This window comes from Python bivittatus, unplaced genomic scaffold (assembly GCF_059951505.1).
Source record: "Python bivittatus isolate LINGU-HERP-01145 unplaced genomic scaffold, Pbiv_v1 ctg000200_np1212, whole genome shotgun sequence".
Taxonomy (NCBI): domain Eukaryota; kingdom Metazoa; phylum Chordata; class Lepidosauria; order Squamata; family Pythonidae; genus Python; species Python bivittatus.
The window spans coordinates 4,858,022-4,985,403 of NW_028277040.1; the positions used below are offsets into that span (position 1 = coordinate 4,858,022).

At 37.9% G+C, this 127,382-nt stretch overlaps 3 protein-coding genes across 6 annotated transcripts; 1 reads left to right on the top strand and 2 right to left on the bottom strand.

Moving 5' to 3' along the window:
- The first annotated feature begins 9,971 nt into the window (after positions 1–9,971).
- On the top strand, positions 9,972–18,702 carry DYTN (dystrotelin). The gene is made up of 3 exons (XM_088135822.1): positions 9,972–10,178; positions 13,842–14,286; positions 18,560–18,702. Exons 1-3 carry the CDS (start codon positions 9,972–9,974, stop codon positions 18,700–18,702), a joined length of 795 nt encoding a protein of 264 aa, XP_087991948.1.
- Positions 18,703–22,167: 3,465 nt separating this feature from the next.
- Positions 22,168–22,578, bottom strand: FAM237A (family with sequence similarity 237 member A). Its single transcript, XM_025170451.1, has one exon. It carries the CDS (start codon positions 22,576–22,578, stop codon positions 22,168–22,170), a length of 411 nt encoding a protein of 136 aa, XP_025026219.1.
- A 13,293-nt stretch (positions 22,579–35,871) lies between these two features.
- ADAM23 (ADAM metallopeptidase domain 23) lies at positions 35,872–118,981 on the bottom strand. 4 transcript variants are annotated; one of them, XM_088135613.1, is made up of 26 exons: positions 117,978–118,981; positions 116,490–116,716; positions 102,362–102,438; positions 93,018–93,081; positions 86,710–86,792; positions 85,975–86,038; positions 81,742–81,814; positions 80,544–80,611; positions 78,305–78,370; positions 76,860–76,931; positions 75,063–75,229; positions 74,383–74,467; positions 72,086–72,176; positions 68,470–68,518; positions 66,846–66,945; positions 65,505–65,576; positions 64,029–64,115; positions 63,641–63,721; positions 61,785–61,835; positions 60,593–60,656; positions 58,957–59,062; positions 58,625–58,744; positions 58,003–58,171; positions 56,625–56,736; positions 48,408–48,498; positions 35,872–39,765 (listed from the first exon to the last, which is right to left on the bottom strand). In XM_088135613.1, exons 1-26 carry the CDS (start codon positions 118,174–118,176, stop codon positions 39,720–39,722), a joined length of 2,484 nt encoding a protein of 827 aa, XP_087991739.1. In that variant the 5' UTR covers positions 118,177–118,981; the 3' UTR covers positions 35,872–39,719. The 4 variants fall into 4 exon arrangements, with proteins under 4 accessions (XP_087991739.1, XP_087991738.1, XP_087991741.1 ...); XM_088135612.1 differs by having other exon boundaries at positions 68,470–68,521; XM_088135615.1 differs by lacking the exon at positions 48,408–48,498 and having other exon boundaries at positions 68,470–68,521.
- Between the last annotated feature and the right edge of the window lie 8,401 nt (positions 118,982–127,382).

The following is a 127,382-nucleotide window of genomic DNA, read 5'->3' on the forward strand; positions in this document are numbered from 1 at the left end:
CATTTTTATAATAATATTGAAAAAGGCCTTACCGAGTTCTTGTGACATGTAAACTTGAGAGCTTTAGAAATACGGTTCAGATCCAGGCTTTTTTTTTTTTTAAAGAAAAAGATTGTAATGAAGCAAACCATGTAATTTTCTTTTTAAGGTATTCATGATACATTCTTCCCTCTGGCTTTCTATCACCATAGTAGCAGTGTGTTTCTCAGCAACCAGTAAATGCTTGGGTCTCACTTTCTAGAAAAGCAGAAGGTGAATTTGCAGGAAATAACCTTTAGAGATCAAGATCAAAGGAACTCTTTTCAATTATTCAGAATAGTTATTATAAATTGATGCACTTGAGGTTTTTATGGTAGTGAGGAGGGCATAATGGCTGGAATTAAACAGGGCATTTTATGATGTACTATTTTGAAACAGATATTTTTTCTTGGGATGTTCTAATATAACAAGGGCAGATTGATTTGATTGCCTTGACAGTTCTGGAGATCTTTGATAGTTTCTTAGCACAGAGGTAAGACTTTCATTTAAGGAAAATGTACATATTAAAGGCTTGTGCCAGTAAAAGAAAAATATATGCTTGAAATGGCATAATGCAGTTTTTCATTTTTGATATATGAGCTTTCCTGGGCACAGCAGCAATGCTGCCTTCCCTGCTCCCTGACCTAAATACCCTAAAGGAACTGAAATATGCTGAATGAAAGATGTCTGGAAAAAAGGAGTCTGCAGTGCATTAGAAAGATGAAAGTTTAAAGTCAAGGACCTCATATATTGATCACTGTAAGTCTCCCTGGTAATATTTTATCAAGGTTGGGACTAAATTATCCATAACATTTTCTAAAATATTCTATTTTTTATTTTGAAATATATAACATAAGTTATTCTAATTTGCATTTTGTTACTATTGCTTAAGAGTTATTAGTTTATAGTTCTTTGATTACAGCAAGTCCAAGGTTGGCCCTGTTTCTAAGTTTAATAAGATAGAGCAATAAGGTAAAATATTAAATGATATCTGCTTATCTTAATTTTCTTTTAAAAGTTATTTAATTACAATTAAATTGTTAACTGATCTTATTAAAGATTATTATTTAATAAGATCTTATTAGATCTTATTAAAATTGGATCTTGAAATATCTTATTTTGTTTGAAAGGAGAGCTGCAATCAATTTAGAGAGGGCAATAAATACATTAAAAAGTGCATGCTTATGCATACTGCCTGTTCCCTGCCCCAGCATAATCATATAAGTGCAGCATGCATCTTTTGTGAATTGTTACGCATTCACACAACCATGCAAGCACAAGCAAATTCATAACAAAGGCTTGCATCTTATGCAATCATGAATTTAACTTGATATATAAAGGTTCCATATGCATTGATGTCCATGCATTCCCTTGACACAGGTGCAGAAGCCCACCATAACAGAAATGCTCTCTATCTAACCCAGTCACACATATTTTTATTTTATTCATCAATCTACCTGGTTATCTTAAAAATAGTTGTACAGTACATCATCCAATTTCAGGGCAGTTAACAGCATAAAACAGAAGCCTCAAAAGCAAGCAAAAATAGCAGCTCAAACTTTCAGATCAATAACATCTGTTTAACTATAGATTGCTGCAATTGTGGAAGCCATTGCAGTGCAAAGGAACAAACTGGTGAAGATCTGAGGTCTGCTGGAATGAAGAGAACCAGAGAGGTGGTGGATTCCCCTTCCCTAGATGTATTCAAGCAGAAGCTAGTTGGTAACCTATCAGGAATATTTCAACTGGGACTAGACTCGAGCCTGAATGGCGTCTTTGGACACTAGGATTCCATGAATTTTCTTTGAGTGCAACTTCTATAGGAAAAGTGAGTGTGGTGTAATTCTGTTTATTGGAGCACAGTGGTGTAACAGTGTTGGACAAGTGATGGAACCTGGAGAGACCCAGGTTCAAGTCCACTCTTAGCCATAGAAACTAACTGGGTGACTTTATCCCACCCCTTCCATGTAAGCCACCTAGAGTTCTTGGAGAAAAGATGTAACAAATACATGAATAAATGTTGAGTAGAAAGCTTCAAAGAATAACTGGGTTACAAAAGTAAGTCCTGAAGAGATTTACTACCGGGGACAAGTTATCAGGCTTAGGATGATCTTGCAATGAAGAGTGAAAAATCCAGGAGTAACCAAAAGAGTTGTAGACAAAGTAGAAGAGTTACAAAAGAAGAGGAAAGGTCCACTGGGAATTAGTAGATGGCTGAAGAACAGGAATCAGAGTAGGAATAAATGAAGAGTTCACACCATGTGCCCAGCTAAATGGCAGCATCCAGTTGACCTTAGCTGATCTTGAAAGGCTGAGCAGGATGACACCTAGTTAGTGTTTGGGTGGGAGACCATTAGAAAGTCCCAGGGTTAGAAGCGATATTTATTTATTTTACTCTAAAAGATGTATATAGCCACCCATATTGTAAAACAACCCTGGGCAGTGCACAAAACAGTAAAAACAATAGAAACCCCCAAACCAAAAATAAAATCAGTAAAAACTCTACAATATAAGACTCTATAAAAACTCACAACACCTGAGGGCAACAGTCTTCCATCCATCTACAAACCATTTTGCTGGGCTTCAGCCTCATCCTACTCCAATGCTTGTGGAAGGCAAGAAGGATGGGGGCATGCCAGATCTTTGGGGGAAAGGTGTTCCACAGGTCAAGGGCAGTTACCAAAAAGATGCGCATTCTAGGTTTTGCTAGATGACAACATTTAAGGGAAGGGACCTGGAAACCACCCACCCTGCTTGACTTGGTTGGCTTTTCCATAGTTTAAGAACTGAGTTCACACTCAGTGAAGCTGTGTAGGGGAAATTTCAGAATGGATAAATGACAGCACTTCTCCACAAGCATGTTATTAAACTACTGATTCTGCTATCATAACGTTTAGTGATGTCCATCAATTTATTATTGAAAGCTAATATTTTTCCCATTACAAGTACAGATAAAGGACTAAATAATTTTATTATGGCATTTAAGCATTTTTTTCCCACAGAGTCTTTGAACACCATTCAAAATTCAATCTATCCAACAGCCCGGAAATTCTGTGCAGTGCAAAGTCTATGCCAACATCAGTCTGCAACAATCAAGCTCAGACCACCTCCTCTCTTAACCACTGAGTCTCCTTGACTTCATTAGCTGCCTCCCACTCTCAAAAAATGGAGAATTTGATTCACAGGAGTGCCACGTTATACACAGGTGACGATAGCATGGCTCCAGGAGAGGGACTGGGCACTTATATTTCTTTGATAAAAAAAGCCCATGAAATCACACTGTGATGCTAAAATAATTGTATATTGAACCTTTTCATCTTAGATATGTCTTTTTCTTGACTTGTAGGAAAAAAAACTGGGTTTCCTCCAAGTCCAATCAGCTGCAGCCAGTTTAATTGCTGTCTTGGGAAACAAGCTGCTTTCCAAAGACAGATGTGAGGAACATTGCTGATGGATCTTTAGCATCTTTAGAGGGTCAGACAAACAAATGAGGGGTTTGCTTAGTAAGACAGACAAGTTTTGCCTAGCACAGGTGCTAAACTGCAAAATGAATTATGTGTCCCCAAGGGACACAAGAAAAACAAACTTTCCCATTTTCTGCATTGATCAGTGATGTTGGGGCCACAAGCCAACTTTTGAAAAAATATTATTTATTTGCTGTCTCTATCCCAGAAGAATCTAGGCAGTATACAGATACTAAAATTACACAATTACAAATCATCATCATCATACAAAATCCAGAAACGAACACCAACGCCCATGGCCCCACCCGTTAGTCATTTGCTCAAGGCCTTCCAGATCAGTCAAGTTGTACAAACTTCTAGAAGGCAACAAGAGTGGGGGAATCATCTCAGGAATCAAGCTGTTCCAAAGGAAGGGAACTCCTGCAGAGAAAGTCCACCACCATGCCTCTCCCACTGCACCAACTGAGAGAAGGGAATCTTCAGCAGATATCCCTGACTATATAGGAAGAATAATCTATATAGGAAAGAAAGATACTCAGGCCCTGAGTCATATAGAGCTTTAAAGATGGCAACCAGCAATTGTGGTTGCACTCAGAAACAAAATAGAAACCACAACTGCACAGTAAGCACATAGACTGCTGTATTTTGTACCAGCTGAAGTTTCTAGATCATCTTCTTCAGGGAGACACAAGTACAGCAAATTATAGTAGCCCAAGCTGAGAATTGACAAAGGCATGACTGATTGTCCTCAGCTTGACTTGTACCAGAAAAGACTGCAACTGTGTATCAACTGAAGCTGGGCAAATTTCCTCCTAGACAGGGCCTCCATCTGCTATACACTTCAGCCAGCTGAACTGGACAGGCTTCAATTCAGTGTTGGCAGTAATTGTTTAATTCTGTGGTCAGCCAAACCAACCAAGGGTGAACTAGATCTGGGAAGACCTTAACTCAAATCCTCACTCTGCCAAGTAGCTCATGGATGAATTTGGGCCAGACATAATTTCATATCTGCCTCCCAGTCTTTTCCACTCATATGATTGTTCTTAGAATAACATGAGATACAGGGTAAGTTGAATGTATCATCTTGTCCTTCTTGCAGGAGAATAATGTAATATATATCATGTCACAAGGGCTTCATGGGACCTGATCCAACTCATAGCTCATAAAGTACCTTCCTGTGATTTTACACTTTTATTAGCAACAGCAAGCAAACTTAAACACATAGTTTCATTTTCAAGCATGGAAAATAATTCCTCTCCCCTCCTTTTCTAATAAAGAACCAGGAAAAGCATTAAACAGGCTTGATTTATGCATATCTATCTAAGCATTTAAAATAAATTCTCTCTTTTCTAGTATATAAATAGGATGTCATGCTGACATTGTTTTTGTTTTTTGTTTTTTTGTATCTTCAAGTCAATGTTGACTCTGGTGACTGCCTGAAGAAGTCCCTGCAGTTTTCTTGGCAAGATTTTGGAAGTGGTTTGCCATTGTATAAAATAGGACTTGCATTCCAAAAGTGTCATTATTACCTAGAGAAATCCCATTCATAAAAATATCTGCTATATTCTCTTATGACTGTCTTTGTTTTTCTAATCTATTTAAGGTCAATATCAATGTTTTACATGCATTTGAGAGATTCACACAATACATACAGCTGAGCCATCTTCATATAAGCTAGGAAGATGACATTTGGCATATACTGAATTTATCAAAGTATCGCTAATAAAAATATACAATTCTTTTTAATGTTAAAGTGAGCTGGTGCCATTTCTTTGTCTCCCGGTTTCTGAATATTGTTCTTTTTACCACAGTCAGCTGAAGTTCTGGGGATAAAGCAAGATGGTTTCAACTTTAATCTAGGAGACAGTTTGGAGCATCCAAAAATAGTCATGGATATTTGAGGCAATTGAGGGGGCTCTCTATAACAGTCTTCATAGTTAATTTCAAATAAGTTAACTGGCAATCTGGAAGCTATAGTACTTATTCTGCATTTCCCCAAATGCTGCTTAGACATCAAGAAATGAAGTGAGATGCAAAAATGGAAAGCAAAGAGGGAAGGGAGTACAGGAGTATGGAGATGGCCTTGAAGAAAGTATGTGGCAAACATTAATAAAACATCATCTTAGTCTGGGAAAACAGGAAAGTATGAGGAAGAAACTCAAGACTGCTCTGCCTTGACTCTCTTAGCTATAAGAGAGAAGCAAAGGGAAATGCTATCAGGTTTTCAATAGCCCATTTCTGTAAAGTAGAGTTCTAGTATTTCTTGTGGTGTCTGATTCCTGTCTGATCTACCTTGAAGGGCTGACAAGGGTAAGACAGGAGAAAAAGATGGGCCAGGCTAAGACCCTTTCATTTGCCATTGGCCAGCACCTGCATATGCAGGCCAGAGGGAAGCAGGTGAAGCCTACATTGAAAACACTTCTATCCTGATGGGGACAATTAATGCTGTGAGGTTCCAAAATGTGCATTTTTAACTTTAAGTTTCAAGACACAGTTTCGTGTATTCTTTCTATTGCTTTTGATAAAGCATTGCAGCTACAGTTGTCTTTTTCTGAGGGATTATAATAATCCTGACTTTCTTCCTGTGTTGCAGATCCTGACAGTTATTGGAGGAAGCCATAACCTGATTAATGTGGAAATTGTAGAGCACATTTATTTCAGTGGGGTAGGTCAAAAGAATGCAATGAAGAGTTTAACCTGAATTATACTTAAGAGATCATCTACGCTATAGAAAATCCTCTTTGGAAACACATCACGTACAAGCAACGTTGATTTCTATTTACTTGATTCCCACAAAGCCAGTATATTCTCCTTTTACAGCAGAGTCAGCTCCTGCAATATATAGAACTATTCTGAGGATACAGTTATGCTTTCAGTCAAGGACAGGAGCGGGCAACTTATGGCCCTCAAGCACCCAGGTGGTAGCCTCCAAGACCCTGTTGCCAAAATTTAGTAGCAAAATGTATTTACTCTAAAGTATGCTGTTTCTTTCTCCTCTTTCATCTGATTTGCAGGAATCCATTTGGAGGGGGACCACCAAGAAACCCAAGTGTACATACTCTCCAGGGCTGTGAGAATCAGTCAGTATCTATTTCTAATTTGAGTTTCTCCACTATCAAGTGCCATGCATCAGTCGCCACCAGGAATAAATTATAAGCCTTGGCACAGGAGCAAAAATGCCAACTTCTGACATTTTTTGGAATGCTAGACTCTGCTATATCAGCCGATGTTCTAAAAATGCAAGTCCAAACATCTCAGCAGATTGGGCTTTACAGAACAATGCTTTGATCCAGACTTTTATAGTTTTGTCTTATTGGAATGTCCTAGCAGTCAAGTAGAAGATGAAGATGGTTCAGCGTATCACTGATTTGTTTTTTCATTCTGATGATACTGAACCCTGAATTGACAGATGACCTCACCCAGTGGTTTCATGTACATGTTAAACAGGAAGGGGGAGAGCGTTGAGCCCTTAGGCACCCTCAAGTGAGGGGCCATGGGCACGATCTCTTCCTTCCCATCAACACCAACTGGAACTGACCACTGAAGAAAGAGGCAAACCACTGCAACACAGTGCCTCCTACTCCTAATCCCCCAGCCAGTCCAGAAGTATCCTTCAATGGTAGTAAAAGCTGTTGAGAGGTCAAGGAATGCAAGGATGGATGCACCATCTCATCCTGGTTCCACCCAAGGTCATCAACAAGATGACCAACGCTGTCTCCGTACTATAACTTGGTCTGAAAGCTGACTGAAATGGGTCAAGATAATCCATTTCCTCCAAGAGTTTCTGTAGTTGCTGTTCAACCACCTTTTCTATAACCTTCCCCACAAAGGGAAGATTGGAAACTGAATGATAGTTGCCCAGAAGGGAAGAGTCCAGTGATTGCCTCTACAGGAGGGGCATTCCACTACCTCTTTCAAGGCGGTGCAATAAGACACATTTTTTAAATCCCCAGATACAGATTTCAGTAGTGCCACGATGTTTGCCAGAACTTTCTGTCTACTTAATCATTTTGGGAAGCATTGGTCTACCTAGTCCCATTTAAGTCAACATCAAATTTTTAGTAGAATAGATAGATGTCCTCACATAACTGTCCAAGAAAACTCAATAATTTTCCATTTAATATTTCTACTATCAGTGCAATTGCCAGCATTTTTCTTCTTCCTTCTTTTTTTCTTTTTTCCTCCCAACAGGTAAAACTTTATTTAACAATAACACAGCATATACAGATAGAGATAGAGATATACATCCATTTCCCTCTTTCAAAAGGTACATCAACAGTACTCTGTGCTTATTTTTAATTTTATTATAATCCTTTTATTTTATTTAAAACAAAGCTGTATTTTAAAAAAAGATATTATCTATAAATGGACCGATAATTACTGAAGTTATACAATTAATGCTCAGAATAACATTAGTAAATGATACCAAGCAGAGTATATTAAGCTGTTTTCACAATATAAAAAGAAGTATAACATTTTGTCCTTAAAGCCAAAATCTCCACTATATTGTTGTTTATAAATGTTATAAAAAGAAAACAGAAATACCCCTAAAAATAATATAGGTAAATGTTTAATTTCTGATGTCCCCCTTCTTTCTACTCCAACTGATTTGCAGCTCTGTTCTTTCTCTTTCCATAGGGGCTTGGTGTTCTTCAAGTAGAATTGGATAAAATGGAGGAATCCACCGAGGCTCTTTACAGGGAAAGGAGGTAAGTATGAGGGTCTTGCCCCTGGTCCAGAGCCAGTAATGGGGGGAACATATCCTGAGGAAGAGAGCTTAGGTCTGAAGAGCAACAAGTGCAGGAAGATCATGTTTATATCTGCTGCTCTTTCTCAGCAGCATGTCAGGATGAGTGGCATTGCTTGTGGGAGGCAGCACTTCACAGTCAGATCTGGCTGCTAGATTAGCAAATAGCGGTGTTTCAAATGATTTGTACATAGATCATCTAGTACAAACTAGGCTGATTGCAGTTATAAGACTAATGGCAAGAATCGGGAGAAGAGAAGCAACTACACAAAAGTTATGGGAAAGTGATCACCCTGCTTCGGTGTTGACTACAGCACAATAGAGGAGCCTTGATTTCTCGGGTTCTAAGTTGGACTGAAATTCTCATTATCCTTAAGGATCATTAGCGCTAAGAAGTGTTCATATTATTCTATGAATGAGGTGTTTAGAGGTCCCATAGATCCCTACTTCTGAGGTTCGAGAAAGAAAAGTCAGCATACTTAGAAGCTGCCTCAAAGTCAAGATAGATCAAATCCCTCCAGTTGGTTCCTCTCCAGTCTATCCCATGGTAGCAGGGCATAACTGTACTCCACATTTCCTTCCTATCACGCACAAGTATCCTTCAGACAATCTGGCCTCAGTGGGGCATCCCATAATGATTGTCAGCCAACACTGGGCAACAAAGGTACCTTAAAGGCAAATAAATTCCCAGTTGGCATTTGATTCGGTTGCCTATTTGAATTAGAAAATATTTTCCATGTAAATAACAACCACAGGGAAGCCAAAATTGGGCCTTACAGGCACTATTAGTGAAGGAAAATCCAAAACAGTATCATGTGTAATTTGACCCTTAGAAAAAAAGTACTGTCTCTACTTAGAGTGTATAGGGAATGTTAAGGATGCAGACTGGTGGATCCCCTCAACTTTGCTTTCCTCTCCCTTACCAAATGTCACCAGCCAATGGGAAAATAGCCACCAATCACCCTCCTTGAGATGGGGTGGGGCTGGAATTAGAGAGGAGGCAAATGTTAATAGATGGCTTATTGGCAGATTTAGCCAACTGTCAAAACGTGCTCTATTTTTGTGCAAGTGTTTTTGCATGGGTCCATTCAAAGAGAGTCCAATTATCAGCTGAAAACTGACTCCTGTTGGACTTGGGTTTGCTGCTTATTCTACTACTAAACCTTTGTCTAAAAGGAATTGAAGCAACAGCTAACAAGCTCAAGGAGAACTATGAAACAGCAGATTTAGAGCCATTATCTCTCCCGCTTCACCATTCAGTCAAATGCTTCACCACCTCAGCCAAAATAACCTATAGGTACTAATCCGTTTCCTCCCCTGGGAGGCAGGGAGGGTCAACTGACTAAGCCACCAACAGAATAGCTGGTGAAGCACATCAGATTGTATCCATAGCCAAACCTGTGTCAGGCTAAAGAGGTGAGCACTACACTACCCCCAGCAATTGCCTTAGGTATGGGCTGGGCATCATGAGGACATACACAATGAAAAAGCAGAGGCTGTCAGGGAGTCCTTGTACCATAGTTAAATGCAGATGATGAGCGGCTTGAGGCTTCTGAAGAATTTTTATACAAAGCCCATTCTCAAGATTCTGCTTACTGAAACGACAATGAGTAAATCTGGTTCTTTAGTGGAATGTTTGAACCTCATAGACTCCCTGCACTTCCTGAATTTAGTAATGCCGTGATATCATTTTTATATCCTGCAGGTACCTCAGGAAACAGCTCAACAAATGGAAGGACAAAATGCAATTGTTTCACTCTGCTCAAGAAGCCAAAAACTCTGTACTAGAAACCAAGTGGCATGAGCTAGAAACAAGCCAGAAGAATCTCATGTCTGAGTTTCAGCAAATGAGGGACAGAAACCGTATCCTAGAAATGAATTGTCATGAGTTAATAACAAGACAGGAGAATCTCAAGATGGAAGTTCAGAAAATGAGATTGGACATTCAGGTATGAATAAGTTAACATATCCTTTGACTGTCAGTAACATTCAATGTGTGGAATCAAAACGCAGGACTGAAAGCAGATCATCAAGGCCAACTGCAGTTTTTATTGGACTGTGTGCACTGGAGGGGACCCCACCAAGGGTTAGTGGGAGACACTCCTGCGAACAAAAGAAATACTCTGATATTTATACATTTCAGAAAGGGGAAGGAAAAAACAATGCATATGAACACATGCATATGATGATGCAGGCATACACAAGTAAGTAAGTAGTAGATCTCGAGTTACTTTCTGCTCCTCTGCTTATCTACTATCTACAAGGAAAACAATAGCCATACTGAGAAGAAGAAACAATCAGCTCAAGGTGCCAAATGCCAGGAAGGACACATCCTCCTTCAAGACAGATGCCTTGGTTGCTATGGGGAAGTTTGTGATAAGGTTTTTACAACCAGCCTGGTTCATACCAGCTTCAAGGCTGCTCCACATTCTTTTATGTTTCAATTTTATTAAGACGATCCCATTCATCTGAAACCTCTAAAAACGTACTTTCTTCACCCAAAGATGTATTTTCCTCACAAATGCAATAACATATTTGGAACTCAATGAATATGCTGTTTTAATACACGGTGGCAAGTTGTAAAAGACACATGCTTTGAGTTCTTGAGCGACATGTCATTCTCAGGAATGCATATGTGAGGAAGAATGTGGCTGTTCTCCCAAGATTAGATCTTTCTCAGATGGCAACCCTCCTGTTGAAATTCTACCTCACCTGGGCTTGCAAGTCAGAATGCTCTCACACCTTCCAATGAATAAAGAAATCCACCTCTGCGTACAGCAAGATAGCTTTAGGGGGATTTTAGTCTATCTTCTCCCTGATATGTTAGTTTTCTGTGTCTGTCTTCCTTTGTAGAAGGAGCATTTCTCCCACCCAGTGCTCTCTGAAATGCTACAGTTCAAAGATTTGGGTGCTGCCTAGAAGGCTAAGAGACCAGCTGTGGATCAGTGGAAAGGGCCCTTGCCAGCCATTCTTGTATCATCTGCTAAGTGCTAGTCTTTCTGCCCCTATGACAAAGTCATTTTTAAATAATAAGCATTTATAAATCTCACTTTTCAACCAATTTGTGATACAAAATGCGTATGAATTAACTCTTATGTTAATTTGCCAGATTTGCATGATGTATTAATTTTATTAAAAAATTGGGTCTACTGCTTATGGGTTCCAACTTTTAAAATAACGTTTTTGAATTTTTAATATATCTTTTCATTCACATTTTATTTTTTATTTTTATTTATTTATTTAAATTTATTGGCTGCCCAACTCCAACATTAATTATAGACAACTAGGTATATGGTATATTGACTGCATAAGCCATCCATCATTTTATGTCTAAATTAGAATATACATTTCTTACTTAAATACCTAAAGAATCATCTACGAATACATTGGCTTCTAATCACCTCCATTTTTTTAACAACATAGTAAGATTGTTTACTAAGGCTGGAATAACTGTATATAACAATTATTATTTTCATTTCTTTATTATACATTTTAAAAGAATATAAGAAACTAAATTCTATGTCATTTAAACAATTAAATGACATAGAAAATTAGGAATGATGTATAATGGAACTGGACTTTCCTTTCTGAAAGCAAGACAGAGTCAGAGGATTAAGACAGAAAGTTATATGCAATCATTTCTTCAGGGTAAGAAAAAGAAAAAAAGAAAAAAGAAAGTCCTATCAGTTTCTATGGTCCAGAATCAAAAGCCCATCCAAAATAATAACAGGTGATTTATTTCACAAATTATCCCATAAATTATAGCTTTCAGGGGTATCCACAAGATATGGCCAAAAAAGTCAAGATGGCAGCTGTAATGGTGCAATTGAAGCTTCACCCATTTTTATGTGCATTGCTCATGCAAGGCACATGGAGAAAACAGGCAGGGTTTTGACTGACCTTTCTGCCATGCCCTGTGGACACCCCTGGTAAAAAGGCATGCAAAAATTGCCAGCCTAGTGAGCAAAAGTAGACAATGAAATAAAGTGAGGTTCAGAACAGGATGCAAAGAAATGTTAAGTAATTTGCTGAGTTCAAGGAAGACTTGAGACCTTCTCGTCACGTTCAGTAACATAGGCAAACACTTCCCTGCCAGGTTGCACAGCTCATCAAAGGAAATTTCAAAAATAGGTTGTTGATGAGACCTTGGAACCCTCTGCCAAAAGGGATAAAGTAGGTAAGTAAGGAAGTTTGGGACTAATGATCCTTTTGAGTGAGTTTACATTTTGGGGATCATATCTCTTTTTGTTTGTAGAGGAGAGGATGGACCACCCTTATCTGGGTGCCAGTTATGATTGCTTTTTGTGTGAAAGCAAAACCAACTTAAATGATATGCTTATTTAGAGGTAAAACATTACAGGGAAACGTGAAATGATTTTAACATCAAAGGGTCAGTAGGCAAACTGACAATAATGTCAATCATAGTGACACTTTTAAAAAGTGTCAACTATTAATCCTCGGGCAATAAATTTATACTCCCTTCCTTTTTCTTCAATGTTCTGCAAAGTATTCTCATAAAATTCTAAATGAAAGGATGCAAAAGGTTTATACTTTCCCCATCCTAGAATCTGGTTCCTTTCTGAGGAAAGTTTTCCTCTCAGCATTAATATGCACAAATTGGTTTGTGGAATCCAGTCACAAATAATTTAGCTACAGCTAAAAAACAGCTCACAGAAGGACATGGTTTTTTTAAAGAAATGCTATCAGCGCAGCTGAGAACACTGCGTACATATATAGTCATTTGATAAGCTCCCTCTTGTTGGCTGCTGGAATGGGGGTGGGCAGGAAGAGAGGCAAATTTGAATCTTTTGAGCGGGAGCTGTTTTGCTCAAAAGGCCATCATTCAATCATAGTTTGAATGTTACAGTATGGCAATTATCCATAATGTCAAATAGTTGACTGGACACCCTTTTTGTTGCTTAGCATTCTGTGTCTCAGTAAGCTTAATCCTTTCATTTGGTTTTAATTCTTGTAGCATCTGATGAAGTGAGCTGCATTTCATGAAAGCATATGCTTTTTAATGAAATGTGTTAGTTGGAAATGGTGCTACCTGATTAATTCAAACCCTGAAAATTCCTACTGAAGGACCTGTTCAACCTCTTATGGAAAAAGATGATTGTGAAGGAGCAAAAATGTACATATGGCTCTGAATCCCAAAATAAGCATTGACAACTAATGATCAATCATTTTCTTCAATTTAAAAAATGTTTTAATGTTCATTAATATGTGTCAATGCCTGGTCAAATTATTATCTGATTAATAATTGGATCAATAATCAATAATCACTCCTAGTTCCTTAGGTTTTTTTTGGGGGGGGGGTTGCATATTTTGGCTTTTACTAGCATGTAGGTACCATGCTTGACAATGTTCTGTACAGAGCATTGGGCCAGAAATGACTTAAACCCTTAATAATTTGAGTACTGGCCAAATCTTCATACAAAGAACTGAGGACTAAGAGTCGGTGGGAACCAGCAACCATTGTGAAACTTCTCATATTGTTTCTTTAACTGAATCCTTGTTTGAAGATGTGTGTTTACATATGCATATGCATGAAGCTTTAAAAAAACATTTCAATTTTAATTTCACATTTCATTCATTTATCATGTGTTTAGAATATCACTACATGTCACCAAAAAAGCTTGAAGAAAAGGAATGTTCAGAATCGAGCTGGCTGCCCATCATTAGAGCTCAACCCTGTGGGATTTTCAAATTTGCCCTCATCTTGTGTTGAAAGAAAATGGCTGATAGAGCCACAGGCTGATCTCCTCCCCAAGAATACAGGATCATCAGAGATCACAATGAAGTCAGATTTCTCCCCAAACATCTACCCTGAAGTTATACATAATGAAACCCTGATGGAGGGAATTGTACCTTTAACAAGCAACTCTGGAAATCTAAAGCATGAAATTAACAGGAACCACTTCAGCAAAGGGATTAAGAAAAGACGCTCCCATTGTATTGATGTACGCCTTAGGGAGAAGGGGATAGAGAAGACGGAGGAGCTGCAACAGTTAATGAGAACGTTGAAAGAAACACTAGATCTCCAAGTGCAACCAGGTAAAAAAAATCTCAGCGTTGCTGGGATTTGACATGGGGTTACTAGTTTTCAGTGCCAGTGCTAAAGAGTTCTGTGAATCAGGAAGTCATAATGAGGAAAGATAAGCTGCTTTTCCCTGTATGGTCACAACAAAGTCCCCACATTGTTGGATTAAAGAGGCAAGGAAGATCTGCATTCAAGTCGCAGCATCTTCATAGTAACCGTCAGACACATGTGCATATTTGTACAGTGGTACCTCGGGTTACGAATTTAATCCGTTCCGTGACTCTGGTCGCAACCCGATTTGTTCGCAACCCGAAGCAAATCTTCCCATAAGGTTCAATGTAATTACCGTTAATCCGTTCCGGCATCTGCAGACCACACGTCAAGGGCGGAAAAACGGCCGCGGACCACGTGGCACAGGTGGAAAATGGCCGCGGACCACGCGGCACGGGCAGAAAAACAGCCGCGGACCGTGCGGCAGGGCGGAAAAACGGCCGCGGACCACGTGGCACGGGCGGAAAATGGCCGCAGACCACGTGGCATGGGCGGAAAAATGGCCACGGACCACGTGGCACAGGCGGAAAATGGCCGCGGATCCGGTTCATACCCTGAGGCAGAGTTCGCAAACCGAGGTAAATTTTTGCGGCCGGAGCTGGTTGCAACCTGAAAAGTTCGTAAGCAGAGGCGTTTGTAACCCGAGGTACCACTGTAGTCCACAATGGTGAAATTTATTGTAGTGGGTATTTTCAGTCGGTATAAATATGGGTTTGGCACCCTTTTGTAAGAGCATAATGCAACCTCACCATACAAGGAGACATGGCTTAAAACAATATATTTTCGCAAATTTTGAAAACTCAGATACAGTCAGAACAATGCTTAAAGAAAAAAACCCCTCAATATATTCTGTCTCAGGATGGATGAGTCAGAGCTCTTGGAAAAGTTGCAGGCTGTAGCTTACATGGGTATGTAACCAATTATATTCACAAGCCTTTGAGGCATCATGAGTTCTTTCTCCTATCCCAAAGGTTCCCAACTTATGCCTGCATTTCATTCTTTTTCCTGGTGCCCACATTCATTTTTAAAAGCAATCCTGAAAGTTCACAGTCCTTCTGATGATCTTCACCACTTGCCTCCGTTGTCTGAAGTATGATTAAAGCACCAGCTCATTAGCATAGGCACAAGTGTCTGTGGCTGATCAAATGGTTCACAAGCTGGAAATGGATCCGTTCACTGATTTGAACAAACACTCTCATTTAAACATTATACAGATATGAGAACCCACAATGGGCTTCATTTGATATCCTCATCTCATTGTTGCATTTAAATATTAAAATAAATTCACTTAGTCTGGGTGTAGCTCCTGATTTAGCATGGTATTCTGAATCTGGCATTCTATTGTGGGCCTAATTTTTTTTAAAAAATGTTGTTCTAGAGTTCAATTGTTTATTGTGATTTCTATTATTCTACTGCTTCAAGAAATATTGATATGATACTATTATCTGTCCATCTATTTTATGAGATATTTCCTAAGACATTATGCAAATCAACAATATTTTAGAGTAGATATGTGACCCTCGTTTCTAAAAAATAGACCAAAATGATGAAAGAAATGGGAAGATTAAACAGCAGAATTATGTAAACTTCATACTACATCTGAATTATTATTACGTTATATTATATCTGTAAATCATTTCATTGCTTTGAGATCCTGGGGCCCAAGCAGGGTGTCCATGGGAGAGGTCAAATTCTTCACGGTAACGGCTGCAACCATTCTGTCGAAGCCCTTCCCGTTTTCATACACGTCACATGTGCAATACCCAAAAAAGTAGCAGGACTTCAATCAGCTGGTTACATCTCATAGGAAGTATGTGAATGTTGTTCCACTATTACTGGAAGTGCTCTGAGCAGACCTCTGGGTCATTTCGAGTGCAGAAGGCTTTCAATGTTATGCCCCAGAATTAAATAATTTTGCTGAATCCCTATAGAACAGTTCTCAGGAGTGGAGAAAGCCCATCCACAATTTCCTCATCAGCTCCCAATAATTCCCTGCTCTCTAGTTTCTATTACTCACCCCAGTTCCTAAGGAGAAAAGCCAGCATTGTGCAAGGATAATGCAAGTTGAGCTAGTTGGCCTAACTGACTCTCTCAGGTGCACGATGCATCCTGCTGGCAGAATTTAGTTGTGTTGGTGGAATACTGGGAACGTTGGGCACAGAACCACTTTGCAAAATAATTGTATGTCCTAAGTCATATTGGTTATAGTACGATCCTATGTATCAAAGGTGGACTGTCCTTTTGTCAAAGTACTTTATGTCAGGTTCAGGAACTTGCCCAGCCGCGCTTTAGTCAATTTCACCGCTCGAGCGCCAGCGCAGAAAGAGGAAAGGCGAAACCGCAAGCTAATGAATGGGCCCCCTGGCGCCACTTCACTAATCTGGAGCGGATGCGTTGTGTTAAGCCAGAGGGCCGCAGGCGCTATAGACAAAGGAGAGAGCCGCGGAATTGAGGAAGAGATCAGCGCGCGAGGGGATGCTCCCGGCTGGGCGCGCGACAGAAGCCCCAACGAAGGCAACAGAAGGCCACGACCATGCAACAATCAAAGAAACAAGAGAACTGGGCTGAACCTGCCATTCCAGTGGAAGGGGGGGATTACAGGGGGCAATCTGCAATCTAATTTGTAATATGTAACCTAGCAACGGGGCCCGCGGGGGGATTGAGACAACTATAAAGGAGTAATGTAAATGTACCAAGCCAGTCCTGGCTTTGCTTGTGACTGCTACGTTACGCATGAGTAAACCTCTTTTGTGAACCACACGTGTCAGGGGAGTTTCTCTGTCGAACGGGGCAAACCTTACACTTTAAGCCTCCAAGGACTGCAGTGGGTATGGCGGTAATGCAGTGATGTCTCTGAAATGTTCAAAGCTGGAATTACCAGAGGCATCGTATATCTATTTTAGTGTTTTCCCACTGAAAGCCGGTGGCATGAACTGAGGGCAGGAGGGGCTGCACATAAAAAAGAATGGAAAGTTTGCACGTCTCTTGCTATAGACCAATGGCAAACTCATTCTCTGGGTTTAGATTTTTAAGGGCTCAAACTAGTGCAAGTGCCACACATAAGAGATGATATTAGAAGGCTTATGGACACCCCAAATTTGCCGAAGTTCAACTTAGGAAAATTAAATAGGATCCTTCCCTGCCCCTCCCATGACCAATATGACATAAACATACTCAGCAGATACGTACTGCTGTTGATTGCTGAAGAGTTAAAGAAGACTGGAAAAGCAGGAGTTGGTTGGATTGGAACCTGCTGAAAGTTTAAAATCACTGAAACTATAAGGACTAACTGCAACATGATAGATAAGGAGCAAACATGGATTCCTCTCTATCATCAATTCCCTATGATGGGTTCTCCCTTCGAAGTCCAGCCAATTATAATTGGGCCAAAGTGCAGAGAATTTTAGGCCTGCTTTATCACATCATAGCTGTAAAGATGCCCTTAGTGGCCCTAGCAAATTAAATGTTATGTTAGAAAGGCCCTAGTGAATGACATTTTGAAGAAGTATGGAAATGATCTTACCTGTTTTCTCAATGCACACACATAACACACAAAATGTCAGGTCCACAATGTCCAAAACCCAATTCAGAAGCATCCTCACGCAACCAGGCTTGGTTCAGAAAAATACTTCTTTATTAAGTGGTACATATAGCTTGCAAACAGAACATTGCTAAAACTAAAGCCTTGGGTAAACTTCCCTCTATTTATCCCCCCTCCCCTTATTGCCTGGGTCTCGATTCCTCTTCACCTGGTGTTGACCTCTCTCCTTCCTTCCCCTCCTACCTGAGCTCCTTCCTGGCTCTTTGGGCCCCAGCTGCCTTGCGGGCAATCAGGCCAGTCTAAATTGCCCATATATGGTTAAGCACCGTCCCACCACTCGTTACTACTCCTATTACAACCTTTAACTGCAACCCCCCCCCCTTAGTTACAATTGGCAGAAACAAATCGATCCAACTCCCATCGAATGCAATACAATGTAAAACAACAATAGTAGGGTGATGCAGGTTCTGACACAAAGGCAATGGTGTCCAGAAGCTTGTTTTCTTGCATTTAGTAATCTTTTATGTTTGAGGAGCTTTCCAATTTGTATCAAATGACTTTGACCACAATCTTGCATTTAACTGCCTTTTTACTGGACTGAAAATATTTTGCTTTCCATGAGCCAAGTTTGTAGAACATTTGTAAGTTCAAACCTATATTGATTCCACAGACTATTTCTGTTTTTCTTCTTTCAGGTGATCCCTCTGAAGGGTTGCTGCTCAGTGCTGAGCATCTTTGCAAGTCTTTTTCTGATCTCATTACTCAAGTAGCCTCACCCACCAGGAAAACTGAAATTTCTGGCAATGGCCTTTCCATACTGTCTGATCTTCCAAGTTAAAAGAAGATAACCACGTATGTTGTTGTTGTTGTTTGTTGTTTAGTTGTTAAGTCGTGCCCGACTCTTCGTGACCCCATGAACCATATTGCGCCAGGCCTTCCTATCCTTCACTGCCTCCCTGAGTTTGCTCAGTTTCATGCTCATTGCTTCAGTGATGCTATCTAACCATCTCATCCTCTGCCGTCCTCTTCTCCTTTTGCCTTCAATCTTTCCCAGCATCAGGGTCTTCTCCAAAGAGATCTCTCTTCGCATTAGGTGACCAAAGTATCTGAGCTTGAGCTTCATTATCGATCCTTCCAATGAACCACGTATGTTATGGCCATCTTTTTAGATGCCTGTACATTGAAATTGGTATGAAGTTTTACATTCTACTGTTCTTTCTTCTACTTTTTCTCTGAGTATTCATACTCCGGTTTCACTTCAGATCAAATAAATATTCTATTGCCCATAACATTTTTAAAAAGCATGTATATTAAGAACATGAAACTTAGTACTTATAATATTCTAGCTGATCTATAGAAATGAAAGATGGGAACTCATCATAACATTAGAATGCATTTGGATCTTGTTTGAATCCAAGTATTCAGTGTAAAACAAAATGTGAAACAAGGAACAAAGCAGATTTATTCATGCTTTAAATGAGGCACTAACACAGTTCCAGCAAAACTCACCATTTACATCACAGAAGCTAATCCAGTTTTATGATGGGTTTGTTGAGTGCTTGTCTCAAACAATTCACTTTAAAGGGAAGAGCCCCAGCATTGGGCATGCTATCATACAAATAAATATTTTGGGAGATCAACATGCATGTTAATATTGATTGAAGAAAATGGTCCAATGGCTTGATTATTTTAGTTTTACCAAAGATAAGATGATAATGTTATAGAATCAGGGTATATTACCTTCTCCATCATCATCTGTCTCATAGGCCTTACACAGGCAGAATCAAAACAATGATCAGTTGCGTATATATTATGCCTTTAGAATTCCTGAGCTCTAGAACTAGAAATTTTTAAAACAAGCAAAATTCAGCCATCTTTGTCTACTGACTTCCAATTGAAAATAAACCAAAAAGATAATTCAGCAAAAGTGAGTGGCAACTCAGCTTTTCTGAAAGTAATGAAATGAGAGATAGTTGGAAACCATTCCACCCCCTAATTAACAGTGAATGCTTACTGGTGGACAAGCAGTTAATACTGGTGGACAAACATTCTTTACATAAGAAATTACTTAAATGCAATTAAAAGGGGGAAAAACCTAAAAGAAAACATGAAAAAATTGGATGTCAACTCTAGATTTGTCTCTTCTTCATTCTCAAGTGTCTGGTAATTCTTCCGAACAACGCAGATTGAAACTTGTGAGCGTGGGTGCTTTCTGAGTCTTGATTAAGTTCTTTCTTCTTCTGTACAGCAGTCATTTGTGAAAATATGCCTATATGTTGGGGGGAAAGGCAATTATGAACATATTTTCTGGTAGGCCTGGAAAATATTATTTTCAATTTAATATCATCTTAAAATCTCAAAATATTCTTCATTTGATATGACAGTTATTTAGAAGAGCCGATTAATCAAGACAATGGCAAGCCTAAATCACCATGATTATGTGATCAGTTTGTGTGTGCAGCTGGAATTTCATATGCATAAAACCTCTTGTTCCTTGCATGCAAACTCACACCATGCACAACAACTTTCAGTTTGGTATCAGAGAAATATAAAAGAGGAATTAAATGTTATCATCGTGTAATTGATCACTTAACAGGAATCCAAAACAATACTTAAACTGCTTTTTGTACCTGACTCTGCTTAGTATGCTCATTCCCACCCAACTGTCCACATAACAAAATAAACCCTTTACACAATGGAAATGCAACTTAGATAGACTGAAGAGCTATAAGCTGCAATTCATTCTATAGCTTATTTCCTTTCCATAAGGTACTTTGTGAAATTTTTCAGAGGAGGCTTATATTCACACCTTTTGCCATATCAGACCAGCACCCTGAGATCATTAGGAGAGTATTTATCTATAATGGCTGTACTGCATGTATTCTGATTACAACATGTCTAACCAATATTATTGTTTATTGATAGATGGTATCATTGACTTGGACAGTTTTTAATCTTACTTTTACATATTGATTTCGCTGCACAGCCTGCTGTTTGACTGAAATAAATTAAACTATTACTGCCATAAGTCTCAACTAATTTGCCCCAAAAGCTATGAAGACTGATATTATTTGGATCATACTAGTTTCAGTGTAACCTGCAACTCAACCATATGCATCTGTAGTCTTAACACCAATTAAGTTTGCTTCAAAGTCAGAATCACTGGAAATGCAGAGCTGGAACATGGATCCTCTTGATGTGATCTTTAGTGGTGCAGAATGACTACAACATATGCACTTTCCTGCAATGGCCCCCAGCCCTTGGATTTTGTAGCAGTGACAGAAGTCTCAGAGGAATACTCCTCTGGGAAAAGTATTAGCTAGGGGACACACTCTTACCATCAAATTCAGAGAAAGAACCTTTGCTTTGCAAAAATCTAGGACTGCAAGCTCAGATGCAATCCAGGCAAGTAACCTGGAGAAAGTGGGAGCTGCTGTGGTGTCGATCCCAGCTACCTAAATAAGCTCCATTTGATTTCAGAATGTTACTTGTTTATATTAAGTGGGGAAACCCTTGATCTTTCTTGTTACGTCCAAATTACCCTGCAAGCCTCACAGCCAGCCACAGAAGAAGACCCTTCCATGCCATTTTAGTAGCGCTTCATCTAGGCTGAGGTGGGCAGCTTTACTGCAATGAGGAGATTCATTGTATGACATTGCTTTGCATTGCACTACAATGTACTGCCCAGTATTGCTTTATGGTGCACTGTATTGTATTTTGGCCTCCCAAAGACTGGAGAAGTTTTGGCCAGTGACATCGTCATCTCACAGGACTAGGGAGAGCCAAAGTTTTCCACCGGTTTCCCCCCACCCCTTCTTGTCAGGTGTGTTGAGGTTTTATACATTCTAAACATTAGAAAAGTTCCTTTTTTAAAAAAAAAAGGGTGAAATCGGTGTCTTAAAGCTCTATTAAACCTCCCAAAGCTATCGCACACCTAAAAGGGCCAAAGGGTTTGGCCCCTACCACTCCAAGGGTGCTCTGGGGATACAAAAAGATAAGGCTCAAGGGCCACATGGAAGCAGTTTGCAACATAATTCTTCTTATTCTGGCAATGACCCTCTATATGAGCAAACGGAAGCAACATGAATATGAGAAAGGGCTTGGACACGGAAGACTCTGAAATTAACCTGAAATGTGACAATAAGAAAAAGGCAGGATGCAGCAGGCCCCATGCTGAAAAAAAGGGAATGTACAAAAAGCCCTCAGTCACAACTATTTTTGCTGCACTATGTTCTGACAGTGTTTGATAAACTGCTGCTAAAATCTTCCTAGGCTATCTGTGCATGATGTATACATAATAATATCATTGCTTACGCCTTGTGATCCAAGATGGGAAAGCTGTAATCTGATGCTGGGCTCCAGCCAGTTGCCTTTTCCCCAAGCCATGGGTTCTGGAAAGTACACAATCTACATAGATATCCCAGAAAAGCTGTGCCAGGTTCCAGAAGAGAGCCCCATGCTTTAAGTCCTCCGATGTTTTCAGAAACACCAATACATCCCAAAAGCCACTGACAGAGTCAGAAACATATGGCTTCCTCATTTCCAGTAAGAGGGCTGATGAGGATTCCCAACACTGAGGATCAGCTCGCCCAAGAGCCAGGGGATTGAGCTGGTTATGGCAGAAGAAAGGGGTCACATAAAAGAAGCTCATGATGAAAAGTGAATGGATTAATCTCGTGTTGTAGTGCATCTTTATCTGGATGCTGGATTCCATTGGCTTTCTAGAACCTAGAGAGAGAGAGAGAGAGAGAGAGAGAGAGAGGAAGGAAGGAAGGAAGGAAGGAAGGAAGGAAGGAAGGAAGGAAGGAAGGAAGGAAGGAAGGAAGGAAGGAAGGAAGGAAGGATACTACTTATATCTATCACAGATAGGGGCTATTAATCATTGGTAGAACACATGTTTTTCATGAAGAATGTCTCAAATTCAGTCTCAGGCATCTCCAAATAAAGCTGTGTTGAACTACTGTCAGTGTAAGATAAATGGACTGACTTCAGATTAAGCATTTCCTATGTTAATAGATTCTAGTACTCAGATCTACTGATCTTTGTTTCTGAGTTCTTAACTTTTCTGCAGTATTTTTAATACTAGGAAAACTCTATAGTCATCTGTTAACATAAACAAACTCCCAGAGCAAGGGGTATGTATGAGGGGTATACTGAGTCAAACTGCAACTCTTTAGAGCAATTCTGTTGCTCTCCAGGATGAAGAATGCTTCCCACTGCAGTAACTAGAAAAGTGTCTGGACCGTTTTGAAATCTTATAAACAATTTTGCGCTTCAAAAGGCTATCAAAAAATAAAAGTAAGTAAGCCTTGCAAAGTGGGTGGCATATGAATAATATAAAATAAATAAAAGTGTGCCTGGAAAAAAAAGGCTATTTTGCTTTTGGTGTCCATGGATCAAAAACCCAGGATTGGAAAAATACAGTTAGGGAGAGGATGAATGATTAGAAGGCATGTATGTCAATCACATAGGAGAGTTTTCCATGAGCTTTGAGTGATGTTAATTTTATATCGGGCTTCACTGCATTCCTTTCTTTGCTGCTCATGAGTTTCACCTCATTTGAGGTGGAATCATTAAGAGGAATCATCTTTCTGCTTAGGTGCTTTCTTGGTTTCTTTTCACTGATTATCATCCTTCCGCCAAATCCTTATTCCACTTCTGCAGGCAATTTCCTAAAAGCCTTCTTTTTTATGCTATACCGCTCATTCTTGTCATGCTCCTTCCTCAAGAGGCTATCTTTCACTCACCCGCCTGGATTTTCTTAGAGACCCTAGTTGTATCAGCAATATTGTCTCTCTCTACTCCACTCCACTCCCCCCCCATCCCTGATATCCTCTCTCCATTTTGGCCCTAATTATTAAGTTTGATATGATTTTGAACCAGGCTCTCTGTTTATTTTGAAGGGCTGTGAAGGGCTTCATTAGGGCTGTGCGCATGTGTGTGTGCGCGTGTGCATGTATGTATGCATACAGGACTCAGCAACGTATTACAAAATTATACTTATATATTTCACTGTGTTTTCTGCGATGTATGGGACCCTTTTCTTATTTGTTGTGTTGCTTGTGTTGTTTTGACAGGTGGAACAGGTAGAGCATCTATTATCAATTAACTACGACTCAGAGGTTAGTTGCCCCCAGAAGTATCTTGCAGACAACTCGGTAAACTTAAAACAAACTGAAGGTGGTAGTTTCTTAGCTGTACTGCTCAAAGGAAGAACCAACAGGTCTGAGTAGGCACAGTTGTTAACAAATTGGGATTCTAGGTTGCAACGTTCTGCCTGCACTCCATGGTGCCTAATCTGTCTTGCACAAGTACTCTGATTATAGAAGCAGAAGAGAAACAATGTATCTTATATTAGCTCCTTTGAGCAACTATTAAGTAATAATATCAATAACAAGATAACATTAAAAAGTACAGCACCTTTATTTAACATCTAAAACTCAGCAAAGTGGGGGGGGATCTATTCATATAAAGCGCTGAAGCATCCATGCTCTCCCCTTTGCCTTCTCTTTCACAGCTTATTCTCTTTATTCTCTCCTCATCTCGACCAGGTGGTTGAGACAGCAAAACAGTGAAAAACAGCGAAGTGAAAGCACTGATTAATGTAACAGGTAACCTTTCCCAGAGGGCTAGGCTACTATTGAACAAAAAAATATCTGACATGTTAGAGATTAATTTTAAAAAGGCTGAACTTTAATGGAATGTTTTAAAAGTTTTGTTTAGAGCTGGAACGTGAGCCATATTTCAGCAGGCCTCTAGTTCATCCGTTGCCTTGGACATTTGGAAACAACCAGTAAACTTTCCAATTACTAAAAGAACACCCAACTCTGAGCAACTCCAAGCATGGAGACCCAATCCAGGTTCGCAGCACTGGGGGTGGTTGGTAGCCTAAGGGTGCTCTCTCCACTTTTTAGTTTAACTCTTTGGCTTAATTTTAACATTTTGTAGTTTTAAGTTATACAGAGGTATATATGAATGCTTTTATAGTTTTTAATCTGTAATGCCACCTAGAATCATTTGTATAGTGAGATGGGTGGCATATATAAATTTGAAAAGTTAATTAATTAATTCATTCATTAATACAGTATAAATACCACCCAACTCAGCAGGTTTTTTCTCTCTCAGCAAGTGCAGAACTCTCCATGGTGCTGCAGCGGGCAAGAGTACCTAGGTTACTCACTGCATCACTCTCCAAACTCTGTAGAAATCAGTAAAACTTACCTCTCTCAATCCAGTGAGGTTCTTTTGGAAAGCTGAAATGAATTGCTCCTGAATGGTACTTCTGTCCTAACTTTCTTTCTTCTGAAAATCCAAAGACTGTACTGGATCCCTCCGTTTCTTTCCCCTTTATAAAGATGTGGCTTTTCTTTGTCTTGCGTCAAAGCTCTAGGAGGAAACCCCCACCATCTTTAGCTTTAGCCCCTGGAGCAGGCTATTTCCTGGCCCTCCTACGGTTTATGGTTTGTTTTGCAAACATTTAAAAAGAATCTTATCTCAAAGCCCACTCAGGAAGACTTGCCTGAAGTCATAGAGCTACCTGATATTTCTCCCATTTCAGCTGCTGCTGCAAATAATCAAGCTAGAAGACCTATTGGCGGATGGAATGTGATGAAGGTGCATTAACAACCACTAAACCTTAACTGCATGAATGCAGAACTATTCAATTCCATTCTTTTAAAAACAGCACATTTTTAATGTACGCTCTCATCAATGGGTGAGCTTAACAGTAAAATCCTATGCATGCATTTTCTGATGTAAGCCCCACTGAGTTCAGTGGATCTACTCACCAGGTAGTAAGTGTAAGACTGCAGCAAAATCAGACACTGGGACTTGGATCATGCCCTTATTTACTTATGCTCTCATATGTTATCAAGAACACAGTGGGTACAGCAAGACAGTGTGTATAAAGCAGCATGGTCCTGCTAATTTGGTTGTGTGAAGTGATCCTGAAGGAAAATGTAGATGAGAACAAGTGATTGCTTCTCTGATGGAGTGGCTAATGAGAGTTCCTATCAGCAGAAACAACAAAAAATATAATGTTCCCTCCTTCATTAGCATTAGCATCATCCTAAACAATATCTAGGGAAGGTTCTGCAGTACTGTAAGATAATAATCTGGATTTATTTTGAAGGTAACAAAACAGAAGAAATGTTCACAGTAGTTCCAATAGAGAGCTGCTTTGGGGGATTTCAGAAGAAGGCAGTCATTTCTGCTTCATTCTGATCCTTGAGCTCAGTACATACTGTAGAAGTTCAGGGGCTTCTTTAAATAACATTTCATCTTGTCCTGCTGTTATAGCAGCCCTTCCCCTTCTCTGTCTTGCCACTTTAACCGAGTCATGTAGCTAGTTAATTTTACTCCTGAATTTATTGGAGAATTGCATTAGAGCTGTGTGAATTTTCCAGGCTTAGCCCACCCTTGGCCTTTAAACGGGGTGCTAGGCGCAATATTCAAGAAACAGCAGTGGCGGCCAGGATAAAAACCTAAATTTGATTCCTTCAACATTTAAGTGTAATTAAAATCAAGTATATGATTATGCTCCATTTATGTACTTAATAATATTCTCCCTCTATCATACTGAACATTAAAATTTGCTAACAGCTTCTGGACCAAAGGCTTTCCAAGGGGTGCATGAACCTCCTGTGGCCCCTGCACACTGTGCCTCTCTGCTTTCAGTGTGTAATAAAGCCCCCCACTGGATCAAAAATCCCCTCCCCTCTAGCTTGTTCTGAGAGAGTCTCGCCCCTGAAATCCCAATATTGCACCTTTTGAGATTTATACAGGAGGAAAAGCCTTTAACCTATGGCATCTATTGAAGAAAACTACAGAGACGCCTTCGTGTATTTGCTTCTGGCTGAAGGGATGATTCAGCAGCCATTCTGGGAAAAACAACACCTTGGGCAGATTTAAAAAAAAAAAATTGCCAGCAAGTCAGGAGGGACCAAAATAACAACAACAACAACAACAATTAAGAAAAAAAAGAGATCTTCTTCCCTGCTCTAGCTGAAATTATTCAAAGAGAAGAGTGGAGCAGACAGTTTGAGCTTTCCTCCTATTGACAAGGCTTTGCTTTCTCCAGAGGACTTCTCTGAGTCATCTGAGGCCAGATTGGACTTGAGCCCAGCCCTTGTGATCACAAAGGCAGCAGAGGGCTGTCAGGATCCTCCACTGAGCTCAATGTGATGCTACAACCCCAAGGAACTGAATGTAGTCCTTCCAGTGTGTAACCACCTTAGATACCAAAACACAACTTTCCCAAATCCCTAAGGTACCCCCTGCTGAGCTGGCTTTCACAATCTGAGAGATCTGGCAGAATCACCTTTCTAGAACAGGGGTCTAGAACAGACAAGGGAGTGGGTATACCTATGCCCACTCTCTGAACTAGTCTGAGCAGCCAGCTCCAGGAGGACTCCGGGTTCAGGAGGCCAAGGAGCATGCTGTAGAAAGACCTTCTGTCGAGGTGACCTTGACAGAAATACGCAAGAACCATTACCTAGGTAAAAAGGGCTGGAACATTCTTTATGTTCTAGGAAACAAGATATTATTTGGATGGGGTATAGGAAGAAGGAGAAATAAAATGCAATCGCCTGTGTATGATTCTGTCATTATAGCCTATCTCAGTAAGGTATAGTTCTAGTCTTCCTATGGAGTTGGTTTTTTGGTCTGGTCTCCCTGGTGGGGCTGACACACGCTGAGCTGAATCAGCCAGAAATCTCTAGTGAATTGGCATTGATAGGGACCCCTCCCTTCTTTTCCTTTCTTCTGGGAAGCTCTGTGCACCAGTCATCTTCAAAAATCAGGACTATGAGACAGAAGGCTAAATCAGTCCTCTTCTTTTTCGATCCTTTCCTCTAGATTTGCCTAATATCTGCCTCCTTTTCTTTTTTTCTTTTTTTCTTCCCTCTCCCTCCTCCTTTCCCCCTGTTTATTACACATAGGCTGGCTTCTTGTTCCTCCTTTTTCTTGTTGTCTTAGAAGTGCCAACCCTCCATGCTAAGGCACACACATTTCTCTCTTCTCCTGCTTCCCTAAAACCCTCTCTCTTTTCTCCTCTTTGACAAAAAGGGCTTATGTATAGCCTGCACTGGACCTGTTCACTCTTCTAAAAACCACACTCTGCATGTTGCTCCATTATGAGGCCCAGGACCGTTCACTGTGGTCCCCTCAAAACTACTTTGATGCAATTTCCCCAAAGTCTGCTATTTTCCCTTTTACTGCCATTCCCCCCAACCACTACTTCCTCCTTAGAAGGCTTTATGCACATTTTTCCTATATTTACTGCTATTCTTTTAACATTGTTTAGACACTATTTCCCCACTGATTGATTTGTCCCCAATGATGTGACTTTTGCCTTCATTGCCACTTCCACTGAAATGCCTTCACTGTGTTGTCCTTCAGTGAAATCCAATCCCTTTTTCTAAGGCAACATTTCTCAACCTTGGCAACTTTAAGATGTGTGGACTTCAGCTCCCAGAATTCCCCAACCTGCAAGGGTGGGGAAAGGCTGACTGGGGAATTCTGGGAGTTGAAGTCCACATATCTTAAAGTTGCCAAGGTTGAGAAACACTGCTTTAAGGCATATTTCTGATGTCAACATTCACTCTGGGATGCGTATGTTTGAAATATTCTTTGATTATTAGATCTCACTTGCATACCAGTCCTTGCCTAACAAAAGGCCACAAGCATTACTGCAGCTGTGAAGCACACAGCTAAAAGTTCTCTTCTCCTTCACCTATGCTGACAAAAGGTGGTTTGTCAATCTGATCATTTTGCCCTTTAAACTACTGTAAGTTATGGCACACTATCATGGTTACAATAAAAAAATAGTGATCACCAAAATTAGTACAATTCTTCAATCACAAGTACAATGAACAGAATAAATAGAAGCACAAAATCAAGCAACCTGGGAAAATACAACAAAATCCTGGTCAGGCAGAAGAAGCTACATATAAGCTTCATATTCTCTGCCAGGGTGTTTCTTCAGCATTGGATAAATGAATGTCCTCTCAGATTCCCTGTAAAGAGAGCAACAGAGGAGCAAGTGGCTCAGAGACTTCACAGAGTCATTGCCACGTGGGCATAAGCGCTGATATAGAAGAATATTATTATTGCACCCCCACAGGACTGTGGAGGGTAGTGCATCCAACCTGGCAAAATCTCAGAATTAGAACGAAGGGTAGGGCGATGGTGCATGCCCACCTGAAGAAAATCCTCATCCAATCATGTGGGGTTGGATATTAGGCTTAGACTGGTTTGGAAATCAATATTCCAGTTGTTGTTGTTTAGTCGTTAAGTCGTGTCCGACTCTTCGTGACCCCATGAACCATATTGCGCCAGGCCTTCCTGTCCTTCACTGCCTCCCTGAGTTTGGTCAGTTTCATGCTCATTGCTTCAGTGATGCTATCTAACCATCTCATCCTCTGCCGTCCTCTTCTCCTTTTGCCTTCAATCTTTCCCAGCATCAGGGTCTTCTCCAAAGAGATCTCTCTTCGCATTAGGTGGCCAAAATATCTGAGCTTGAGCTTCATTATCAATCCTTCCAATGAGCAATCAGGGTTGATTTCCTTTAAGATTGACTGGTTTGACCTCCTAGCAGTCCAGGGAACTCTTAAGAGTCTTCTCCAGCACCACAGTTCAAAGGCATCAATTCTTCGGCGCTCGGCCTTTTTTATGGTCCAGCTCTCACAGCCATACATTACTACTAGAAAAACCATAGCTTTGACTATGCGGATCTTTGTCGGCAAGGTGACGTCTCTGCTTTTTAATATGCTATCTAGGCTTGCCATAGCTTTCCTCCCAAGGAGCAAGCGTCTTTTAATTTCATGGCTGCAGTCTCCATCTGCGGTGATCTTGGAGCCCAAATAAATGAAGTCTGTTACTGCTTCCATTTCTACCCCTTCTATTTGCCAGGAATTGATGGGTCCAGATGCCATGATCTTAGTTTTTTTAATGTTGAGTTTCAAGCTAGCTTTTGCACTCTCCTCTTTCACCCTCATCAAGAGGCTCTTTAGTTCTTCTTCACTTTCTGCCATTAGGGTGGTATCGTCCGCATATCTGAGGTTGTTGATGATTCTCCCTGCAATCTTAATTCCGGCTTGTGATTCTTCCAGCCTGGCATTTCTCATGATGTACTCTGCATATAGGTTAAATAAGCAGGGTGACAGTATACAGCCTTGTCGTACACCTTTCCCTATTTTGAACCAATCGGTTGTTCCATGACCGGTTCTAACTGTTGCTTCTTGGCCCGCATACAGATTTCTCAGGAGACAGGTAAGGTGGTCTGGTATTCCCATCTCTTTAAGAATTTGCCACAGTTTGTTGTGATCCACACAATCAAAGGCTTTTGCATAGTCAATGAAGCAGAAGTAGATATTTTTCTGGAACTCTCGTGCTTTCTCCATGATCCAGCGAATGTTGGCGATTTGATCTCTAGTTCCTCTGCCTCTTCGAAACCCAGCTTGTACATCCAGTAGTTCTCGGTTCATATATTGCTGAAGCCTAGCTTGTAGGATTTTGAGCATAACCTTGCTAGCATGTGAAATGAGTGCAATTGTGCGATAGTTTGAGCATTCTTTGGCGTTGCCCTTCTTTGGAATTGGAACGTAAACTGACCTTTTCCAATCCCGTGGCCACTGTTGCGTTTTCCAAACTTGCTGGCATATTGAGTGCAGCACTTTAACACCATCATCTTTTAGTATTTTAAATAACTCAGCTGGAATCCTGTCATCTCCACTAGCTTTGTTGTTAGCAATGCTTCCTAAGGCCCACTTGACTTCACTCTCTAGGATGTCTGGCTCAAGGTCAGTGATCACACCAGCGTGGACATCAGGGACATTAAGATCTTTCTTGTATAGTTCTTCTGTGTATTCTTGCCACCTCTTCTTAATCTCTTCTGCTTCTGTTAGGTCCCTGCCTTTTTAGTCCTTTATCATGCCAATCTTTGCACTAAACGTTCCTTACATATCTCCAATTTTCTTGAAGAGATCTCTAGTCTTCCCCATTCTATTGTTTTCCTCAATTTCTTTGCATTGTTCATTTAAGAAGGCCTTCTTATCTCTCCTGGCTATTCTCTGGAAATCTGCATTCAGTTGCTTATATCTTTCCCTTTCACCCTTGCTTTTCGCATTCCTTCTTTCCACAGCTATTTGTAAAGCCTCATCAGACAGCCATTTTGCTTTCTTGCATTTCTTTTTCTTTGGGATGGTTTTAGTTGCTGCCTCCTGTACAATGTTACGGACCTCCGTCCATAGTTCTTCAGGCACTCTGTCTACCAAATCTAATCCTCTAAATCTATTCATCACCTTCACTGTGTACTCACAAGGAATATGATCTAAGTCATACCTGAGTGGTCTAGTGGTTTTCCCTACATTCTTCAATTTAAGCCTAAATTTTGCAGTAAGAAGCTCATGATCTGAGCCACAGTCAGCTCCTGGTCTTGTTTTTGCTGTCTGTATAGAGCTTCTCCATCTTTGGCTGCAAAGTATATAATCAATCTGGTTTCGGTATTGACCATCTGGTGATGTCCATGTGTAGAGTCGTCTCTTGTGTTGTTGGAAAAGAGTGTTTGCTATGACTAGCTTGTTCTCTTGACAGAACTCTATTAGCCTTTGCCCTGCTTCATTTTGTACTCCAAGGCCAAATTTGCCTGTTATTCCGATTACTCCTTGACTTCCTACTTTAGCATTCCAATCCCCTATGATGAAAAGGACATCTTTTTTTGGTGCTAGTTCTAGAAGGTGTTGTAGGTCTTCATAGAAGCGGTCAACTTCAGCTTCTTCAGCATCAGTGGTTGGGGCATAGACTTGGATGACTGTGATATTGAATGGTTTGCCTTGGATACGCACTGAGATCATTCTGTCGTTTTTGAGGTTGTACCCCATTACTGCCTTTCCCATTCTCTTATTCACTATGAGTGCAACTCCATTTCTTCTAAGGGTTTCTTGCCCACAGTAGTAGATATAATGGTCACCCGAATTAAATTCACCCATTCCCGTCCATTTCAGTTCGCTGATTCCCAAGATGTCGATGTTCAATCTTGTCATCTCATGTTTGACCACATCCAGCTTGCCTTGGTTCATAGATCTTACATTCCAGGTACCTATACAATATTGTTCTTTACAGCATCGGACCTTCTTTTCGCTTCCAGATACATCCACAGCTGAACGTCCTTTCGGCTTTGGCCCAGCCGCTTCACTCTTTCTGGAGCTACTTGGAAATGCCCTCCGCTCTTCCCCAGTAGCATATTGGACACCTTCCGACCTGAGGGGCTCATCTTCCGGCATCATATCTTTTAGCCTTTTAACATTGTCCATGGGGTTTTCTTGGCAAGGATACTGGAGTGGGTTGCCATTTCCTTCTCCAGTGGACATTTTGTCAGAACTCTCTGTCATGACCTGTCCGTCTTGGGTGGCCCTGCACGGTATAGCTCATGGCTTCACTGAGTTACGCAAGCCCCTTCGCCACGACAAGGCAGTGATCCATGAAGGGGCAATATTCCAGACACACTGCTTAAGTTGACTTCTGAAACCCTAATGGACAGAGACTCTCCAAAGAGAGATCTGAAGACCAGAGTTAGCTCTTTTTAGCCAAGTTGATTTAAAATGGTCTCTGAGAACCAGTGGGGCCAGATTCATAGGAAAAAAAAATAACCAGAAATTAATGACGTAGTACCACAGAAACCAAACTTGTCTCTAGCCACAAGGCAACATACTTGATACATCTCAGAACTACAAGAATAGCTCTTAAAAACCTGGACTGGAGAGCTTCTAATTTAGTTTCTTCCACATTTTCAACTGGACTTTCTTGTCTTTCTTAAGCAGCACTTTGGGTGTCTCTTCTGTCCTTTTCACTCCACAGCACTTATGAAAACTGGGGGGGGGGGGCGGGGGAGGCACCTGCAAAGCCACAGTCCAATTCAAGGCCTTTATCATCCTCCAATTACAAAGAGTGACTAAAGCCTCAGTTGAATTGTGGAGCAGAGCCTCAGGGAATTCCCTAAACTCCCTCTGAAACCTAACTGGGTCCATAAGGCACAATGGCATGACAATTCTAAGACCCCAAAAATGTGCAAGAGTGGAAGTTAAAATGGAAGCATGTGTTCTTCTTAGCTTAGTGTATCCTGAAAGCATTGTGTTTTCATGCAACATGAGAAAGGTATTCAGGTTTTTCTATTTGACTTTCAAGTAGAGTGGGGATACAGTAGAACAGTGTTTCTCAACCTTGGCAACTTTAAGATGTGTGGACTTCAGTTCCCAGAATTCTGGGAGTTGAAGTCCACACACCTCAAAGTCCACACATCTCAAAGTTCTGGGAGTTGAAATCCACACATCTCAAAGTTCCTAAGGTTGAGAAACACTGCAGTAGAACATTTTGAGGCACCTGGAATGTTACCAAATTGAAGTAAAGTTGCTTTCCTTAGGAATGTAATATATAAATGATACACTCTTGCCTCACTTCAGAATCTCTGATTAGTCATGGTGCATATGCAATCATGACCTGTCTTGATCAAAAACATAATAGTCATGATTATAGAACTTTTGTGTATAAATGAGACTGGCCTCATCTTCAGAAGTTCCCTGGAAATAGCATAATGACGAAGGTACTAGTAATCATGTTCATGGCCTTCGGACACATTTCCTCATTTTAGCCATTTGGAGTGATCTTAAAAGAGACTTTACAGTTAATTTTAATGAAATCCAGGACCTTTCAAGTATATCATTTGCATGGTGAACGTGTGCTTCCTTATTGCTGGCAGACTAGTTAAGAATTTCTGGAAAGGTAATGATGACATTAGGTCATTGGGTTCTGCATTTTCCTATTCTTCTCCATTTCAAGTAATAAACAACATAATTTCCTAGTGCATCTCCATGAAAGTTATGATTCACCTTCTTTCAGTGGATTCTTGTTGGAGGGAGGAAAAAGAAAGTAAATGACCCCACAGTGAAATCCATTAGAGGGCGAACAAACAGAATTATTTTACTCTTTTACTGGTAGCCAAATGTATTGGACTGTAAGAATGTGGCTAACTGGGTTTAGCATAAATGACAAGTTCCAGTTCCTTCATTTCCATGGCATTCTGCTATGTTCTAAAACATTCTGGAAGGCTGTTGAACACCCAATTAAGACAGCTCCATTCCTTAAAATTCTAGCTTTTGTGGTATCTTTAGCATCTCATTAGTATGCATAGATACATTCTAACATTCAACATTATCACAGAGCCTCACGACAAAGTGCATTATGGAAACGGTAAGTTCTTTGCTCATCTCCTGGGTACTGACTTTTCAAGATGCTGTTTATTTTTTGGCTTCTGAGAAGCAGTTCCATTTTAAAGAACCACAGCTAAAATTCAGGACATTCCCATTTCTCAAGGACCTGAGATATCTGTCCTGTATCTATGCTGAATGCTCTCCTTCACAACTTATTAAATTATGTGGGCAGTTTTCTCATTCCCTTGGCCCATATCTCTCTGGTAGGAAAAATGTTGAGCCACCTATTCCCTCAATTGCCCCAGTTCATTCACTGATGTTCATATTTAGCAGAGCATAACCAAGCCCATTACAAGCAACTACAGGCAGATGCCTAAAGCCCCAAAGGAGAAGTAAAATATATTAGGAAAGTTACATGCTCCAAAAGCATCTTTAAACTTTCTATCCTCATGATGAGGGAAAGGAGAAATTAGTACTTTATTCTTCTGGCAGGAAGGAGGCTGTGCTTTTTAAAAAGCTGATTTATTTTTTTTTAAAAAATATTGCACAATAAAGCATTAAATCAGGCAGCCAAGTATATAGCTGTGCAGTTTTGTAAAAGTGCTGAGTGAATAATGTAAGAACCGCAGTACTCAGTTCCCAATGAAGCAACTCTCATTGAAACCAATGCAGGTTCAAAGGAAAGTTCATTTATTGGAAAGTAGTGAACAGCTCTAGAAGCATAGCTGGAACTGAGTCCTGCACGCACCAAAACTTAGTTTTACCTCACTCCCATTTCACCCCCCCCTTCTGTCTTTGAATCTCTCTTGAGCATGTCGAAGATTCTCTCCGGTTCTCACGTTGATGTGACCTTGGGCATTCCTGAGACCCAGATAATAGTCCATCGGTGCCTAACGGTTAACCCTCCATCCTTCCCTCCCTTCCTCCCCTTCACTGTAATGGCAGAAACGAAGCAAGTGAACTTGCAGCGCAAGTGACTGATTGCGAGGATTCTGACAATAACTTGTGAGAGTATGCTTGTAGCTACTGGAGACAAGTATCTAATAGAGTCTTGCAATGTAACCATGTAACTGATTCCACCATGATTAGAAGGCTTTTCACTTCATTCATCAGATCAGCTTCTTTCCTACTTTGGCCATCATCATCAACTCTCTCCATTTGTTTCACCGAAAGCCTTCACCCTGCATCTCCTATCAGTGACCGTGATCAGAATGGTGATGTGGCTTTTTTGTGTCAGTGTAACAATGCTGAGGATGCTGCCACAATGCATTAGCTCTGAGAATTAGCTACCGCAGCAATCTATGCACCCAACTTTGTACATAATGCCGTCAAGCAGAGAGTCAAATAAATGACTCCATCTTTACCAGAACAGATGGGCCTTTTCTGTTTTTCAAAAACATACTTCAATTTATTTAAGGGCTTACTTCAGATTAATTGAGCATAGGATTACAATCTAGCCCTTTTCTGTAAGGGCTGAATCATCATGATTCCTCAGACTCTCCCAAAAGATGTTATTAATCCATAGGAGATCAGTGATGTTCATTTGATGTGAAATGGTTCTTTAGGTCAATGTATGTTGAACCGCACATTCACAATGGTTTTTTAAATCACAAACACATCCAACATTACACTTTTGCTAACAGGAGAGACAAATGACTGTAACTCAAGTGAACTTGAAAACTGTTTTTCCAATTTTCTATGAAAAATACCAAACAACCTTCCTTTTCTTGAAAATTAGGTCTGATGTGGAATTTAATCTAATGACAGCACAGGAAAGAAAAATACAGAAGCAGATTTCCATGTTTATGATGTCTTTAATACTAATTTACTAAGATGCAAAACAGTAACTGAATTCCCATTCATCTGCAGCCAACAGAATATGAATATTAGCTTCAGACAAAATAAGTTTGTTAAATTGTGCACCTTAAAAATAATTACTATTTTAGATGAATATTAATAATGAAAGCAACAATGAATATAAAACGACTGATAGCTTTTTAGATCAAAAATAATTCAAGTATTTTGTAAAGTTCCTCAGACATTTGTCTTTGAATTTTAAGTTTGTGCAATACCTATCATTGCATAGTAAAGAAAATGTTGTACAACCCCAGTTCTATGTAATTTATTTTAACATGCACCTAGAATATATTTTTGTTAATTTGCGTAGTGGAGCTTTCCTCTCTGAGAATTTGCTGAATTCAGTGGGATCATGCAGCATATCAACATAAGCGATATAAAATTTCCATACATTTTCCTGTCGAGTTGAATCCTATCAATGGAACAAAAATATAGCGGCTGAAATGAATTTTTTTATTGTGTTGAACACCATTTTAATGATACTGTGTTTTAAAAAAAAGTAAGTTGCTTATGTTCTCTACAAAATATTGTAAATGAATGCTTATAAAATAAGTATAGACCTTAGCAGGTTTGGTGATGTAATGCTAGGACCACCGAAAACATGATAATCCATTTCTGTGAGCTATGTGGTTGTGTGGTCATTTATAGTCTATACATAGTCTGTGTATTTAAACATATCTATACAGAACAGAACAGCAGAGGAGAAATTTAGAAAAGAAATTATATTTCTTATGAAACTGTCAGTGTAACAAAAAGTTACCCCAACTCTTTATCTTATGTACATAATTGGGGACCAGTGTGGTCTGATTTAAAAAAAAAATCACATCGCACATTACAATGTTTTGTGAATTACATAAATATTTTACTTAGTACAACAATCTGACCTTTGTAACCATACTGAATGGCACTGTCTACTGTGGTTACCACTGCTCCCAAAGCAGAACCCAAACTTAGCACCCATTTAGATATTTTAATCTCCAGTATACTTAAAAGCAAAGTGACATTACATAAAATGTTCTACAGGGCCATTTCATATTGCAAAAGAGAAGACCTGAAAAGGAGCACATCACATATAGAATCTATTCCAGTTTGTTTTTCAGGTCAGGAAGTTAAAATTCATTGCTGCCTTTGTAGAGTATTAGCCTTAAGTATCAGTAACTGAATTCCAGGCTTCCCGTTGCTTCTTCATTCATTGTAGGACAGTAACTTTGCGGTGATTATGTAAAAACAGCAACCTGCTAAATGAGAAGTGCATAATATTTCTGTGGCTAGAGGCTGTGCTATCAGCACTTATAGGTCAGATTAGTAATGGGAGCTGGAAGTTCAGGAAGGGTATTTTTCTTATTTAGATATGGTATGACAATTACGCTCCTTATTTCTTACATTTCCCATTAAAAAGAAAGAAAGAGAAACCATGTCTCTAATTTCCAATGAATTTCAATAGCACAATATCTAAGAGTTCTGGGTCTAAATAAATAAACAAACAAACAAACAAACAAGGACGGACAGACAGACAGATTCAGGTGCTACAGTTGGCCCAGAGGCCACAAGCTGCCCACTCCTAAGTTAACTCAAATGTAATTAAATGATTGTTATGCCAAAGCGCTATGATTTCACACAATTGTTAATAAAGCTTGAAGAAAGGCATCCCAAAACATTGGTATTGTATTAACTGACACAGAGAAATCTAAAAACAGATTCAAACATAACTTTAAAGGTATCAGATTCTGCTTTTTTTAATGCTAATACATCTTAAAAGAATAAAACATTTATATAAATACAGATCAAAGTGATCTCTATAGGTTTAACTGAATTATAAATAGATCATGCCAAGATACTTGTGACCAGAACAAAAGCTTTTAAATAAGTTGCTTTTTCGATATACACCTAAAGCCTATTTCAAAGCAGTCTCCCACTGCAATGAATGATCAAGCATTTGGAGTTTGGGATGTGATTGCAGGTTGAGTTTACACTGATCTGATGTCATAGCAACTGTAATGAAGGATAACCATGTTTGTGACCTCAAAAAATCACTGCTTTAATGACCACGACTGCTTAATTAGCATTGGCACTGCTTCCCACCATAACAGGTGTAGAAAACCCACAAGCACAACTGCAGCAGCAACTGCAGCAACTGCAGCAACTGCAGCAACTGCAGCAGCAGCAGCAGCAGCACCGCTAGCAAAAACGGAGTGGGATGCCAGCTTGTACACTGGCATAACATTAACGTGCGGTTGGCCAGCAGAGGTGCATCCATACAAGCAAGCTTTATTTTCAGTACACTTTGTTAGTTGGTGGAATTTGCCATTACCACTCTTCGCATTTACCAATTAGAGAAGTGATGGGAAGGCCTGATTATGGCAGAGCACAGATGCTTGGGAGGAGAAGGGAAGAGGCTAAATTAACGTTTAATGAATGCCACTTTCCTGTTTAAGCATGATTCAACGCTATCTGGATATACGCATGGCAATATTCTTACCATTTTTTCTAATTCAAACCTCCATGACAGTAACCACATGTAGCCTAGTAAGAAGTAACGTTAAAAGCAACTACTACAGAAATAAATTCAGAAAGACACAGATATCTGAATCATGTTTATACACTTTTAAAAACAGAAAGGGGTCCTGAGGGTGAGGTGATACCAGGCTTTATAAAACGATACACAGGAAAGCCTTAACCTGTTAAAAGCTCTCAGTATTTTACAAGTACTTAAGGCTTATTTAGGCTTCTTTCCTTTCATACAATATGAGACTGAGAAAGGAAAACAAGATGGCAAAATGAAGAAGATATAAGCTTGGCACTTCTGTGATTAATTTGAGAGGGTGTCAGCTTCTTACAATATATACAAAATATCTGCATGACTGCAAATAATGCATTTGAAGAGGAAAAATCATTGTATACATACGCATTTACACATATTGGTTTTAGATGGACTTTTTTTTTTTTGGTTTCAAGCATACACATTTAAAAAGCACACCTCTTATTTGTCAGATTTCCCTTTTTAGAGCAAGCCATAAACCTCTAAAATATAATGTGCTACCAAAAAATTAAATAGGAGCAGCATTTTAAGAAGATGTACATCTTAAGATCACATATGGAAGAAAACATTTTTAAAATGTGTAATAATGGAGTATGATATGACTTCCCCCAAAACCTTTTTAAAATAGATCAATGTGGTATGACCTGCCATTCCTCAAAGAGTTTGCCTCAAAGCAAAATAAAAATAAAGAGGAATACCTGTATCAGGCGGAATTTAGAAATTATCATGTTTCATAGGTAAAACCTAGGACCGGCTCTTCCGTGTTTTGTTTTTATCCTGTTCTTGGTAAGTAGATTTTATCTGGGACCCTCTCGCTAGCTCATTTGCTGTATTTATGCCATGCAGTTCACCATTTCAGAAATTATCATGCCACTGGAGTCTGCCATTAATATTAAAATGTCATGCGAACTCAAATGATTAAGAAATGCTTTACCTATTTGAGTATTTTGAAACAGTTCTCTTATTGCGCTTTCTTTGCTCCATTTTTGTTTAAAACAAAAAACAGGCGAAATCGTTCCTTCCCAAAGGTTGCCTTGTCCCTAACATCCCCAAAAAGAGAGAGAAATGAATGGAGGGAGTTCTTGAATTTAAATCTCCAAGAAAGGACAGTTTTCCTTCAGCCCTTTCATAAACGCCTCCGCTTGCAACTTGGAGCCAATGACTGGTACGCTTCTGTGGGAAGAGGCAGCTACTTCAAAGAGCCTCCATAGCCAGGGTCCAGTCAAGCACAGCAACATCCTTCCAGGGGATTCCTTAGATGCCTTGTTGACTTGGATCATATCTTCTCTTTTTTACATTTCTTCCAATTAAAGGAGAGACAGGAGACAAGAAATAGACTAGTGAGGCATATGGGAAACCCAAGTCATAAATATCACATTATAGTATGGGCTCACATTCAGACTCCCCAGATGTAATCTTTAAAAAGCTTTTTAAAATATTGTAAAGCAAAATTCTGAGAGCAATTCTTAAATGAAACTGCATTTTAATCCTGCATCCCATTTTGTATGATATCAAGGACACTTCATAGAGAAAAACTCTGCTGACATATCCAACAGATTGTAATATACGGCGTCTTTTGTGTCAGCCCATAACTGCAATGTGCAACACAGACTTTCTATCTCCATACAGAAATGGCTTTTGAAGAAGAATGGACACCTAGAGGTGTTAATTGCATTACTGAAGTTGTGTTGACGTCATTAGCACAGAAGAAGCTTTTAGCATAAACGTCCATTCTCTTGTCCTATATAAATATGCTATATAAATAAACAGCAAGGCATTACAAGGCAACACAAAAATTGGATGCAACTTCCCCATAATCTGGCTTATGTGGGGCATCAAGCAAGGGATTCATGCATTTAGTCTTGACACTGTGCGTGTGCACTGCTCCACCCTCACCTTATCATGCAGTAAAACATGGGACAGGATTTCACAAATTCCCTAACTTCACGGAACGTAATAAAAGCCTTTAGTTCTTCCACTGCATGCTCAAATGAAAAAGACTGTACTGCTTTTGTTGCTAGTGCTTGCTTTGCTAGTAAAGTATAGTTGATTGCCAAAAGCACAAACTTTAAAATTCACTTTTGTGCTATACAACTATTTTAAACATGCAGTGTACAGTTATAGCTGCGTTATAACAATATTTGCCTTGGCTTTTGTATATGGCATACTGTATATCTCCAGATATGTACCGTGTCAGGAATCACGGTGGCTGAATATTATTAATACGATGACTCAGGCTATGCAGGATCGGCAGATCTGATATAACTATCCGAAGACTTTAATTACCACAATTGCTGCTTTTGGGAGTAGGTGACTATTTCACCTCCACAGATTTGCTACCTTTCACACTTGCCCTACTGTCAGTTCTTTTTCTTCTGTTCTCGTGTTACAACTCAGGATATTTCTTGCATCTTGTCTACAAAATCTTAAGCCACAGTGCATCTTTTTTTCACCTTAAAGGCACCACAGAACATTGCTTTTACTAAAAGAGACTAAAACGGCTCTCCCTGTGGACTTGATGAAAATGAAGGTTTGAAAAGCACGCCTTTGCTGTGTGTTCACATTACATAATGCTTTTAATGATGTATGAAGAGCGCTTAAAAATAATGTCCAAACTTGCATTTTTCTATAGGTTTACAATTATACAGTACAGTTAACCTCATGTTCTAATGACCTTTAGATTACAGTGTATCTTAAAAACAACAAAACAATTTATAAGGTCATGCATTTGGCAGTGTATACAATATGCAAAACTTAATAAATGGAAAAATTGGCCATATTGTGGGTTCTTTTCCCACCAGGAAATAGCATCGTCCCTCATTTACTATTTTCATGTGAAAACTAGCCTTAATAGAAACTACCACATTTAATTTGTCAATTAAGTGTAGAATCTGCCAATTCTACAATTTCAGTCTGTGTATTAAATACTAGACAACAATGCTATTCCAATTCACAATTCTTCCATGGTTAGATATTAATACTTAGAATGCAACCTATGCACATTTAATCAGAATTAAATCTCATTTATTTCAAAGACTTTTTTCTCAAGTAAGTATGCATAGGGTTGTAGCCTAGTTCAACCACATCAACTGCTATGATAAAATCCCCCTCTGAGAAATAATAACAATAAAAAACAGTATATTATTAACATGAGTTTATATCTCTATGTTCATGTTGGCGTCTTTACTTTTTAAGCCATTATTCCTGCCACCTCTACTGAAAAGCCCAATATCATCCATCTTATCTAGCAGTCTTTTAAATAGTTTATAACTGGTCTCCTAGAAAATAAAATCCCTTCTCCCCAATTAGGAAAAGGGCTAAACAAGGCTGTGCATGTTGGAAGAAGAGAAATGTACTACATGTGTCCAGACCTGATAAAATATATACAAAAATTATGATCCTCATTTTTAATAGCTGTACAGCTTACACTTGATCAATGTAAGAACAATATAACTATACTAACCCACAACTGAAATTTGCACATGACCAGCAATTTTTTAAACATTCTTGGATATTTTATTAATGTGAATTCAGCCTTCATAAATCTATTTTTATTTCCATCTTATTACAACTAATTAAGAAATGTTTGTAAGAAGTAATCTACTAAGGCTATGCTCACTTAGGATGTCTTGCTAGGGAATTTTGCTGTACTGACCTTATTAGAATAATCTTATAACATGTGGTTTCAAAGGCACAATCTGATAAACATTTCATGAACACAAAAAGGGCAGAAGTTGAAACTGGGAGTGAAATACAAAACATACTTGGACCAGATCAAGATATGAAAATATACATCTTTGAGATCAATAATGGAAAAACAACCCCTCCATGAAGAAGGTGAAGAATGCCTATGGTAGAGATGATGCAAATGCTCTTCAGAGTTAGAAAGTGTTTTATGTCACAGATCTTCCCTGCAGTATCATTATGCTGCTGTGTGAGAGTCACCATGGTTGCTACCTGGAGCTTGTGAATTAGGAAAGGAAAGAAAGAATGGCCATCAGCTGCATAATGGGGGAACAAGAAAACTAGCACTCCAGGCAATGTCTCACCCCAACAGTGATTGTTTCCTTGCCACATTTTATTTCACAGCAGATGAAGCAGCCCCTCCAAGCTTTTCTGAAGAACAGAGAGGAAAGAAGTGGAAATCCCAGGAGCTAGGGCAAAAAGGGAGAGTCTGCCAACAGGAAGTTGTTATCCAGAGCTCCAGAGATAATGCCACAAAACGACCCTTGCGGTATTTCTTCTGGAACAGGAACTGACCTAAACATTAATCTGTTCCATTTTCTAAGTCCTACAGAAGTCCCACAGTGTCATAGGCCGATGCAGATGCCACTCATCAAAGAAAGGCTTGAGGATTCCAATGCTCTGAGAATGGTGATGGTAACACCACTCGAACCCCAAAGTTCTTCAGTGGTCTCCTAAAGTTTCATAGTCCAATGTGATGTGAATAAAGCTGTGTTGAACTGTTATTCATCACAAGTGGAGAAGCCATAAGGAACCCTGATTGGAGAGCTTGGCGAGTCTTTGCCATCCTTTTGCATAGCTCCAATCCATGCTCTCCCCAAAGACAGTACACTTCATGAGCCAATAGTCCTGATGACACATATAACTGGTTCTATCCCCACAGCAGGGAAATCACCAATCACCAAACAACCATCTCTTCAACATGCTGAAGGACTGTAAGGCTGAAAGCTAGAAAAAGATCAGGAATTCCCAAAAGGAGACTGCCACTTGCATTGTGGAATAGCTTCAAAACTGGTTGCTATATGGCTTGAATGCAGGATGGGGAGAGAACTTCTGGTGGCCTTGTTTCTTTCAAAAATGTTATAATTTAGGTCTACAGAAATTGATTAGTGAAGCAATTAGGTCACCAAAGTGGACAAGGGTGGGATTTGTAGGAGGGGAGGTTGCTGGACCTTTGTTTTGTTTTGGCTTTACTTCTGGTGTTAAGGAAGGCATAAACACCTTATAATCTTTTTTTCTACCTGCTTCTCTTTGGTTATCTGCTGAAATTCAGGGGTGAAATTTCTGGTGGCTCTGGGCTATGTGCAGCCTCCAGCTCATATGCTGCTCTTCTCTTGTTTATCAATGAGCTGTGGTGTTCATACAACAAGCTCTACTTTTCACCTTTTGGACTTTGTCTAGAATAGTCCAGAATTCTAAAGGCAAATAGGAGAAAATTGTTTTGTTTAAGGAGAATTAAACCAAAAAATGTACTATATTCTTAATCAAAGATGAACCTCCTATTTTAAATTATTGGTGGGGAAAATCCTAGGGAATAATCCTAGGGAAAATTCTAGTTTTCCTTTCAAATAATCGTTTCTCAGCCTTTTGGCTAAGACCAAGTGTAGTATCACTTCAGATAAATATATTATTCAAAAGAAATTAAGTAGAAAAGAAATATGGTCATACACATAAAATAGTGTGAATTCAGCAAATTGAAGACAGAAGATGTAACTATGCCTTACTTATCTAGACAGAAACTGGTTATTTATCAGCTTCCTTTTAATCATGGGGAAAAGTTTCAGAAGAAGGACTAAAAAGATTAAACTGTGAATAGAAAAAAAAAATGACAACATATCATTCTAGTTCCTTGGTAATAGCCTGGGAAGAATAACATGAAATTGGCTGTCTCTGGCATGGGGAAACTATGTACCGTAATGCAAAAACAGATCTTGCAGCCCTACCTAACAGTAGGCAATTCCTTTTTTTATGCTAGACAAGAAAATACTTAATTTCATTCCAGCCATGCCATAAACTCTAAAGAAACATAAAACACTTGCTTTATGACATCCATCCACTATCCATTTGCCTCTGTACCCTATAAGAAATAAATGGCTAAAAAAATGTATCAGTTCCATCATGCACAGCATCACTATAATAATAATGCATACTGTGAATTATATATTTTAATTAAAACTCTTTTAAATCAGGGGTACATATTTCGTAGTGTTTATGGACACACACAAGAAGTTTGGATACAAAAAAGGGGGAAAAGATAAATTTTAATCTAGAGCTGAGCAGCCCCATATAACAACACTAATTCTGTTTTATTCTCCATCATAATGCTGGTTCTAACCAAATATTAGGTTTAGTCATGCATGTAGCTTTCACAAGATTTGTGAAAATAAGTATTCATATTACTTTTCTTGAGATAGACCAGATCACATAGAAATCTAGTATCTTCATTGAGGAATGTAACAAAATGTTTACCCCAAAATTATTTAAATTCAACTTTTCATGGTTCTGAAGAAAGTCAAAAACTATCACATAAATACTAAAAAGAATTTTAAATAGACAATACAGTATCAAAATATTTTTTTTAAAAAATTGGAACATAATGAGTTGGATCCAGACTTGCATGAATAGAAAGTCACATCACTTATTAGGGATTATCCTTCCCCCTCTTCTTCCCCCTAAAGCTACTCTTTGCCTTCATGGAAATCTCATCCATTTCCCCTCTCACTGCAGGGCTTGATGTTTCTTCACAAATTGGAAGGGTCCTCTGACCCTCAGAGGACACAGTGAGGATAAGGGGACAGAAAAGTCTGGTTGGGGGAAGGGTTTTAGTCTAGATCCAAACTAAGAATGCTCAGAAAAGAACATTCTCAGATAGGCATTATGATGTCACTCTAAAATATTTAGCTGTTTCTGTAGAATTATTCCTTAGGTATGCTTTACACTTGACATTTGAAGACCCTTATTTTTTGCCTTTTTAAACTTAAAATATAATCTTAAACTATAGGATTGAACTTTGTTGCATACAGTAATAATATTAGCAGATAATATAAATATTCTAAGCTCTCTTAAGCCTCTCATACATACTATATGAAGCAGCAAAATATGAGGAGACCTATCTAGACTCTAGTAAGAAAATCTACCCTTTTTTTCCAGCTTTACCCCAAAGAAACATGCACTTCAAGCTGAGAGCTAGGCGAGGCCATCATATTTGAGGTTCTGCTACAGAATAAAATAGTTTCCTATAAAAAAAAATAAGAGAACCATTGAGATGTTTACTCTGAATGGCTGTCCATACAGAGATATCAAATCATATTATTGCATATCACACATATGTAAATGCCACACACGATGCAAAGTATTATTTGAGTGGAGCCATTAGAGTGCAAGATAAGTCATATATAGAGATCCATTTAGGATGGTCTAGGCAGGGAAGTATTTTTCTTAGACATTTCAGCCTGAAAAACTACAAGTTTTGCAGTTCTTTCTTCCACTCCTCTTCCTAGTCAGATGCTTAATTTTGTAAAAAGCAAAAACAAAAACTTGTGCTCCTAAAACTTGGCCAACTTCTTACTTAATTTTGGTGACATAATCTTGAGATCCTAAAAGGGAATATCACTAGTTTGTGACTTAGCACATTGCATGAATCCAACTATTTCAGATTTTCCAAGAAACTATGGATTAAACAAGACTGTGTGAATCAAATCAATAACTACCACGCCTAGTAACTCCAAGCAGGATGGCCAATAGTGGAGGATACTGAGATTTGTAGCTCAAGAACATCTGAAAGACCAGTTTCCCATCTCCTACATAGAAAATTGTTTTGTTTTCATTATTTTGTAAAATGGGTCCTGTAAATAGATTGAATGATATGGGTACTATTCACTTCAGAAGGAATTTCCATACCTGATATTAGAGTTTGAATAATTAGTGCTTACAGTATTGATTTTGGTAGCAGTTTCTTGTGCACAACTTATAAAGGAAATTAATTAGGCTATCGCTTGTGCTACAGACCTAATAGCAAGGAATTTCAACTCACATCAGCCTTTTTCAGCTGATATGAATCACTATGAAATTCTACTTATGGTAGCAGGGATGAATGCACACGTCCACTTCCTTCTCATTGTGTTCCAAGCCTAGAAGGCAAAGTTCTGTATTAGAGCCTCTCTTCATGACTGAGGATATTGATTTTTCCAGAGGCCTCACAGGGGAAACCTTCATAGATGGAAGTCTCTCACTACAAACATTTGCTTCCTATGTGTGGAGAATAATGTGAAGGGAAGTGGACTGATGTCCTTGCCTCAATTCCCTCTGAATGTGAGTGGAACCTTGCCCCTTTTCATGACATTAAAAAGTAAAGTATCATCTCAATGATCTGAACAGAATTAAAACAGCATGACATTTTATTATTAAGTATGTTTCATAACTATACTAAATAAAAGTTTAGTAAGATCTGTGTTGTTTAGTTCTCTGTATAAGAAATAAAATATAATACCATATTTTAGCCATATAATTTATGTCAATTGATATAAAAAGGGAAGTACTTCCTTCTATCTTCCCCATGATACATTCTGTCAGCCCCTAATAACAAAAAAACCTCTCCTAAGGTGCTGTGTGTAGGGATGTCCATGGGGTAGGGGGAGATAAAACAAATCAAGATAACAGCTGCAACTGTGCAATAGAATTTTTGAGGTGTGTTGCCATCTTGACTTTTTTTTACACACACACACGATGCCCCAACTCGGTGTATATAGATTGAGAAAGCTGTTTCCACATGATTAGTGGATGTAGGTTTCCTATTTACTAATTTGTACACAGGAAAATTGCACCGGAGCCATTCTTTTACTATTAAGCTTTTACAGAATCATTTTCATTAAGCATTCTGTCATAGAAGGAAGTCTTAAGGACCACCCTATTAGTAGAAAAACATGTATGTTCTCTCTGTATGTATATATATATGTGTGTAATATTTTATATGAAGATACAACAGTCCTAGATTTCTGTCACCTTCATTGCCTAGCTTAGGGATAAAAAATGAGACATCCATGCACACTGCTGAACTTACGATCATTTCTTCCTGTGACTGCAATGTGTATTTTTGTCTTATTTTTGCAGAAGAAAACATTTAGTTCAATGAGCATTTTAGTGTTTACATTTCCTTCTTGGTCTCAGATTCAGATTTTTGGGAAATTCACTTGCACTGACCAGTTTGTCTTTTTTTATTATTGCATTTTATGATGGGCCATATCTACCATGGCTGCCATTTTGTTATATTTTTTCAAAATTCTACATGTATCCACTTCCAGTTCAAAGAGCCAAAATCACTATACATTTACTTTTAGGAATACAGAGATAAAACTGTCAAAAGTGTTGTATAGAGGCATCAGCTATAAAATCAACTTATCCTTAAAATATTTAAACTGGAAGTGCAACTTGAAACAACTCATTGCAAAAGAGTTCCAGTCAAGTTGCAGAGGGATAGATAAGGTTATGAAGTGAGTGTGAGAGTGTGTATGTGACAGATTTTACAGTTAGGGTTGGGGTCTCTGCCAAGAGGTGGGTTGTTTCTCAGTATTATTGCTTGCCTTACACTATGCCCTCCCAAAATGAAAAAAATAGTTTGATACTTGGGATTTGGTTCAAATTTCTTGTGCTTAGTTTCTTAGGTGAGTTATGTGCTTTCATTTCATTCTCATCAGTTTTCCTTCTGCAAAATGAATTCTTTGTTGTGCTCTTGGAATGTAATATTAGTTTTGACATCTGGGAATTGAATTGTTTTGCATTCAGGCTTTTTGGGCCCTACTCAGGCCCTCAGGTGGCATTTTGTAAGTTTCCACTCTTTTTAGGGCAGCAATTCTGCACTGGTCATGCCCACAGCAGTTTCTCAAGCTTCCTTAAGTTGAAGATCTCTAATACTACACAATGAGTCAGATGGTATTTGCCCTATTACAAATACAAATACAAATACAAAAAACCCTTTTAGACCATATTGGGCGACTCTTTTAGATTCTCTAGTTTACAATTTTGCACCCTGGTGGCATTTCTGAGATTTCTTAAAAAGATTTGTTTGGCCTTTCACAAAATATGGATTTGTTTAAGTAAACCATTACCAGAGATCTTGTAGCAGGAACTCAAAATCTAGTGATGTAAGCAGGAGGAAGAAGTGCTATAGCCACTGAAAAAAAGACATGCGGCATTGCTTACTTAAAGCCCCATCCTGTCCCCCCAAGGACAATAGCTGCTACCAGGATGGCACCAGCGATGGAACCTATTATAAGATTGGTGGCGCTAGGACCTGTGACAAAGGATGACGGGAAGAAAGAAATCAGAACCAACCACTTAATTAGTTCACATCCAGGGAAATGTAGTAAAACAATTTAAAATAAGTGTGCTATTAAATTATTTGAAAGAAACATTTTCAAAAGGGCCAAAGTTATTTAGAAACTATATGAAGAAAAAAGTTTGAAAATAGATGAATTATCTATCATGCTTCCATATACAAATTAACGCTTCTCTAGATATTTCTTACTAATGAAACTCCGGACTCCAGTTTAAACTTACCTAAACATTTATAATGCCACAGATACCTTACAATGTTGCAATATTCAAATGTTTTTAAATAAAAAAGTCAGATGGTATATTTCTCTGCTTGGTAGAGAACTAACTTTTTAAATTATTGGATGAAGTTTGGAAGAATTTTGGAGAGCGAACGAAAAAAGCAGCATCAGGAGAAAACCGGGGGAAATTACCAAAGATAACTGAAAATAACAACTAAAAAGCAGTAATAGCCATGTTGGTACATGAAAATAAGTCCAAAACCTGTAACTGGGTGATAGAAGTTCAAATGACTAGTCCTGGGTCCTATTCTTTAGAATTTTATTTACATTCCATGTACACTGAAAAAGATTTTTTTTTTGTTAGCTAAATAAATATCTCTTGTAACATTGTAAAAACATTGTGTACTTGAGTATTTTCATCAAAGCTGACCCTTAAAACAATAAACACCGTCACTATTTTACTTCTCAATTGCAATCACAAAAAATGATATAAATCTGATTTAATCCTTCTGCTTAGATTCACAGTGTAGGCCATTAAAAGCAAGACACAGCCCTAGAGATTATTTTGAGCATGTGCTACTGCTACTAAAAATTCAGAGTTAAAAACTAATATGGACATCTAAAAAAAGGTCTGTTTTAAATTTTAAAAAACAGGATTTTGCTGAAGTGCTATAGGAAATTGTTATTATTGATAGAGCAATTCTTTATTTTGTCTCAGTCCTAATGCTTAGAAGCATGCTCATCTTTTTTTATTCCCTCCCTGCCTCACCCTAGAGATAGTCAGCTTTGTTAAGTGTAAGTGACAGAAAAGATGGGGTGCCTGACAGTAACCTTCCTGCAAACAAATGCTATCAAAACTAAGAACACTTTGTATTTACAATTTGAGAAATTCCCCATGGTCCTTCTTGGCAGGCAGGTGAATTATTTTTTGTGCGTAGTATACTTCTTGGCTTGAAGGTCATCTTTAGACCATCTACCCACAGAAGAACTTAACTTGAGTCAACCTTGCTGCACTAGGGTGAATATCTAATAATGAAGTCAAGATATACTTTTGCAAACATCTTTCCTTATGAAAATGGTGACATGCAAATATAAAAAGATTGTTTTTGGCAATTTAGAGAATAGCAAATTCGATAATCCAAACTGGATGCCTGTAACAGTGGTGGGATGAATCAAATTAATTCCCTTTGCCAATGACAGAATTAATCTGCCAAATGACTGCTAGGTAAAAACACCTCTGCTATTACATTCTGCCTAATGCAATATAAAAAATTAATTCCTCTAATAAGGGCTATCATACTTTTCTTTACTTCAGACTATTACAAAGAATCTCCACCAGCATCTTAACATCCAGCCTGATGAAGAATGATAGTTTCCTCATTTAATTATGTTTCAGCTGCTGTTAGATAGAAATATAATGCTACTTAGTTACTCAAGTTTTACTGAAAATTATAATAGTTTTGGATTCATAATGAATTTTCTGCAGCATGCACATATTCATAATTTCTTAAAACAAAACAGTACTTAAAGTATAGGCAGATCACTCACTGATGCAAAAAAAAAAAAAATAGTAAGCAGTCATTATTTATGGTGGTATGACTACTAATAACAACAAAGCAATTTTGATTTTAAGAAAAGCTTAGATGATTCATAATAAGAAAGTTAGGTCCTCTCCTCCTCCCTACAACCACCAGTGACCACTAAAGCCATATGGTAATTGAAATTTCCCCCTCTATGACTGATAAGTGCATTCTGGCTTTAGAAGAGAATCTCTAATGTTGAAAACTCCCACAGGCTCCTGACCCTGCCATCTTTGGTAGCTTGGTCTTCCCGGCATCAGAAATGCCACCGTCGGGTAGAAGGAAAGAGGCAGGATAGCAACTGAGCAGACAGCATGTTTTGAGAGTAGGTGGAGTCATTTGGTTTCAAGCCTTCCCAGCTGGCAAAGTCTGCTTGTGTGTGTTTGTAGGCCAATTGCAGGAATGTGGTGATGGAGGACGGAGAGAAACATTTTTTCCCTCTTAATTTTATCCTGCTTATTATTACTACATTACGTGTGACTGTGGTGGGGAAAAGGGATTAAGTATGTTGCTTTCATGAACTCTCTGAAGTTAACTTAGCTGAGGATCTAAGATGATAAGGGTAATGGTGGTGGTGATGATGACGACGATGACGATGATGATGATACCGTTTTTAAATCTTGGAGTTCCAGATATGACAAAATTTCCAGAAGGATGGATGGATACATAGATCCAGTGTCATGGAAAATGTGCAGCTGTTTGAAAAATCTGCTATTCTAGAAATAACAGAATAATTTGTCGACCTTAAAAACACAGCTCAGCAGGCAAAATATGTAAGAGCATGTATTATTTAAAAGGAAACCAAATGAAAAGAACAACTAATTCTAGTAATATTCCTACAAAGAATACTAAATTCCTAAATGACTGCACTTATTTTTAACCAAATGTATGGTTGACACATCAATATGTATGTCAGCAACACCCATTCTAACTATTTCAAAATAATTCATCTCATGTAATGTAAATATCCATAATGGCCCTGATCTTGTTTTAGTGACACACAACAACAGATAAGCCCAGAGGAAGATCCCTATGATCCTCAAAATAGCCTCTAGCCTGGCCAAGGGAACCTACATGAGCCTCCAGCACAGCTGGGAGCGCACATCCAGATGCGCACACTGGCTCTACGTGAAGAAAACTGTTTCCATGTGCAGAGCTCCCTTGCTCAACTGAGGTGCAACAAAATCATACGTTACTGGTCTAGACAACTGAAAATCCGGGAAAAACAAAAAACAAAAAATAGTTAAATGAACCGCAGTTCCCAGGAAATTCTAGCTTTTAATTATTTAATTTATATATGTTTACTTACTATTCCTCTGAATGCTTCCGGCAGTAAACCAAATTATATCAAGTAGTCTAAGTGGTCTATTCCACTAATTTTTAAAACTGTAATAATTTTTTGAAACCTTGTTTATAATTTAGAGCACTGAAAATATATAAACATTGAATTGTATTAATTATGGTGATACAAAACTCACAAACTATTGTTTTATGCCCCACATTATCCCAGACAGGAGAGAGTTAAACACTGCATGAGCATATCACATGACACAGACATTCAAATCACACGACAAATACAGTCACCACGGAACACAGCGCTAGTTGGAGTACACAGAGGGATCAGATGCGTACAGTTACCTCACACAGTAGGCACCAAACATAAAACTCTGAAACTAATAAATATGCTTACTCTATTCCCCACCCTGTGCCTCCAAATATCACCCCCAGTGCCAGAATGGTCCCTGCCACTGCATCTATAAGCCTGTTAGTGGCCATGCTCACTGTATAGAGGGAAGAGGGAAGATCTTTTAAAAAGAAAGTCATTGCATACATAGCAATCAGAAAAGAAAAATTATATGGCATTCAAAATGATATACCATTTTCTGTAATTCATTTATAGATAATTCATTTTAGCAGTTCTAGAAATAATTCAGCATATCTATTTTAACTGTAATTTATTTTAAAAATTTATCAATGTTTTGTAACTCATGCATATTATCTATGGGTGAAGCTGTAGCAAGGAAGATGATAGGCCTGGATTAACTGCAGTTTTGCAGCTCCTTTACAGCTGCATGCACTGTAGGAGATGGTCCATTTAAATGGTGCTTCTCTTCTCTTTACGTAACCAACTATAATTCTCCTTTTTCAGGGCCTTACCAAATGGCTAGCTTTATATAGAAAATATGCATCAGCTTCCTGTTGAAAATAATGACTGGTACACATACTCCAAGGACGATCCCAGGAGAGGAAAGAAAGGACATTTTGTTCAACTGTCAACTAATACTGTTCCGTAAATACATCAATGCCCATAAAGGGATGCACTCCACATCTAGGGAATACAGACTGTTTAAAAAACACATATCCTACAACCAAATAACAACACTCTTGTGTACTAATGGAAATAATTATTGCATTATGACCAATGAGCCAAACAGCCAAGAAAAGCTTGATTATGGTCTTTACAAAGTTTTAAAAACACTGCCTAAATGTGACTAATATTTAAGATTTTTAAAAGCATAATGTGAAAAATGTTATCCAAATCATTCCAGGCTATATAGCAATGTAGAAACTATAGGAAAAACAGAGAAAAAAAATCCATGGGTATGAATCTATGCAGACTCTGAGCTATCTGCCACTATTGCAAATGGTTCTGTAGGAGGATTCCTCCAGCTTTCCACCAGCACATGAAGCAGTTCCTAGTCAACATCATGCAAATTGTTCATCAATAGCTTGGCTGGGCAAGAAACAGAGGGCCCCAGGTGGCTGCCTGCTCACAAACTTACCACTTCATGCATCAAGTTAAGTGGGTTCCCCACTGATGGTTATGCACCAATACATTTATTAACGATGGGACATAAATCTTTTGTTGCAATCTATTAATGTATCGTGCTCAACATAAAATTCATTTATGCTGGTATCACTTGAATCTGTCCTTATTCTTCACAACTAGAACTGGCAGTTTCCATAGTACTGGACTGTCCTTCCCAATCAGAAACACATAAGTGCAATAGGCTTCAGCTGTTTCTAATGACTAAAATTTTAACTGCAAATATAAATGGATGTCCTTTCCAGTTTCTAAGTAAGTGTAACAATCTAGCTTACATTTTGCACTTAAAGTGAAATCCTCGAGGATTTCCTTCCAAAAAGCAAGAAATAGAGATAGTATCTATTTGAAATCCATGTTGATTTAAAATATACATCTTGGAGATTGCTCCTCTCTCTCCATGAAAGAATATCACGCGAAGATGATAACCAGTTGGTATATTCCAACTACCCTGGGATTACAGAAAGGAAAGGGAAATACACCAATCCATCAACCAGAATATTAAAGGTTGTTGGTTTGCAAGTTGGAATTATTTTTCTTTATATTATGGCATCATATCATTAACTTTGTAAAAGTTAATTTGAAAGATAGGCTATACTCAGTAAGAATCAAAAGCAATTTGAATTCAAGAGGAAAAATGGGATATAATATAATAACATATCAACATTCATATGGGGATCTTCCCAAATTTTTATGGGATTAGAACATCTTTCGGAGATTAGGTTCAAAAGTATCCTTCTGAAGGATTTTGGTTTTGACTGTGTGGAATATCCTTGCTCGAGAAAAGAAAAGTGATCTGAGGAATGTGCTTCTGTCTCTGCAAAGTACAAGATGTGCAGTACTACCTAATCTCTTGCCAGAGTGTCGAATAATGTCTTCTTCTAGCTCTCACAGAACTTCGCCAATGCTAGAATATCTTCCACTGAGGTCTCTCTGGGTCACTTACGGTATTTTACTAAATAAAGACCAAATTGTGTTTTAACTTCCCAATAGCTCTCTAGCTTCAAATTCACAATGAAATTTATTATCTTATCTGCCTGGAAATTATTTTATTGGGAAAAGTTTTTAAATATTGATTGTACGATAATCTCTTGCAGTTCTAGCTGTTAATAATATATTTCCAAGTTTATCTCTGACTCTAATTTTAGAACCTGAAATATATAAAAAGGCTAAGGACTAAAGCAGTAAAAGCAAATTAGTTCTCTTAAAATAACAGGATGGTTTGCATAATGTTTGTTATAATAGGTACTCTTGCATAGTATGAAGATTTTCAACTTTTCAATTTTTACCAAAATCTCATAACTATTGCTTTACATAAACACAGCAGTCTTCTGAAATCCACAGCTGAAATACTTTTACATTTTCAGAATGTTACAGTTACAGTGCATAGGAAAAACCTTTTTCTAGGAAAGCTTTTAGTATAACACTGAAAATATTGTTGTTTATGAAAGTTTTTAAAATAGCTACTGATTGGTTAGATAAAAAATGAAAGCAAATTAATGAACATTCTAAAATACTGCAGATTTTTAAAGATTAAAATTATCTTTAGAGTATGGCCCATCACCAGGGCTAGGGTCACAATCTCCCTTATGAATATGCTGCTAGATATGGATGGAAAAGCATGGTTGTGTAGGCAGAATTTTATTTTCCAAATTCAAATTATAATTTGCATTTTGTAAGAGAAATGCACTATACTATTTTAAAACTAGGAACTGGAAAACTGGGAGGCAAAGACATGGCTGTCTTTCATTTCTATTATACAAATCTCTTCTTTGGAAACTGGCTTTAATGTTCTTGAAATACTATCTTGTTCCCATTTGCTCCCATTGTCTCCTACTCTACAATTCCATATCTTTACCAAGTCTGGGTTTATCCAAGAGTTCCAAAAGATTTTCCAAATCAGATTTTCCCTCAGACTCATTAGAATTCTTTTTTTTTTTTCCACAAAGCATTTTTTGTTATTTTAGAAATAAGAAAGGATCATCAAAACATGTCACAGCAGGACAAATTTTCTGATACTTGATTCTCAGTGAATTTTATATCTTGAGGAATGAACTCCTTCCAGAGAGAAATCCTTCTCTCACTAGAAATTAGAGTCCCTGAGATCATCACATCTTAAGTGGCACTTTTATTACATGGAGTATGTATCTTTTATTACTGCAGCTTCTATTTAGGGAAAGGCTAAGGCTGGCGAGAGAGAGAGAAAGATTCCACTAAGGCTTTCTTTTTGTTATAAAATGGCACAGTACTGGAAGATCCTTAAAACATCGTTGTACCAGTTTCTAGTGCCAGTTCCATGGGTTCTCTGGTCCTCTCCTGTCACCATTTATGAACATCTGATCACTTTTACATGAATTTAATGAATTTCTATCACCTACTTTAGCTTTACTCCTCTTGAAATTTTCATATTTTTACAATCTAACATTCCATTCTTTTGTTAAGGTAAATTAAAAACTATATAAATTGAATGCTCTGTAACTCCATACATGCAGTATATCTATCAGAATTAATTTCTGAATAATGGTGAATCCAGAATTTCATGCCATTCAGAAAGTAACCCACTATCAGTAGACTGTATTCTAATAGCCACTATTCCCCCAACCCCCCAATTTATGGATTTATGGTTGAATTAAATGGATTCTAACATCTTAGATGGTAAGAATGGGCATGAAAATTCATTAATAAAATTCAAAATCATTCAAATTTCCAAATGATGCCTGCTTTAAAAATGCAAAGTGATACTCAGTCATATTTGAGTATTTATACTCAATTTATTGAATTATATACTATTTTTATTAGTGTACATTTGAGATCCTATAGTGGGTTCAAAGAGGCTTTTTTGCATTCAGAACATTTAAATCAATAGTCATGCAGAAGTTAGACAAAAATCTATTAAGTTTGCAAAAATAAAAGATCAGTAATATATTAATATTCTGTCACTTTCATTTTGTTAGGTTAGTGATAAATGATTTAAGGCTTTAATTCCTATATACATTTACATAGTAACAAATCCAATTAAATTCAATAGGATGTCTGTACACAGAAGACTGTGCTAGAAATGACCTCTGAGAGTCTCCAAGAATATTGGATTACTTCCATATATATGTAATTTTAATAAAGGGTTTTAGGCATTAAAATGTAAGAATTTAATCTTTATGATGATATAAACATACACATACACACATTTAAAATGTTAGGCATTTTGTTAGACTGACAGGTAAAATTATTATTGGGATTAGTTATAACAAAATATATTTCCTGTATTTTAGAAAAATAAAAAAAAACCCAAAATAAAATATTTTCATGTCAGTGAAATACCTCATGAACAATACAGATAAAAACTTATGTACCACGAAATAAAATATACATTAATGATTTAATCGTTTTCAAATGCTTTGATACAAATGTTCCTGTTAACAGTATAATTATATGTGGAAAAAGGAACTGAAATCACACAAACCCTTTGGTCCGCTTGGTTTCTCTGAGTCATCTTTCCTTCTAGGATCAAACATGCTACAATCTGTTCCTGCCCAAGTAGTGTTACAAATGCAGGTGGCTTCATTACTGCACACCTAAAAGAAATGTTGGTATGTATTAGCGTATCATGAAAAGAGCACCTTGGAGGAGATTAAGTAGAATAAGGGCTTCTATTTGATGTCTTTGGCCACATGCAGTCAGACGTACAAAGAGATCTCATCATCACAGGAGAATCTGACCTGCCTAGGGGTTCCTTCAGAAGTACTCGCATCTGTATGTGGTTTCCCAGTTAGCGTAGAAATACAAGGCAATGAGCTGTTAATGACTCACAAATAAAAATGCTTGGATTACATTCTGGAACAAAAAAGAATCTCAATGTTTTCTGTGATCGCAGCTGAAAAAAGGTAAATAAAATTGTTCCATGGCTTGTGTATTTTTGACTGCCTATACACAGATTGAAGAACCATTGTGTATTTTCATAGGCAAAAAGACATGTTATTTTAGGAAAAAACATTCTGACATATCAGAAAAGGAAACATTTTGATGCTGCTTTCAGTCAAGAGTTAACCTATTAACCGTTTAGATAATCACATAAGAAACAAAAATAATTTAATATATAAAAAAACAACAACAATTCAAACTTGTATGCTGCCTGACTCACAATGGCTCACGATATCTCACAAATACCTGGACACAGGCTCAAGAAATAGAATGAATACTGATATAATGTTCCCACAACTTGTTCAATACTTTTAGATACTGGTAAAAATGACCAGAATGGCTGCCATCCTGGAGCTGGGAATATTCTAGCTAGGAAAGGAAAAGGAGACAGTAGTATAGCAAGATCTCTTCATTTGCACCGTTCGCACACTACTAAGGAAACATCATGATCCTTTAGGGTTGTCTCATATCAGTTTCAGCCAAAGGGCACAGTCTGCGCCCCACAGAGGGGAGGGAGGTGAATTATACCTACCAGCTAAAAAGCTGTATTTCAGCTGATGGCAATCTTCCCTTAGAAGTCTGCCAAACTTGGTGCTGCGTGTAACTCTATTAATTATGGCTGTGTACAATATTTCTATTTTATGTCTTTCCAGAACAATGTTGTTCTGTTCCAGGAGTAAATAGTAGAAGACGAAAAAAAAATCTCCAAGCAAGGCTAAGTTAATGAAAGTTAAACCCTGAGATGAAAGGCCAATTTCTTGTACGTACATCTTATTAGTCCTTAGGAATTTTTGCTTCCTGTCTTCATGTGCAGAGATATGCATATAGATTATCAGTAAGAAAAATGACTTTCTTTTCTTAGAAAAAAATTCTTTTCTATGAACTAGATATGTCACATATCCTGCTGACCTGGGACTTACCCCATGTCCTGAACAAACTTTTCCATTAGCATCAATAGGACAGCTGCTTATGTTCAAAGACTGAATAGATAGGCATCTTCGGTCCATACACATCATATTAGGACCACATGGAGTCCCATCTTCTACATATCCTAAATCTGTTTCATCATCTAAAAGTACATGTGCACAACTACAAGAAGAAGTTTTAAAATGTTACTAGCATAATTAAACTTCATTGAAATAAATAATGTAAAATATTCATAACATGTATAACCTGAAAATCCAAGTAAGCACCAGGCACTAAAATAATAACATGATTTTTTTTCCACCCTATTTATATTCATGGATGTTTGCTGTTTTGGACAATTCTGTTTGTCCAAATATGAAACATATTCAAATTAAAGAAATTTGGCAACACTGAAATCAGTAATAAAATTCAAATTATCTCAAAGAAGCAATAGAATAATTTCAGATACCAGTACAATGAAAAAATTGTGAAAATTAAAATCATCTAGAATTTATCAAATGTAGTTTTAGCCTTATTTATTGAGAAACAACCCTTCCAAACGTGCTTTAAGTTTTTATATAAATTTTATGTAAACTGAAAAAGCCAGTCTTACACACTGAATCAGATTTTACACACCTGCAGTTCACTACAACACCTTGGTGGAAAAAAGAAGTTGGAATAATTTCTCCCTGAAGGTGACCGATTCGTGGAACCCCATCAAGATTTGCACAAAGCAATAATCCACAGAACACATCACTGTAAAACAAAGCCAAGATACATTAACAAGCTATTTTGTAGAATGAGAAGAGAAAGATTATTTTGAAAAATTAGAAAACTTGCCTCTAGGGAAAGGGAAGTTCCTGTGGGAAGCAGAGGTGGCTGTAGTGAAGTGGGAAATTCTGCCCCTGTATTTTTTATGCCAAGCAAGTCAGTTTAAGAACAATTGAATCCAGCATTCTCAAACTTACTGTTTGTGGCAAGAAATCCATTTGTCTCCATCTTTTCCACAATTTCCCTTCTGTGTACCTTCTGTGTTAAGCTTCTCATAACAGTGTTTATGAGACCCTGAAGCCTCTGTGGAAGAAAATAATGTAATGTCGAAGGCTTTCACGGCCGGCATACGATGGCTGGTGTGGGTCTTCCGGGCTGTGTGGCCGTGGTCTTGAAGTTTTGTTTCCTAACGTTTCGCCAGCACCTGTGACCAGCATCTTCAGAGTGCAGGAGCACAGACAGAGTGCAGGAGCACAGACAGGAGCAGAGAGAACTCCTGTCTGTGCTCCTGCACTCTGAAGATGCCGGTCACAGGTGCTGGTGAAACGTTAGGAAACAAAACTTCAAGAACATGGCCACACAGCCCGGAAGACCCACACCAGCCAAAATAATGTAACTTCCATTAATACTCAAGATTGTTTTATTCACATTTGGTCCCAATGTTTAGTTACATCACAAATAATTCTACTAGAATTAGCTATAGACATACTTGAATAGGTACCAATAGAAGAGAATTAGGGATGCTTAAAACGTTGCCTGTCTCTCTTTAAGATTACAATGCATTTTCTATATTCTTCAAATTATGTGGGATTTTTTTTGTTTTCCCTTTTGTGCAATTTGTTTTCTTTTCCTATTCTTTTTGTTTGTTTTTATTTTCAGTGTTTTACTGTTCACTGTACATTTAAATAAAATAAAAACAAAAACTCAGATATTATTAGTAATAATAACAGTAACAATGTATTATATCATTTACCTTTAAAAAAAAAAAAGTGAATGTCCCCAAAATTTTCCATGTGCATTAAAAATTTAATGCTTGTGTCTGGGATATAAGATTTCTGACTCATATGTATAAAAAACTGAATATTGACTACTAAGAACAAGATGGCAGAAAAACAAAAAAGAAGGCAATATTTTCATACTAAAATCAGGAAGTCTGGGAGATGCTACTTTTTGTCAAGGACCAGAAATCTCAGTAAATGTTGTGTGTTTGCTATTATTTTTATTATTAGCAACTAAGAGAGGACTTATTGGGAATACTATATGAGGGAGAAGAGATTTAATCCTCTCTGTCAAAACTCTGATCTAGATTTGTGGAGGATTTGTAGCAGGGCAACACAGTTCTGCATTCAGATTGGCCCACCCCTGTTTTCAAACATGGTACAGCCAATACTGAGCTTACGATTATTTCTAATATCATAGAAATAATTCATTTTCTTTTGTGTTAAGCATGGATAAACTTTACAAATTTCAGCTAAAACTTTGTTATATCAATATCTACCCAACTTGATTTAGGGAGGGGAGGATAATCCCTCTTCACCAAGAGGATCAATGTAATTTCACCCTGGTTGATTTCTGGGGGAAGTGCCTGTTCCCCAAAATGCCGGAACACTCAGAGACAATACAGGACAACATAAATGCTTTTAAAAAAAATACATTTAAAAAGTTAAAAGAATTCGTATTAAGACTGCACATATAAATTCCAAATAAAAGCGTTTTAAAGGCCTATACAAATTATTTTTATACAGCATTATCTTTTACTTCAGTCACAGTACAATCCTAAAGTGAAAAGCTGATAGGGCATTCTAAGAAATATTTATGAATAAATTAACTTACTATTCCCCCAGATGTATCTGCACTGATTATCCCTTGTCTTACACTCTCCATTGTAGCAACGTCCCTATATAAAAACAAATTGTAGTCAGAATTGTACCATTCCTCTTTCTCCATAAAAAGTCAGACATTGCCATGAGTTTTGCCCCTTTTACTAGCAAGGAGCAAACATTTTCTCTAATAATATTGTTTGGCTTTGCTTTCAAGGTAGTTAGGAAAGCTTCGTTTTCTTTTCACTAAGCTAATAAAATATGAATGTAATTTTATATTTTGCTTCCATGAGATAGGAGATTTGAGAGTTTCCTTTTTATTAAAGAAGACATTAGAATCTGTGAACTCAAGCCTGAATCTATAGATCCTAAGTTGCAAAGCAGAATTTGAAAGAAGATAAACTTGTGGAATAGAGGTCCAAGTATAATAAAGTAAACTCAGAAGATATCAAATAGAGATTAGAATGTAATCCTAGTAACTGCTGAGAAGAAATAATTCATGCAGTGTCCAGTGAATCTTATATTGGATAGAATAATTAGACCAGGAAATGACAAGAGTAAATTAGAGTCGTGAAATTTGCATAACCATTTACTTAAATAGTTCCTGTATTTAAAGAAAGTGTTTTAAAGCTTCAAGTAGCTAACAGCCAAATAACAATTAAAACAGCATAATCATCAAAACAAAAAAGTAAATAACATTCAAAGAACAGTATTGCCTATCAAGCAAGCAGGAGAAATAAACCCTGTAAAAAGTTTTAACAACTTAAGCAGAATCTGTGCTGAAGCCTTTCTGACAGTGGTGTACAACAGTGGCAGTAATAAACAGGCATTAACTGTATTCATAAGGTGAGCATGAGGCATCTACCTCACAGCTGTGGGAGAGGAACGAGGTGCTAGGAAGACGACATTTTGGGTGATTGATGGCACTGCAGTTTAAGGCTCCAGCCGCTGCATATCCCCCCCCCCTTTTTAACTGAAATTGCTGCTTTCAAAAAATGTACAAGTCTGAACAATTGTTTATTCAGCCTTGCACAACTGATACAGTTTGAAAAAAATCCCTTCCTTAATAGCCATCCAGCCTGCTCAGATAACCCATGTGTACATCCTTGAGTGACATCCTGTAAGTGAAATTGAGAGTACTGCAACTTCCAAAAATACTGTACCTGACAATAGGCTACACTCGTGCCGACTCAATTTTAACTTACCTGATTTGAATCACAAGCAAATCCATCTTGTTTATGAAGATTTGATGGGCACTGAAAGGCAAAGTATTCCTTTACTTTAAAAAGCTTGGAATCATTCCTTAGAATTTACTTGCGCTTTCTGTTCTCATAGGGTTTTGCTGGGTGGCGATTGTTTAGAGATATGGGTGGACGGTTATCTAAAATGCAGATGATACCCAGCTCATTTTTTTATCAAATGCAGGTGAGGTACAGATATTCTCAACTGAGCTTGGTCACAGTAATGCCTTCATAGTTCTGAAGTCCTATAATAGGAGGTTTATCACCAAGCAGTGTTAAACCTTTCTGCAGTGGACAATACAAAGACAGATTCATAACCTGACAGTTTGTTGATCTGAAAGTGCTTGTGTAGCTATTATTAGGTACCCATGGCTTTAATTATTTTTTATCAGTTTTAGATGGTATATCAGCTATAAATATATCTTGGAGAGAGCTTGGCTTTGGTAACTGCCTTCTATTTAGGCTACTATGACTATTTTATATAGGTCTGCCTTTAGAACTGTCCCAGGAACTGCTGTTGTTCTAAAATAGAGTTGTAAAATTACTAATTGGAACTGCGTATTTTGATCAAATTATTCCAGTGTTCCAAAGATCAACAGCCAGTTTAGGACTTCTGCATAAATACTTACCTGGAGCTTACTTAAGATCATCTTGGAAGTCCTTTCTGTAGGCTATTACCAAATGTAATTATATAGGCAGTTATTAGCAATGATCCCTCTTGCAGATGTCACTCTATGGAAGACCCTATTTAAAAAGGCACCTGCTGGTACTCTTTGATCACTTTTTCAGTGTAACCCAGCCCTATTAAATAATTATGCATTTTGTTTGATATCTGAGGACTTTGTCTTATGTTTTATTTTGTTAGAAAGAGTCTTTATAATTAAGTCACATTTTACTACATTTTAATCATATTTTATTCCCTTAAACCATCCAGACAGCATATCTGAATGATGGTCATGTAAAAATGATAGGTAGATATGTAGACAGGTAAGTATATAATGGTTCCTGTATTTAGCTGATAACTTAATTTGATTAAATTCCTTGAAGAGATGTCCATTTTAAAATTGCTTAATTATGTCGAATGTGAGCATCACCAATAAAACTACAAATATAATACCAAAATGAATTCTTATCTTTCATTGAAAAAGGAACACTTCTTATAAAACATTGCCTGATGTGACATGTGTGAAGCACTGAAATATCACCAAAGCATCCCTTTCTCCATATAATAATCGTGTTTATTCAAAGAGTATGCATATTAAATAGAAGAATACCCCAACTGTCTTAAAGCTTTCTTGAATAGGGAGCTTATTATATATACACATTGAAATTAACAATCTGAGCAAAAGCTCAGATCCCAAATTGCTCTTCCACAAATGGAAGGATTCTTTCTACTCACAAAAGGCCCGCACTGGTGGAAATGGGGACAGTACCAATTTTTGCTTATTCCTGCTTCCTCCTGCAACCCTTATGGCCACAACTTTCTAGAGCCGGGGGAGGGGGGCAGAAAAGAGAAAAGGCAAAAACTCCCCCTTCTGCACTTGGAATTGCCTTATGAGAAGAGTTCCTTGCACAAGGATTTGTAATCCCAAGCATTAAAGGTAACATGTGGATCCTAAACCTAAATCTGAATTTGGGAATATGTACATCAGTACAGCCTAGGTTGTAGGCATAGAATGTTAGTTTTCTCCACCCCCTCTCAAAATCATATTTTGGTCCTAGCTGAAATAAGTCTAGTATTGTTACGCAAGACAGAGGGAGAGAGATCAGCTCACTGTTAAATCAATATGGAACATACTCAAAATACATTATGTCATTACCTGGCCAGAGTCACCAGTACAGATTTCTGTAATATCACACTCATTAACTGCATAGCGACATTCAAAGCCTCGGGGAAAAAACTGAAAGTCAAAAGATTTTCAGTTAAAAAACAGCTTAATAACAATTTTAAAAACCAAGCATTTAAAATGTTAGCCCTTTATTAGGTGCAAAAATTATTTCATGTAGAAGTATTATTTTTATCCATTGGTAGGAAAACACCTCAGAGAGTGATATGACTTTCAGTGGACACAATTAAGTTGTTGCACCTCTCTGCCTAGGACTCTTTTGATCCTAACAGTAGCCTCTGGTTTTTATTATCTTATGGAATTACATTAAAAGTTTTCTAATTCAGGGCCACTTAGTAAAAATGCAATTAAAATAACTTACAAGGCAAGTTTCATTACAACACGGACCATCACTGCAATGAGCGCCATTAGAAAGGGAGCATTTTTTACAGCATTCTGCATGGCAATCCTAAAGAAAACACATGGTGATATACATTAATGATAAAAGTTAAAAGAAAGAATCTAGTGATTCACTTCTGCTGACAGAATGTTATGTGCAAAACTTGGAAGGAATGATTCCTTTCCTTAGCATCTTACAGTGTACCCTTGGAGTATATTCTTAAGCGCTGGAAGATCCTCCAGAATAAACTTTGAGATTGCACCAGTGGCTATAGCATAGAATGTAGTGGTCCATGGACAGATTTCTCCATTTGCAACATATAATTCCTTGCTTACATATATACATTTGCAAAATAAATGACATGTTGCCTAATTAATATTTATTGATTTATTACATTTGTACCTTGCTGCAATCTAACAGAATCTCAGAGGCTGAAACTGATAATATTCCTGTACTGAATAATATCATACCATACAACAACCTAGAATATGTGCCAAATATATCATAAAAGGTGGAACCAAAATAATTAGTATAATAAATAATATTTAAAATACTGATTATTTTACTTAGGGCTCAGAAACCCCCAGCCCAGACTGCAAGAATATTTTGTTAACAGTTGGGTCAGGCCACTTGGTTAAAATATTTACATATATAGCTTAAGTGAAGGATCAGAAACATAGCTCTGATTAATTAGGAAAAAAACACAAAGCATGTAAGAGAGAACGAAAATTAGAATTAAGATCTGCTCAGCCTTACACCGAGCAAAACAGAACTCTCCAAATGACACTCCTGCTCTGATGATCTAAAAGGGAGTAGGCAGCAATAGAGGAAGGCACACACTTTTTCCATGTGAAGCAAGGCTGAAAGGGCAGATTCCCACCAAAACCTCAGCTCTAGCTCTCTTTGTAAGGCACGTAATCCATATGTAAGAATAACAGAGACCACACAGAAGGGGTATCATTTCCTTCTTTATTGTTGAAGGGGGGGGAAATTTTCTTAGCCTGGCTTTCGCTATCTCGCCTCTGTATTTTGCTTGCGCTAGGAAGAAACTGCCTGAAGGACATGTACACAGAAGACCTTGAGGGGGGAGAGCGCAGGGAAAAGGTCTTGAGGGTAAAGGGGGGAACACTGGTTCAAACTGCCGTAAACTGCCTTATTAATTGCAATCGATTGTCCTTGAAATGCTATAAAAACTGGGTTTGGAATCTTCTTGGTGTGGAGCTGCCCAGAACTTTCGCTGCCCGTGTTTTGGGTTGCTGCCCACCCAGCTCTTCACTCGGCCGATTAAAGAGCTCTTTTCTTTTTAACAGCCTCCGCCTGAATTCTTGGTATTGAATTCCTTAAGATTCAGGTCTACGAACCTTACATTATTTTATGCTCTACGGAAGATGAACAAAACATGAACCTTATGATTAATTATCTACTTTTAAGCTTTCATTTTAAGAATTAAAATACTACCGTTTGGACACCACAGTCACAGTCTTCACCTGGTTCCACATATCCATTTCCACATTCAGTGGCATCAAACAACTGAAAGAAACAAACATATTCTTAAAAAAAAATGTTACAATCTAACCATCCCTAAAAGATTCAGGTACATATTTAAGCGCTGAATGCTTATGTATCTGCTATTCTGAAGTAAATGATTAAAACTGCACATCCGATTTCTGTTGGAGATTTATTTTTCTCAAGAGCAATTTAATAGGGAACAAAACTTCAGAAGAACTGCACCACTGACTTGGGTCTTGTTCCTCTCACTATATTTATCTGGCTCTATAATCTTCTGTTCTTTAGATGGATTGGCTATCCAACTAGAGTAAACAACCACAACTGAGTAAAGATTGTGTGTGTATCTTAAGATAGTTATATCTATGTCTGTTAGGAACTTTGCCCAGCTGCCTCTGTAATGCTTTTCCTTACTAGTTCATCTAATTTACTGAATAAATAGCACTGACATCCAATTTGAATAGCCATTCTTTTCTCTTTCCTGCAGGTCATCAAAGCCAGAGATACTTTCATGTGGTAAAAACAGAAATGCCTCTAAAAGCTTAAAGCAGCAGCTGAAACAGGAAGTTGTTCGTTTAAGTGGTTTCCCAAAGACAAAGCTATTGCTAGTGCCTCTTAAAGGAGCAAAAATCTCAACTTCACTGAAAAGCATGTTCAGTGGATGCTCTTAAATCCAAAGTGAAGATATCCTGTGCACCTGGGGAGAAGCATAATTCCTGGAAGCCTCTTACTTCCTTGAATATAATTCATTATTGGCTAGGAGATGTCATGTGCTAGCATTGTCCATCCTAGGCTTATGGAGCAAATACAAAACACAAATACAAAAAGTTAATTAGTAGGTAGCTGTTCATAGAAGCTAGCTAAAGTAATACATATGAACAGACTGTACCCAGTCTGTTAGGCTTCCATGGAGGGAAACTCTGCCCCAGAGACAGGTAAAAAAGAATTTCCCCTCAGCACATAATACTACATGGTATAAAGTTAGACTTTGGCCCAGTCACTGTAACTGAAATCACAATGTTATTGTGAGGCCAAAATCCTGGGGTGGGGAAGAAACCACATATGTCACTTGAAGGTCCTGGACTAAGTTGGAATGCAAATGAAAATAATTATTTATTGTTCTTTTTCTCTTATTATGCTAAATCTATGTGTAAGTCAGAGCAGGGGTGGAAGTGTGCAAAAGAAATGACATTTTCCCCCTTCTTTTCTCCATTTCCTTCCCAATTTTTTCTCCACTCAAAATGTACCATCACTCAATTTGCCACCTTCATCAAAGGACTATAAAGAATGCACCTTTGTAGGTCTGTTGAAAAGACAAGAACCTCCCCCTCGGAGTAAAAAATCTCTGTATTCAGCAATGCTACACCTTGAGAATTTTCTGGGGTGATAGACACTGAAAGAAAACAACAGCAAAATATTACAGAAATGCTTCATAGCACAGGCATAAAGAAATAGCTAGTTTTTTAAAAAGCAAATAGATCAGTACTTTTGCTGATACTTTTATACTTTTATACTTTTATACTTTTGCAGCAGTTATAAATAGTTCAGTTCAAGTTTGCTTAATACAGCCTTTTCATATTTTACACAGATTTTTGGTATTATGTTGTTTCAGACAAAGACGAACACTACATTTAGTCACACTGGGTTAAGCATCTCATTTGCTATCTGAAAGGATATTTTTTTAAACCAGAGATATTTGTTTTCTTTCTTTTTTTCTTTCTTTCTTTCTTTCTTTCTTTCTTTCTTTCTTTCTTTCTTTCTTTCTTTCTTTCGCATTATGAAAAGCAGTTAAAATTGCTTACATCTTTGTGCGCAAGCTGGCAAACCACAAGTATTATAAAATTCTCTGTTTGGGACTGCCTTTGAAGATATTTCAGAAACACAATTTTTTATAGAATTCAGCCATCATGAAGTTTGTAGAACCAGAAAAGCAATCACATTTTACCAATTCAATATCACTTTATTTGGTTCTCAGTTTGTTTCAAGGATCAGTTTAAAATGCTACTTGTGATGGTCAATGTCCTATCTGGAAAGATTGGATTAGTATCACCAGAAATAACAGCTTTTTAATTGTGATTCATATCTATGAATTTTCTGCTCCAAGAATTTAAATTGGCCTCAGCTATTTTAAATAAAGGTCTTTCACTGAACTCTTTAAAAAAAGTCACAGAAAATTTAATGTCTGTGATTTTAACTTTTTAATAGTAGTCTTACCTTGTTTTTTTTCTTTATTTGCTATTTTTAGTGTAATTGCTTTTATCTATTGCTGAAGCTCCCTTTTTGAGGAAATAAAATAGTTGATTTTATAATTATAATTGTTATTTCTTTTGCATTATGTTTACACAAATCAGAATACAGAAATACCTAAGTGAACATTTAGAAATTTTCATCGAACAACATTAAGTCAATATTCAGTTGACAATGAATTCACTTGACCTTGTAGAGTGTGGTTAATACCACAACTACAGAGACAAATGGTAGCACAAGGCATCTATCCTTGCAATTATGCCACTACTATAAGCATATGAGAAAAAAAACAAGTTACATGATCTACCACTATTTCTGGTTTAAACTTGCTTTTTTACCTTTAAAATTATATACCATTCCTATGATCCTCTCTAATTTCTTGCCAGGAAATGATAAGAGAAGCAAGAGAAACAAGCAAGACTTTAAAGTAAAAAATCTTGGAGAAAGAAGAAAAATTATTTGCAAAAATACATTCAGATATGTAGATTATTATTTGTACAAGTAAAAAAAAACCCTGTTGTATTAGAGATACCTTTTCCCTCTATGCTAACAGAAAACAATAGGTTGAGCAATGCACGTTTCTTCCCATGGATCACTTTGTTTTTCATTTGGTCTGGGCAAAATGTAAACAATAATTGAATTGCATAAAGAATAGATTATCACTACAAACCCTGTTTCCTCCATGATGCATCCACCCCAGGATTCTGTACAGTCACATCCTTCTTAAACAATATGAGAGAGAGAGAGAGAGAGAGAGGGAGGGAGGGAGGGAGGGAGGGAGGGAGAGAGAGAGAGAGAGAGAGAGAGAGAGAGAATGAAATTAGTTTACAATATGTATAACAAAATAACATATAAAATAAAGCAGAGAAGAAATACAGTAAGTATTTTTAGTCCTCAGATGTCTGAATTTTGAATATCACATCTGATAACCATAAAGGAATTCCATATTTACCTGAAAAGAAGACTGCACTGGAATTAAAACAATCTCAAAAGAAAAATCAGACAGAGAAAAAGTTAAAACAAAAATCCTGTACATATGTATATATGTATACATGCATGATTGATTGAGTGATTATGTGCCATCAAATCATTTTTGACTCCTAATGACCACATGAGTACACATGCATGACCAGAAATGTAATTCAATAGATAGGACTAGAAAAAAAATTAAATTAAGAAGAGATCCTTGCAGCATTGCTTCACCCCCACCCTTTGTTCACTCCTGTTTCCAACAAGAAAGAAGTTGGTAGACGTCTTCTGGAAGCACAAGAAAATCTATGCATGCTTATGCCGCAGTTAGTCCCATTAAGTCCATTGGATGCTACTCCCAGGTAACATTCCTGTGCAATCTAGCTTCTTTCTCCTCTCATTCCACTTCATGTGCAGGGGCTGAATGTTTGGAACAGAGACTTCTCTAACCCCACCTAAAGAGGACCCTGATTTTCTTGAGCCCTCATTATCCTCCAAGAACAAATCAAATCAAATCAAATTAATCTGTATTACAGTCATTGATCAACATAGCTTCCAAGCATGAAGGAGATTCTCCATGGCAGGCACTCACTCTTTACATACAGAGAGAACAAAGAGGGGATAATACTAGCATGCTCATCCTTGTTATTCTTGAAGCAATTGGCTTCTTCCTCTCTCCTGCCTCTGTTTCCACCCATTTTTCATTATTTACATCTCTTATTCATTCACTCATGTCAGTGTCTTCCTCTCAGTAAATTTAAGATGATATACACACGTACACACCAATCTGCAGGAATATATTTGGTGGGGGAAACACTCTTCTTTCTTTCACGTAAATACAGTATCTAAGATTAGCAAAGAACAAGCCAGCACATTTATAATTACTGCACTGAACTGCAAATTTATCATTATATGTTTGGATAAAAATTCTATCTTTACAAGTTTGTAAAGAAACATGATGTAAACTTACAATTAAAGCTGGTCTGAGGATATTTTAAAACTATTTCCTTTTTTTTTTTTTTTTTGGAAATAGTCTTCCTAGGAATCAAGAAGAAGGCTGTATATCCTCAGGTCCCACATGGCCTGGAAAATCCAGGAATCTAGATCCTAGATCCTGTGCAGAAGTTACAATCCAATTACAATTTTATGACAGTAAGGAAAATGAGGCCCTCTGCCTGTATTCAAAAGCCAAATGCAGATGATAATATAAAAATAGGGACTCTGCTAAAAATTTGCACCAGTTTTCAATTTTGTTTGCTAGCAAACCATGGGCATCCAATTCACATTTAGCCCAGTATGACCAAAACAACAAATTATGATCTACTGAAAATTGCTGGAAAGAAAACAGGCAAGTAGAAGGAGAAATATGAAAATATTATCCTAAAGTTAATTTGTAGCTGAACTTCCTTCATCCGCTTCTCAAACCTTAGTGTTTCACTATAGAGCCACATTTTACATTGTGCCACGTTGCCAGATGATACTTAGATTACCCTGTCCGCAACCAGATCTTCTCACTTACAAATCATACCAATATAAGTAGGTTTTGCTATTAAGGTCAAAAATTGAACAGGCTAGTCCTTAGTATTTCCATCAGCATAGCTACCTTCAATTGTATGTTTATGTGATGGCAATATCAAGTTTTGTGAAGGGTTACTAAAATAATGTTTGCACATCTTTGAATAATGTTGGTTCACAAAAATTTCAAGATGAGCCTAAAAATCAACAACTATTTTATACAACATTTATAAGCTATACTTCAGAAAAACAATACTGAAGTGAATCAAATACCGATTAATAAAGAATTGGAAACACAGAAATGATTAGATGTGCATCTAGTTTTTTTTTTTTTTTTAAATAACATTGTACCTTAAAAGTAAACCTGACTGAGGTTTCAGCTCAAACTGGAAACAATTCTTAGACTATAATCTAATACATGGATTGGCATCACATCCAAAATTTGGGTTTACCTATGCACAGAATTACTACTTCACTTAAATATAAATAGATTCTTAGTAATGTGGACTGAACTTATTACAATGTATAATTTCATTTCATGATTTATATTATGTTGATCATGGTTCTTGATATCTATTATTAGCTGAAGGTGATTCTTGGTCTCTTAATGCTAATATATTTAATACCGCCAAGATCTGAGCTCGTAGCAGCTCCACTTGGGCCTGCACCCTAGGCTTCAAGGCCCACCACAGCGGTCCTCCTACTTGTTGCAGCCTAGCCCCCAGGGCACGCTTTGCCAGAGATGGCTGGGTATGGGCCCAGTGCTCCAGCGCCATCCATTTTCAGGGCTAGTTGATTTGGCAGGTGAGTTGTTACACACCACTTTAATACAGTATTGAATATATTTAATACAGTATTGAATAAATATTGTGTGTGTGTGTGTGTGTGTGTGTGTATTTTTAATGTGCCTTTGAGTCAGTGAGTCAGTCAGGCTGAGAGAGAGGGACTGGCCCAAGGACTCCCAGCTGGCTTTGTGCCTAAGGTGGGACTAGAACTCACAGTCTCCTGATTCCTAGCCTGGTGCCTTAACTACTACATCAAGCTGGCTCTCATATATTAAATATTGATAATATATTCACCTATTTACAACTAATTAATGATACATTAGAAAGCTACAACTTCTATGACATTTTAAAATCTTTGGTTTATTCATCTTGATTATATTCTTTTATTCTTTATTTATGTACTCTTTTGTATTTATTTATGTTTTCTTTAAGGTGTCTAATTAAAAAAAAAAGATGATTCATACAGTAGTAGAACTCTGTAGCACTTTGGATTCGATCTCCAATACATAGTCCGGAGCATGTGGAAAAGCTAACACAGGATCCACAGCATCTGAAAGCAACTGTGTCTTCTCTTTGGATCATGTACCTGCCCCTCCCCAGGTATCATGCAATGCCAAGAAAGCGCATTGCTGCTTTAAAGTGTCACAAACAGCACCAAAGACCTCGAAAACACATTTTGAAAAGTGAATCTGAGGCCCTGAAGAATCTTAATGCGCAGTATTTAAAGAACTTTTTATATGAATTCTTGATTCGATATGTGTTGTGCAAATGAAATTCTGCTTAGGTAAAGCACAACACTCCCCCACCTCACCCCAAATATTGCTGATTTCCTACGCACATTGCTATACCTTATGTCATATTCCAGCCTTTCCCCATCCTTTCTTGACAAATGGGCAGCAAAGTCCAGTTGCTTGAATAGACTTAAAAGATTCTCAGACAACAAAATAGTTAACCCTATTCAGAGAATGTAAAAACTATGCAAACATTTGATTTGATACCAGGAGACTAAGCACATACTTGGTTTTCTGGACGCTGGCTCCCACTGTATTCCTAGATTCTGAGCCAAACTTTGGGACAGTTCTTGTGCTATTGCCCAGGAAAGCCCATACTGTTAGAAAAAGATATCAATATAGATTAAAATAGGGTGAAAAAAGAGAGGTAATACAGATTACTACACGTTTAATATAAAGCTTCCATCGTAAAATTGTGTATAATTTTTTTATCTTGTTTTGTTTTGTTTTTACTTTATTTTTAAAGTGTTTCTGTTTGCAATTCTGTTCAGTGACTGTAATAAAAATTCTACTCTTGTATATAATTTAACTTAAATTCTAAAATTTCTGTAGAAATATCTTCCTAACTTGAACAGAGTTTTCTTCTAAGTACATGAAACACTGTTTCTGTTAGTATACAACAAATGCATGTTTTTCTTGAATTTAAGCAGTCATAAATGAATCTTGTCCTGAGGAGAAGTGAGAAAAAATACAACTAACTCAGAGAATGGTTACTATCCAACTCCCAGAACTGTCTTTCCCACTACTACTTCCCACTACTATTAGAAATAGGCTTACTCTGTGAAACAATCTCACCATTCAAAGGATAAAAAGAGCAGGTGATGAACTCATGAATAGAAAACAAAGGGATCCAAGAAATAACAGAAGAGAAACAAAAGAGAAACAGGCCAACAAAAACAGTCTAACCAAGACAAAGTATATTACATTTATTTATTTATCAGATGTATATCTGCACCAATTGGATAACCTCTCAATGGTTTACAGTCATTATAAGCAAAAACAAAGGCAATCAATATGAAAACATCCATGGCAGGATTAAAATAAAACAGATAAAACCATAACATATATGAAATCCAAGCAATGCTGGGTATTCTGTCACTTAGATTGCTCTCTCGGAAATCCCGCCTCTTGTATGACAGCCAGGCTTTTTAAAAAGTTCCTATTGGATCCAGCAGAGGTTATTTTAAATCTTGGTACAACATGGGCTGCAGTTTTTAAGAGGGCTTTCTCTATTCATGATAGAAGAGTCAATCCTCCTAATTCCATGGCCATTAAATTTTGCAATATCCTCTAACAGAACCAGTAACAGAGATAACAACCGATAACCAATAGCACTTGTTACAACTGCAAGCAGAAAAGAATTATATCTGGTCAGCAGATGAATGAAGATAAGACTGCACTGCCCCTAAATATGTGAAAACATTATTTGTAGTGCTAATGAGCAACATATAATTGCAACATATCTCCTATAGACATTGCTCAGGCTTTTAACTAAATGTCTGCCTTCAATCAAGCATCCTGGGAGAAAAGGGCAAATAAATTTAATTAATTATATTCAAATATAAGATCTTTCAAGATAATCTACAAAAAGCATTTCCAAATTTTAAAGACACTATGAGGCATCTTTTAGAATGCCCCAATCCCCACAAAAGATGCTTACCATCTCGAACAGCATCCCCCCAGAGGTTTGCATCCCCCCTACTCTGGCCTCATTCAAACAAGCCCTTAACACCTGGCTCTTTTCCCAAGCCTTGGGTTAGGTTGGGGGATATGAGAAAGTAGTATGTTGACAGAGTGTCAGTATTACCCTTTCCAGTTGTTCCACTATGTTTTTTATTGTTGCTAATTTTGTATTTAATACTGTATGCCACCCAGAGTCACTATATCAGGTGGTCCTCGAGTTATGGTGGTAATTGGGACTGAGATTGCTGTTGTTAAGCAATTCAGTCGTAAAATGCAACATCATGTGACTGCTTGCTTAGTGACAACAATCCTGGCAGTCATGGTTGTTGTTGTAACCCCAAGACTCATCATTAAGTGGGAAGTTCCAGGTAAGAAGCATGGGGGTGCCATGGGGAGGTGCCGTGGGTGGGTGGGGGAGGCCCTGGGAGATCCACCGCAGGCCATGCATAAGCGCAGGGAGGCCAGGGAACGCAGGGTGTTGTATTGCATGAGCACAGGGAGGCTGAGGGGACTTACTGGACAGATCTACAATCTTCCCTGCCAGATCCCCCATTGACTTTGCTTGTGGGAAGCCATCAGGGAAAGTCACAAATGGCGATCAGGTGACCGTAGGGCATTGCAACAGTTGTAAGTGTGAGCTGGTTGCCAAGAACCTGAATCATGATCATGTGACTGTGGGGGTGGTGCGATGGCCAGAACTTTGAAGACTGGTCATAAATACCACTTGTTCAGCACCATCACAACTATGAACAGTTGGTGAATGAGTGGTCAGAGACTACCCATGTAGTCATGTGGCTTTATAAATGTGATAAATACATTTCTCCGAAACAGAAATATTACCTCATTTACTCCAACACCTCTAGCCACCGAACAAATTCCTCCAAAATAGCTCAGGCTACTTCTTTTATAATGAAATGTCACATTCCTTCAGAACAAGACAGATAGACAAAACAATATTAAGATCATTATCTTAAAACGAAATGGTGTAACACAAACAATCAGAACAACTGGGCTTGTTTTGGTCAGTTCCTTTAATGCCATTGATGCAGAATATTCTTGGATGGGTTATTTATAATAATTCTATTTCAACTGTCCTTGTTTAAGGATAAGTAACATTTCCAGTTTTAGAAGATGTCATAGCAAGAAACAAATAGCAAAAATGTAAAAATGAGATGATATACAGGAAAATGAGATAGCATTTTTCTGGATAAGATATATTCCTGTATAGAAATAACTCTTGGACTTTGTGAAAAGCAGTATTAATTTTGGGTACAATTAATTGAATCAAAAAACAACAAGGAAAATGTTCTGATCAAGTAAGCTCCAGTTTTGAAACCCAAAAGGTTGATATAATGTCTAAAAGAAAAAGTGGCTGTAAAAGTATTTTGGCTAATCTCTTAATTTATTGGGTGAATCAAGAGGTGCTGTATTTCATAAAACCTGAGAATTAGATGAATACAGATCCTTTAAGCCTCTTGAGAAGAAGAGTGGACAAGCCCATCTCTCCTCTTTTTACATACGAGAGGAGATGCACGGCATCAGCATGTTGCTTGATGAAATTCTGTCGATATCGGGAAAAATCATGAAGCATCTGCCTTGGGTCCGAGTGAACATTAATACGATCTCTGTCTGACCAGGTTTCAACAGCAACTAGAACAACTCTGGTGTTTAGTTGCTCCTTGTAAATCTGTGGGGAAAGACAGGACAAGCACAGGAGTGGAACACTGGGTCAGACATGCACAGTTAGCCAATCAATCAGTGGAAAGACAAACAGGGTAAAGTAGGAGAGAAACATTGGAATATAATTAGATAATATACTTCTAATTTCCCTAATAATCAATACTCCAGTAAACTTACAGTAAATTCAGAACTACGAAGGACTGCATAATTATCACTACATCATTATGTAGTATTTACTATATAGTTTGTGGTAGAAAATCATAAAAACAGTTGAGAGCGGACAGACCTCATGCTTGTGGGGTTTTATTTTATTTTATTTCTGTTTTAATTGTAAGAACATACACTTCAAATTCAAGAATTCTGAATCTGGGAATTTATTTTCCAAACCTGAAGTGAGCAGAACAACAACAATTTGTTGTTACCCCAAACATCTTAACTGGATGCTCACAACTCTTGTTTTTCTGCTTGAATTCATGAATGCCTCTTCATTAAAATCACTCATACTTCAAACTGCATTTCTAGCAACTAACTAGATAGGTAGGTAAGTAGGTATTCTGTCCTGTTATCCAGTTATGTCTTTTTCACAACAAGGTAAGATTACAGATACATCTTCTGTTCAAACAACTAATCCTTGGTTTCATTTTTTCAAAGAATTGTCCCTCCCTTCATTCTGTCAGGCCCATTTCATACTAGGACTAGAATGGGCACATAGGACATGTGCAAAATAATTCTATTTTTTATCTAGATAGTCTTTCTCTGCACAAAGAAGTGGAGCATTTGTTGCATTTGAAGAAACGAAGGTGGATAATAAAGTTTTAGTATCTACCATTTTAGGATGGCTTATTCAATACACTGTCCCCATCAAGCTCTAAAGAAAAACCTTGTGTAGAAATGGCAATTATAGCTGCCTGCATTTTAAGGCAGTTTTTTCAAAGAATTCATTGTTCAGATCTCTTCTTGGGATTCTGTCTGTTCCTTTTCAAAGCATTGTAATTTTTTTTTCTTCAGTACTGGCAGCTTTTGAGTGTAGGGTGCTACATAGGATAGCATTACAGGAAAAGAAAGAATACCTTCTGTGAAACTCAAAGAAAAGTCATGTTTTAAAATCATGAATTTCTTTTCCCTGCACGTCTCAGAGGACACTGAATGTTTCTTTCTAGGATCAAAGATTCATTTCTTTTTAGTACATATGTGTGGATATGTGCGCACAGGCATCTGGTAGAAGCCATGATTACATCATAGATGTCAAGACCTTATCACACAAATGACACAAATTATGCAATTTGTGTCCATTGCATTATGACATCATGGCACAAATCACACAACCTGTGTTATTTGCATCATGACTCAGGTGATGTCATTTGTCCCCCCCTTGTTACACTCCAGCAGAGATTCTTTTCTAAAGATTTTTTGTAGTTCTACAAACTTTGGTATTTCTTTTGGGTAATATAAAACCTGGGATTTAGATAACCAACCCTGATGTTCATGTAAACCAGTTCTTGCTCTCAGTGTAAGAAAATTCTGGGACAAATGGTTGCCTTTACAGTTTATCATTCCCTACTGCCACTATTTCTCCCAGTCAAATACTGAATACAGTGTAATCTATTATTAATTGTACTGAATATGGCAATACTTACAGCATCCACAAGATTTACCACAGATTTCGCAAAGTTATTCGTATTACTATGAGATGAGCGATGTTTTTTGAACTAGAAGAAAAATGTTAAGTCATAATCTGATCAAAACATTGATTATTCTCCACTGCTTCCTGGCAATGCCAAAAAGAGAAACTACCACACTAAAATTTTCTCTGAACAGTTTTACATTGTGTTCATAAAAGTCAATTGCACAAATAGAAAGAGCATAAAACATGAATTTGCAATAACCTTCCCTCATAATTTTTATTTAAATTCTTGTTCAAAATTATTGATTGCAAGCCTTCTACTGTTGCTCATATTCAATGTGTTTTTTTATGTTTCAAGTGCAAAATGTTCTGCAAAGACTGTACTTAGTTGTTGTAGATTTGCCATAATAGTCCAGAAAGAAATGTGTATATATGGATATCTTGCATAAAGTTTTCAAGTAAAGTTTTATTCACAAAAAAAGAGTAAATTCTTCTGATAAAGGAAGCTAGTTAAAATTAATTGCTTATTCTCAGCTTATTTACATATAGTGCCTTTGAGTCAATCTTGACTCCTGGCAACTGAACAAGTCTACACAATTTTCTTGGCAGCATTTAGAAAATGGCTTTGCCAGTATCTTTTTCCTAGGCCTGAAAATGACTGGCCCAAAGTCCCCAGCTGGCTTTATGCCTAAGCTCCCGGTCTCCCAGTTTCTAGCCTGGAGCTTTTAACCACTGCACCAAACTGGCTCTCTGAGCATATTTAAAACTCTATGTAGTGAAGAGATTACACCCCAAGTTTTAGTTTAAAATTTCTCAATAAATTTGCTGAATCATTGGGACAACAAACACAAAGGAACAGTTCCGCATCTGGAAACATATTTTGTTAATCTTTGGACAAAAGAGTTCAAAAATTCCTCAATATGCATTGGCTCCACATGAGTTGGAGTCCTACCACCCTGACTGTGGTAGGACTGGCCCTTGCATGAAGAGTAGATTCCTTATTCTGAACTCCTGAAGCCCTCAGAGGCATGGGGACAGGCCAAGTATGATGGGATAGAGAAGGCAAGGAAGATGACTGTGGCCCTTCTAACCCCCTCTCATAATTTTAATTGCATGACAGACGTAATGTTGAACCAGACCTTGAGAAAGACAACCAAAATGAATCACTTCCCAAGTCTATCTTCTCCAACAACCTGTAAAACTGTAATATCAACTTTGTGGTCTTTCCCAGTGCGCTTCTGGCAATAACACTGGCTATGAAGGCATCAAGTAATCTTAGGCCTGGCTTTTATGATACCCATAATCTAGCCATATTCCAAGGATCTCCCAGTGCACATTCCTTAATTCATAGTATTTATTCAAAAGTACAATTATCAATAATATCATTAAGTAAGATATACATTTTTCACCATCAACTATTATAAAAAAGAATAGAAACAACTAATAGAATCAACTTACCATTTTATAGTCATTAACAATCATGAGCTCCAGGTATTTCATTTCCTCAAAGATGCCACGCAATGCCTGTAAGATTTTAAAAAGGACAGTTAGATTTTTTAAAAAATAGATTGTTTTACTATCTGTCATGATAGCTTGCACCATGTACTTAAATCTGCTTTACTAAAACTTGTAGAGTGTTTAAAATATACTAACAGCAAATGATATTGTATTAATTTCATTGGGGAATATCTAACTCAGCCTTTTTTCAGTCTTTTTCAAAATAAAAAGAGCGGAAAATTCTTGGGGGATGCAAAAGTCCATTTTTCTAGCCATGGATATAGTTACTTTTTTCTTCTTTTTCTACAACTTTTCTTGTTTTAATTGTAAAAACATTTTTTTAAAAAAAAAAGGCTTGCTACTACTTCAGATGATAGGTTCAAATTAGTCCTGCCATGTTGGTGGCTGGGAACTCCATCAGGCACAATGAGTGTGACAAAGATGCTTTGAAAAGCTGAACAGCTATCTGACACAACAGCAAGGGTTTTTTGACTTTAGAAAAAAGTATACTTCCTCTTCCCACCCCCCAACTGAAAGCCACTTCCCCTACAGGTGCAGGTGATGAATAGCTATGAAGGATGAGGAATCCTCTGGGATCTTGGCTAAGTAGAACCATGGTCTGACTCAATGAAACTTCATATGTTTTGTCATTACTGCACATGTATGTCCAAGAAAGGTCAGTTTATACAACATATGCCTTACACAATCAGCACATGCACAAAGACTGGGACAGGCATGACTATCCCATGTAGTTGAATAGAAAACTGTTGTACCTATGCAAAATCTGGCATATCTTTGCATATTTAGCATTATATGAATTTTTTCTGCTAATAATTAATCAATATAATATCAATACTTTTGAATGAATTTTTACATTGTTCTGGGGTATGGTCTGAAAGCATATGATGCAGCCAATTTCTTGAAACTAAACAGGATTGAGTCTAATCAGAAACAACCTGGGAATTCAATGTACATGACTCTGAGTTCTTGTCAAATAAATATAATATATACATGTAATAAATGTAAATAAATAAATAACCTCTCTTCAGTTTTGATATGATGTTATATTCATAGAAATTGTTTTCCCATTCCATTGGTACAGGAATGTTTACTGTTCTCCAATACCACAGAGTTTGAGTTTGTGTTAAACTCTGGTTTGTTCCTCTCTGAACAAATCAGAGTCCATGTTGCACAGGGTAAGTTAACAAACCAGAGACAGAACCATATGCAATTTGTTGGCTATACCCTTCCCAGTAGGGATGGGAGTGTGATCAAGCTGCAAACACTGGCTCTTTTTTTAAAAATTAGATATAGACTTTGGAATGACCAAAAGTACAGGCATCTGTATATTTGTAAATAAACTGGATATCACAAAATGCTATGTATGAACTCTTAGTGAAGGAAACAAACCAAGTTCTCTTAAACTTCTCACTAGTTGCAGAAATGGAGTGTACATAGCAATCTATTTGCATTCATAAGAATTCAAACCATTCATTCTTTGAATGACAGTGTTTAGAGATTTGATTTTCAATTGATAGATCATTGTTTCTATATTTTTTTTCAAAAAGGTTTATGCTTTATTGAGATTTAAATCCATGTCACATAGAACAGCAGCATTTCATTATGTAGCTCAGTTAATTCAATCACAAATTACATTTACCCCAATCCTGAAAAAAATATTAATTATAGATAACTACATATAAAATTTCCGTGATAAAAATTTAAATAAAATTTAAAACTCTTTAAGACAATTTTTGTAAACATGAAATTATCTCCTGTAAGCAGTCTACATCATACTTCAACATAATTTTTGGTACTTCCCTCTCCCCACCATCCTTCCTCTAGGTTTCCTTTACCCCTATTAATTTGTATTTGATTAAATATTGCCATAAACATTAATAGGGTCTCTTCTTCTTTACTCAATCAATTGCGTACCTGAGCAATTTTAACCACTTACCTACTATCTACCTACCTACCTGCTATTTGTTCAATGATTTATATTTATGTCAGTTTCACCAATTTTCTGCTTGAAATGAAAAAAAATTGTGAGGTGAAGTAAGTGATCTTCTGCAATACAAATCACTTCAGCATGAGAGCTGATGTATAACACAATACTAAGCTTCACATAGTTTTCCCATGTATTTTAAAAGCAAAGAGATCTTGTGATTTGATGCAGTATTACTGACGTCGTAACACTCACAGCCCTTCTTCTCCTTCTTAGCCACTGCAACTCAGACAGAAAGGACCATTCAGATGTGGAATCAGTATCTACAGAAAGTAAGATTAATAGCAAAGAAATTTCTGTTTGATCACACAGTACCTGTACTTTATCAAATGAAATATATTGGTCCTTTTCCCTTTTATTAATAAAACCTTCCTTTGTTTCAGATCAGCTATCTTTAGCCAACATGTTCAAGCTACTTTAAATGCAGAGTTTAGTATTCAATCCTCAGCTTTATTCACCCAAATGAAAGTTTGTCCCCAAATGACTGGGGCTGATAATGATGGGATGATAAACTACTGTTCAAATTATTCACAGTGCCAATCTTATCTTTGATGACTACTGACAGTACTCGTTCTGCATATAATCATCCTCCTACAAAAAGCAAATTTAAAGCATTTCTCATTTCAAACCTCCTGAATATTACAGTGAAGGGAGTTTCCAGTAACATATAATATTATGTCTATGGGTTGATTAGTTAACTATTCCCTTTCTTGGAGAAAGAAGGATTTCATCACAGAGGTAGGGGTTACTGTGAAGGTTGTATACATTTTACAATTGCTCCAAAATATGGGAAACAGTTGGACAGCTGCCATTATCAAAAGAAAAATATAAGGCCAGTTTTATATAAACTCTACTAGATATATTATTATTTGGAAAATATGCTGTTTATAGTTTTTTTGTAGTCTAAGCTTACAGGAAGAATGATGATGAACCAGCTCCTTGCTGCTCTTTAATAAAATGGCTTTAACACTCAGTTTCATATATGTAGACTGTGCTCATGGTATTTCATTCTATAGAGGACAACTCAGAGAGTTAATAGTACAGTATCACATCCTGGTGTATGTTGCCCACACAATTTCAATGGTGCAGAGTAAAGAATAAATTTCTCTCAGAAGAGCTTTCTAACAATTACAGTTAGTCTAACAATCAGGTGGTCACAAAGAACTGTTTATCTAGAGAAGTGGCTGTTGGCAACAGTAATCACACTGATTATCTAATTCCACATGGAAACTAAGAATGTTTCTGTTATATCATGATGGCATACTACTATGTAAATTTCTGTTAACTATACTAATAATTTTTCTGGTAGATGTGCCACTTAAATTATTTACAAATCTACAGAGTTCATATAGTTTTAGTAACAAATCTTATTAAAATATAAATAATGTCATACCAAGATCTTCCAAATGACTGAAGGTATTAGTTCCAAATGTTCTCCGAATGACATGTGGTCTACCTGTACTGCTCTGTAAGAAAAAACAAATATGATATTGTGTTGGTAACATAAATTTAAGTGTGATAGGATATTTTTATCTGGATAGACATATACCAAATATACTCATGGATAAGCCCATCCATGGATAAGCTGAATCCAGTTTTAGGCGTGTACTTTGGAACCTAAAATTCTCGGTTATCTGTGTGTGCGTGTGTGTATACACACACACACACATATATTCAATTTAACATCTTTATGTATATAATAGAGGCTGGAGAATTTTGCATATACAGAAACCTGAAATTGCATTTTTGAATTATACAAATTGGACTATTGCACTGTGGAATATTTCTCTTTGGATGTTCACCAGCAGTGCAACTGGCCTGAACTCCATTTATTGCCTTGCTGGTCCTCCATCCCATCTCCTACTGGTTAGCTATTATTTGGGTGGACACTGACCATATTTTTCCTGAGTTTTTTGGTTTGTTGTTTTGGGAGGGGGTCCTCAGCCTTCAGATACTTCTCCTGATGCTACTTTACAATTACATAAAGATAGAAAGGAGGATCTAAGTGGACTCCAATTGGAACTTGAAACTATAATTCCTTCTCTTAAATCTAGTTTTTCATATTTAATTCTCTAACAATCCATTACCATTCAGTAACAAACAAACATGCTCACTTCCTAATGAGCTATTGATGGAAATGTTTGTACTTCTGAGAACCTTTGGAGTTCTATAAAGCAAGCTTTTACATCTTTCCTATAGTTGTTCTGGCCATGTAAATACCAGCACTTGGAATACAATAACTCCCTAATTATCAATGTATGCTATCCTTTGCCATCAAATGTAATAAAAGTACTCTTTTAATAGGAAGTTTTTGCTGAAGTCTTCTTCATGTCTTTATTCTTCTGTCTCCTAGAAAGATAAGCATATGTATACCATGTAATAATCCATAGCAAAAAAAATGGGCTACTAACATGGCCTAATAAGTGAGAGGAGAAAAACCTGCTTCTGTTATCCATCTACACACGTGGGAAAAAACTCTATTAGTGAAAAAGCTTCTATATTCTATATAACTGAAGAAAATCATAGTGAAAGCTTACCTTGATGCTCTTGAAAGCAGTGTGATTTTTAGCATATGCTGTTATTTGTGGAACTAGAACAAAATCTCTAGAAAGGTGGCAAGAAGCCTAGAAATAGGTCAACCTGTGGCAATGGCCAAAATCATTTACTGTGCAGCAGAAAAGCCCCACCGAATGGGGTCTTTTTGTGCAGGGTCCCCAACTTGTTATGATTATGAAAGTCTTGTTTGGAATCCCACTTTGATTCAGAATGTAGGTTAACTATGCTTCAGAAGTTGAGAGGCATTTTTAAAGGTATTATTTGAGGAGACTCTATTCTGGATTACAGTTAAAAATATATGCCTTATGCAGGGGAAACACTGATTAATCTGTGTGGCTTATTAAACGCTTCAAACATTGGCAAACATTGTTCAAGACAAAAAAACCTGGAATATTGGTTTATTTGTAGCATAAAACTGGGCTATAGCTCAAAAAATGAAGTAATTCAATTCATTATGGAAAAATCAAGTATTTCCACAAAGCCTTTTTGTTCAACCACCCATCTTATCTGCCCATCTGAAAAGACACCTCTTCTTCTCTTTTGTCTTGATCCAAACCAAATCAATTTAAGCATGATCCTCCCCTTCCTATCCTTCATGTGATTAAAATGTATAACTGCTTTCCCAAAAAGCAATTTTATAGCAATCTGCCCCAACCGTTGTTTGGACTATACTCATGTTTGCCTAACCAAGTCAAGACTGATCCAGGGCCACCCAAGTTCTGCAATTCTCTAAATTATACTAAGCAAAAGCTAGGACACTAGTTTCCCAGATGGAGAAAAAGAAACATCTGCTCCTCCAGAGAGGGGTCCACCAAAATGATTGCCAATGAACACCCTCTTTACTTTAGGTTTACCTTACCAAACACTTCCTTGATTGCCCTTGCTTCATAACAAGCAAAGGCTAAGATCACAGCCAACCAAGATACTTGCAGCAATTCCATCAGTGCTTTGGCATGTCACCTTCTTTTCTGACTACCCAATAGGAGGTCTGAAGGAGTTGGTTTCTCTCAAAGAGTACTGCATAGTGAGATACTACCTCTGAAATCTTACAGAAAACGGTGGAAAAATATTTCTTTATTGTACGTGGCCCACCTTGCCTCTGGTAACCATAATTAAAAGGAGATGCCCCCTTGTTTTGACTGAGCTCTTTCAAGCTGTTCACTAAATATAGCTTTAAATCCATTTTCTATTTTGGGGAACATTTCTACAAATTGTAGCTTCCCTCCACCCTCTGGCTTTGCTCTCTTCCCCCCTTTCAGACATGTATTCTTCAATTCTAAATCTTGAATAGTTGGTACTCACTTATTAATGTCCTTCATTTTCTGATAAGTTAAGGGGAAAGTGTTGCATTGAAGCTGCTGTTCAAGTTCCTGAATTGTCTTTTTGTTCCTTTTTTTTTTAAGTGAAATATTTTATTGCAAAAATTTTGTAAAGTACATTGATAGTGCAAGGCTATGCATGTCTTCCAAGAAATTATTTTTGCTTTTTTACACAATAAATAAGATAGATAAATAGAATATACCACATTAAATACAAAGAGAAAAAAATCATTCAGCCAAATTTGAAAACTTGATCACACAAAATAATATTAGTCTTTCCATTATGACAATAGAATGCCAGTTTCTTAATGAAAGTAAGCACATATCTATAATCCAAAATTATAAATTTGGAATCACTCTTCTTTTCCAGTACTGATTTTTCTTGCTATCTCCCATGAGCAAAATATCCATATTTCATATACTGACAGATTCCAAATTTATGGTACATCATTCTAGAGCACATTCACATCTTTAATCAACAATCATCTTCATTATACCATATTAACTATTTGGTGAACATGAAACCAAAATAGAGGATTAATTGAACAAGCTCAATTAATTATATTTTTAATGTATAAGCCTAAAAGAAGGCTATTTTCATTTCATACTCCATTTCATTTCACTATTGTTTGCTGAAAATAGTGGGAAATTAGACTTCGTTTGCAAACGTTTCTGGAGGCTCCGAGGACCAAAAAACTGGGTTTCAGACCATCCTGCTTGTGTAAAAATGACCTGAATTTTCAAATCCCAGCCAGATGGTCTCTATCCTAAGGCCAAGCCTGAAAAGAGGTTGTGTAGCCCATTAAAAACCAAACAAAAACTCACTGAAATGCTTTATTCAACTCAACCATAAAACATAAGTATTTTATATGCAAATAAAGTAGTCAAATATATCAGCTTATGCAATCCATATCTTTCTCTTATTATGGCTTGAAACCTGCATCGGTTCTATTAAGCCCGTCATGACACAGGGCCAAATTATTTATGGGACTGCCTATTTGCTTTCTGTCCCACAGGATCTGACAGGGTGGGCATGCTTCAGGTCCCTTCAGAAGAACCATGCCATCTAGGGGGAGGCAGGAGGCATGCCTTCTCTGTCACTATGCCTGCCCTTTGCAACAGCATCACACACTTCCCAAGATGCAGATGGTCTGGGCCTGTTGGCTTTTTGTAAACCTTTCAAAACCTGGCTGTTCCTGTAGGCTGTGGGCCGGAGCACTGGATGAGCCTGTCTTGCAATGATTTATGAATACGAATATGGCTCTGGTTTGGTCTCAGTTGTACTGCGTCTTTTGTTGCTTTTATTCTTGTTGGTTATTTTTGCTTTTTGTTTTCAACCCTATGTTAGCCATCCAGAGTTGGGTGGCCATAACAATTGCTAAAATAAATAAAATAAAATTTCTGTAGTTTTGACAGTTTGTTCTTAGATTTCACATCTACAACCAAAATGTCTGACAAGGCACTGAGCTTACCTGAATATCATGTCAGTATTGTAGATGGTGTGAGTGTATTTAACAGTCAGGTTAACCTCACTTAAGTTACATATTGGGCTACAGCTATGTTTCTAAGAAATTAAAAAATATATAAAACACAGAGTATAAAAAAAATCCAGTAAAATTATTCATTCAAATGCAGCGTTATAGATTATATTTCAGACTGAATAATAATGCCTTATTTAATTTATATGCTTTAGGATCTGCATCCTTTACAACAAATCAAAGCAAGATCTTGGTGGCTCAGTATTAACATACCTTGCTGTGGGTTAACTCCAAAGGTTCTATCAGGTATACGTAAGTATTGTCTTCAAACATACCACTAGAATATGAGAAAGAAAGAACACATTTTAAATACTCTAAAAATACCAAGAAATGAGTAAACCGGAGTGCACTAAAGCATGTATTCACAGGATCTCTCACACATTTTCAGACTACATATTCATATATTCCACAAAATATATGGAATATATAACCATCAGGGCAAATGGTTTATGCTGCCATTAGGAAGGATGAAGCATCTTTGAAGGCATGCATGAGATAAAAGACAATAAGGCTGTGCATTGCTTCAAACACAGTTCCAAAACAGCACATGGAGCAATAGCGGTGTGAATGCAACCCAGGATCTGGCCCATGCATGCTCCAAAGCACCAGTTTGGAATCAAATCCACGCACAGCCCTAGATTTATAATGAGAGAGGGGTTCAATACTATGACAAATATCCTATTTACAATTTTATTTGTTTGTGTGCTAACTTGAAATTATGACATTTTCTATGTAAAAGAATGTGGATGTTTAAGTAAAATCAACCTGCTTGCTCTGTTGCTGAATACATCACTGAGTCTCTTTGGTCTATGAAATCTTTTCTGTTCTGTTTTAGTTATCATCAGTTGCTGGGACACTGTAGTCCAAAGCATAGACTGTGGAAAGGTGCCTAATAACAATGATACAGAGTAGCAAAATAATGAAATATTTATTAGTAATTATACTTACTGAAGTCCATTACAGGTAGAAATAGCAGCTTTGGATTCTGTGATGCCTCTGATGCTCCCATGGTAATAGCAGTGTTCTCCTCCCTGAGAATGAACAAAAATCCTCTAAGTTTTTATAATAAGCTTTAAAGTAGACTAATATATATCTGAATAATGGATATATAATTTAAGCCAGTATAGGACAATAAAACCTAAGTGAAAAGTTTGCATGACTTTTTGAATACAGAGTTTTAAGTATACCCCCCACTCCAAATTTAAAAAATGGTTTACTGAATGAATTAAAAGTACAATTTTCAAGAAAGAGCTAAGAAGTAAACCCACCCAACTGGACATGGGCAGACCTATTACCAAGCAGACACAGAATTATAATGGCAAACAGTTAAGAATTCAATTCTTAAAATTATATTTAATTGCCCTTGAAGAATTCCCCAGTTATGTATAATTATTCTAATGAACAATATAATTATGACCCTATTATAATAGTATAACTTCCTGCAGGATAGGTAAACTTCTTGGATCAGTGAGCACATCTGGATTCACCAAATTGTTGTCACTATTGTTATTATGATGGTTGGTCACACAGTCATCCAGATGTTTAGACTGGATTTGGCATTTTTATCCACCTATCAGGTCCTTCCCAAGGACCTGGGATAGGCAGATGTTGTCGTTTGATGGTGTTAAAGGTATTATCACAGGATATAAGCTGTTCCAAGTAAAGCTGCCTTTTGCAACTGACTGATGGTGATTTTGTCAATGCCGATGGTGTTCAAGCGGTGCTCCAGGTATTCTGGGATTGCACCCAAGGCGCCTATAACTATTGGTACTAACTTTGCTTTCTTTTGTCATAGTCATTCTACTTCTATTTGCAGGTCTTTATATTTTGTGATTTTCTCCAGTTCTTTCTCTTCTATTCTGCTGTCTGAAGGTATTGTAATGTCCACTATCCAGACTTTTTTGTCTTAACAACAATGGTTAAATTTGGGGGGTTAATGTGGCAGGTGCTTGTCTGTCTGAATTCTAAAGTGCCAGAGCACTTTAGCTTCTTCATTTTCTATAACTTTGTCTGATCTGTGGTCCCACCAGTTCTTGTTTGCAGGCAAATGGTATTTCTTGCAGATATTCCAATGCACCATTGGTGCTACTTTGTCATGCTGTTGTTTGTAGTCAGTCTGTGCGATCTGCTTGCAGCAGCTAACTAGGTTGTTGTTGTTGTTGTTGTTGTTATTTAAATTTATATGCCACCCAACTTCAAGCAACTCTGGGTGGTAGACTATGGCTAGACACAAAGAAAACCACCTAGGTAAATAGGAGGTGATATTTCTTGCCACATGCTTCTGCCCAAGCTGTATCTTTTTTCTGAGCAAATGGATATATCACCAAAGCACCGCATTGCAAACCATTGTTTTTATGGCCAATCGATGGCCCGACAACATTCTTAAATATAAATATGATGCTGGTGCTCAGTTATGAAGCATGTTAATTCCCTTTCTGGAAGTACACTGGTGCCAACAGGCATCAAATAGGCTACTTCCAAGTTACTTTAGTTAGCGAAACCTTCAGTGGACTGAATTACCTATTTTTACTTGGGGTTATCATAGACATCTCAGTTTGAAAACTTGAGTTGATTTTTTTTTTAAAAGCAGGAACAAATACAATAATCATTTGATAATTTTAAAAAAATCTAACTTTTTTGTGAGGTAAAAAACAAAATAAGAAAGAACTGGTAGGATTTCAAGAAAATCAGTGAGAAATAATCAATTAATCACAAATTCATCTCTGTTGCTCTGCACCTTGATTTGCACATTTGATCAGAATTAAACAAAAAATATTTAAATAAAATAAGTATCATATGATCCTGCAATCTGTACATTACACACTCTAACTTGGGTACAGTATTCCAAAAGGGTCATTATGGGAACCATGAAGGGGGGAATGCACTTATTGACTCTTTTTTTTTTTAATAATAAATCTAAGGTATTTCACCTCAGTTTCAAATCACCACATAGCATATTCATAAAAAGTACGAAATATCAGCTCTTTTCCCTTCATAAAGTACATATAAAATTAAAATACAGTTTCTAAACATGGAAAAATGTGTCCTATATTTAATCTCCTGGACAATGAATTCACTATTTCTTCTGAGAATGTTAGTAATTATATCAGCAAAATAGTATGTAATCTCAAGGCTTCCCTGTTTACAAATGACTAAATCTAGAGATCAAGATCAAGTTACTGCTATTTGTAAAAATGTCCCATTTGCTAATTCTAGAGGATTTTTAGCCCCTATTTGTTGTTGTTTAGTCGTTAAGTCGTGTCCGACTCTTCGTGACCCCATGAACCATATTGCGCCAGGCCTTCCTGTCCTTCACTGCCTCCCTGAGTTTGCTCAGTTTCATGCTCATTGCTTCAGTGATGCTATCTAACCATCTCATCCTCTGCCGTCCTCTTCTCCTTTTGCCTTCAATCTTTCCCAGCATCAGGGTCTTCTCCAAAGAGATCTCTCTTCGCATTAGGTGACCAAAGTATCTGAGCTTGAGCTTCATTATCGATCCTTCCAATGAGCAATCAGGATTGATTTCCTTTAAGATTGACTGGTTTGACCTCCTAGCAGTCCAGGGGACTCTCAAGAGTCTTCTCCAGCACCACAGTTCAAAGGCATCAATTCTTCGGCGCTCAGCCTTCTTTATGGTCCAGCTCTCACAGCCATACATTACTACTAGAAAAACCATAGCTTTGACTATGCGGATCTTTGTCGGCAAGGTGACGTCTCTGCTTTTTAATATGCTATCTAGGTTTGCCATAGCTTTCCTCCCAAGGAGCAAGCGTCTTTTAATTTCATGGCTGCAGTCTCCGTCTGCGGTGATCTTGGAGCCCAAATAAATGAAGTCTGTTACTGCTTCCATTTCTACCCCTTCTATTTGCCAAGAATTGATGGGTCCAGATGCCATGATCTTAGTTTTTTTAATGTTGAGTTTCAAGCCAGCTTTCGCACTCTCCTCTTTCACCCTCATCAAGAGGCTCTTTAGTTCTTCTTCACTTTCTGCCATTAGGGTGGTATCGTCTGCATATCTGAGGTTATTGATGATTCTCCCTGCAATCTTAATTCCAGCTTGTGATTCTTCCAGCCTGGCATTTCTCATGATGTACTCTGCATATAGGTTAAATAAGCAGGGTGACAGTATACAGCCTTGTCGTACTCCTTTCCCTATTTTGAACCAATCGGTTGTTCCGTGACCAGTTCTAACTGTTGCTTCTTGGCCCGCATACAGATTTCTCAGGAGACAGGTAAGATGGTCTGGTACCCCCATCTCTTTAAGAATTTGCCACAGTTTGTTGTGATCCACACAATCAAAGGCTTTTGCATAGTCAATGAAGCAGAAGTAGATGTTTTTCTGGAATTCTCGTGCTTTCTCCATGATCCAGCGAATGTTGGCAATTTGATCTCTATTTCCTCTGCCTCTTCGAAACCCAGCTTGTACATCCAGTAGTTCTTGGTTCACGTACTGCTGAAGCCTAGCTTGTAGGATTTTGAGCATAACCTTGCTAGCATGTGAAATGAGTGCAATTGTGCGATAGTTTGAGCATTCTTTGGCATTGCCCTTCTTTGGAATTGGAACGTAAACTGACCTTTTCCAATCCCGTGGCCACTGTTGCATTTTCCAAACTTGCTGGCATATTGAGTGCAGCACTTTAACAGCATCATCTTTTAGTATTTTAAATAACTCAGCTGGAATACTGTCATCTCCACTAGCTTTGTTGTTAGCAATGCTTCCTAAGGCCCAGTTGACTTCAGTCTCTAGGATGTCTGGCTCAAGGTCAGTGACCACACCAGCATGGACATCAGGGACATTAAGATCTTTCTTGTATAGTTCTTCTGTGTATTCTTGCCACCTCTTCTTAATCTCTTCTGCTTCTGTTAGGTCCCTGCCTTTTTTGTCCTTTATCATGCCCATCTTTGCACTAAACGTTCCTTTCATATCTCCAATTTTCTTGAAGAGATCTCTAGTCTTCCCCATTCTATTGTTTTCCTCAATTTCTTTGTATTGTTAATTTAAGAAGGCCTTCTTATCTCTCCTTGCTATTCTCTGGAAATCTGCATTCAGTTGCTTACTCCAAGGCCAAACTTGCCTGTTATTCCGATTACTCCTTGACTTCCTATTTTAGCATTCCAATCCCCTATGATGAAAAGGACATCTTTTTTTGGTGCTAGTTCTAGAAGGTGTTGTAGGTCTTCATAGAACCGGTCAACTTCAGCTTCTTCGGCATCAGTGGTTGGGGCATAGACTTGGATGACTGTGATGTTGAATGATTTGCCTTGGATACGCACTGAGATCATTCTGTCATTTTTGAGGTTGTACCCCATTACTGCCTTTCCCACTCTCTTATTGACTATGAGTGCAACTCCATTTCTTCTAAGGGTTTCTTGGCCACAGTAGTAGATATAATGGTCACCTGAATTAAATTCACCCATTCCTGTCCATTTCAATTTGCTGATTCCCAAGATGTCGACGTTCAATCTTGTCATCTCATGTTTGACCACATCCAGCTTGCCTTGGTTCATAGATCTTACATTCCAGGTACCTATACAATATTGTTCTTTACAGCATCAGACCTTCTTTTCACTTCCAGATACATCCACAGCTGAACGTCCTTTCGGCTTTGGCCCAGCCGCTTCACTCTTTCTGGAGCTACTTGGAAATGCCCTCTGCTCTTCCCCAGCAGCATATTGGACACCTTCCAACCTGAGGGGCTCATCTTCCGGCATCATATCTTTCAGCCTTTTAACATTGTCCATGGGGTTTTCTTGGCAAGGATACTGGAGTGGGTTGCCATTTCCTTCTCCAGTGGACCACATTTTGTCAGAACTCTCTGTCATGACCTGTCCGTCTTGGGTGGCCCTGCACGGTATAGCTCATGGCTTCACTGAGTTACGCAAGCCCCTTCGCCATGACAAGGCAGTGATCCATGAAGGGGTTTTAGCCCCTAAGTATGTCTCAAATAATGCTGATAATAGTTTCTTTAGCTGTCAGTAAAGACCTTTAACAGTATTTGTATTTTGGAAATTCTTTTGAAAGCCAGTCTAGATGTTACACTCCCAAATAAGCCACAATCCATATTTATAACTGTAGATCTATTACTAATTACCACAACCAATAAACATCTACATGAAGTAAAATTTCAAACTATTTTCTCTACCCCCTCCTCCACCAACACAAATAAAATCTAACATCCCCGTTTCTTCAATGTAGAATTCTCTTGAATGAATATCTGTGGTATCAGATAACAATGACATGTCCTGATGCAGACATAGTTAATGTATGGTGTCTGAAGTCAGAGAGTAGACATTAATGACCAAAGCTTGCCTCATTTCACCATGCATAGTCACAGGGTCAGAGATAACATCCAAATAAGTCCACAGTCTCGTAATCTCACATTGTTTATAGAAAAGTTTGGTTTATGCATTATCCATTACAGATGATTGTGAAAAAAATAGCCCTCTTTTCTTCAAGTTGGCACAGTTCCACTTCTACTCACATGCAGGCCCAAAAGGAAACTGACAATACTGCAACAAGACATGCAAGCAGCTTTACTTTCCACTAGTCATAACTGATAAGCAACTTTGTTACAGTTAAAATTCCAACTACTAAATATTTGTATATGGTTGACTATTATTAGAAAACTGCACTGTTTTTGATCAAACATAAAACTAACTGAAAATTCCATAAATATATACATCAAGAGAACATAGCACTACAACACAGTAAAATTCACCTATGTGTCCCAGTTTAAAGTCAGAGAAGATAGTTATAACAATATAGCTTTTTGAAACCCAAAAAACTTACTTTTCTATAACAGTTTGCAATTGCCCAGCACACTGTTTACAGTTGATAATACTTATATTACTTGTCAGAATAATAAGCAGTTTGGCAATGATGAAACTGAAGTTGAATTTAAAGCAAGAGAATGGGACTAATAATATTCAGCATTTTGCCTGTTTTCCACACTAAATACTTTAGATGGTTTCTGGTCTGGTTTTTTTTAGTCTAGTTTTAAAAAATTTCTTAATATTTTTACATTAAACAATAATTAAGCAATATTTTAAACTAGGCACGCTGTGATTTCAAAGCCTAATCTTATTAAAACTTATTAAACTTGTCCTACTACCCTATCATTGCAAAGAGCAGATATATCAAATGCCACAGATATTAGTAGACAAAATGCACATTGCACACTTCGAAAAGTTTGAAAAAAAAATCAAAATATGAAATGTGCTAATGTTATCAAATACAAGAAAAATGACTACAGTACCTTTGAATATTGTGGTTTGTCGTCTTCATAATGAATTTCTACATAATCAGAGGATAATAAATCACTGCAAAGAAACAAGAGAAAATGTATCAGTATACTCTACTATAGAAAGCTGACCAATTTTGACTTTATTCATCCTGGCAACATAATTTTAAAATAAAGAATAGTTATCCTGATAAGGTATTGTTACTGCAAATCTGAATTTGAATACTGCATATTGTGTTTAAGTGGTTAAGTTAAAGGGAGACTGTGAGTTCTAGATCCGCCTTAGGCACAAAGCCAGCTGGGTAACCATGGGCCAGTCACTCTCTCTCAGCCTTAGGAAGATAAGGGCAAAACACTCCCAAAAATATTGCCTGGAAAATTCCATAGGCTTGTCCATGTAGTTGCCAGGAGTCAAGGCTGCCTCAAAGGCACCCCACCCCCAAAACAAGCCTGACCCCAAACCAATGTTATCTAGTTTTATGCATAAATAGCACTTATGTCTCTCATTTCTCTTTTGCACTGCTCAAGAAAATTCACAAGACATTAAAGCCAATATTGCAATACACTCGCAATAGGCTGGCAACCAGTGGCCTCTTTAACAGTGGTTTACATAACAAAATAATTTTAGAAATTATAAATAGCTTAAAATAGCATGTTCTAAGGGTTTGTGTAATTGTCCCAATTCAACTTGAACTTAAACTTTATTATGGTCAAAGACCAAAATAGAACGATGAAGTATAAAAGATAAAGAAATAATATGATGAGACATACAAAACCAGCCGTAGTATATTCAGGACCATCCCATTAGGTGCCTCTACCTTCATCGTACCTGATTCAAGGCACAGGGATGCATAAGAAACACAACAAGGCACCTGAAATGACACCCTGAGGAATTTGGACTGGACTTGTTTCAGGGAGGGAAAGCTGGAAAAGTACCCAACCTGCACCCTGTAAGTGAGCTGGGACAAAGATTCAGCTTGAAATAATGTAAGGGGCGCTAGAATGCAACAGCCCTCCCTTCCAGCTCTGCTGAACTCTTTTGTGCACTCAGGGCAGCATGGCTGGCATGTGCCCTTCAACAGCTTGAGGCATGAAATACCACCCTCAGGTGGCACAACACATGTGCAGTGCAAGCCTTATTAATGTGTAGGAATAGTTTTATGCCTGGCAAACACCCTAATTTTGCTTTTAGAATAATTTAGAATAACGCTCTTTGCATTATTGGGCAAGGGCTAGCAATGCTCTCCTAAGGCCAGTGGGGGTGTTAGAGAGGATCACAGCATCATCAGCATTAAGAAAGGCAGAGATTCACCTTCCTGCCAGCTTGGGGGGACAGTGAACTGAACTACCCAAATAGTCAACTAGGTTGTTAGTATAGAAGTTGAACAAGAGAAGGGCTAAAATGCAGCTTTGCTTAACACCCTTCTCAAATGGAATTAAATTGGTAAGATGGCCCTGGGGATTATATCTGACCCACACAGATGTGTCTCATGCAATAAACACATTAGATATAAAAGCCTCCTATCTACAGAGGAAGTTTTCAATTTCTCCCAAAGAATATCACATGAAATGGAGTCAAAGCAGATTTTAAATCAATAAAAGCTCCATAAAGAGAGGTTACAGATTGACTATTTCTCTATCAAGTTTTGCAAGACTATACATGATAGCTGATCAACCTTCCTTGAAACCAGTCTGCTCTTCCATCAAGAGCTTTTCCTGCTCTAGCCAATCATCAAGCTTCCATTGCAAGTGCCTGGCACAAAGCCTGTGATAGTGCTGAGCAAGCTTATTGGTCTATAATTGGCAGGATTCTCTCTAGTGCAATTCTCATAGGAAGGCACTATGATTGCAACAACCCAATCCTTAAGAATTTACCCAAGCTAATCAACAACCATAAACAGGGCTGCTAATACAGGGGCTCAATAGTCCACTTCCCTCTTTATCAAATTCAGCAAAATCAAGTCATTTCCAGGCGCCTTCCCCAATTTCAGTTGGGCAATCAAATCTACAATTTCAGTGGAACCAACTAGCGGCCATGAAGGCAGGTCTATCAGATTGTTGGATACATGGCTGGTAGCATCAGCCTTGCTGTATAACTCCTTAAAATGTATTTCCCATGTTTCTGGAAGAATTAAACTGTCTAATGAGGATGAGCCTGTATTCAAATAATCAGATACTAAGCACCAGAAAAGGGCAGAGTTCCTAGTCCTAACAGCCTGGAACAAGTGGAGCCAGGGATTTTCATGTGATAGCGATTGTTTATACTGACCCTTTTGTCTTAAGAGCTCTTGGTGGAAAAAGAGTCTGGATTGGACATGCATATCCTATAAGGCCTTTGCCAACCTGCTTTCTCTATCAAACCATGGCCTAGAGGGTAAGGCCTGTCTTTTATTATGGTTAGAGTGCTAAGCATTCATGAATTGTTGAAGTTCAGAAAGAAGTCTATCATACTCCAATATAAACAAATTCACTGATTCTGCTGAAAGTAATAGATGGTGAATTCTCTGCAAGAGGTCAGAGCTGAAATGTTCTGTGGCAGCCTTATCCACATGCGCAGACCATTTAATCTGGCAGATTCTCCCAGCCGAGTATAGACTGGAATGATACAGCCTTTCCTTTCACAAAAATGAAGTGGAAGATGTTATCAGGTTATCATTATTAAAGTACACTGAAATATCAAACAAATCAATAAACTGAAGGAGGTTTATATAGTCAATAAGACTCATTTTATTTCCTCCCCAATAAATGAGTTCTGCTGGCTGATCATTTGGGAGAGAACTGTTTAAAATGTGTAAGTTACACTGATAGGACATCTGTGACAAAGTCCTACAATGTTAGAATCAATCAATCAGTTTATTGCTTCGACTGCAGATCGTAACAACATGACATAGCGTAAAAGAGGAATAAATTGTTAATAATAATGAAACAGAAAAAGAATACAACAAAGAGAAAAACATACAAGAGAATTAAGTTCAGATGGAACCCACACTACAAATGACAGATTAAAATTTTCTTTCTAAGCTTAAAAGAAAACATGGCAAAAGTAGCAACTGATTGCTAACAGATGGAATCATATCTGCAAGAGGGTAGTTCAGTCGTTCAGTATCTGACCACTTAAGTTTGTTTATCATCAATGTTTTCTCCCTGATTTCATCACAGATAGGGCAGCAGTGGGCATATTGAATAATGTCCTCCACTTGGCCAGCACTTCAGGGTCAGAGATGCTGTTTCACTGGTTGTTTACAAAAGCTGCCTTCAAGGTATGCCAAAGGCATGGTCTGTAGTTGGAGATGCAAAAGCCTTCCTCAAGTGTTAGTGATGGTAATCAGATACTGGGAGAAGAAGTCTGTAGAACAGTGTTTCTCAACCTTGGCAACTTTAAACTGCAAGGACTTCAACTCCCAGAATTCCCCAGCCAGCCAGCAACTTAAAGTTGCCAAAGTTGAGAAACACTGCTGTAGAAGAACATGCTGGTTGAAGCACTTGTCCCTCAGATTCAGATAAGCAGGAATGTTATAAGGGATATAAGGTATTTCCATCTGGTCCTAACCTGCCATTAAAATCACCTCCAATCATGAATGCCTGTGTTTGGGACTTAACATTTTCCAGGGGGCAATTAATTATTAGCCTGGCGGCTTACTGGACATGCATAGTCACTGGTATAATGTAGCAATTGTATTTCAATCACCACCCCTAAAGTGATAGGGGTGCATTGCAAGTCTTTCTTTGAACCTACCCGTGCAAAGTGGGGCTACAGTTTCAAATGCACAGGCATTATAACCATTTGTCATGCCCATGTTTTTGGACTAAGATGATATCATACTTAGTTAGGTGAGAGTAGAGGCATCTCTGGTGCAGGAATGCCTTTTGTGACAACTCAGGACAATAGGGATATCCCATGTTGTCTTCTACCCATCAGTTCAAGTCAGAAGCTGATGGGTGGGCAATTTCTTGCATCTCTTGGGGCGCAACTGTGGTGTAGCAAGTATCCCTCTGAATAGATGTGTCTAAGTTTCAGCCTGTTATCAGCTGGGTTTCTCCTCCGCTGTGAGGGCCACTGTTCCAGTGCAAGGTGTTGGTGACCTGTATTAGGAGGTCCCATACCTGTGGAGTTTTCAAAGGTATTAATCTGGTGCTCATCTTGGCTTGGGGGCAATATTTCCATCTTAAGTCAGGGCTTGGAAATGGCAGCAGATAAACTAAATATGATTAGTTTATGTTAAGTTGCATTCAGCAATTCGACTTATGTAGAAGGAGAGTCTTCTTTTCCCAATGAACTCTATATGATGTGCTCCTATTGGAGGGAAGGATAAACATCAGTGGCCATATGTTGACCCAAGTCGCTCTGTAATGGTGGGGTGGTGTCAGTTTTATTTGTAGTATTTACATCTTCAGTTAATGGGGGAGACTTACATAGCACAGAATTTGTTTGCCACTCATTATTTTCTTCCAGGATGTTTTTTCAAGATTACATCGCCTTAAAAAACAGGAAATGAAACTACAGTGCTATTGCTCCCTTGACCACTAAATGTTATATTGAATAACACTTGAGTATAGCGGTGGGCAACCCTGTGCCTCAGGTGTTTCTAATTTAAACTTCAAAACTCCAAAACATTTGAGGACACTAAGGTCTCCTTCCTTTAGGGCTATATAACTGAGCAGAAAGATAGCCTCCTGTGCTCTAGGATGGTGCACACGTCAAAAATTACTCAGAGGAATGCTTCTGACCACATGAAAGCACAGCATTTCTCTACTATTCACTAAAGCAGCCACATAAAGATTTCAGGGTTCCTGGCAAGAAAGGCCCTTTTAACTTGTAAATGAATTGATCACGGTAGCACTATATTATGATATCATAAACATGAATTATCCCATTCAATAATCCAGCTCTGGTAAAACAACTTTAAGATTATGGACTATGAGCTACTGAAGTCCAGCATATACTGAAGGATCCAATCCAGATGCAAGCCTAGTATGAAAGATACGGGGCTCCAAACTTTCTCCCCAGCTCCCTTGTTGTGCTCCCAATTCAGAACAGAACTCTCACCATTCCTTTGTTAAAAAGTTATCAAATTATTTAACTGGATCATTCTGGGACAACATCAGTGGCAACACACCAGGAATACTTTGGATTACAAAAGCAGTAGGGAGGACAGGGTTAAAGCATCCTAGTCTTACATCACCATACAGGTCAAATTCCTTGTGCTTACTGTCAAATAAAACAAAGCTATTAAAATAAATTGCTGTTGGGCGCTTAAATGTACGAGTCAAGTACAGATTTACAAGCTTCCTCATCCTAATTCATTTTTCATAATTATATCCTCCCACCGTCTGTATATCTTCCATATCCAAAGTTCATTGCTGTGATTCGCTGAAACATCTTACCAATATCAACCATGGCTAATGCTAACGAAGATTTGTTTCTGTAATGGGATATGAGAATAACCTTGAGGAACAGGAGGAAGAGCTGCAACCAAGACCGTGGTCAGATAAAAGAAATCTGAGTCCAAACCAGAAATATAATTTGAGAAAATATCTCAGACTTGACCCTCCCAATTCTCTTTAGGATAAAGGCAGGGACGGGGGAGGCACATTCAGACTTGCAAGATTTTGTTATTATAACCCTATAGTAAAAGTTGTATTAGCCTTCATAATTTTGGTTTCCTTGTCTGGTCTACCTCGAAGGGCTGACAGTTCCTCACATAGGACTGTAACCTACATTAGATCCTGATTTCAAATCCTGATTAAGACACAAATTCTTTAGTAATCTTGGTTGATAATTAACTTGTTTATATCCTACTTTTCCTTCAATAGCTCAAGGAGGAACATCATACTCCCTTCTCAGATTTGCTTTCTGCAACTGCCCTGTGAAACAGACTGAGCTGAGGAAGACAGTGACTGGCCCATGTGAGAATGGCAATGAACCTATATAAATTTGCTAAATAAATAAATAAATACATCCTGGATCTCCTCAGACCTCATCCCAACCTAGTCCTAGTTCTCCTTAACCACTGCTCCACAAATAATTATCATGTCTAAGGACAGTGGTGAAGGAATCCAGGCATGGGAGGAAAAGTCAGAAGCGTGTTCCTGTGGCATTTTCTCAGTCTCTTAAAGATGAGAAATGGTAACAATCCATGCAAGAGGGAAGAGGCAGGGAGTAAGGACAGTGTGCTGCTTTCTTCATGTATTTGGGTCCTTACAAATCTTTGAGTTAAAGCACTATCTATCCATATTTGAATCAGTAAAGAACTGCCAGTATGCAGCTTGCTGCCCCCACTGCCAATCCCTACTGTGTCTATATTGTTTTTGCTTTGACTATTGCCAAATGGTATTTTCCCGACTATACGTGTGCAAGATTTAATAAGCAGAGCGATTGGCTTTGCTGCCCTTCCTCTTTAATCCCTCATCATCCAACAGGGAAAACACCCACCAAGTACAGCAGGAAGAATGGAGTATGGCTACAGGATTCTATCTATCATCTCTAGGCTCCTTCCCATGCTTTCCTGTGCCAATAAAGTTGGGTTAAAGTTTAAAACTGAATAAAATTGTAAAAGGTCAGACTCATGAAATGAGATGAGTTACCCCTTCATTTGCTTTCTGTATAGTGTACAGAGAACAAATACCAGCTTTCAGCTTATTCCACGTACTGTTCCAACATATGGGGGATAGGGTTGGATTGGTCATGCCACTCTCATTTCAGGCTTGTGCTAAACAGGTAAGGACCAAAGAGTTAAAATGCTTACAGTACTGGTAGCTGAGCAGCCTAGTAGTAATGAGCAATTCTGGGACACCGCCATTGAAATTTACAAGCCATCAATTGCTTCCACCATTTTGTAAAAGGTTGACATCCACATGTCACATTGTGCTCTACGGATAGAAGCATGCTTGTGGTGGGGAATCATCTGCATGTGCCTGAAGCAGGGTTGCCAGAAAAATACAAAGGGGGTCACTATGCTAAAATACAGCTCTATCACTCTTAGGTAAATCTGAAGGATCACTGGTACAGCACTACTGAGTCCAGCATTGAGTCACCAAGAGAAAGTTGATAGTCACCAAGAGATAATAGCAGATGAGACTGGCCAGGAACTGTATGGGACAAGATATGCCTGAAACAGCCTGAAATGGCTAAAATAAGCACCTCTCTGATCCCACACACTACTGATCATCTGACCAGTATAATGGGTGGCAAAGTGTAACAGATTATCACACATGGTATCATTGGAAGCAGTCAGCTTATGGGGCAAAACACCAGAGCTGTGCGATACTTTGTATTCAAGAGCAAAAAAGTGCTTTGGAACTCTTCCTGCCTTCCCCTCATGCAAGCAAAGGAGAAAAAAGAGGGTGTGTTCCAAGATACATTAGTAGAGATGTGCAGTATAGGTGTCCAAATAGTGGACATCTTCCATGGGTAGTGTGATTCCTTGCTGCAGGATCCAACAATACAGAGGACGTTTGCGCTGTAGAAAGAGACCTGAATTCCAAAATATAATTCTTTGAGGGGACAGAGAGTCCGAGGTTAAACAATTTAGGAATTTGAAGTGCAGCTATTGCCTGTCCATAACAATGATCAAGATAGTAAGTGCTGTGACGAATCTCAGAATAACCTTGTTTGTTTTTTTCTTATGCTGCCACCAATGCTTAGAGTGATTGTTATAGCTAATCATTTGGATTTGGATTTCTTAGATATCAGCACTGACAATGATTTGCCTGATATTTACAGAGCCTTAAGAGTGTTGCCTTTTAGATGGCACCAAGAAAGTACCCTGAAGGAGGAAGTAAGAGAAGTATCAACTGAAGAATCATCTTTGTAACAGGTTGCTTACTAATGGTGAGATACAGCAATGATATTTCTTGAATCTGGAGAATACAAGTTAACAGAAGCAGCCATCTTCAATATCTGGTTTCACAATTCCTCTAAAGTTGAGAAAATCTATTATGCCAAAATTGCAAAGCAAAGGTCTGCCAATGAGAGAATTCTAACCAATGCCCTTCTTTAAAACAGAAGAGATACTGCACGCTTACTCCCACAATCAAACAGTTCCAATAAAAAGTCTATTCCAAAAGTGACAAAAAATGTCAGCATACTCACTGAAAAGAAATATACATTTAAAGCTCAAATGAACTGGAAAAACCAATAAAGAGAATATTGATATTCTCTCTTGAGATGTTGATCTGATCAGATTTCAGCTATTTTTAGTTATATTTATAGTTTAGCACTGGCATCGCTGAACGTTACTGAATGATGGAACCCCGCACCTGGAAATCTTGTTGAGTCCTAATATAAAACACCACATTAATTCTTATAATAAAGAGATGATGTGGATTAAAGTTTCATCTCAAGGAACTTCCTTGCCCTTCCTTTTTCTTAAATTTTCTTCCTTCTTTTCTCTATACAGGTAGTCCTCAACTTATGACAACAATAGGGACTGGAAAATTTGTCATTAAGTGGTGTGGTTGTTAAGCAAGGGATCATGTGACCACACCCAATTTTACGAGATTTTTTTGTGGCGGTTGTTAAGCAAATCACTGCGGCTGTTAAGTGAATCATGTGGTTCCCCATTGATTTGGCTTGTTGGAAGCTGGCTGGGAATGTCGCAAATGGCGATCACGTGACCCTGGGATGTTGCAACTGTCATAATTATATACTGGTTGCCAAGTGCCCGAATTTTGATCATGTGGCCGTGGGGATGCTGTGACGGTTATTAAGTGTGAGGACTGGTCGTAAGTCACTTTTTTCACTGCCATGATAACTTTGAATGTTCGCTAAACAAATGGTCGTAAGTTGAGGACTACCTGTACCCAGATTCTTCTGCTTCTTTCTTGTCCTTCCTTCTCTGCTAGTGTAGCAACTTTTACCAAGATATTTAAGTAAGAAAAGAGCAGCAACCAGCTACATCGGTTTCATCTGTAATGCTTATTGTATGTGATTTTACCAGGTGAAGTTACCTAACTCACCGTAATACAATTTACAAAATATGTTAAGATTTTACAATGGAAGATTACATCAATTTGAAGCTCATAGAATAAATAGTTATTCAGAAACCGCAACTGTGAAATTTGCTGGCAATGTGCTGAAGGACACCAAGCATGCCAAATATGTTAAAAATTAAGATATCTGGTGGCCTTTGTCATCCGGATCTGAACAAAAAAAGAGAGGTTATTTAGAAATCTTTAATTGCCTGCTGCTGTGTTATCTCTCTGCAGAAATGTTTGGAGTGGGAGTCCTGACTGTAGCTTTGTAACATTCCAGGAAATGCGTATACTGTATGAACTTTTCCTTTCATTAAAATACTTATTTTAATTAAAATGACTACTATAATGAACAAAGTAAATAAAAACCACAAATATAAACTTACTTGTTCAGTGAGAGGTCAAGAATAAACTTAGAACCAAAGGCTTCGATCTTGAAACTTGCCTGAGCTAGATGCACAGCCTAAAGAAAAGAAGAGATGAATGTGAGGGCAGAAATGGAGACAAAAAACATGCATAAGAAAAACTTGGCTATTTCATCAAATTATCCATATCAATCTGTCTCATTAGGATCTTACCCAGCTGCAGTCACGAAATGCAGAGCAAAAATAATATGGAAAAATACTACTGAGTCTTATGTAAATCTTACATGCACATCTGGCAAAGCTATCTGGGATGTTTTTAAGCTTGTAGAAACCAAATAAGTGGATAGCATCCTCGTAATGTGGACACCACTATCTGTGAGCTGCACCCATGGTTTTCCTAGCTTCTTTGAGTACTGGAGAGCAGGGGTCATGGGTGGCTGGATTTGAGAGATGGTTAATTTTCCTATGAAGTGAGAGCGTGTTGCTATTGGCCTTGAAAAAGGCAGTGGTGAAGAAATCATATCTTGATCCAGCCTTACCTGATAAATATCAACCAATCTTCAACCTTTTCTTATTAGGGAAGTTCGCAGAAAAGGTTCTAGTGGTGGCTGAGCTACACAGGGTCTTAAATGAAGCAGATTATCTGGATTCTTTTCAGACTGGATTCAGGCTCAAGCATGGGATAGAATCAGCATTGGTCACTCTGGTAGATGACCTACCTTAGACACCTGGAGAATGGGAGTTCTCCCCTCCTAGACCTGTTCGATCTCTCAGCAGCTATTGATTCTATTGATCATGGTAATCTACTGGACTGCTTATGGGGGTTGAGAGTTGAAGGCACAATTTTGCAGTAGTTCCACTCCTACCACTGAGGCAGTTTTAGTCAGTAATGGAGGAAGGAAGAGAGATTGAGCCTAAAGATGTTCTATAGAACCCAGGTCTTCCCCCACTTCCATTTAACATCTATACAAAGCTGCTGGTTTGGGATGAGATATCAGTACACTGATGATATTCAACTGTACAGTATCTCGCCACCCCAGGCTGTACTAGATACACTGTGGACGTTCTAGCCTGCTGTCTGGAGCCTATGACAGTCTGGAAACAAGCTTAGGCTTAATCCAAGCAGGACAGAATTTCTATTTGTCCAAAAATATTTAGGATCTAAAACCACATCAATACTGGCTATAGATGGGGTCATTCCCCATGAAAGAGCAGGTCTGCAGTCTGATTACCAATAGGCTTCTGAGTTTTTACATAGCTGACCATTTTTACCAATAGGATTTCTGCAGTTTTACATTTCTGGCCATTTCTGCTTTTGTGACTGGGGTTCCTGTTAATGCTGTACATGCTTTCAGTCCATTAAAAATACAATGCAAATAGAATAAGAACCCATCAAAATCTCAAATCATACCTAAAACAACACTTACAATTTGAGCACGATGGCTGGCAGATTACTTTTAGATGAAAGAGCTACTTAATTATAAATGATTTTGGTGAGAAAAGTATCAAGAAAAAGAACCAAATAAATCTCTGAAGGATGAGACTTTTAAATCTCAATGCTGCTGTTAAAAAAACCTTTTTTGTTCCCACCAGGAGCACTTCAAAAATTGGCAGAATGAGAGATGGGCCTATCAATAGTTTAGCAGGCACATATAGAAAAAATATATGTTAGGTAACTTGCTTTCAAGCTACTTAGCAGCACTTTTAGTTGAGTCTGGACTCAAAATGAATTCTTAGTCTGTTAAACTGTTGTAACACAAAATTAACATGCTTGCTATACAATCAACTATCTAGCAGTTCCACAATATATCTCAGAAACACCTTACTACTTGCAGCAATCCAGAGACGATTAAGGGGCATAGCAATGCCCCTTTAGTTAAACAGAACCCCCCCCCACACACACACATTAACTAACAATTTAAAGATATAAAATAAATGGCAAAAAATAGAATTTAATCCAAGAAAGTTTGAAACAACTAAGGGACCAGACAAATTTGAAATATTTGATTTAATATTTGAAATATTATGACTTGCTACAAGACTTTTGAAATAATTAAAAACAAAACAGTATCTTCGTGGGAACAGAAATTGTTTAGTCTTTCAGGAAAGAGATGATAAGCTGAAGCAAATGAAATTTGAGACAGACTATGTGATACAGAAATGAGACACTAGAGGGGACTAAAGACCCCAGGCAGAGAAAAAAGAAAGAAAGAAAAGCCTGCTTTTTACTTTTGAATTTGATAATTAGAAGCGACACTTGTAAAAATTACAGATAAAGATATTGCCTTTAAATTGGAGACATTTCAAAGGATTTTTGAAGAAATGGGAAAGAAGCTCACAGCTACAGTGACAGCAGCAATATCTGTACTTGCGAAAGCATTATTCAAAAAAGATTTTAAAGAAGAAATGAAAGATGTGAAGGAGAATAATTTGGAAAAATTTACAGACCAACAGAATGAAGAGGTAAAACATATTCTAACCTATGCAGAAATACCAGAAAATAAAATATAAGTTGTGGAGTATAAGACAGAGATGAAAACTGAAGTGGAAATAGAAATGATAAGCCAAGTGATGAAAAATGACCTGGTTAATGACTCCTTATTGGATTTACAAAAGAAAATTGTTAAAGCCTTGAAGAAACTCCCAAGATGGGAGAAAGAAAATTTGGATGAAGATCAAATCCTATGACAGCTTCTTAATGAAGTAAAGATTAAGAATGTTAGGAGCAAAAGAAAGGAATATAAAGTTAACCTATTTGATCAAGGTTAAAATAAGAAATAGTTTTATAAAGTTCTGGATACCCTTTATGGACTTTTTGCTGATCCTGTGCAGAAATGTTGAATGGTTTTTGGATTTGTGGATGAATAAGGGTTGGGATATGGGAAGAAGTGATTTATGTAATATAATATCAAAGGGGTAGAGAAATACTAAGTTTTCTTGTATTTGTAAAGAAGATCAGAAGTCACTTCTTTATTCTTTTTTTGCTTTCTCTTTCTCTTTTCTTTTGCTCTTTTTCTTTCTGCATTTTTCATTTTTTCTCTTTTTTCTTTTTTTATTAATTTCACTTTGTATTATCTTTTACTATTGTTAAAATTTCTAATAAAAATATTTTTTAAAGTATTTTAAAAAATTTTTTAAATATTTATTTTTGTTCTTTTCTTGGTTTCTTCTCCTGAATATTAGACACATTACAACAGCAGGTGATGTATATACATTCTCTGCTATCAGAAAAAGTTTCCGAACAGTTTCATTCAAACAGAACACTTTCTTCTTGGCATACCTTAAATGTTCCTCTTTTGGAAATAGTATTAAGTTATTCCACAGATTGTTTCTAAACATTACAAAAATTTACAGAGTCCTTTAGAAAGGGACACTGCAGGCATACAGGTAGTCTTTGGTTAATGACCACTCATTCAGTGACTGTTTGAAGTTAAGACGGCACTGAACAAGTGGTACTTAAACCTGGTCCTTGAAGTTCCGGCTGTCTCAGCACCCCCTTGGTCACATGATCATGATCCGGGTGCTTGGCAACTGGCATGCACTTATGATAATTGCAGCATCCCACAGTCATGTGATCATCACTGGCAACCTTCTCTGCCGGCTTCCCACAAGCAAAGGCAATGGGGAAGCCAGCAGGGAAGGTCGTAAATCATTCCTGTAAGTTGCTCCCACTTTCACTGCTTGCGCACCCTCCCATTCCCGGCAGCAGCCACCCCTGGCCTGGCTGCACTTGTATGGCACCACAGCAGCTGCCTGTGTGCCCTTCTACCCCCGGGAGCACCCACTCCACACCCAACTGTGCTCACACTGTACCACCGCAGCCACTTACCTGCCCGCTGGCCTGCTTGTGAGTCGTCTGGGACTTGTGACTTCCTGCCTGCTTCCCCATCGACTTTGCTTGTCGGAAGCCAGCAGAAACTTGCAAGGAGGTCCTTGCTTAACAATCTGTGATCCTCGCTTAATGACAGCAACAGCGACTGCCAGGATTGCCGTTGCTAAGCAATGTAGTCACATGGCATTGCAGTTTACAACATCACTTAGTGATGGAAATTCAGTCCCAATTACCATTGTTAACCAAGGACTACCTGTGTTAATTTTCTGTGAATTAATTATTTATTTAAAATAATTACTTTAACATTTAAAATAATTAATTTAACAAATTTATATGGCAGCCCAACTCACACACAATGACTCTGGGCAGCTTACAGAGTAAAATATCCAATACAAAAAACCCATCAACTCCCACCCTCCACAGCAGCCAAAAACACAATCAAAACAACCGCTTGACCTTTTTCCTAATTATTGTATATAATTAATGAAGAATTATCCTTCTTTATATACAATAATTTATTGACTGATTTATTAGATTTGTACCCCAACTTTGATACTGGAATGCAAGGCGATGCATACGGTGCCCCCTCCTCCTATTTTTCCCCACGAGAATAACCCTGTGAGGTAAGTAAATCTATGTATATGATCTTTTTGTTTAGGTATTTATAGTACAAATTGCCTTAAACAGAGGAAAAAGCAGAATTTGTTTAATTTGATTTCATATTCTAAATTATTCCAGAATGTATTTAATCTTAAATCTGTACGACTTTTGCCAAATTAAAAATGCAACATCTTACCCTTTAGGATGTAATTAACTTGTCCCTGCTTAGTTCCAAACAGTCCTGCAGCCTCTCCCCAAATGGGCACACCACGAGTGGTACCTGCAGTCACCCGGAATCTAAGCAAATACTGGGGAGTATCTCAGGGCATCGGGAGGGAAAGTTTAACCCTCCCCTCCCCCACAGCCCTAAGGAAACCTTCCTCGATCAAAGTTAGTCACACCAGTGAAAAGTTTCTATTGGTGCTAACAGATCCTCTTCTCCTGATATAAGCAGCTGCTGGGGGAGGGAGGCCATTTTTGTCAGTACCATAATGGAAAGGAAAAAGTTAAATCACCCCCCCCTTCAGTGCAGTCCCAGTGTTCGGCTTTATAAATGCAGCTTCTTTAAAAACTCATCTGAAAGTTCTCTCCAGTGAATCCATAATACAGATCTGAATACAGATCCACAAAGGGCTGCGCAAGTTTATATCACAGAGACAGACACTGAAAATATGTCTTCATATTTTGCATATACATACATTTGGTCAAAATTTGGTACCTTGGAACTGCATGGTAAAACTCATAGAAAGAGTGCTGCAGGGTGAAATGCTCACCATTTTGAAAAGCATTATTTCTCAAAATTAATCCCATAGTAAATTAACAAAAGACATCAAATTAGGCAATTGAAATGGACCCTATGTCAAAAATCAAACCTGTAATTACCCATTTTTCAGCTAAAGCATATATATGCTTTAGGAAGCATATATATTTACACAGTCAGCTTTTGAGAAATTTAGTAGGTTATGTTCATAAAACCTAAAAAGATATAAAGAAAGCATATGTTGTGATGTCTTAAAATATTTATAAGCATTACAATAAAATATAAGTAAAATTTTAAATTTATTTAAACACACCCACGAACAAATCCTATGCATAGTTAGATCATCTGGATCTAATAGTGGTGAGTATTAACATCCATTCCCATGTCACTACACAACTCAGTTCATAAGAGGGGGAAGTCATGAAACAAAACTGGGCCTTGTTTATAAACAGAGCACAAATAAACCTGGCAGGAGGGTTAGTGGGCCCGCAAACTCAGATAGCATCCATCTCAGTTACTAGATAATTTCCAGCTCTTTTTTCACGTACACCTCTTAAAAGGTCAGGATTATAATTCCCCCCCCCCTTTTTATTATGGTGTTATAAACCTTAATGCAGTATGCTGCTGCAATACAGGGATGTTTGTACAGTATGTTTGACAATTATTCATATTCAATTATTTAGATAGCTTAGCATATTGAGAATAGAAAAGAAAAAAAATATTCTATCAGTGTTAATTAAAGTTTAGGGTGTCAATACTACAAGTATAAAATTATTTGGCTTTTTCATCCAAAGTTGAATATTACATTGAAAAAGAATACTAAAGCTCGCATCAAAATAATTGTTATATACTAGAGGTTTTGATCTTAAGCTAATTACTTATTAAAGTCTTCCTTGTATTGTTACTTAGTATATGTGTGTGTGTGTGTGTGTTTGTGTGTATACACATATATTAATAAAAGGAAAAAATAAACAGAACAAATTTAATTATAGAAGAAAGAAAGAAGAAATTAATACAAACAAAAAAATAACTATTGGGTTTCTGACTCCCCCCCCCCCTTTTATACATCTGCTAATCTGCAATATTTGTGGTCATTTAGGCTCCCTTAGAAGCCAGACTGCAACCGATTATACTTGCCATGCTGTATGATGTGTTGTATGTATGGGAACCATTCTTACTGAAATTTGGTTAAATTTCTATTGTGTACATATACTGCTTAGTTTTGCCATTGTTGCACATTCTCCAAGTTTAAATTCCCAATCATATTGTTGGAATTATGTATTTCTTCCAGTGTTGAGCAAAATTTGTTCTTGCTGCTATAAGCATGTATCTGATTAAATTATGATGTTTCTTGTTAATTTTTTCTGAGATTATGCCTAGCAGGAAAAGTTGTGGTTTCATTTCAAATTTAAATTCCAAGATTTTCTGTATTATACTATGTATGTCTTTCCAGTACTTTTGGGTTTTTTACATGTCCATATGATGAAATGTTCCTTCTGTTTCATGACATTCCCAACATTTGTTGCTGTATGATTTGTCCATCTTAGATATTATTGATGGAGAGGGGTAGGAAATCTTGACACAGCTCTTGTGGTGCAACATGTTCTCTTTGGCCATTGAGCTTCAACCCTGAATAAGGCCTTATCCCCATACCCTCCTTGCCCAGTGCTGAGATGGCCAGCCAACCATTTGGTGAGGGGATGTCCTCACAACAAAACCTCCATCCAGGTGCCAGCCTGCCACTCCAACGGTTGAAGATGGATCAAAGTGATCCCACAGGAATGTGGTGTTTTCCATTGGAAAACAAAATACAACCACTATGGGGCTGGTGATCTCTGGAGTTCCGGTTAGCCTGACTGCCCCCTCCATTCTAGCCATGGTGCTCTGAGCTTCCGAGTCCATTTCTGCTTTGGCTCCTAGAGAGAGCAGAACCTCCCCAGTATCGAAAGTCCTTTTCTTTTTAGGCTCAGGTAGGAATAGTGAACAACCTCCATGATTGCTGGAGAAGAGAAAAACGTAAGGAGGCAGGGATCCTTTGGCATCCCTCCTCCTCTCTGCTTCCCTTCACCTGCCCTTACATGCATGCTTCCCCCACAGCAGCCACAACCTCCACTCTTGTGTGAGGGCAGCAATTATTTTGGCCTTGTTTTGGAGACATGGCAAAAAAGAATATGGGTTGGGGGGTCAGGCAGAGATTTTTCAAAGCATTGTGCTTGCCAGTTGTCTTGAGGACAGGAGGAAGGAAACCTATCACTGACAGGTGGGGGAAAGCCTAAGGCAAGAGTCTAAACCTGCATCATGAATCAACTGTTTTATATTCCAAACACTGAGAAAATCAAGACCAGGAGAATTCAAGCCAAAGCCTGTTATTGGAAAAGGGTGGTGGTGGTGGAAGGTTTCCATAAGACAAGAGGGATTCAGAATTAATACAGATCTTGATTACATGGCACACTGCTGATATACTACAAAATCAGAAGAAGGACACAGAGAAAGACAGATAGGAATAATCTATTATTAGTCTGAGCAAGTCTTAGATATTACATCTATCTATTTACACACACGTGTGCACACTCTCACAGGATGTACCAAAAGTCAGGCCTCATAGACAATATATTACGTAAATTACATTAAATGTTCAAATTGGTTGCTATTTTTTTCTAAACACTTATTCATTTGACACATTCATTTGACCGTTGAACGTTCCTAAGGCCAGTAACATTTTCTCAGATATATATTTTCTCAGAATATTTATTATTATCATCATCATCATCATCATCGTTTATTTTATAAATTTTATTAAAAGGTTTAAAAAGAAGATAAAAACTTACAAACACTAATACAGAATAAAGAAAACAAAGGGAAAAAGGAGAGAGAGAAAGAAAAAGACAAAAGTACAGAAAAGAGAGAAAAAGAAATAGAAGAAGCTTCTGATTTCTTTTGCAGCAAATACAATTACAGAATTATCTCTTACTCTATGATTACAAAAAAGCTCACTTTTTCCCTATTATCTTTTTTCTCTAATAATCAAAAACACAAAACATAAGTGATTTTTTTTCCTGTTTCATGCAAAAAGTCAGGGGTTTCCAGTCAGCCATAAATGTAGATATTTGATATCTATATATGTAGAAAAATGTCTTTTCTCTACTGAAGGAAATTAATTTAGCCAGTTCCATCATCTTCACCAACCATTCCTCTATTGTGGGTAGTGTCGAACCTTTCCACTTTGGAGCATATAGTAAACTTGCTGCAGTTGTCATATATAAAAACAAAGTTCTATGGCTTTTTTTTTAGCTGTCTGTCCATTAATCCCAAAAGAAAAACCTGATTTCAATTCTACATTAGTCTTTAAAATCTTCTGAATTAGTGTATGTATTTGTATTCAATTTGTTTTAGCTTTTTTACATATCTACCATACATGACAAAATGTCCCTTCATGCTGCTCACATTTCCAGCATAAATTCAAAGTACCTTTATGCATTCTAGACAATTTCTCCCGTTTTAACAATTGATGTACCATTTAAACAATGGCAGAAGGATATATCTAAATTTGTATGGCAGAGGAAAAAAACCCAAGTTAAATATAAGGTATTACAAGATGAAAGGAAAGAGGAGGATTGGGTCTACCAGATTTGAAATTGTATTTTGCTGCCTGTTTAGTTTGGATGAAAGAGTGGGTGTTGCTGAGAAACAGAAGGCTTTTGGACTTAGGATATGATCTGAGAATGGGGTATCTATGGTATGGCAAAGCAAAGGTTAATGTACATTTTAAAAATCATTATGTCAGGCGGGCCATTTTGAGAGTATGGAATAAATATAAATCTAGGTTGTGCCCGAAAACACCTTTGTGGCTTTCAGCACAAGAAGCATTTTATAGACAAGAAATGATAAGTAAACATGGATGGTTAACTTATTGTGATATACTAGAATTTTCTCAAGGAAATTGTAAAATAAAATCAAGAGATTTGATAACAGAAGGATATACGTGTCAATGGTTTTCCTATATACAATTATCAGAAAGGTTTAAAGATGTTATGGTTTTGAACAATGTAAGACTGAGTTTGAAGTAGAATTATGTACAAATGATGACCATGCTAACATGTACACATTTTTGTTGAAATTTGAGACAGAAGAACAAGTGTATTATAAAATGGGCTAAAAATGTTGATCATAGTATACAAATGGATCAATGAGAAAATATGTGGTTGAAAGGATTGAAATTCACATTATGTTCCAGTCTTAAATAGAATTTTTATAAAATGATGTACCATTGGTAATTATCATTAACATTGTTGTTATTATTTTATGTCTTTGAGTAAGTTTTGCCTACTGGTAACTTCCTGTACTAGTCCCTGCAGTTTTCTTGGCAAGGTTTTTCAGAAGTGGTTTGCCCTTGCCTCCTTCCTAGGGCTGAGAGAGAGGGACTGGCCCAAGGTCACCCAGCTGGCTTCGTGCCTAAGGCGGGACTAGGACTCCCGGTTTTTCGGTTGCTAGTTTGGTGCCTTAACCACGACTCAAAACTAGCTCTCTAATATTAATTAATAAAATAAATTGTGAGTGGTCTATGAGGCCTGACTTATTTTTGATATACCTCCCCCACTCTCTCTCTCTCTATATGTATGTAAGAATGTATGTAAACAATATATGTAAAAACTTATAACTCTCATAAATGTTTCTATCTTTCAACAACCCTGGATACAACCTGAATTAAAAAAAATAAAAATAACAGATACTAATCTACATGTATCAAACTCTATCTTAAGAGAATGGCTGGGTTTTCCCATCACACCTAAGCCTTAAATTTGGTTTGGGCATAGTATATTGTACAGATCTAGCTGGTGTGGTTTGCAAATCATTATAGCTTAGTCTGTAGCTTGTTGCATTTATGCCTCATTTTTCTGAGGCCACAATGTAATCCATACAGCAATCTCACCTAATTTTATCTCAACAACTTCATGAGATAGGTTGAGCAAAGAAGACTTCTGGAGAATCAGGTAAAGACTTGAATCTGATCCAAACATTAAACTGGGCTGCATTGTTAACCCAGCCAGTTATGGTTTATTCAGTTAACCACAATTAAACAAATGATCTTAGTATGATGTGTGAACCCCAGTCAGTTACAACTTTGTTAACTTTACCTCTCTTCTCTCCAAATATTTTAGTTGTTTACAGAATATCCACTTCTGAGAAAGTTTTGAAGAACTCATTTTGTGATATTATTTTATTAGATATTAAATTATGTTAAATATATTATTATCCCTAATAATAAATAAATAAATAATTTAAAATTTAAAATTCCTGCAAACATTCAAAGACCTTTCCTCTATTTGAAAAGAATATCTAATATCAAACGAACATGATATTAGCAGAACTGTAGCCATCAGGAATTCCTAAAGGTAAAGGCTACTAAGTTTCCCAAGATCTCAATTTGCATGCAAGCAGACCTATTGCGTTACCATAACCATGAATCCACTGGAAACATTAGAGGGGCACAACAAGGTAGCAGGTTTCCAGACAATTCTGAGCTGACAACTTGTCCAACAATGTATGGAGTCCAAATGGTCCCTTATCTATTCCTTTTAGGTAAGACTACTACAACTACACTCTCTACATCGATCCTGAAAAATGAAGAATCATTAAGGAGTTTACCTCTGGAACTAGCACTATTCTATCTGTTTCCTTATGATCTGCAGTGACAAGCAGCCATTAGGGCTTTACTTTATCCAAGTAAAGATAAGACAGATCCCTCAAAAGTCAGACAAAGGAAGTCCTGTTGTTCAGGAATCTTTGGTTCAAGATTCTATCATTATTCTGTTCATGTTCCTATCTGGCATGTTCCACCTCAGGCTTGATGTTGGAATGTGATTCTAGAACTTCCACTGATCTCTCAGATTGAGATGGCTCCTCCTCATTTAGGAGTGGGTTGCTTTTCAGGATTGAAATCGTGACTCTTAAAAACAGACATTCAGATAAGTAGAGGAGCCCACAAAGAGCAGGTATGATTCAAAGTGTTAAGAGTTTATTTATTGACAGTCAAAAGAGAAGGAATTAGGTGGTATGAATTATTAGGAGAAATAAAGAGTTTCAGCCTACCTATATTTATATATGGGCAAACATCCACTACTGTACACATGTCTCAGTAGTATCCCTGCTCCCTCCAAGAAGTGGAAAGTGCATTCAAGGGATGCCCTGCAAAGAAGCCTGTGTTATACAGAAATGGAGATGCCAACTGAAGTTCTTCCAGGATAGTGCATTAGCAGAAAAGTTTCATCTCTGACACATGTTTAGAGCTGCTTTACTCTGACAATCGCTTTCTGCTGAATCATTCATTGGCTTCACTGACCACCAGCAGCTCCTGTTGTTCTTCCTCAACTAAAATCTCTTAGGATTTAGTTAATCATACTATTCTGTTTCCACTTACACAAGCCTTGGCATATAATTAATTTAACAATTATATTAACCTTGCTCCATATACTGTCGGTTGCCGCATTGAAAGATGTGCTCCAGAGAGCTCAGGATAATGAGTATTAACAATGCTGTGAGCTAGATTATTCTAGTAACTCTCCCAAGGCCATTTCATAAGGCTTCTATACAGTGGGACTGATGAAGTTAAAACATGGAAAATGCAGCAAAATATTGCAGTATTGTATATTCCTCTTCAGCCAGTCAGGGACCTTTCCGGGATATTCCATTTTATTCCATTCTTTATATTTATATTGGTCCTCATGATCAGTCCTCACTAAACTGTTCACCCCTCACCCCATTTTTTTCCCTAAAAAATTAATGTAAAATCTTTAGACCTGTGAAAACACCTGATTCTTCTGTGTGGATGATGCTTTTTTGGCTACATACGGATTGACATTTGGAATACTTGCTATTAAAAGATGTAACAATTACTTCAAACATTTTTAGTTGCATTGGCAAAGCTAGAGACTGCTATATTCTTAATGCAGGCAGAATTAATAACCATTATATTCTTAGTGCATTAATTAATTACTGAAATACAAAAAAGCTGTTGAAGGAGCTGCCTTCCTCCCTTGCTGGGCAGAGGAAGGGCACAGAATCTGGGAAATGAACACTGCTGCCCACAATAATCCTTACTTTTTTCAGGATAGTAATAGCAAGATCCCATAGTGGAATGAGGAGGGGGAATCGCTGCAATTGCACCAATATATCTATCAGCCAAGTGGAGGAAAATGAGAAACACTGACTATTTAACCCCAGAAATGGGTTCTATCTCATCTGAATAACATTCTCACAAAACTAAGCACGCCTCACTTATTTTACCAATTATCTATGTCAGTTCATATATCTCTTACAAAATTCATCATCATTCATAAGAGGTGGGACCTGTTAAATAAGAAAAGTATAGGAATAATTTTGTTATTTGGGATAATGTTTTACACTTAAACACAAAAGCAATGAGTGATGAGTTAGTGTCACACCCCATGATTCAAAGGAATGCACAAATGTGTTATGCAAGCACTGGGGCCAAATCAGCTTTGCACCACCATTTCTTATATTGCTTCCCAAAAAGTCACTTCTAAAGGCTGCATTCTAAAGCTGCATTGTAACATAGAACGTAACATAGAAATCTGCAGTAAGAAGAGAAAAATAATCTGAAAAGATCAAAGAAGCACAGATCCTTGTGAATCTCTGTCAAGTGTACTGTCACTCTGGATTTGTTATGAAAGTTTACCATGATCAATAGATATTAATTTCATGTTCTTCACTGTTGGTCCTGTACAGATATATACCACTGGGATTGCCCTGTTTTCTTTATCTGACAACAGTTTCTGATGTTTCATCAGAAGCAGCTAGCAAAGGTCTCCTGAGCTTCCACACAACGGGTCAGGTGGCACACAGGCTTCACTCCTTTGCTTACTGAACTGATCATGCATTTCTTTGGGGAGATCCCTTTTGGAGTCTGCCATATTATTCCATGAGTTATGAGTTAATGTCAAGACTTCATGATTCAAAGAAAAACACATCACATTATTAATTATTAGAAAAAGTCCTGGTCTTTTACTTTGCATTATTAAAAAAATTAAGAAACCTCCTGTCTATTACGAATGCAAATGGGTGGGTCTTAAATCCTAACCTAACCATAATTTTGACTAGTAGCAAGGCAGCATATTTTTATGATAACCCAAGATCTAGAAATGGCTATTTGAATGGCTACTGAAACTCTATCTTTAAAGAGGAAATGGAACATCCAGAAAAGTGCCGCAATACGTGCTCTCAAATAAATCATAACTAGAGGGACAAATCACATTTGGCCTAATTATTACTTTGGAAGGAGAACAATAAACAACGGACTAGAAACTCTAATAAACATACATGAAAATCACAATGGACTAAATTCCAAGCAGTCTTCTAAATTACTCTCAGAGTAATAAGTTCATTCATATTGTTTTTCTGATGTATATGTGAACACTGCAGGCCTTGATTCAACTAAGGCTAGTCATTTAAACATTTAATTGAAACAATGAAACAAGTGAATCACAATGCACTTAAGTGCCATTGTTTTCAACAGTGTTCAGCCATGGCTAAGTGAAATGAAGATGCAGTTTTTACTGAATATATATCTACCTACTAACGATAAAGAATTTGGCTCCATAACATGCCAAGGTCTCCTATGCCTGACACATGAAAGATATTATTTAGACTCTACTGCGCCCCTTTCTCCAATGCAAATAATTTGGTTAAAAAGGAAAAAGATCTAAGCCTCTAAATATAATAGAAACCTATGGTTTATATTCCTTGATTTTCTCTACAGTACTGCTACTAAACCTCGCAACTAACCAACAGCCATTCCTGGCACCTAAAGCCAATGCAGCAATGGTAGTACAGAGGTATTACCAATCTGCTGAATAGACATTCTTAAAGTAAGATAATCCCTCAAGGGACAGGACTATTTTGAGCTACTGTACTGAACGTTCCTTTTTTAAAATCCTTACCTTATTGTGTTTTTGCTGGTGTCTTGTCCTAGTATCCAAAATATGGTAGGGACTTTCAGAGTCTTTGTTCAAATAATAGACAAGTCTTGAAGGCAATGTGATTTCTTTTTGGAATGCACTGCTGTAACTGTTATTTTTGCTACTGCTACTGTTAGTCTGTTGAAATGCAGTGTCCTTGTTTGCCAGGATGGTTTCTGTTTTTTCCAAAGTTTCATTCCAATGCATAGCTAGGGAAGACAGATAAACCTACATTAAATCACAGAGGAACTGAACACTTTATATAGATAGGATGCTTTAAATTCTGCTATTTTTGCTTCAGGAGGATAATATCATCATTCCCATGACTCCAAAACGTCTTATTGAAATATTTCCCAGTCATGCAGTACTTAATACAATGTATTTTTACATAATACATCTAAATGTACAGAAAATCATTTTTCAGAAGGAAAGCTCTTTTAATGAAACCCCAAACCTCACAACTGTCAGTTTTCCTCAGAAATATTGATCAACGAAAATTGTGAATCTTCTGCAAATTTCTTAAACCCTGAATCCATGTGTCCACTGAATATTAACCAATTCCCTTTACATAAGGACCACTTCTCACTTAACCTGTAAGGATGCAAATTCTAAGTACAGTTATTAAACAGAATTATCTCAAGAAATTCAGTTAGACTTCTTTCAAAATAAACATTTAAGTATAGCATGTGGAACAAAATATATATTTCTTTGTGCAGAGTTCTCTTAAGTGGGGGGGGGCTCCTTTTTTATTTGCATATTCCAGGTAATTTTAATTTCATTCCTAAATATCCATCCCTAAACAGAAACCTCCTTTACTCTACTTCTTACACTTTTTAAATAAGATCCACAAAAAATAACAATTCTGACAACCTGCCAATGACATTTTGCTGCATCAGCACCTTTTGAGATCATATCTTGCCTACCATCATAAGCCTGTATTTGTACCATATATACACTATAACACACACACACACACACACACACACTCCCCCCCCCAATCAAGGATCTTCAACATGGGAACATGAAGTTTTTTTCTCTCCTCCTTTTCACAAATGTATGAAGGAAAAGAAGGAAGAAGATCCAGTTGCAGTCACAATTAACGATTTGCTGGAAATGATCAAACGAAATTCTATCATCAGGATAGAAATGAATCTGAAGGGGTATGCACATACTTATATGTGAATGATCATGAAGGCTTCTCACCACAGGGAGCAAAACACAGGATGCTGTATAAGGTCTGTCATAATCAGAAGAGACTAATATGTCAGGGGGAATGATGAGGGGTAGGTGGGTCTAAAGGCATACGAGGAAAGAAAGAATAAACAGAGCGCCGTGATTATTATTTATCTGCATTGGCATGTAACCAAAAAGACATAAAATCGCAGGGCGAAGGAGAATAGGGCTGCCTTCCTAACATCACACTGCGGAGGAAGAAGGGGCGATTCCAGCCCATTTTCGTCCTGCACTCACCGGTGTCCGCAATGACCCCACAGTTCTCTGGGCGTCCCGAGCAGAACAGTAGGAATGCCAAAAGGAAGCGATGGAAGTGGAAGAAGCTGAGCAGAGGCAGCCGCGCCAGGCAGGCTGAGAAGGGAGCGTTAGAGGATCGGCGGTGCCGGCAGCTGCCAGAAAAGGGCTGCCGCAGAGAACTTCTGCCAGGCGGCTTCATGGCTCATAGCTTTCCGGGGGGCAGGGCGGGCGGTGGTGAACGGAGACGCCTGCCTCGTCCGAATTGTGAGGAGGATCGGGGAGGGGGCGGCGGGACTGCCCCCTTCCGTGGCAGAAGCCGACGGTCGAGCGGCTCACGCAGCGGCGGTCACGGCACTTCTTTCCTCACATTGCAGGGGGGCGAGGGGAAGACACGGCGCAGTGACTCCGCTTTTTGTTCCGGTGCTGGTGCTGCTGCTGCTGCCGCCGCCTCCACCGCGACACCTTCCTACCACCTACCACCTACCGCCTCCGCTCCATCGTCTGCGGACGCCCCTCCTGGGAAGAGCAAAAGCAAACCTCGGCGCACCTCCTCCGCAAGACACCAAGGCTCGCCGCCGCCGCCGCCGCCGCCGCCTTCCTCCTGCTGCTGCCGCCGGCTCGGCTGAGGCTCGCTCGCGCTCCTCTCGCCCTCTCTGCCATTCACCTTTCAATGCCCCGCGCGCTGCACAGGATGACGTCGAGACCCAGCCACATTCTTTCTGCCCAGCAGCTGCAGCCCGTTCGGCCACGGGGGAGGGGGGCGAATGAGCCGGGGGAGGGGAGAGTTAAAAGAGCGCGCATGCGGGGGGGGCGGGGGAGCAGATGCTTCCTGAAGCTCGTGAGAGGATCGGGGCGGGGCGTGGCGGGGCGTGGCAGGGCGGGGGCGGCGTTAGAGCCTGAGAGGCGAGCGAGAATACCGCGGAGGTAATGGCCAGGTGTCGTGATGCAGCATCTCGCGCTCAGAAAGGGGACGAGCGGCCCGGCCCTAATGCATGCGGCGTTCCGCCCGCGTTGTGCCCGTGCAGTTCTTGCGCCTACGTCCTCTCCTCGCCTCTCCTCTCCTCTCGAGGTTTGCTGCAGTGGCAAGCCAAAAAGGCGGGGAGGGGATAGAAGGAAGCTGCGTTATTTTAACAGCTGACGTGCTGTCCAATCTCGTGCTTTCATCACCCCTCAGGACCATCAGTTACCAACCTTTTTACTTTCAACTGATTCGTGCCTCTCCAGCCATATTCTGGGTCTGTCTTCTCAGTAGTTTCTGTCCAGTGAATAAAGTAATTGCAGATCGGCACCTCAAGCTTTGTTCACCTGTACTGTTATTAGTGAAGGAGGGGACTAAACTATAGAGGTAGCTGATTTGCATAATCTAGGGGATGATTAAGAAGAGCATAGGAAGAAGAAACCATTTGTATCCTACAGCACAGTCAACACACTGGTCCTAATTCACTTCTAATGTAAAAGGCTGAAGCTGATCCTCCTGACAACTTTGTTGTTCCTCTTAAGTCATTCAGGCGCTTCTGACTCTTTGAGACCCAATGAACATCATTTCACAAGGATTGTCCGTCAGCAACTGCTTCTCTCAGTTTTCGTAAATTTGTGCTTCTTGTCATCAGTGAAAGGATCTAGTCAGCTTGTTTTCTGACAGCCCTTTTGACTGTTTTTGATTTTTCTAAGTGTCAGATTTTTCTCCAGTGACTTTGTATTATCTGTCCAACTATTTAAGCTTTAGCATCACTATTAGTGCTTCCAGTGGTTTTACTTCATCTAGTTTTGCATGATTTGTTCTTTTGCAGTTCATGTATTCTCAATAACTTTACCCAGCACAACTCAAAAGCATTTTTTTGTTCTGATTTGGCCTTTTTGATGATCCAGATTTCACAGCAACCACAGCCTTGACAATGGCACTATGTGGTCCATGTGACATTTCTGCACTTTAATATTTTGTCTAGCTTTTTGTCTACTTTGTCTCCCAAGTTACAGATATCTATTTCATGGCAATAGTCACCATCCCTGTGAATTTTGAGAGCCTAGGAAGGTGAAGTTTGTTACTCCTGCAATTTCTCTATTTGCACTGGGTTGGTATGAGCGGCATCAGTAAGGAAGAGGACTCAAAACAGGCAAGATGGCAGCTCTTTTAGAGCCCCACCCTTTTTTTTTATGTTGACATTACATGTAAGTAAAAAGAGGTGAAGCTTCAACCACCATCTTGTATGGATCCCTCCTGCAGACACTGCTGGTTAGCATTGCCCTGCTGATATCTTCGTATTTTTTACTGAGCAGAACTTCAGCTTCTAAACTCTTCTTTAATATTCAGCAAGAAACTCCTTAAGTCTTCCTCACTATTACCCATCAAAGTGGTATCCTCAGCATTTCTGAGGTTTTTTATCTTTCTCCCAGCAATTTTAATTCTAATTTCTCACATTGTATTCTGCAAATAAGGTGACAGTATACACCTTCACACTGTCCTTTCCCAGTTTCGAACCTGTTTCTCTATATTCTGTTCTAACTATTGCTTCCTGCAAATTCTTCAACAGACAGCGAGGTAAGGGATAACCACAATTTTTGTGGTCTACAGATGAAAAACGGCTTTCTATAACAAAAACAAACGTCTTTTTTTGAACTGCCTTGCATTTTTCATTACCCCTTGGATGTTAGCAATGTGATATTGGATGCCTCTGTCTTTTCTGAATCCAACTTGAACATCTTGCAGTTCTCATCCAATGTACTGTTGAAGTTTGGACTGCAAAATAGTATGTGGGATAACTATAATTGTGTGATAGTTTGAGCATTCTTTAACACTGTCCTCTTTTAGTACTAGAATATGAATTAAACTTTTTTAATCCCTCAGCCATTGCTGCTTTCCATACTTACTTACAAAGCTCAATTAACTGCATTATCTATCAAGGTATTAAACCAGTGGTTCTTAAACTGTTTGACCCAATTACCCCTTTTTCCATCTCAAATAATGTCTTTACCCCCACCCAAAAGAACCCCCAAACCCTAACTCTTTTGTTTTACACAAGTGTCTTGGCAGCAGCAAGTCCCAAACTGGATCCTCAACTCACAAACAAGCAATTACATATTGCTCCATTACCCCTAGGACATGCCCAAATTACCTCCTTAGGGGTAATTAGCCCAGTTTAAGAACCACTTTAAAACAATTTGGCACGTATTTCATCTTTATTGTTAGCACTATTTTCTAGGGCCCATTTAACTTCACTTTCCAGAATGACTGGTTCTAGTTCCTTGATCAAACTTTGATATGTATCATTGATCTGGGGATCTTTTTTGTAGAGTTCTTCCATATTTTCATCTTTATATCTTCTTTCTTCATTAGTTCTTTGCCTTCTTTGTCTTTCATTGTGCTCATCTGTCCATACAAGTTTCCATTTATTTCTATAATTTTCTTAAATAAATATTTTGCCTTTCCCCTTCAATTTTTACTCCTAATTTCTTAGTATTTCTTATTTAGAGAAGAGATATCTCCTTATCTATTCTTGTTCTTTCCTAAGTTCAGGGTTCTGACATTCCACATGCCGATATTATACATATCTTTGCCACACTGAACATTTTTTTGCCTCTCAGCACATCAGCCAGTCACACCATCAGCAACAGTACTACATGTATTTGTCCACAGCTCTGTCCAAGTAGCTACCTTCTGACCTGGCTAACTCATCTTCCAGGATCCTATGGACATTTTTCTGGGTGTGAATGTTCATTTTTGTTTTTTCTGGGGTTTCTTTCTTTCTTTGACAGAAAACTGCAGTGGGTGCTATTTCCTGTTTCAGATGATCATATTTAGTGTGATCCATTTTCTATGACCTGCCTGCTATGGTGGCCTTTCAGGCAGAAGGCCCTTCAGCATTTCAGAGTAACAATCCATGAAGGGGCCAACTTTCTAAATAAAACTAAACAAATTGTTAGATAACATACTGGGAAGATTTGTTTGCTTGATCTGTTTTTAATACCTTGTTTTATTTGCATTCACATATTGTTTAGCTTTGTTTTTCATGTTTGTAGTTGTTTTAAAGCAAATACAATGGCAATACAATGGCTTCTATAGAATTCATTGTGCAGAACTAATCTCCATGGACAATCATATTTTTATTGATTTCACCTCCTTGCCTGATAAAGATGCAATAAATTCCAGTTAGCACATAAAATAAATGAGAAGAATTGCTGATGTTAGTATTTTCAAAAGAAAATTGGCCATTCTTTCCTTATTATTAACAGGCCTTGCACCACCCTGAGTTCTTTTTGCTTCAGATATTTGCTTTTTGCTTTGACATATTTACTCAGAAATAAATCCTACTGATTTCAGTTGGGGTCAGTCCCAAGAAATTCCAGCCTACATTTATAAAAATGTGTTTCCTATTCCTCCTTAAGCCTTTTTGAACCTGCAATTTGGGGTGTCCATCATGTCCAGAACCATCCTTTTAACCCTTTCTCTGCTTTGTGAAGTTTTGCTTAACATCCAACTGACACTAGAAACCTGATGAAGTTAAACTGTCGAATATTACTTTTGCAATATTGGATTGCTTTGTTTACCACACCTGAATGTAACTTTAATATTTTTGATTTTGTTAAGATTTAACAAAAGTTGAAATAGAAGATGCAACATAGCTCACTTTGCCCACTCCAGTAGTCAAACCTTGACTTCCATCCTTGCTAAGGATGGGACCTTAGCAAGATAATTCCCAGGAAATGAAGGAACAATGGCCCAGTATTGCAACATTATTATCATTGTTATTTCTTTGTTTTCAGTCTTCATATACTGTATTTGTGATGGGTAAACAAATTTTCTTCCAGTAGTCCTGCAGCTGCTGGCCTTCATTGCTCTGCTAACAGTCCTGAGTCCTGTAGCCCACTTGTCACCAGATGTCCAGGAACTCCAACACGTAGCATGGTGCTTTTTGACTTGGGCAATGACTGATCTGGTATAGGCTTCTGTAAATTACATCTCACCATATTGTTTATGGGAGAGGCACTCTTTGTCTGGCTCCTCTGATGAGACCTGTCGAGTATGGTTGAACCTCTGGCATAACCCTCATCCTTCTTGGAGCACACAAGCCTCACAACCACATCAAGGTAGTGCCTCACTGAGGAGGAGGAGGAGGAGGAGGAGGAGGAGGAGGAGGAGGAGGAGGAGGAGGAGGAGGAGGATTCTTTTAAATTTATTGGCAGCCTAGCTCAAATGGACTCCAACTTTCCAGCCCTCTCAGGAAAATTAGCAGACAAAATGTGCATTGTATCAATCAGGGCGCCTCTGGATCAATTCTGGGTTGCTATTTGCCTAATTCTTACCCATCCTCATATATTCATGCCAGCTGCCAGGATGGCAACACCTATAGGCATCTGAGAAGTTCATAAGTAAGGCCCCGACATGGTCCATTGTTTGCTCAGGTAGCCGATAAGCAGAAGTACCACATCTTAGAGCATGAACAACTGCATAATCCTTCAATCAGCATAAATCCATATATTTTGGAATCTTTGGTTGTAGTTTGACCTGATAGCAATCCATTTCTGCATGCAGGTATACTTTGTCTGCTCAATCAATAGAGTTTATTCATAAGTAATGGTCTTCGGGGGATGACAGTCTTTGAAAGAGGCAATTTGCATCAGGACTCCCTGAATAAGTAATGACAGAAAGATTAAACCTTAATCAATGTACAATCTTAACATCCCCCCTTTTTGTGCTGAAAAGATGAAATGTGCAGTTATTGCTATAGTGAAGTTCAAGTCGGCAAGAAAGGATTAAGGGAAAGACCACAATTTGGCCACAATTTTTGGTGGGGAAACACTAGGAGACTATGCTGTTCCCTCATGGGAAAAGATTAGTCTGGCCTAATCCATTCAACTGAAAGATCAGGAAGCCCTTTTCCTGTGTTCCTTCCTAGGGAAGAGAGGATAAAACATGGCCCCAATTCTTTCATATGCAGAACTGAAGGGTAGCATGGGGGCCAGTGAACTTGCAGTTCCTAAACTGTGCTTGCTTGAGGTTTGTGTGAGTTTATGCGCAATTGCTGATTACTGTGGCTAGGCATAAGAATTATTCAAATTAAAAGAGCAGATTTATATTTTGTAAAGGAAGAGCCATGACTTGGGACATCTGGGGCTGAGATACCTTAGAACAAAGACTGTGAGGTCATTTACCAATGTTTCCCTGTTCTTTGCAGTCTGCCTCGGAGTCCGCAGCAAACTGGGATGGCGTCAAAATGATGATATGTGCAGGGGGTTATATCATAATGCAAGCTTTGTCCTCTCCTACCAGCTGACAAAAGTGGCTGACAAAAGGACATAATTCACAGGTTTTTCTCACTTATCTGCTTCCCCTCCCACAGATGCCTTTGGGACCCCTCCTCACAGCTGTAACCGATAGGAGGACTGCACCTATTGCTGCAAGCTGTCTTGCTTGCCCTGTGCTTTAGGATGTCCTCATCTCTTTTTTTTTATGAATAATATTTATTAAAAGAAGATTTCACAAAGATTAGAAAACTACAGAAGCATAGAAGAACAAATAGAAAAAGAAAGGTTATAAAAGGGTAAAAGAAAAAGTGAAGAATAATAAATAGCAAGAAAAAGAAAGATATTTAAAATGATTTCTGATCTTTGAAGCAGTTACAAACATAGCAATTACCATTTCCACCCTGCCATACTGCATATCATAGTTCTATTCTTCCCATAAACAAAAGTTTTTAATCAATAAATCCCAAAATCAGCAGTTAGTTTTTATCCATTTTCAGCAAAAAGTCCATAAAGGGTTTCCAGTCTTTTATAAATGTAGTTGTAGTTCCCTCCTCAATCAAACAAGTCACTTTAGCCATTTCTGCAAACTCAGCCATCTTCACAATCCATTCCTCCAGTGTGGGTGTTTCTGTAGTCTTCCATCTTTGTGCACACAATAGCCTCGCTACAGTTACCATATATAAAACCAACCATCCATGAGCCTTTTCTAGTTGAGCATCCATAAGAATAATGAGAAACATTCCAGTTTCATCTGAATGTTAATTTTAAAACTCTCTGTATCACCAGATGCATTTGTGTCCAGTATCTTTTTGCTTTTTCACAAGGCCACCATGCATGGTAAAATGCCCCTTCATGTTTTTCACATTTCCAACAATGATTACAAGTACCTTTATATATCTTAGACAATGCCTCTGGTGTCATATACCAATGATGGTACATCATTTAAAAAAAGTTTTTGTTTAAATTGTAAGACAATGTGAATTGCAGACCATTTAACCACATCCTCTCCCATTGATCCATTCGAACATTATAACCAAAAATTCTCATCCATTTTACCATACATTCTTTAACAAAGATGTTGACAAAGAATATGAAGATGGAAGACCAAACAGAATTCTCTGTGAAAACTGGTTTTCAGATTGAGAAAAAAGTGAAATACTTGGGTATCATTATAACTAACATGAATTGTTTGTTATTTCAAAATAACTGTGTTAAAGTATGGAACGAAATTAAGAAGGGTTTATTAAGATGGGGAACATTACAACTGTCATTATTGGGAAGAATTTCTGTGGTAAAAATGAATGTGTTACCTAGAATGTTGTTCTTATTTCAGACAATACCTGTTTTGAGAACTGATGCACCATTTCAACAGTGGCAAAAAGACATATCCAGATATATATGGCAGGGGAAAAAACCAAGGGTTAAATATAAGGTTCTCCAAGATGCAAAGGAAAGAGGAGGACTGGGATTACCTGATTTTAAATTGTATTTTGCTGCCTGCTCTTTGGTTTGGATGAAGGAATGGCTGTTGTTAAGAAAGAAGAGACTTTTAAGTTTAGAAGGTTATGGTCTGAGGTTTGGGTGGCATGGTTACTTATAGTATGATAAAGTTAAAGTAAATGCAGATTTTAAAAATCATTATATTAGGAATGCCATACTACGAATATGGAATACTGTAGATACAAACCCAGGCTATGCCGAAAGATACCTTTGTTGCCCTCAGCTCAAGAAGCATTTTATAGAAAAGAAACAGCGGGCGAAGACAAATAGTTAACATATAAAAACTTGCTAGGAAAATGGGGAGCTTAAGATAAAATCAAGAGAACAACTGGCTGCAGAGGGATTTTGTTTTCAGTGCTTCTCATATGCACAATTAAGAGAAAGATTTAATATAGATTAAAAAAGTACCGGGAATAGAATGTGATAAAATGGAATCTGAAAATGAATTATGTACAAATGATCAACGGGATTGCTAAAATGTATAAACTTTTGTTGAGATTTTGAAATGGAGGAAGAGCAAGTTAAAGGATGCCTTTATTTGATGGGTTTGTTAAGACCCATCAGCTTTATAAAGAGCTGCTTCTAGTAGAGACGAAAAGTTGTGCAAATTTGCTTATCTGAAATAAATTAGTTTGTCCTGGTATTGGGCAGAAAAACTCTTTGGGACCTCTTATACCTCTCTCTTTCCATGTCTTGTGTCCTGCTGAATTCTCTGCATTTTCTAAATTAGCCAACAATGCATTCCAACACAAGTCTCTATGTTAGCCTTTATCAAAATGAGATAATCAAGACATATTAACATGTCATTAAAAAGGTGTATTATTCCAACAAGATTTAAAAGCCACACAATCACAGCAATGTCAGTAGGACAAGGAGTTCTCAAACTTTGTGGTGCCATGAACCATTAACATTTCAAATATTACCGACCCTTCTTATCACCTTGATATCACCAATTAAAGAATATGCAGTGAATGATATAATTTAATTGAAAATGTTGAGAAATGCAGTGGTACTGGAATATAAGACTGACAAAGGAATCAGGAGGTTGCATTTGTGAAATATAAGTCATGCAAGCTTATATTTTGTTGGTTTATTGTCCTGCATCAGCTAAAGAACTCACTTTCGATAGGTGATATAAACAGCTTTTACAATAATTTTAATATTTTGAACAGAGAACAGCAAATCAACCTCATGAAAGAAAATGGTTTATCTTTGTAGATGTCTATTTACACATCTGGCATGCAATATTCTATGCATATACTTTATTCAGAAATTTATATTCATGTCTAATATCTATATATTGTATTGTGTATGTTTATTCTTTCCATCCTCAGAACCATTCTTGCAGAAACTCCTGTGTATGGCAGTAGGGGCTGTCATAATGTGCATCTGCTATAAATATCGTTAGTCATAAATTTACTTGTTTCTCACTTTTTGCACCTGCTCCAAACCATGGTCTTCCAGTATGAGCAAGGCATCATTTATCTTCTGCCCTTCTCCTTTGGTCACTTTTTTTCCTCCAGTAATAGTCTTTTCTATCCACAGACCTGCTGGTCAATAAGCAATAAGAAATAATGTGCCTATTCTGATGACAAAGTGGGACTTTAAAGGTCTATGGTATGCCTGTTTGCCATGTTGTTGTATAGCGCTGTATTATTCTTG

Bases quoted from the DNA above. Each gene is read 5' to 3' on its own strand.
- FAM237A (XM_025170451.1), bottom strand. From the start codon at position 22,578: ATGGAATCCAGCATCCAGATAAAGATGCACTACAACACGAGATTAATC.
- ADAM23 (XM_088135612.1), bottom strand. From the start codon at position 118,176: ATGAAGCCGCCTGGCAGAAGTTCTCTGCGGCAGCCCTTTTCTGGCAGC. The intron at 68,522-72,085 runs GTATGTGCTTAG...ATATTGTTTAAG, and splicing joins GCCAGCGTCCAGAAAACCAA to AAGGATGTGACTGTACAGAA. The intron at 60,657-61,784 runs GTAAGTTAAAAT...GTTTTTATATAG, and splicing joins TTGCTTGTGATTCAAATCAG to GGACGTTGCTACAATGGAGA.
- DYTN (XM_088135822.1), top strand. From the start codon at position 9,972: ATGCAATTGTTTCACTCTGCTCAAGAAGCCAAAAACTCTGTACTAGAA. The intron at 10,179-13,841 runs GTATGAATAAGT...TCATGTGTTTAG, and splicing joins AAATGAGATTGGACATTCAG to AATATCACTACATGTCACCA. The intron at 14,287-18,559 runs GTAAAAAAAATC...TTCTTCTTTCAG, and splicing joins AGATCTCCAAGTGCAACCAG to GTGATCCCTCTGAAGGGTTG.